The sequence below is a fragment of the Antennarius striatus genome, chromosome 10 (genome assembly GCF_040054535.1).
Source record: "Antennarius striatus isolate MH-2024 chromosome 10, ASM4005453v1, whole genome shotgun sequence".
Classification (NCBI taxonomy): domain Eukaryota; kingdom Metazoa; phylum Chordata; class Actinopteri; order Lophiiformes; family Antennariidae; genus Antennarius; species Antennarius striatus.
The window spans coordinates 13,841,940-13,986,118 of record NC_090785.1 but is presented as its reverse complement, the minus strand read 5'-3'; the positions used below and the strand labels follow the sequence as shown (position 1 = coordinate 13,986,118).

Here is a 144,179-nt window from a genome sequence, read left to right as displayed (position 1 = left end):
GAACAAGGAAAACTGAACACCTTTGGTTCTGTTGGGGTTCCCCTTCTCAAGTACAGGACATAATCTGATCCTTAGTTGATTTAAAAATATAATTATAACCAACATATAATTTCAACAAAAATAGAAGTTAAATCTGAATGCAAAGAATTTTTGTTTTTACCCTAAATGGGGTTTGAACTTGAGCACCATCGCTAATGCATTCAGCTCATTTGCATCCAGAGTACATGAAGAAAGGAAGCCGACAACGTTCCTGGCTTTATTTGGGAGCAGCAGAGGACTCGAGTGGCTCCACTGTTGCTGCAGTGTGTTTGTTTGTTGCTCGGGAGTTTGTGGCGCCTCGTGAGAGACTCAAAGAGGAGACGTGCGCACACACAGTACATAAAGACTGATGATGATGTACAGCCGTGGTGTGTCGAGCAGCCTTCTCAGCACTACACCGTGCCAGGAGAGAGCAGTGACTCAGGCTGACACAGCGGGAGAGTTGGGCCGTTGAAACTACCATCAGCTCCCAGCGCCCCACAGCACCGCCTTGGCCCCAAACAGTGCCGCTTTGCAGTTTTTTGAAGCCCATATTGTGGATACCCACGGGCCCCGTGGTTAATAATAATGTTGTGTAATGTCCCAGAATGTTTTGAACATTTGCTACTCTGAGTATCACTTTAATAACCTCTGTGTTTCATTACAAGGGTAATGTGATTATTTAAAATCCTGTATTAAATCAGTATAAAACCTTCCTGTAGAAAACATTGAGTGACAGTGACAAAATAGTTTTGGTCACAGAGCTGCAAAATCATTGACATTTTGATTGGAGTTCTTTTCAGGCTAAATCACTGTTGCACACTGAGGATTTTCATCAGACAATGCAATCAGTATCTACCATGACTGCTGCAGCTGTAGGCACTGTTTTCCATTTGTTACTTTTACAGCTGTTTGTCTGTAAAAACATTTGGGACAAAAAAGGGTGAATAAAAAATTCATGAATTTCACTTTTTTGTTTGACTTCCTTGTTCATTTTTAAACAATAGCATTTGAATAGTGGTTGCATATTTTAACATTTCTCTCTTTTATCCTTTGTGATGGAGAAACTTTGTAGCATAGAAGGGAGTTAATGAAGCCGGGAGTAATGGGTGCAGAGTTTTGGATCTGTGGGCTGTGGATGAGGAGGCTGAGTGGTTCGTGTATTTACACTCCATTTATCCATTTATCTTTTTGGTAACAATGAGAAAACACTTCATCTTTTTGGCATGGCACTGCAAAGAAAAAAAACTTTTTTAGACAATGTTGTTTTTCTTCAACTTACTGTGAACAAATTTGCATGAACATATTTGTAATGTCCAGTGTAGGAAAGTGAATGTATCATAAGGGAAATCTAGTCATTATATACTCATGAAGCAGGATCATTTGCATTTCTGCTAAATGAGGATCATAAAACAGCGAATGAGGGAATTGCAGGTGAGTTTTAACATCCTTAAAAATGCCACCGAAGGGTGAAGTCATACCAAATAGGATTAAGGGCTAATTGGTGTTATGAATGCAGCTTTCTCTCTGAATTTAAGGCCCCGTCCACATGATGACGGATTTTTAAAAAAACGCAACTTTTTAAAAACACATCGAAAACGATTCGCGTCCACACGACAGCATTTTTAAAATAATCCCCGTCTACACGTAAATGCACCAGTGCGTTTATGAAGACGGCTATAAGCATCCCAAACCGTGTGGTGGCAGTACTGAGACAAATTTTATCCAATAGGAATCCTCCTTGTTTTGTTGTCACAACACACGGGCCCATAAATATGACGTCGCAGCGGTTTTCGTCGCAGGCAAGACGTCAGTGTTTTTAAAAAGTCGCGGATACGCCGTCCACACGACAAAGCAGACCCAGCGTTTTTAAAAAAAATCCACCTCGGCCAGGGTTTTTAAAAAGTTGAGTTTTCGTTCCGGATATCTGCGTTGTTGTGTGGATGGAAGGCGTAAAACGCAACAAAAAAGTTGCATTTTAAAAAATCCGTTATTGTAGAACATCTTGTGCCAACATGTTCTACAATTGACTTTGTGTGTAAGTTACATCAATATAGCGACAATAACATGATATCGTTCATCCTATCATCACATGTATGTATCATCAACTGTCTATATTTTTATTCATATGGATATAGAAGAAAGTCAGCAGCAGGTTGTCTAGTCTTATTTGTTATCTCCACAGCTCATTGTCCACCCTGTGATTCCATACTGTAGTATATAAAACACTAGGGAACAAGGATCAGCCAGAGAGCAGCACAAACTAGATATCTCTGCTTCTGTAGATTAAACTCATGTCATGCATCCTCTTCAGGTTGACAGCAGATGGCCTGCGGGGCAATATGTCAGCAGGGCTCTGATTATTATTCATAAAAATACAGCTATCTACAAAAGGTAGAGCAGGGGACACAGTGAAAGGATTTACGGCAAAGAAAGCATTATGAGCTACGAAGCATCACGGGCAACTGCTGGAATGATGTAGCCGCATTTTAATCAAATCAAATGATGTGCCATGAGGGCAGCCTCCTTAACCCTCTACTGCAGGGCTAAACCATTATTACTAGTTCTTAGAAATTCATTACACTCCTGCAAGAGACTTCTCTTGATATTGACTTTTTTTTTATTTTATTTTTTTTACATTTGGTACGTTACAATTTCGTTGCAGACAGTAAAAGAAAGACATTTCAGATAACACGGCAGCTGCAGAGCAGCAACAAGCCAGAGCGCTTCGGTTTGAGACAGGCCGTGTCATATTTTCCACAGTAGCGAGGCTCTCTGCTCACATATCTGGGCCATCGCACTAAGTCACTGTTTCATGTGATGCTCAGTAATCAAGTCATCAAATGTTTCCATTTACTCCACACGACTGCTCGTCTCCACGTACCCGCTTCCCTGTCATTACACGTCCTCTTTCATACCATTAATTATGTTCAGGGGTTGACAAGGATCGCTGGAATAGCAAGAGCAAAGAGCGTCGGAAATCTCTCCTTATACAAACGCACGCACACACACACACACACACACACACACACACACACACACACACACACACACACACACACACACACACACACACACACACACACACACACACACACACACACACACACACATCCAGGAAGCAAAATTAGAGTTCCATATCTCATTCAAGGACATTTGCAAATTGCAGGAACAGGAAATCGAACCATCGACCCCTCAATAAATAGATGACAGCTTTGCTCCTCTTAAAAGTGTGTGTGTGTGTGTGTGTGTGTGTGTGTGTGTGTGTGTGTGTGTGTGTGTGTGTGTGTGTGTGTGTGTGTGTGTGTGTGTGTGTGTGTGTGTGTGTGTGTGTGTGTGTGTGTGTGTGTGTGTGTGTGAAGGTATGGAAGTAGCAGTCATTTTTCTGAATCTGTGCAAGCCTACGGTTTCAAACCAGTGAGGGAGAGAGAGAGAGAGACGTAAATTGTATTCAGAGAGAAAAGGCTGCAGAATTAGGAGATTAAAGTAGCTGCAGGATTAGGCTCCAGGTTTTAATGATGGAAATGGAAAAGCTGTGAACTGTCTGACAATTTCTCTGGCTGTCCTTCTCACAGCATCTCAGTGGAGCATGTGTCTCCTGCTGATTGCATGGACGACCTCCAGGGAGACTGCTCTATTCACAATCAAACGGCATTTATTTGTTCAGAATACATTCACATGCAAACATGTCATCTCCTAAAGCAACTACTGTGGTTAAGAGACCATACATGGACGGGATGTATTTTTCATGTGTAGTTCACATTTATTGAGCCACCTCACATAGAGATACACACAAGGATAGTGGCATAAAGAATAAAGAACTCTGAGTTAACGGACTGGAAGGCAGTAGCTGCTGACTGGAACCATCTTAATGCTGCAAAACACGCAGTAGAAAATACCAGTTCCCTATTAATACCTTGTTTTTATGAATTTATGGAACACTTTTACATGATACATTTTCTGTGGCTGCATTTCATGAGGCCTGTGACGACACACAGAAAGACAAAAAAATCATTCATGGTGACATTCTTACCTGAGCAGGTCAGGCTACCTTCTCTGTTCCATTCTAAGGTGTAGCTCAGATTAGATTTCCTTATGATGATGAATTGTATTCATAATTACAACCTGTATTTAGCATTAACAACAGACACATGCACATTTATTCAGCTTTAACAACGCTGCAGCCATGCGTTTTTGTTCTTGTCCTTATTACTCACACTGCACAAACACAAACTGGATGCAGATCTGAATTTGTGTTCAGGCCAGCTGGAAAACCATTGAGTTACTGTCTTATGAAACAAAGAACATGTTAGTCACTTCAGTCTGGTAAGGTCTATTATTTTGTATGTTTTTGAGTTGTGGGGTGGAAAGCAGAAAACCTGAACGGAACCCATGCAGAACCGAGGAACATCCAAACTCCAAATGGCGAATCGCCAGGTTAGGATTTTAAGCCAAGGGGGGGGGGGTGAGGCAGCAGCTCGAGCCACTGATCTGACAACCAAGTTTTAGATTTGCAATTTTAAAGCTGTTTTGCTGTCAGCCAGACAGAAAATGTTCCAGACAATTCTAGCTGCTATATTTTTCTTCAATTTCAAAAGATTATTCTGTTCCATTGAGGAGAAAATGTGATTTCTGTTTTCTGGCTGTAACTCCAGACTTCAATCTTCATAGATTTTCATACTTTGATTTAACCTGAATTAAATTCTTTATTCCACGCCATTAATCAACTCTAACATAATAAGTGCTTTGTCTCCACATACATGATTGAAACCAAAATAAATATGAAAGAAGAACTTTGACAAAGCTGTGGTCTACTATTACAGTATACTGAGAATTCTTCACACCACTATTTATTTTTTTACATAAAACAGGAAACTGTAATCGAGATAGACAGCCTGACTGCCAGCTCTGCATTCCCCTTTCAGGAAATAATAATTACACTTCAGTTCTTATCTCCCCTTAAGCCACGTTTCATTACTGCAGATGAACAGCCTGCACACAGAATGTATCTCTAAGCATGAAACTCTTACTGACCGCTGAAGTGCGTCCCTAGCCCCGAACTGAGGCACTGCCTTTGACAAGTATCATTTTCAGCTACTTGTACTGTCAGGAGGGCCAACAGTACTGCAGATAACTCACACATCAAAGAAATAAGATGCTAATATATGCGTGGCCGTTCCAAATAAATCTGCAAGGTGCTCCTGCATTCAAATACCACGTGTCCTGTGTGTCAGCAAAACAGATAAATTGATGCATTAAAAGAGAAAAGATGGAAGAATGTGTTTGTGGTAAGTTTTGTCTGTCATGTTTTTGCTGAAGGCCTCTGCAGCCATGGGGCTTTACCTAGCTCTTTAAAATTTAAATTCTATGTTTTTGGTCTCACACAGTCATCAAACTATTGTAGGAGAACATCTCAGTTTTCTTCTTCTGTGACAGACAACATGGTTAGCTCGACCTCCGTCCAGTGATAATCATCACAGCTATGAATCTTGGTTTGATCTGTTGTGAATAAGTATTCCTCCAAAGGGTTGTTTGCTGTCAGACCTGCTCCTACGAAACTTGCTTTACCTTTATAAAGTATTTCAAAGGATAAGTATTCTCTTTGTTGAAGGGCTGAGTCTACCAACTTCACACATCACATAGTGCATCTGTAATAAGTCCAAAGGTCGGCTTCAGAGGGTTATACTGCAAAAGACACAAAGGCTGAAAGAGAATTAGGAAGTGAACTTATTCCTATTGAGACGGCTGGTTTTGGATAGGATCTGTTTTGCCTGCCAGGACCCTGATGTGGTAAACATTGCCAGAGTTAACAGGGAAGTTTCAATTAAATTGGGAAGTTTTGTTTTTTCAATGCTGTACCCTGACTCCTCCTGTTCTGGGACCTGACCGGCATGAAGTCCCTGACCGAGTCGATGCTGAAAGATGGGAAAAATGAGAAAAGGGGCTGATAAGGCAATACTCTTTAATGAGCCGTAGAGTAAAAATCTTATCTATGGATTCCTCAGCAATCAGCAGACAGTGGGAGATGAGGTGCGCGTTGATGTCAGTGTGAAATATCTCAGCAACAGCTGACTGAATGGAATAAGTATTTGCTGTGGTGCAGCCTGTGAGAGAAGCAGCCTGCTGTTTAGAGGATCTTCAGGACTGTGCCAAACCATAATCTGCCGTTAATCCTCCCCTTAGAGGAAGAGGATATCTTTATCTCTCCACAGTGGTTACCAGTGCGCCTGATAAAACTATACTATCTGTCTGATGTTTAACAAGATAAACTTTCCTCTCAGCCACCACTTTGGGATTCATGTCTTAGCCTCAGTATTAACCCAAGACAAATACAGATGTGAATTGCATCAGGCCAGAGGCATGCTGTTGGAGAAAAGTTCTGAAAGAGGACAAAATAATTAGGAGAAATGGTGCAGACAGCAACTTGGCTCACTGGAAGAATCAAAGACAATCATACTGTGACTCCAGCTTCAGGCCAGCAACTCAGTAACGGACGCCGATGACACGTTTGTGATCAAAAACAGAGTAGTGAGACTTTGGATCAGCTCAGGCAAATGACACACGGATAGAAAATTCAATGATCAAAAGAGACTCAATTGGACTACAAAGTGATGTCAAGGCTGCAATCAGTGTTCCCTGCCTCTCGTCCGTAGGTCTGCTGGGATAGGCTCCAGCAACCCACATGACCTACAAAAGCAGAAGAAGTCGGTAAGAAGATGAATGAATGTAAATGTATTGACAATGTTATAGCTCAGTCCTATTTAATGCTATTGATATTTCAAAACTCTGTTTTTCATATAAGAATTTATTTATTCCAGTTGTCTTGTTTTATTTCATTGACTAATGTTGTTATTCTTTTTTTGTAGTTTCTAAGGTTATATCTAGCCCCTGTCTTAGTTTAAAGTCATTAAAAAATACTGAAATAATATACCATTAGCATTACTTAATGTACAGAATCAGACCAGTATACAATCATCAGTTGAAGGAAATTCCAGATCACCAGTCAAGTTCAATACGTTAAAAAAACAAAATAAAACCTGGGCAAAGACAGGTCCACTGCCTGTTTCAGGCAGATTGGAAAGGTTTTTTTTTTAGTCATAACAACATCCAAATGCTTGTATCTTGCTTGACACATGTTGAAGGACTTTTTCCAAATCTTGTCACTAATGTTGATAAATTCCTTCTGTCTGAGATTTTTACCAAAAACTGCAATAAAATCATAAATCAGTATTTTTTTGACCTGAGTACTGAAGGCATCTAATACTCTGGAACCATTTTGTTTGGAACTTTATTTTTTGTGAACCAGTCCGATCTTGTGGACTGAAACAGCTTTAACTGGCTGGACCGGTGTCTTTCCCTTCTAAAACAGAATAAGCATCTCCAGATGTTGCCGCTCCGTGTTGGTGGCCTGAACGCTTCTTTCTTATATGAACAAGCCTGTGATTCTTTGCCCTCCTAACACCAAACCGTCACTAATCAGAGTGATGCTCCCTTACAAAATAAATGATGTGACATATAGAGCATTACAGGTTGTAAGCCTGTGGAGACTGGAGAGCTGTGAAGAAACTACTGGAAATACTAATTGAATTTTCTAGCTTGGGAGCTGCAACAAAGCAGCCCCTCTAGAGTTCACTAATTAATGCCAACAACAGTTAATAAGAAAGAGAAATAATCCCTCTGAAATCTCTTCTTTATACACTTTGAGTCTTGCATGCATTACTTATATTGCAGGTAAGCAGCGTTTTGTAGTCAGTGAGAGGTTGGCTGGCTAAGTTTTGTCCTTGGTTATACTAACTAAATTAGCCACCTTGTCACATATTGTAAGATTCGTTTTACTGAAAATATGATAAAGTATTCTCTTAATTTGAAAGAAATTCCAAGTATAATAGTGTAGTAATATATATGTATATGTATATATAGTGTAGTAATATATACATTTGTATATATATATATTTTTTTTTCTTGGTATTTTTTTAAACTGATGTATAATCGAGAACGATTTAATGCGAAATGACCTGTATTTTATTTCATTGTGTGTGGTTTTTATGTCTGGTAATTGTTTCTAACAACTCTTAGGGAATAGTAGTTTTGTATTTAGAGTAGTAATGACATTTAAATGATGTCAAATGGTGATTATAGATTGAAATTTAATAAATAATGACTGAAGAATAATTCAACTCATGAGCAACCTCTTGGAACCAATTGTGTTCACATGTTGAGGACTACCTGTATAATGTAATATAGTATCCTTATAAAATTATTGAATTCTACATTAAATTATGGTCAAATAATTTTTAAACATAAAATGTTAAACATTTCAGGTGTTTCTCCTGGAAGCTAATGGGAAACTAAGAAAATCATAAATGTTGTGTATCCCATTTATGTTAAAATATTTTTCTTAGAACAGTCAACTTTTTATACAGCATTTATAATTTTGTACAAGGTTAAGTGCAAATTTTATTTAATTTCAGGACATTACTGTATTGGGTATTATACAGCTCATGAGTCCAGTTTTGTATTTATAGTAACACCAAAATGTGAGGACTTTTTTGATCCTGATATTAAACAATCTGCAAAAGAAGAGTAAAGATATTTCTCATAAGATGTTAAAGATCAGCTTTGGAGTTAACTAAAAACACAATGACAGGCTATTTATCATTTTATTGTCTCCTCTTTTCGCCACAGTTGTTCTCCAATCAGATTAACACACACACACGGCACACAGACACACACATGGCCGATAATTGATTAGAAAAGCTGGATGACCATTTTATGTGCAGTAGATGGAAGAACAAATGATGCTGTGCACTGGCTCATGTACTTTTTGTCATTATTATTCCACGTTGTGGCCTTGTGTAATTACTCAGTCTGCATTCTTCTTCTGCTTTCTTTCCATTGCTGGTTTGAAGATAATGTAATCGCAAAAGGAACCAAGCAGCAGAGCTTCTGAATCGGAGGCAACGAGGAAAAGAAAGGCTTTGAAGTCATTCAGTTAATATTGATGAGGTGAGAGATTTTAGATGATTTCACACCAGAGATTTCCCTATTTTCTTTTATTTTGCATCTGCAAGGTCATATATCTAAAAATTCACAGTTAGCTTACATTTTCCAGTTGCTTGATCAGTGGACACTGTTGCAGGGCAAAAATCTCTCATTAACAACACTACATCTATATAATCCTTTGAGCTGTTGCAAACAAAACTTTCAATTTCTCCAAACAGCTGTGTGTAAAAAAAGACGTTTAATAACAATCTCTATTGTGGTGGTTTTTTTCCGTGATGGACAAATGCATACATAAGTGTTGTAATTGTGTGTGATTGCTAAACAAGCTCAGCCTAAACACTACAGTAATTAAACAATTTAGAACTGCTGACATGCAAAAGCTAAGAAATTTTAGTGAACTTGCTGACTACTTTTGCACAGTTCAAAATCAGATTGCAAAACTGATGACATCATGTTCCCGTCATTGTTATAAAAGCCTGTGATCACCATGGCAGCGCAGCGATGTGCTCTATGCATTGTGCTTCTTCAGCAGGTCGTTTTGCCAGTGCCTTTTACGATCCGGAAAAACTCTGGGCAGTCGGATCTTTTTAAAGTCCTCGATACATTTCTTCAGATCCTCCTCCAGCATCTTCCTCTCTTCCTCATCATCATCCACGCCAGACGTAGGGCCTCCGTTCTCCTTGATAGTGGTCCGCGGCAGGGTTTTCAGGTTGAGTGTGGTGGGACGCTGGGGGCTCTCAGCAGGTGGCGGTGTCTGGAGAAGAGGAGGACTGGAGGTAGAAGGGGGTTTGGATGATGGCAGAGGTGGAGGCAGGGCTGGAGGTGACAGAGGTGGGAGGTCAGTGCTGTCTGTGGTGGGAGGAGGAGGAGGAGGAGGAGGAGGAAGAGGAGGTGTCTGAGGAGGAGGAGGGTCTAGGAGAGGTGGGTTTTGTATGTCTAGTGTTGTGCTACTGTTGGTTTCTGGAAGGCTTTGGGTTCGACTGCTGGTGCAGGGCTGCTCTATGGCTAATACAGTATGGGCAGTAGTAGGCTGAGAGGTCCTGATCTCACTGACCGCTGGGGGGTCAGAGGTCACTGCCCTGGAAATCATTGATCCACCTGCAGAAGGGAGAGAGAACATCGCATTTAGCTGCTCTCACACAATTAGGCTGATTACTTTGAGACAAAAAAATGTTTTTGTAAATATGCTCATTCTTCACTTTAATGGGAAGATCAGTTTGAACTATGAAACTAAAGCAAGCGAGTAATTGCCTAAGCTTAGCATAAAGACTGGAGGGGAGGCTGAACATCAAGTCTGGTCCATTAAATGCTGACAGAATGATCCATTTCTCCACCAAACAACTGATCAAGATCTGCAGTCTGGTTGTTGTGAAGTTGCAAGGCAACCAGTAGACACACTGCACTAGTGCTGGATAGAGGTTATTTGTCAAGAAATACTACTAGCATGTAATGACCCTTTAAAAGCTTGTGATTGTGTTAACATTTTTTACACAAAATGCCTCCAGGCTTTGTGCTATACTGATCACCTCTTGGCTTTGGCTGCATATAAACCACACAGACTGGTGGATTACATTAATGTCTTGTTCTGAGAGTAAGCTGATAATGTTTTATCTATATTTAGGAGGTTCAGGGAAAAGACGACCGAGAAATTAACAAAAAACAATCACATTTTTGTCATAAAGTGTGACTGAGTGCAATGAACAAAGTGACACCGGCCTTATATTGCTGTGCTATGAAACTGGAGCCAGCTGGCTAGAATGCATCCCTCTCCTCTGTAATGGATTGTTAAATCCAAGTTTGACACTGATGTATGCAGATTATATAATTTTATCTACATCAGAAGAACAGTAGGTCTACAATAGGCCATAGAAAGCATGTGTGATGCATGTGAGAATTGAAAAATAAAGTTTTAGAAATAGAAAGTTAGAAAGGCTGCTATTAGCAAAACGGTGCAGGAGGAGCTACTAAGACTTGACACTCATAAATCCACCAGCCCGGATGCACTTGACCCTTTCCTTTTGTAGACAGCAACTCATGTCATCCCGGTGCCCATCTTCTGCCTGTTTAATCCCTCTCTCCAAACTGGTGTGTTCCAGCTGGACTGGAGATCTAAAAATCTCAAAGGGGCTGATAACTCTGACCTGAACTTACACAGACCCATCTCCATTCTACCCTGCATCTGTAAAATATTCAGCAGACTGGTCAATTAGAAACTCCTATGGCATTTAGAGATTCACAAAATCCTTAACTAACCATCACTACCACACTTCTTCTTCTTCTTTTCCTTTTGGCTTTTCCCTTCAGGGGTTACCCACAGTGAATCAATTGCCTCCATCTAAACCTGTCCTTTGCATCCTCTTCTCTCACACCAACTACCTTCATGTCCTCTTTCACTACATCCATAAGCCTCCTCTTTGGTCTTCCTCTAGGCCTCCTGCCTGGCAGTTCAAAACTCAGCATCCTTCTACCAATATATTCACTATCTCTCCTCTGGACATGTCCAAACCATCTCAGTCTGGACTCTCTGACTTTATCTCCAAAACCTCTAACATGTGCTGTCCCTCTGATGTACTCATTCCTGATCCTATCCTTCCTGGTCACTCCCAGAGAGAACCTCAGCATCTTCATCTCTGCTACCTCCAGCTCTTTCTCCTGTCTTTTCCTCAGTGACACTGTCTCTAGACCAAACAACATCGCTGGTCTCACCACAGTTTTGTACACCTTTCCTTTAATTTTAGCTGAAATTCCTCTATCACACATCACACCTGATACTTTCCTCCACCTGTTTCATCCTGCCTGTACACGCTTCTTCACCTCTTTTCCACACTCTCCATTGCTCTGGACTGTTGACCCTAAGTACTTAAAATCCTCCACCTTCTTGATCTCTTCTCCCTGTAACCTCACTCTTCCTCTCATTCACACACATGTATTCTGTCTTACTGAGGCTAACCTTCATTCCTCTCCTTTCCAGGACAAACCTCCACCTCTCTAGCTTCTCCTCCACCTCTTCCCTGCTCTCACTGCAAATCACAATATCATCTGCAAATATTAAACATCGCAGTCCATGGAGATTCCTGTCTAACCTCGTCTGTCAGCCTGTCCATCACTATAGCGAACAAGAAGGGGCTCAGAGCTGATCCCTGACACAGTCCCACCTCCACCTTGAACTCCTCTGTCACACCTACAGCACACCTCACCACTGTCTTACAGTCCTCATACATGTCCTGCACTGTTGTCACATACTTCTCTGCCACTCCAGACTTCCTCATACAATACCACAGTTCCTCTCTGGGCACCCTGTCATAAGCTTTCTCCAGATCTACAAAAACACAATGCAGCTCCATTTGGCCTTCTCTGTACTTCTCTATTAACATCCTCAAAGCAAATACTGCATCCATAGTACTTTTTTTTTGGCATGAAACCATACTGCTGCTCACAGATGTTCACTTCTGCCCTTAGTCTAGCTTCCACTACTCTCTCCCATAACTTCATTGTATGGCTCATCAGCTTTATTCCTCTGTAGTTGGCACAACTCCCTTGTTCTTCAAAATGGGCACCAGCACACTTCTCCTCCATTCCTCAGGCGTCTTCTCACTATCTAACATCCTGTTGAACAACCCAGAAACTCCTAGACACTTCCAAACATCTACAGGTATATCATCAGGACCGACTGCCTTTCCACTCTTCATCCTCTTCAGTGCCCTCCTCACTTCCTCCTGACTAATCTTTGCTACATCCTGGTCCACAACAGTCACCTCTTCTAGTCTTTGTTCTCTCTCATTTTCCACGTTCATCAACTCTTCAAAGTACTCTTTCCATCTTCCCATCACACTACTGGCACCTGTCAATAGACTTCCATCCCTATCCTTCATCACCCTAACCTGCTGCACGTCCTTCCCATCTCTGTCTCTCTGTCATGCCAACCTGTATAGATCAGTCTCTCCCTCCTTACTGTCCAACCTAGGATACAAGTCATCATAAGCTTTTTGTTTGGCCTTTGCTACCTCTACCTTCACCTTACGCTGCATCTCCCTGTACTCCTGTCTACTCTCCTCAGTCATCTCAGTGTCCCACTTCTTCTTAGCTAACCTCTTTCTCTGTATACACTCCTGTACCTCCTCATTCCACCACCAAGTCTCCTTATCTACTTTCCTTCCAGATGAAACACCAAGTACTCTCCTACCTGTCTCCATGATCACATTAGCTGTAGTTTTCCAGTCATCTAGAAGCACCTCCTGGCCATCCAGATCCTGTCTTAACTCCTTCCTAAAATTCATGCAACACTCTTCCTTTTTCAGCTTCCACAATTTAGTCTTCTACTCTGCTTTTGCCCTCTTCATCTTCCTCACCACCAGAGTCATCCTACACACCACCATCCTATGCTGTTTGGCTACACTCTCGCCTACAACTACTTTGCAGTCAATGATCTCCTTCAGATTACACAAGATGCAGTCTAACTGTGTGTTCCTATGTGTAACCTTTGTAAAGATAACACTATAATAATGATAACACTATAATAATATCTCTAATAATATCAGAGATACTGTTTTCAATCACCCACAGTTAAATTAAGTATGAGCCTTTGTGAAAGTTGTCCACTTTCTTTAGAATGTTTGTCAGACTTCTCCTGTGTCTTTCGTCGTTTTTATTGACGTATGTCCTGTTTGTGTTTCACACCATATTGTCATTGTCCTAAGTCACATGAATAGAAGTATTAGTGAAAGGAAGCAGCCAGGATGAGTCAGTCCAAGTAAAAGATTCCTCTGAACAGCACATCTAAAGCTTTTAAATTCACTTCCTGTTGTGTGTTTATGCAGCATTGACGACACATCAGAAATTAAAAAAATGCACACTATGAACTGGAAAAATGGATTTAATTGGTTGAGTTGGTTTTATTATGGAGTGGAAAGGGTAAATCAAGTGGTTTCCATTTACCAAACTGAACTTTAAAATCATGGTGTCCTCTGTTATGACTTGTAAATGTAATATCAAAAATCAATCAATCAATCAAGTTTTATTTATATATAGTGCTTAATCATGGCAATAGACATTTCAAAGCACTTTAACAGACAGAGAAACCCAACTGAACCCTCCAGAGCAAGCATAAGCGACAGCGGTGGGGGAAAACTCCCTCGATGAGGAAGAAACTCCGCGCAGGACCCAGACTCTTTTGGGCGGCCATCCGCCTTGACCGGTTGGGTGGAAAAGAAATCAAAGGAAGATAAGAACAGGGAAAGAGAAAGAGTGACAGAGAGAGAGAGTGGCAGATAGACCAGATAGAGTCAGTGTCAATGTGGTTAAGGTTATGTTTCCCTTTGCTAAAGTCAAGGCACAATTACAGCTGCGTGGATGACTGTATGGCGGCATGGAGGAAGAAAGGAAGCAGGACCCCAGCTGATGGATAGATGAGGGGTGTTACTAGTGGGCTTTTAGGAGAAGGTCCACAGCACATGGATAGATGGGGGTGATGCTGGTGGGCTTGGAGGTGAAGGTCCACAGAGGAAGGTCCACAGCGGATGGGCAGATGGGGGGTGGAACAGTATGATGATGACATGAAGGAAGCAGGACCCCAATCGATGGTTAGGTGAAGGGTGATACTGGCGGATGGGAGGTGCAGGTCCACAGCAGATGGTCCACAGCAGATGGTCCACAGCAGACAGGGTGGATGGATGGAAATGTCACCAACATTCTAACTTTTGTTAGGCAGATTTCCAAACTTTGTGCAAAGCTAAGCTAGGTAGACACTAGCAGTAGGCCATTAACTGTCAGTACCCGTTTCTTCTGCTGTCGTGGGTCGCAGGGTTGCTGGGGCCTATCCCAGTGGACTTGGGGCGTGAGGCAGGGTACACTCCAGGTGGGACACCAGTGCACCTAGTAGCTAAACTTACATAATTACCAGATAAGTGTGAGTAGTATTAATTAATCTATTCATCCAACTATCAGCATAGAACTCAATGTATTTTCCAATGTCAAACTGTTCAATCATCCATAACAGATGACAGATTTTATTTTCATTCTCCGGTGTTTGGTCTAGTTGAATGAAAGTCTTAATTAAAAATGGAGCTTTTTGCACAGTTGTTTGCCTGTGCTTCCTTTCATTTGTTTGTCTTTCAAAGTGTGTCATTAGGGTGCGGTTGGCATGTGAACCTCAGCTTTGAGCTTCCTTTGACTCAAAGAGTACCACAGTGCACATATGCTGGCATTAAAGCTGGCAGGAACATTCTGGAAACAGGCGTTAGCAGAGGAAGGAACTCAGCAGGAGATGAAAATAAAAGAGAGATAAGGAAAGTGGGGGGACATTTCCATTTAAACTCAGGTTTCCATTCTACCTTTGCCTGTATGTATGCTATCCTTGAAGGAAGAGTGTGTGTGAATGGATGGTGTGAAAACCCCTGGCTGAAGCCTGACAAGCCATTTTTCACGGTATGTGGATTTTTCATCTCATCTCTGTGTGAAGACAGAGGAGGTTGCTGTGCTGTGACTTCTCAGAATAGTGGTGGCACATTCACATTCTGTTCTGTTTGAAAGCCCATCAACCTCTTTGAATTGCCTCGCCTCTCTGTACAAACAGCTTTTCTTCTTAGAAATCAGTGAGTGGGTAATCAACCTCTGTCTTTCCTTTGATTTTCACTGTCTCCATAATGACACTCAGACTCCAGTTGGATAAACAAGCCACGGCAAACTTGTCAATGTCTGCAGCCACTCAATAATAAACATTTCAAAATTAACCCTTCTTAAATATATTTTTATGGTTGGTGGAACATTTTTTTGTACTAATAATCCTGGTTTTCACCATCAACATCATCACAGTCATGATCATAAACTGGGCCTTCTGTGTTGTTGGGCAGTTTGGAATCACAGTTTGGAAATCTCTGGCAACGTGATCTTTACTCTTTGTCTTATGATCCATTTGCTAAAGTATTGAAATGCTCTGTTTTTCATGCCTGTTCTGTTATCAATAAATAACCATCTGAAACAACTGTGGAGAAAATAGTGCAGAATAATACGACTGCGAATGCCAAGCAGAAGTTATCTGAGCCTGTTCTTGTTGTTGGAGTATTTCAATACGTACAATTAACTTTCCAACTGAAAACGTCCAGTGGACAGAAAGAACTCAAACACATCTTAAATCTAACAACCTAGACATGAACATGGCCTTAAGGTGGGCATTTACGGTACAACTTTATTAATGTCTTGTTTAAATCCATCCAATAAAGTATGAGTCAATCATCTGCAATGTGGAGCAGCTGAGGTTTTATATTTGTTTACACTTTGTGGTTCAATTACCAAACCACAGCCTGACTGCTTCCACTGCATGGGTAGAATAGTCCCGTCTGCTTCTGTCGATGAGTCAGGCTGTTGACTGTTATTGGGAAGGATTTCTTTGATAGGGACAAGATTGTTTTCAAAAAGGTAGATATTTGTTTTGCTTGCAGATTATTAACCATGATTACAAGGCAAGGAGGTGCTTCTGTCATCATATATGTGTGAAAACTTTTCATAAAAGTGACAGTCATGTTATTGACTTACAAATGGCTGTAGGAAGATGCAGACCTTTGGTCTGTCAATTTTACAGGATGATTGGAGTTATGTCAGCCGTGTTTTATGCTCTATAATGTGCTGTACATTGTTTTCACTTCTCTGTTCTCTAATTCAATTGTGCAAGAACCTGGAAACAGCCAAGCAAAATATCTGACATGCCAGAAAGTTAGCTGATGGTCCAGTGGATAGTTGGGAGCAATTGATTGTGCATCAGTTGCTGTAGAGTTAGTCCCTCTCTGTGCTGCACAACAGACAACACTATGAAAGTGAAATTCATGGAGACTCAAAAATCATGCAGCGTACACTTAATTTTAGATCAAATGAAATGGCAACAACAGTCCTGAGTGAAAACTGCAGATGTTGATCACAATGACATATTCACTATAACTGTGACGCAGGAACACCGTGTACATCTTGCTGCATGATATGAAAATACATATGAGCAGCTAATCTCTCTTAGAGCTTCTCATACATGCTTATGCAGAGATAAGTACCCACCCCCCCCCCCACACACACACACACATGCACAGACATATAAAGACACACAAGTCCCTGCACTCCTTCCTTCAGCAGGGCTCATCATCATGGTAACCCATCTTATATAACAGGAAAAGCAGCTTGTGTCAAAGGGAGGGGGCACAAACTATTCTCCTACTGCCTTTCTGGATACCTGAATACGTGTGTGTGTGTGTGTGTGTGTGTGTGTGTGTGTGTGTGTGTGTGTGTGTGTGTGTGTGTGTGTGTGTGTGTGTGTGTGTGTGTGTGTGTGTGTGTGTGTGTGTGTGTGTATGTGTGTGTGTGTGTATGTGTGTGTGTGTGTGTGTGTGTGTGTGTGTGTGTTTGTGTGTGTGTGTGTGTGTTTGTGTGTGTGTGAGAGAGAGAGAGAGAGAGAGAGAGAGAGAGAGAGAGAGAGAGAGAGAGAGAGAGAGAGAGAGAGAGAGAGAGAGAGAGAGAGTGAGTGAGTGAGTGAGTGTGTGTTTGTGTGTGTGTGTGTGCACAAACCTGTGTTCGGGCACATGGGAGGATTGTCTTGTGTGTTGGTGGATGCATGTACTGAAAGCACATGTGTGTATGTTTAAGTGTGGGTGTTTGCATGTGGGGTTGTGTGGGTTTTTGTGTGAGTTGTTGTGTCCTAGGAATTTGAAGGAAGGATGCATAAAGACAGAGACAAAGCGAGATGTAGGGGATGGAGACATTGGCAGAGATGTGTTCTTCTCTGTTGGTGTTTGGTGCATTCAGTGTCTCTCAATGAATGTATGTGTTTGAGGGCTGACTGGACGTGGGCGTACGAGGGTTTAGCATTGTCAAAGGAATAATCCACTGGGGGATGGGCTCCATGCTTTCCTCCACCACTAAGCCTTATGGAGGAAAACAGAGAAAGAGAGCACTCAACCATTTTCCGCGGGCCACTTCTCCAGGGATATATGCAAAAGCCAAAGCACTTTCTCACACATCCTGTCCTCCCTTTCTGCCTCCCGCTCTCCCATCTGTTCAGTGTGACACAGCCCTCCGTTGCTATCATTACTGCTATTAGCAACTAATGTGTCACTGTTACCAGGGTTTATCACCTCCCCAGTGTCCTCTGTAGTATATAATATTGCTTTTCCACCCCACCTTTCACTCATTGCACACTGACTTCTCTTACATATTAATTTTATGCATTTATGACAAGGTAGGGAAATAGACAGTAGATAAGTATTGTGATTGTAAACATACAATATACAGGAGATGCTTTGTGAAGTAGAATTGAAATTAGATTACATTTTTGGCAAAAAAAAAAAATCTGTGATAGAAGGAGGAACCCTTTATTAGTGAAATGCAGAAATTGTGATTGATTATTAACTTAAAGACAGACAACTGAAAAAGATAACAGATAACAAATACCTCTGATCAGTAGCTAAATGAGATGTAACCACGTCACTGGTAAAGGAAATGGGAAGATTAGCTCCTGGACCTTTATGGAATGAAATGGAAAAATGCATTCATAGATAGAGTATAAATTTCAGTGTACCCAGCTGCCATTATGGGGGAAAGTAGCTCATCAAGAGCAATATAAGACTACAAAAACTAATCGCCCCATGATATTTCCATGCTTAGCCAATCACACATGCATTCACACACTGATGAAACAGCTGTTCTTTATCTCCCCAAGGACGAGATGCAGCTGGAGTAGAGGATCGTTGTCAGTTTAGCAGAGCTATTCTTGAAACTCCAAAACAGAGTTTTAACAAAGTTAGACTATGGTTAACACATTTTACTTCAGCGGGGTCAAAGGTGTTGGTTTTGTCCAATGGTACAGCTGTGGAACTTCAGTGACAGGAAATGAGACCAATCATTTCTACTCCTCAGCTAGCTTTTCAGCACAACTCTAAGCAGAGTAAATTCTGGTGATTTGGTGACAAAATTGTGAATAACACGTAACGTCGGGACTACTGCCTTGTAGCTCTACCGATTAGCCTGGTACCATGATTCTTGAACCATTATTACTTCTTTGTCAATGCCTCTTTGGAGAACTAGGGGTAAGCATCCTCCATCCTTTAAACCAGGTGCGTTGCTGTGGACAACGGAGTCCTTCGGTGAAAGGACAACTTACAGCTGAAGAGGTTGTCATCTGTTGTAGACCATAATTATACTGTATTCCTTTACCACCTGAAGTAAATTTCATCTGTAGCTCCTGTCCAGTTTCTCTTTTAAAGGAACCAACAACGTCCACCTGTCCTATAGTAGATAGTAGGATGCTTGTTTGGAATTGTCTGGGGTTTTTGGCAGTGCATGTTTTTCTGCATTCATGGGCGTTTATTGTCATTCCAAGATGTGCCAATACGAGTGGGTATTTCGGGAGCTCTTTCCAAGATATTTTTGGGTCAGACTGTGCAGCATCGACTATTACATTATTAACATGGCTGCTATTTTAGCAGAATTATAGTTTGCCGTGTTGTTTTTGGAATCTATGTGACCACCACTGTCCAGCATCATGTCATAATCAGTTAATATTTGCCTTGCATGCTGCTCTACCATCAGCTGCTGCACTTATCTTTGGCTATAGGTAGCTATTAGCTCAGTTAGTTGTGGAATTAGTGACCTCACAGCTGACTGGAGTCTGGCTCACTTCGCATCACAGGTGGTAGATGAGCAGTGTGGCTCCTCTCTACCAGGCTTCCCAAAATACAAGACTACAATTGGACTGGGATTAAACTCAACCTCAGATATCTGCGAAGGCCAGTTTGTTCACAGCGGACACAACATCGAGGTCATTTACTGCAGCTCACAACTATATCTCCAGGGACAAGAAAACACAGAAGGCAGGGAGAAAGGCTGCAAAAGAATGACAACGACTCGGGCACCAGCAATCGGTAGAAACTGTTTAGCGGAAAAATGCAGTTGAGGCAGTGAAGTAGGAAAGCTCATCTTCGTTTGATAAGAGCCAAATTTGAATTCAGAAGTTACAATTGTTTAAGTCAATTATTTGTGGTCTTTAGATGTTTTTTTTCCTTCAACTACAAAATGCAGGCTGCTTCAGAGCAGAAACACAAGGCACAATGGGCCAAGGCTAACTGATCAGCATGTTAACATTGATAGATATGCTGTCTTTACAGAGAAACCTTTCTCTTAATGTACATAAATGGAAACATTAAAATGATAAGATCTATTCTGGTGGAATATAAGGCAAACACCACATCTCTACAATACTTACGCAGACATACAAAGTGGACCCATGAAGTTTGGCCATCACGTATGAGTGGATGATTCCACAAGCAAATGGGCTTTGTGTAATAATAAACATCAATGATATGTTCCTAATACTAACCAAGTCATCTTTTTCTTTTTCAAGTAAACAGTGATGACAGAAAGTTTTTGTTTATGTCAAAGGTCCCTCCTGGGTCTGGATGAGACACCTCTGGGACAAAGTGATATCTGATGAACTGGGCAAAGATATGCTGGGCGTATTGGTCCCGACTGATTTTATTGATGCTGGGTTTTTAGTCTTTTTAATACATTTATAAAGAGCATCATACACCAGGTTGTCAGCTTTAGAATTACCTAAGGTGCCCACAACTGACTTTCCTGTGATTACCACTATAATAATATATGATAGACAAAAATTGATGTCATCAAAATGTCATCTTCTTTTGAATTACCTTCAATATGACCGAGTCAATCAGCTTCTACTCTTTTTTACTCTAAAGGTGTGTGACCTGAGGATGAGGAGACTGTCAAACAAGAGCACAGCATCATCTCCATGGAAACGCCACAATGATGTGCAAGAAGTAGAGCTGAACAAATGCATAATAATGTCTTTGAGGCTGAGCGACGCCTTTCATCCTGTGTGGCATGGCGCATATGGCCTGAACCACTTGTTCCAAAGGGAGCTCACGCTACGTGGCTTCAGCAATTACTGAGTGTTTTATATCTAATTACATAATATTCAACTCAGATATCCAACATCTGCTTTGTGAAGTGATCAGTATGGCGCCTAATGACAGAGTGGGTCTCACCGCCCACAGTCTCTTCATTCATTGTCTTCCTCTGATTGCCATCAGAGCAAATACATACGGAGGCATGGTAATACACTGGTCTTCAGTTTATATACCCAGGCATAAGCACAGCTGCCTAGATGGATAATTCCTTGTGGGTGCTTATGAATGTCTACTCAATTGCAAATCTGTCAAACAGCATAATGTAAAGGACATGTACTGGATGTCGGCTGGAGGCTGAGGACGTAAAGAAAAGAGAGGACAGAGCAAGAGAAGACTTGTGAGTCAAGGAGAGCAAAAAAGAATCAACTGGACTTTCCTGGTTAACTGAGAAGGTTTTAACTCTCATCCAAGAGGTTTCTTCAGTTCTAACTGACTGGTAAAGAGTCTATTACTCTGTATATATGTGATGTTTTGTCCTTAGGGTGGACGGACTTACAGTATCTCTTCGTGCATTTCCATATTTGAATTGTTTGGGAATCTTGTGTTTTCTGGAAATTCTTTTAAATATCCCTGAAACACCAGTAAGTTTGGGGATGATGACTGGTTTCCCTTTCCTGTTCATTAATGTTGTTGGATTTGTTGGTCTCAAAAGTCAGTTTGGATAGTCACATGTCTTCAGAGCGTTCCTGACGTGTTCCTGCTCTTTGACCATTTGTGCTGTTCTGGAGGGGATATTTTGGGCCTTGTGGTTCAGGATGCTGATGACCTTCAACTTGTGCTGCAGTTGGTGGTGGGAATCAAAAGAGGATACTGGTTGGTATGGGTGGGTTTTCTGTATACCTTGCTGTTGAGATTCTCATTATTTCAAGGTGTACAGCGCAGTCCAAGAAGGGCAGGAAGTTGTTCTTAAAATCTACATGGCTGATCTTCATAATGGAATCCACTGTGTTTACGTGGTCCATAAAGGCCTCGACTTCTTGGGTCCGGATTTTGAACCAGGTGTCATCCACATCCCTGAACCAACGGATGGGTGTCGTCCCTGGAAAAAAGGTCAGAGCCTTGCTTTCCACCTCTTCAATATACAGTACCATTTGACTTCTCTAGGGGGTACAGGTAAGCCCACGATACAGCCATATTTGTATCTGTACTAGTTTTCTCTGTCCTGGAAGTAATTGGTTGTCAGACAGAGGTCCAGCAGTGTGCAAATGTGGTCTGGGGTCAGTTATGTTCTGTTCAGTAGTGTTTTGTCTTGTAGAAGTTTTTTTTCTTACTGTCCTAACTTCTTTCATGGTTGGAATGCAGGTAAGGGTGATGTGACGTCAAAGTAGAACGTGATTTCATCTGGGTTCAGTTTCATTTCCTTTGCTGTTTGCTGATCCTGGGAGTTTTTAACACGCTGTGGAGTGTTACCAATAAGAGGGTGTTGGTACAGGGTGGTGGTGAGGTACAGGCACACCTTGGTTTCCGACCACAATTCGTTTCGGAAGGCTGTTCGAATACCGATTTGTTCAAATTCCAAATACATTTTTCCCATTATGAATAATGTGAATGGTCTTAATCCATTCCAAGGTGCTAGAAAACTACCTTTTTTCAACATAATATGTTATTTCATAATGTCATTGATATATCAAATTGTGTAGTAATGAAACATATCAAACAAATCTAAAAGAAAGAAGCAAACACGAGAAAGAAAAAGAAAAAACACAAAAAACATCGACGTAATCAGGTTAGCCTCAGGTATGAGTTACCGTCGTCTTTTGGACAGAAGTTTACGGTACCGTAACTCGTACCATAGGCAATGGAATGTAAATTAAGTGAAAAATTATTGAATACAGTAAACTAAAATAAAAAGCACATTACCGTCATGTTTTCTCTTGACTTTTCTCGCCTTTTCTTCCGGGAGAATTCTGTCTGATAGTTAGTTTTGCCCAATCTTCTCATTTCTCTATCTGACCTGTGTGATGGTCTTTGTTCCTCTGAGTAAGGTCAGTTGTTCTGTTTGATGGTTCACTTTTGATCACAGTGATTACATCCTGTGAAGCGGTGATGTATTGTAATCGTCAATGTGTGTTCGTCCGCCCGTCCGTCCATCAGTCCACCAAATATCTTCACAACCATTGCAGATAGAAAGATGAAACCAAAAGCACATTACCAGGGCGGCAAAGGGGATGAAAATGAGATGATGACTTTGACCTTGAGAAAACTAGGTCAAGGTCAAATATCAACTTTTGAACACTCAGGAACCAGGTAAGATTTATAAAAGTAGATGAAAGTAGGTCAGGATAAAATTTTGAATTCAGGGGTGTCGCGGGATGTTGCAGTCTCTGACTGCCTTATTCAAATTTGTGAGTCTGGCATTCCTTGCTCTTTGGTGTGCTGTGTTATACGTGCATTCTACACAAATTTGATGAAGTTCTCCAATATTTCCCTGGAGAGGAGGGGTGTTATTCCTCCATGGATTTAGTCAAAACTGGTAGCCAATACATCATTCATGAAATGAACTGAAATGAATCTGATTGTCTCTCTGAGCAGTTGGATCTGTGTTTGATTTTGCTCAATGTCTTTTTACTGTGGATCCCAGATCACTGAGAATAATCTTGTTCAGTCTACTTTTCAGTTTTCAGACAAAATCTGCTAAATTTACTCGAAGTTCTCTCATACTCGTAATAATAAGCAAGTTCTTTTTTTATGTAGAGAAGATTATTATTACATTGCGTTTCCTGTGCCTCAGGTGTTTTTTCTGCATTCCAAATTCAGGCTAACCAGTCTACAGACGCACCCTAAAGCCACCTGGCACAGGTCCTCCCAGGGCCGGCAGCTCCTCCATCACCGGCTTCTCCTCTTCCGCCAGCCTTCAACCGGGGTCCGAGCCGGTCCAGGACAGCAGCTCCAAGGACAAGCCTTACTGTTCAGCTTACAGATAATTATAGAGACAGATTAGCACTCAAGTCTCCATATGGTCAAGGTGGATTCCATCCCAACAACAACGCTGACACATTTACATCTCGCTGCTTAAAGTGAGACACGTCAGATCAGCAAAGACATGCTGTAGTTACTGTGCATGGGTCACACAGATGTACTCATGATGTAGCTCGGCCTCAGACACAGCTCTGCTGAAAAAGACCAACCACTGTTCAAGTAACTTTCAGCCTCCTTTCCCTGGTTATTGATTCCTATCAGAACTCATGTAATATTTTACTTATGACTGATGATTTTTATGGCCAGACACACTAACTATTTTCTGACAAAAGTGGCCTCTTATTTTTGCCTGCTAGTTCCTTAGTCCACTTTAAAGTCAAAGGGTGATTAAGTATTTGCTGCAATAGCACCTCAGCTTTGGATCAGCCTGTCAATATTCAATCTGCTGACACAGTCTCTGCTTTTCACAGCCTGGCAAATGTAGGCTTTTACACCCTCACTTTCTTGGCTGGCATTTCCTATTTTTTAATCCCTTAATCCAGGTCTGTTGTGTGATTTCAAGATCATCTGTTTTTTTTCTTCTGTTTGGATAAACATCTTATAAAATTCTTCAATATAGAATTTTTTATTGTACTCTCATACTCTCAAAATGCTTTACTTTTTGAAAAAAGTAGTTACATTATATAATGCTGTTATATTTTTACAGCACACAAAATGACTTTCTTCCCAGAATTCTATCTACAAACTCTTCAGTGTAAAAAATGTGACATTTTCCTTGCCATTGGCATTAAAACCAAAAACGGTTTATATAATTTTCCATCTTAAGAAACTTCCAAAGAAACTAGAATCTGAAGTTAAGTTATCGTAATTCTATAAACCCACCACAGATATGAATAAAACAGGCATTAATAATAAAGTGAACGAGGGGCAGGGGGTGAAAGAGCTTAAAAGCGAACCAGCATTAAAAAATAAAAAACATGAATCCAAAAACCCTAAATTGTAATTATTTTCTGGTTTTCTACATTTTACATGATGTATGAACATAAAACTAAAAATTAACGAGTGTTATTAGTCAACTGCTGCACTGACCTGAGCCCTCTGACTGTTAATGAGGAACTCCCATCTCTCACCTTATGACCTTTTGTGCTACAAGTATCTAGAGGACACTCTAATCCTTCCATGGGAGAAATACAAAATTTCAGTCCAAATATTTTGCATTGGTAATGAAAAAATTTACATATTTCAGATGCCAGTTGCAGCTGAGTCTGGCAGGGGATTTGCAAATCCTAACGGTTTCCGCTTTCATTATTTTGTCACAGCTTCCTTCTCGCTTTGCCCAATCTGGCGTTTCTCTTTTTCTTTCTGGGGCTGGTTCCTGCTCGACATGCTCCTGCTTACGTACATACAGCCTCTTTAGTTCTGTGTGTGAGAGGAATGCTGCTGTTGAGTCTTCCCTTTTTGTTTTTCCTATCAGTCCTCTGACGTACTCTCTGAAACTCAGACTCAGTCCCTTGATAACTAATTTCATCATTCCTAATTCCCATCCTACTTTGTTCCTCCTGTAACTCGGAGCCTAATAGAGAAAAGATTTTAATCTCAAAAGAGAATAATGAGTGCTGAAGGAGTTCAGACGTGCACTGATACACCACTAGTGCTCTAATCTGCTCCTTTCTTACTGCTAAAATGTGTCCCGTGTTTTAGTCCCACTGGTGTGACGACCCCCCCTCACCTTGCGTGTCCCTTTGGTGCTCAGGTGTCCAGCACGTTTGGTGATAGCTGCTCTCCATGTGTTAAGAGAAAGAGGATGAAAAGAGGCTGGAGAGCATCTGCGCCCATGCTGGAGGTGCAGCCATGGTACACATCTGACTCAATGCCTGGCTCACTATAAATAACCCAACATAATGCAGGAAGATGCCCGGAGCCAATGCTTCTGTACTCTCTGCATATGGTTACATGGCTGCGCTGGAAACCATGTTGTTGTGAAGTATAACCTGAGCTCTCATACACCAACACATACAAATTAACAAAGGCCAATGCAAGGCCAATGTTCACATATAACATGCACTCACTCCACGCTACAAATGTCACGTATTAATGGAGAAAACAGCAGTAGGCCTCGGGCTGCTGTGTACCTTACCACTCCATCCTGATATCGCCTGACACTGAGGGTGAACCTCTGCTGTCAAGTGAGAATGAAGGGGGTAAATGACTTGTTTACTTGCCTATGCATACATGACTGATCACAAAGATGAGTGAAAAGAAGGCAAGCAATTAGATGGCAAACCTCACAGCTCTCAGTCATTAGCCTTGCACAGGAGGGCTGTTCTATGTCTCCCAGCAACCTCCCTCCCTCAGTGCATTTATGACTCTTTGTGTCGGAGACTACAAGTGCATGCTCAGCATATTTGAGAGATGGGGAGTGTTTATGCACCTTTCTACCAACCCAGCTCTGACCCACCCATCACAGAGCCTCAACCATGCAAACCACAGACCAAACAGACCAAGAATATACTCATCCACTTCTACTGTTACATGCTGAAGCTTCGTAGACATAAACAAGCACAGAGTCACACTTGGCTGCTTCTGAATTAACAGACACAGCAGCATGCAGGGGAAAATCAGAAAATATATTCAGTCTATGGAAACAATGGGTCATTGAGAGCCGTCTTGTCACTATGATGTATGTGTAACGTTTAGTCATAAAAGATGGAGCAGTCTGGGAACACGGGCAGAACTGAAAGCTCCAACAGATGATTAATAAAAAGATGTTGTTTTTCTTTCCTGCTGGATTTCGTACTACCAATCAATACCAGTTCCTACCACGCAGTGGATATGAGACCACTTGGCGTAACCGAATCTGTCTGTGTGTGTTGATGCAGCAGACAGGCCACAGAGGAGCGCATTACAGCATGGCCCAGTGGACAGCCCAGCACCTCACTGAATAACGCTGGTGTTGCTCAGGAAGGGAGATAAGATGGGAACACAAAAAAATTCCTGCCATTTTAAACCCATCCCAGTCTCATCTGGCTTCTGCAGAGTTATCCGTCTGTCTCTCTGCTTCCTCGCCTCTGCTTTCCAAACCCCTTTTCTTTCTATCACATCCATCCGTTCCTGTTTTCCCTCTTCCTCTTTCCCTTTCTTTTTTTTTTCCAAACAGGGGAAGCATGACCCAGCTGGCAACAAGACAAAGCAATCATTCTAAAGAGGATGGGGGCCGAGGCATGTTGCCATGTAGCGCTGCCTACGGCAACGATAGCACCACAGGAACATGGCATGGGTAGGACCACCAGTTCAACGCAGTCAGAACAGTCCTGCACTCTCAGGGCATTTCGTCCTTCTCTTGTTCTTTGATGGTTACAGTCAAAAGAGTGAGACACACAGAGAAACTGAACTTCACACATTTAGGGAGAACTTTCACATTTAAGTGAAATAAAATAAAGGAGTTTGATATGTTGAATGTGGGCCAAACAATGCGCAAATAATGTGAACTGCCATTCAAGATTTTTCCCATAAAACAGAGAAGTGAAACTCATCTAGGTGGAATATCTTTAAAGTAATGCTCCGAAGAGAAGGTGCATATCAGAGCCAAAATGTTCTTCTTTTGTAGCACGTGAGCGTGCATTGCTTTTCAGCCACAAGTTTCACCAGAGAAGATTAAATAAGTGGAAAGAACAAAACAATCTCCAGCAGCATTTCATCACAGTGCTGACTGACCTGGACCTCACTGCAGCCGTTGCACATCTTTCAACACTTCTCACATGTTTGCTGATGAATTTCAAGCCTCAGGGAAACTCACGTCAAAACGAAGAGCCGTTTGGGATCCTGAAATTTCACACGTGAGGCGCATCTTTCTGTGTTCGCGCTAATGACTGACCTCAGATCTTTTGTGTTGCTGTGGTGTTGAGCTCAAACTACACTGAGTCTGTCACTGTCACACTCTGAGGAAGCAGCATACTTTCCAGACCACAAAAGAAATCATTTGATTTCCACGAAAGAATGCACACGAGTCTTCAAATAAATTGTTTTTTTGAAGCTTTTGAATGGTTTTATCTGGGCCAGGCTGAGATCAGGTTTGGAGCTCCTACACTACACTAGATAATTAGCTCGGGATAATCTGCTGTTCACAACCTGCATCCGTTTACTTTACCGGTTTTTGTTAACAACAGACAAACACAATGTCTGGCAAGTGAGCTCAGGTCCAGACTATCCCAACATTTTTACTGTAAGCAGTAATTAGGTCATTTATAGGTCACATGATGTTTTGTGTATCGCTTTAAAAGGAGACTGTTATCTATGCACATCGTCATTCATATCCCGGCTCTGTTTTAAGGTCAATTGCTCAACACAAAAAAGGGAAAAACAGTAGAAGAAAACAGATGGGTTGATGAAGAGGGTGGTGCCTAAGGGCCATGTTGAACATGATGTTGGCTCAATGTGTGTGCTTCCTTTAATGGAACATAGTGAAGTAAAGAATATGAAATTGTTTAACTTGACTGAAAAAGAAAGGATTGCAACATCAGATCACTTTCCTCATAGTTTGTCACGAATGCCAGTCAATGATGCTTACAAAACATTTCATCATGAATTGAAGCTGCAACCCAGATAGAAAGAGAAATCCTTTTATTTGACAAATCATTAACTTTTTGCTGAACACTTTTAATGTCAGTGTCGTCTACAGCGACACACTGCAGCAGCTCTAACATATTGACTCAGACGTCAAAAAGCACTTCACTGAAACACAACATTGTGGCTTCTAGACATTTCTCAATACATTTATTGTCGCTGTCAGACATTCTGCCAGCGCTCTGACCCGACACATTCCAGCTCAGGAATAATCTCTCACTACGGCGCCTCGACGGCTGCCTCTCAGCTCACAAGTCACGTTATGTTCAACCGTTATCTCGCTACAGCATCTTCATGTTGGGACATTTTCTTCACTGCATTTTAATTTTAACACCTTCTTTTCTTCAAATGCCTTCAGTTTATTATTTAGTCTGAGGTAAAGATGTGCAGACCTGTCCTGAGGCTGTGTGTATCTGGAGAGGACCCTCTCTTTTAACATCTAGTTATACCCACTTCCTGCAAACTGCCTTCACAATGCCAGGTGCTGCTAAGGTGCAGAGAAGACGTTGCTCCTGGTTGCTACTGTGTCACTCCGTCCTTTCTTTTGGGCATTGACTTACAGTAAGAGAGAGCTATCATCAAATATGCAACAGCTTCGACTAACACTGAACTGAGTATTGAGAATAACATGTTTAAAGAACACTCAAAACATAAACTGCTGAGGTAACCACCACATTTTTTTTTTTTTTTTGGAAAAAACAAGTGGTCACGCTCCTCACCCATCGCCACATTACTTTAAAAATGCTCTTATATCTAATAAAGCGAAGAGAAAAAGCACAATGAAAAAAAAATAGGGGCAGTGTGACTGATGTAAACACCTTCCTTCTTGTCTGCCCTCTCAGCCCAGGTGATTAAAATACTGAAAGCTCCCTCACACCATCACCCCACACACACTTCATCTCACAACTTTTCTATCTCTGTAAAGATCTTTTGATATTTGTGCTTTTTTTCCTTTCATTTTTTATTTTTTCTTTAAATCTGGTGCTTGTTTATTTACCACAAAAACTTTCCTGAAAAGAAAATTCCACACTAACAATCTCTCTTTCAAAATAAAATCTCTGATACTTTTTTTTTTTTTTGTCCTCTGTCAATGTGGCTGTTATAATGATGCTCATTCATTCACAATCACAGCTGAACAGACCAATGGCACATTTCCAATCACATAGTACTGGACACATTTCATAGAAATTGAAGAGAACTAGATTTACATTTTTTTTTCTTGTGCTTGGGCTGCTCACATCCCTCAAGGCTGATAAGATGTCCAATTATTTGGTAATTTAGTTCAGAGGAGCAGAAGAGAGTCCGATATGCATGCGAAGCATAGCGCTGTACATTACAGCCACTCTTTGAAGCCCTTTCCTTCACACCCTTGTGACTGGCTCTACAGTCTCATAGACACAACTGGGCGCTTATTTAACAAAAATTAGCTCTTGGATACAGTATTGTACTTCACCAAGGCAGATTTAATATAGGGTACCAAAAGGGAAACAGTACATAGACGTTATCAGTCTCTGCAGGAAAGGCTGTGGGGTTCCTGTGGGTGAGGACTGGGGAGTACAACAAAAGCTAGACCTGAGGATGAAGGAGCTGTAGAGGCATGGGGGAGGGGGGGCTGCAGATTCGACCTGCAGAGAAGGTATGAAGAGTCAAAGCAGCCACTGAGGGCTGTTCACGGGGTGGAGGTGGAGGCTGCAGCGAGCTACGGGAGGCAACAACATCTATGGAACATCTACTGGTGCAGGAGCCATCATAGAGAGGGCAGGATGGCTGGAGGCTGCAAGAGGGGGGCACTTGGAGACAGGGTTTGGGGGGAGGGGGGGGACAAAGCCGGTAGTCTCACTCACGGTAGAACACATATTCAGTGTAGCTGGTCCAGATCTTGTCATCTGTCTGCTCATGGGCAAAGGCGCAGGTTCCTGTAGAATTACAAGCTACCATGTGAAAGCCGGCATCAGCCAGTTTGTCAAACGCTTGTTCCAGGAAGGTGAACTTCAGGTAGTAGCGGGACGTGTAGCGCTCAGGGGGGCGGTCGGGGTCGCGGCTTTCGTTCAGCGTCTCCCCAAACACCTCTTTGGCCAGAGAGGTCTTCCCACACACCATGATCCTCGCCACCCGGCGGAATTTGGCGTCTGTGTGGCTGTCGCGGCCAAGAGTGTACGAGCCCCGGTAGCCGATGGTGATGAACCCGGACCGCTTGCTGTCCACGGCGCTGGGGACCAGACTGGCACAGGCGGCGGCAGCGGCACCCAGGGAGCTGAGGTTACGGGCTGTGTCAATCCCAGGCGAGGAGTCCTCTGGGTCACTCTGACAACCTTCATCACCCAGGGAGTTCTGCTTGCTGAATTTAGGAGCCAATAGCTTGACGAGCTCTGGCAGATTGAAAAACTCAGCCTCCCTCTGCAGACGCCCACGCTCAGGGAAATGGTCCGGAAGAACCAGATGCTGATCCCGCATGTAGTCCAGGATGTAACGGAACAGGAAACCATCACGGTCCACAAAGAAGCGACCTTTGGTGTCCCTGGCCAGTCCTTTGGCGGATTTACGAGTGAACATCTCACCGAGCAGAGAGTCTGGCACACTTGTAAGAGTAGAATAGCGGGTTATGTACACTTGACCTCCAACATTGAGCTCTATGATCTCTGGGAAGGGTACCTCCTCCCCTGATATGCCACTATCTGGTAAAGCCATGGTTTACTCCTGCGTCACGGTGCGCTCTTGAATTCTTGAATGCAGCTTTTAAAAAACTCTGTTGGCCACAGTGAAAGTTCAGACTACAGCTTTAGAGACACCTCCCGCAGCTGCTGGTGAAGCCTGCTGTCGGTCCGTGGATTGCGGGTCCTGCTGCGGTGAATCGCCGGTAATAAAGACGCGGCTGACGCGCACCGCGCACTCGGAACGCAGGCAGGCAGAGCTGACCGCCAGTCTCACGACAGAACCGGCAGGAACGAGAAACCGACACCAACACAACCTCTACTCTACGGCTTGTTCTTACAAGTTCTAAAGCATAGCAGGATGTTTCAGGCAGCGTTTATAGCGGACCGTCCCCTAGAAATAGATGCGTTATCCGGTGATTCTGCTCCCGGCACCAGTTCTCTGAGCAGAAAATTGCACAAATGTCCATAACGACTTCTCTTTATTATAATCGGTTTCCCTCGCCTAAACAGTATCCAGCTTCATTCAAACAATCCATAATTGGTGATTTCAGTCGGTAACCCGCAGACGAACAGCCACGAGATGAAGAGGACGGTGAACATGTAGTGAGATGAGAGGAAGACGCACAAAAACATCTCTGAGTGTTCCATTGCCAAGTGTTCGCTTGTTCGGTTCCCCTCTCGTCTCCTCCTCCCGACTGGAACCGAGCGGCGACGTAACGGAGGATACATCCGTTAAGCCCCGCCCCACCCTCCGTGACGCGCCGGTGCCCTGATCCAAAGTCCAAACGTCCTGCCGGCCGACGGGCACGTCAAATACAGACGGTCCATTTAACAGATACTGGTCCGGTTTCTAATCATTAATGAAGAGAAGCATGAAAATGAGACTCAAACCTGTTTTCGTACCCTTTGGGTCAAAATGAAGAACAGACCAATAAAAATGAGTAGTAGTCTCCTGCGTGCGGGGTTAAGGTTGGGGGGCGGCGGGATTGTTGGTGCTCAAAAATGTCTGGACTGTCAGTGTTTCCCGGGATTACGGTATAACAGTGACATCTAGTGAACACTGAGGAGGAAACGTTTTTTCCTCTTACAGAATACAGTGGTACCTCTAATTACGAATGTCTCCACGTACGAAATTTTCTACTTCCAAAACGCCTCAACAGGAAAATATTACCTGTAGTTACGAAAGAAATTTCGAGTTACGAAAGGTAAAAATACAGTATGGGCTGCTATTCACAGCTCCCAAAGGTTCCTGGACGCAACATTCTTATAGATGCTCTGCCATTGGGTACTCCCTAGCATCCTGGCATCCCATTGGCTAAGAGGGACCTCTGTGTGTAGCTAGATCGGTGTCTATGCAGCATCCTCGTCATTCGGCCCTCGACCCATGAAGTGTTCTAATAGTTTTACACAAATACATTATATAACTTTTTGAGTATTCGCTATGGACCCCAAGAAAGTGACGTAGAAACGGGAAAAGAAAAGACAAAGAAAAGAGTTTTTTTTGTCCATACAAACAAAGCAAGAGATCATAGAAAAGCATGAAAAGGGATGCGTTTGGTTGATCTCGCCAAAAAATATGGCTGTAATGCATCTACAATCACCACGTTATTAAAACAAAAGGAAGTTTAAGGAGTTTAAGGCATCGCGTGGGTGATTGGGGAAGTTCAAAAGTTGTTGTTCGGCATGGTGAGGCAAGAGCACATGAACCATATTCTTTGTTTTTTACATTATGCACAACTCTCATTTATTGTGTAATAATGTAATTGTAACATGTATTTGTTACATGTTTTGATGCATTTTTATGCTTTATAAAACATTTATGTCGGAATTTTGGGGGGCTTGGAACGGATTAGGGCATTTGCATGGAAAACGCGTCTCTACTTATGAAATTTTCTACTTACAAAATTTCTTCCAGAACCTATTAATTTCATAAGTAGAAGCACCACCGCACTAACTAATTTCTAGAATATATCAGGAAGATGCAGAGATTTACATTTTCATTAGTTACTGCATCAGGAATCAGCTCTGAGCCCCTTCTTGTTCGCTATAGTGATGGACAGGCTGACAGACGAGGTTAGACAGGAATCTCCATGGACTATGATGTTTGCAGATGACATTGTGATTTGCAGTGAGAGCAGGGAAGAGGTGGAAGAGAAGCTAGAGAGGTGGAGGTTTGTCCTGGAAAGGAGAGGAAAGAAGGTTAGCCGCAGTAAGACAGAGCACATGTGTGTGAATGAGAGGGACCCAAGTGGAAGAGTGAGGGTACAGGGAGAAGAGATCAAGAAGGTGGAGGATTTTAAGTACGTAGGGTCAACAATCCAGAGCAATAGAGAGTGTGGAAAAGAGGTGAAGAAGCGTGTACAGGCAGGATGGAACGGGTGGAGGAAAGTGTCAGGTGTGATGTGTGATAGAAGAGTTTCAGCTAAAATGAAAGGAAAGGTGTACAAAACTGGTGAGACCAGCAATGTTGTTTGGTCTAGAGACAGTGTCACTGAGGAAAAGACAGGAGGCAGAGCTGGAGGTAGCAGAGATGAAGATGCTGAGGTTCTCTCTGGGAGTGACCAGGAAGGATAGGATCAGGAATGAGTACATCAGAGGGACAGCACATGTTAGAGGTTTTGGACTGAGATGGTTTGGACATGTCCAGAGGAGAGATAGTGAATATATTGGTAGAAGGATGCTGAGTTTTGAACTGCCAGGCAGGAGGCCTAGAGGAAGACCAAAGAGGAGGTTTATGGATGTAGTGAAAGAGGACATGAAGGTAGTTGGTGTGAGAGAAGAGGATGCAGAAGACAGGGTTAGATGGAGGCAACTGATTCGTTGTGGCGACCCCCGAAGGGAAAAGCCGAAAGGAAAAGAAGAAGAAGACTCTTGTTAAAATCATTCCTTCACACACTCATGAAGTGTCACCTTTGAATCTGTATGTGTTAACATGCACCATCGCATCTTTAGAAGTCTCTCATGGTCATTTTTGGAGAAAGTAAATGTGTGATGCTTTTAATGGACATGCTGGGAAGAATATTTGCTTGTTTTTCGAGCAACGACAAGGATATGTATTCCTTTTAATGCCAGATGATTGATTTTTAGCAAAAAATTACATTAGAAATGAGCAGTCAATGGAGTCCATCCGTCTGACACGGCCCATCTGTCATTTTTTAATGAAATCAAACCCTAATCTACATTCAAACAAGACAAGCATCCTCTCAAAACGGCAGCCCCCTGTGGCAAACACACACACACACACACACACACACACACACACACACACACACACACACACACACACACACACACGAAACACATCTGGATGTACTCCAGACGTAACAGAAACTTTTGTAGGACAAGCCTCACTTTTCCATCCAGTTCTGTGACAGCATGTGTGGTAGTTTTGTGTAATCCTGTCAACAACAGACCAGCAAACCCCCTCTGGCAGAAAGATCATTGTTTTAGCGGGGATAACAATTAAAACATTTTTAAACATGTATCAAGCTTTAACTATTCGAATAGTATGGTCAGATTACTATAACCAACCCCATATTCAGTAGTCATGACCTCCTTATAAACATATATTCGTTGCGAAGATATTTAGTGGACAAACGAACAAATGAACACACGAACATTGACAATTACAATACATCACCCCTTTGCAGCGGGATCTAATTAAAATTAATCAGCAAAGTTCATTACATCCCGTTTCAAGCGGGTGATGTATTGTAATTGTCAATGTTCGAGTGTTTGTTCGTTCGTCCACCAAATATCTTCGCAACCTTTGCAGGTACGTGGAAAGATGAAACAAAAGTCAGATTACTCGGGCAGCAAAGGGGATGAAAATGAGATGATGACCTTGACCTTGAGATAACAAGGTCAAGGTCAAATTTCAACATTTGTACACTCAGGAATCAGATAAGATAGAAAAATGAGGGAGAAGGCCAGTGTGAGTAAAACCATAGATCAAATCTAGTGCTTTGATGTACCTATGCACTAGCTTTGATCTATGGTCAAAGCTAGTGCATAGCTTTGACCTACCCTGAAAGGTCAAAGCTATGCACTTGTCAGGTATTACTTTCAGAGTACCCTGACCTATCCTTCAAGGGATGTTGCAGTCTCTGACTGCCTTGGTTCTTGTTCTTATATTCTTTTTACTTCACTTTGTAAATCCTATTGCTGACGTATACTCCAGCACCAGTAATGAGTCCGTAATGAGGGTTACATATTCAACAGTCTGCCTGCTATCTGTTTTAAGTCTATTTTCTTCACCATACAGTCCACTCTCTGACTAATCCGCAGGCAAACTTTGCCCATCGCCGAGCATTCTGGCACTGATTTCCCTGGGGCTCCCACACTCTCCAGCTGGCATGTGGTTCTACAGCCTGTTTGCGAACAGACTGGATCCTACGTCTGAGGTTGTGTGTGTCACTATAGGCTCTGTAGGTGAATGTCAGTGCTGCCTGCCTCTCAAAGAGACGCGCTGTTGTCACAGGCGAGCGCCGTTTGCTGTTCCCTCCACTGGAATATGTAAAATCAATATGCTGAGAGTCTGTAGCCTCAATAATACGCTCTAGTGCACGACCCCGTCTACACATTTGGAATTACCATCAGCCATTTAGCCCATGCTGTTGATTAAAAATCATTGTCACTGAAGTCTTGTGTGTGTGAATCACATCAGTTTGTGTCTTTGGATTGTTAATGGCAGTTTCATCCCTCTAATCACATCCAGACCGTAACCCATTGATCCTCACAAATTTGGACAAAATGACTGCATCAAATAAATGAGTTTGACCTTCTGGAACCGCTGGATTATCTGTGTATGCCTGTCAATCCTCATCAAGGTGATGGCCTCCAGAAGCTGTTCGGTGAACAGTGTGTGTGTGTGTGTGTGTGTGATTCTCTGCTGATTCAGAACAGGCGGAGAAGAGGTTTCCGGTGCATTGAAGCAAAATAGTTGTTCAACACAGTGAGATAAGAAATGGAAAAATTGTACTTACTGCTTTTACCAATGCTAAATATGTGTGTATTCATGGAGAAACAACCTCTCCTGCTGAAGCCTTGGTTCACATGGTGAGAGAAACAGAGAGACAGTGAGGGGTTACTCTGGGAGGATTTTATGGATATGTCTGTATATTGATCTCGGTGTTCTCAACGCTTTCTGCTGACAGCTGCACCAGTCAGTGATTTATGAGACCTTCTGTGGGATAAACAAAACCGAACAGGCTGTTGCATCTATTTTCTGAGGTGTTGGGGGTACCCATGTGAGCCCATCTGCACAGCCTCATTTCCCACAGTGTGAGGCATCATACATCTTTCAAGACAGGTGACATAGACGTGAAGCAAGACATGAATGCAGCACATTTTAGTGACAGAAACTCCTCCAGAGTCTCAGTGTGGGAGAAAAGATACAGATGTTTATGATCCTCAGCAGTGAACTTGTTTTCATTCTGGTCTGTGTGAATATTTCAAAGTTCTCCATGGAGACAGACCTTGGAGCAAAGTTTAGATTTAGAGGAAGCTTCAGGTCAATGTCCAGATCCACAAGATAATTTTCACATCCCTTTATTTTTCCATACATCTCAATTTTCCAACAAACAACAGTAATAATGCTAAGAGTTTTACATTTTATATTTTTCTGTTGTTTACCGGTTTTTATCATTGTCATACTTTGTCTCCAGTCATCTATTGTCTTACCTTTGTGTTGACCTGAACCATAAAGGTTGTGTTCATTGTTTTTTTTTTGCCTATTAATTGTGAGTTAATGTAAGAACTCAAAAAGTTCTGTGTGAATCAAAGTGTGTGTCTTTTTGCAGCCTTGGCAGAGGCCTTTGCTCTCCCAGCACCCTTCTAGCCTAATGAAACTGAGCCAGTGGAGAGCAGTCAGTCTGACAGATGAACAACACTTTAATGAAATTAAAGAGGACATTTAACCAGGAAGGCTGGCAGCCCCCACACACCCCCACATTATTACTGGAAAGTTCTTAATCAAATCATTTGTTCCACTTTCCTACTGACTCAGTCAGTTTTCCCCTCTGTGGTTACACCCAAATAATTTAATCTGTTCCGTGAAAGCTGCCAAGCCGTGCCCATCCAGGTCTCTGATGTGTTGTTGTGGTGTGGGGGGCATCTTTTAACCTTCAAGCTGCTCAGCTGCCATCCTGGATCAATCCTTTTTTATTTCACGATCTTCATTTTGTTAGTTTATCAACTTGATGTTGGCTGAATTCTGTTTAGCTGCTTCAGTTTCAAGATCCAGGTATTGCACACGGCTGCTCCATCATGATGGACTGGGCTGATAATCAGAGCTATGCAGTACATTGATGTCCTAAAATAGGCCAGCACTAATAATGTGCTTTTCTGGGAAACATTCTCTTCCTCCCACTCCTGTTGCAGCTCAAGCTCTGATCTCAGTGAAATGCTTGAGATCTCAGCTCGTACTAGAGGTGCTGATGCGTTTGGAGATGATGCTGGGAGACCACATTACAGAGGACAGAAAGAAAACTCCAGACCGACATACTCCCGACATAAACATACTACCATCCAAGTACACTACAGTCAACTTGTTTTTACCAAAAATAGGGAGTAAAGCATTTGGAAATGACCAAATTCTACATTAATGGATTCCAGGAATGTTGGGTAACATACTGAATTATTTTCACATATAAGTAAAACTAAACGTTGCTGTCATTTATTCTTTTCTAAAGGACAACTTATTTCAAATCAGAGCTTTGAACCGGTTCATGGAATGAAAACGAAACCAAAAAACTTTTTATCTTTTGATGTTCTAGAACAGAATCAATTTTTCAAAATAATTGTCACCTGTTAATACCTTTTTTTTTTGTTCTTAAAAAAAAATCTGACCTCATGTTTCTCAAAGCACAATGATAGCGGAGAGAAGTTGAGGCAGATCTCCAGTAGTCAAGGAAAAGGCAGTCTCCCAGCCTGGATTATATTCATTACAGGTAAACACTGCAGTCTGTCAATCTGAAAAAATTTTTGATTTAGACATTGACTGCAACCATTTTCAAAGCATAGTTCCCCAGACTCTGCTCTGAAAGTGATGCTTTATTGTTACCTATTTTATATTTACAAGGAACATTATTAACTGGTTCGGGAACTATATATTTTTTGTCTTAACCGGTTCAGGAACGTCAATACTTGAGTGGAACGGAAAACTGAAAACATTATAATACCTGTACTGTTTCTGTTTGGAACGAACCAACTGGCAAAAATTCTGGTTCAAATATGAACTGTAAACTCATCCTCCACTGATCTGTGTCAGCTGCAACTGGAAAACAACTTATTAGTTATTAGAGATGACATTTTAAAATGTCTGGGGAAACCGTACGTATACAGTATGTACCAGTGGGACAGCTGCTGACCGTCTTTCCCAACAAGCTCCCCTGATGTTCACATCATAGAATATTTAACTTCCCCTTCAGACTGAATTTGAGAGGAAAGTGTATATGATCTACCTCAAGCTTTGTGTGCAGGAGCAAAGTGGACAAAGGACTCTGCCTCTCATCCATCCACAACAGAACAATGGAGTTGTGTGTACAGTCCTGTCTCCCAGTAGCCTCACTGTGTGTGTGTGTGTTAGCCATTACAGTATGCAGTTCTTTCAATCGTTTGTACTGTGTTGACTTAGATTTTGAAACGGTGCTGTAACTAAACAAAGTGGAGAGATCCTGCTTAAAGGGTCTCATGTAAGGGTGATCCTTTAAGCAGGACAACAAAAGACAGAAGTGTAAAAAGATAATTGTTTATTTGGTTTTTGCCCACCAGTAGTTTATCCACAATCAGACTGAAAGAAAATATAGACTAAGGTACACGAAATGCAGGGATTTTTTAATATATAGCACAATTAATTTCATGGAGACAGCATATGTGCATACTTTAAAAGACTAATTCCAATATGATTACCACTGACTTCAAGAGAATAATCCCACGTCTGGAATTGGTTTGGATTATTTGGGACCGGAGCAACAGGGTCTTGGGAATTTTGTTAGTGAGCACAAACTAAAACATAAAATTCAATCACCTATCAATAGAACAAACAATAAATGGATTCACCCACCACTGTCACTGACAACTCAGTTTTTACACAGTAATGCAAAGTCCCCACTTGATAGCAACAACACGCAGAACAATCCTTACCATTACCAACTCAAGCTCTGTAATTGTTAAATATGCATAGCACACGCGTGCGTGCTATAAGTGAATGAATACATATAATACATTTAAAAAAAATTAAAGTGCTTTCGTCTGCCTTAAACTATTTTTGACAGAATGGTGTTGATACAGCATGATTGAGAGTTAAAATCACTTAGTTGTGTTCATCCATGCTGCGGCAAAGGCCAACAGACGTAAGTCATGATAGCAAAGAAATACTTAAGTAAAAGAGCACATGTGTCATAGTGAACTCCATTTCTGGACCAGCTTTACAGTACTAGTCAGATAACTGTGATTTTCATAAATCAGTTAACCATCAGCGCCATCATAGTAGGGATCAGTAGCAGGTTTGTATCTGTATGTGCTGGGGGAACTGAAGGGCTATTGACCAAATAAACCTACAACCATTTGTTCTTGTTAGACATCGCCAATCTGATAGAATTATGACTCAAATTTAAAAACATTTCACAATACAGCTTATATTACACATAATAAATTTAACGGAATTCCAGAATACAAATGGATGCAAACTCAGCAGTTCAATTAATTTATATTTATATATATATATTTTTAAGGTGCTTTATGTGTGTTAACACCACTGAAAACCTTGTGTGATGACTTTGAAAACAGAAGTAAGGATTAAAAGCTGGTTAAGAAAGAAAAGAGACACTGGTTGGTACTCGGGAGACAAACGTCTCATGTAGTCATTCCACATCACCTGAAGAACTGGCATGACGTTCACAAAGCACCACGTTCTGTTTTACAGGACACAGTCATCATCTCGCAGCATTTCAGCTGAGTGGGTATAAAAATAGACATTTGAGACCCTGATTATATGTTCATATGTGATTTTCTGCGACAACAAAAAAACAAAACACAATTTACAGCTGTCCCACTCATTGTATACACTGCATTTTAGACTTCATCCCCATCTAAAATGTGTTCTTGCATTACTCCCGGGGAAGGAGGTATACACTCATTACAAAACAGAACACAGAACGGCAATTATAATGTTGTCATACTCGTCATCAACCTCTATTATCAGTCCTTTCTTTGTTAATTACACTAAAATTACCTCTGAGAGTGTGACACAGATTTACTCGGGAGCAAGGAAGTGTGGTTGTGTGTGCGATGACATTACATCATCATGTCTTTGTGGTGCCTGGCTATGTGCTGGCTCTTCTCTGAAGGCCTCCTAAAGCCCTTGGTGCAGTAGTCACAGCGATGAGGGTAGTCCTTGGTGTGAATGGAGATCACATGACGTTTGAAGCCTGAAGCGTCCGTACTGTTATACTCACAATACTGGCACTGATAAACCTTCCTACCACTGTGTGTCTTCATGTGCTTCTTCAGCTCCGCCGGCTGCCGGAAGCCTCGCCGGCAGCGCTTGCACTTGAAGGGGAGGTCCTTTGTATGCAAAGACAGGATGTGACGACTCAAAGTGAAGGTGTCGGGGGCGTTGAAGTTACAATGTCGGCACTGATGCACTCTGTTGCCCTTGTGTGTCTCCGCATGTTTCTTTAACTCTGAAGGCCTGTGAAAGCCTTTCTCGCACACGTCACACTGATGGGGGAAGTCCTTGGTGTGAACTGAGATTATGTGACGTTTTAGATCGCTGGAGTTGGTGCTCTTGTGCTCACAGTGCGGGCACTGGTGGGTCTTGTGGCCTTGTACCATCTCTAGATGACGCTGGAGCTCCCGTGTGTCAGCATAGGCTTGAGGACAATGGCTGCACTTGAAAGGCAAATCTGCACCATGCTTGCTCTTGATGTGAGTCTTTAAGTTAGATTGATCAGCACAGCGGAACTCACAGTGCGGGCAGTGGTAGGGCTTCTCCCCTGTGTGGGTTCTCATGTGTTTCTTCAGCTCTGACGGGTGGCGGAAACCTTTGGCACACTCCACACACACGTGTGCAAAATTCTTACTGTGCACAGCCAGCAGGTGGCGGTTGAGCAGGCCCTGTTCGGCAGTCTCATAGTCGCAGTACTTGCAGTGATGCAGTTTGGGCTCCCGGTCCTTGACAATGAGCTTGTCGGAGCCAAGGGGACTCGACTCGTGATAACGGCGTGTGTACTCTGTGTATTCTGGAGAGCGCTCGCTGTTGTGGCTCAGCAGCTTGTGACTCTCTATGTGGTTGTGGAAACTGATCTTCTTGTTGGTGGTAAAATCACAGTCTGTACACTGGTACTTTTTCTTGAGCAGGTGGTCTGGGTGATTCTTCATGTGGCATTTGAGGAAGCCTCGAGAGCGGAACTTCTTTCCACATATGTGGCAGGGATAGACAGTCAAAGGCATACCATCTGGTCCAATGATAACAGCTAGAAGAGATTTGAAAAAGAGAGTGGACTTTGTCAAACAACCAAATATTTATCAAAGCATGCAAATATGCGATTCTGAAACAACAAGTGCCACATCACAACTTCATTTCATTTTTCCCAGAATTTGATGCTGTTCATACCAGTCTGACACTGTCGCGTCTCTCCTTTCTTCTTTTTCTTAGCTTTGGGTTTGAGGCCCCGGTTGGCGCCCATCCCATCCCGAATTTGCAGAAATTGTGTAGAAGTTCCATTCTTCACCTGATCGGCAGCATTATCTGCACAGAAAATTAACACTTTGATTATAATTAACAACAGTATAGAAATTAAAATACTAAAAATATGATTGTTATAAGTTTGCATTATGAAAGCACTATATAATAAATAGTAATAATGTATAATCAACGGTAATAATAAAGAGGCACAAACATCTGTTGATAATTTCTTCTCAACAATAAAAGATTAATGAACCTGTACGAAGAAAATTATTTAAAAATGTTTCAAAAAGGAACATACTAATATCATCATCGTCATCCTCATCACTGTCATCCTCATCATCCTCTTCCTCCTTTGGATGGTTCTTGACTGCCATGTAGACCATCTTATCTCGCCCAACTCCAAGTCTCCCAGATGATGCAGCTTCCAAATCAGGGTGGCCATTCTGGTAATCATCTTCTGTGATCACTTCTGTTCCACCTAGGAAGAAAACAAAATTAAAGCCATGATCTATCTTCAGCTCAACAGGGCAGAATACAGATAAATTAGGACAATATTGTTTGACTGTGAAAACAATTTTATTAAAAAAAACAAAAAACTCACCTAAATCATCATCTGCTTCAGCTTTAAAAATGTAGACTTTGATAACTTCTGAGCCATCCTCTTCTTTAGATTCCTTGTCGTCCATCACTTCAGTGCTGATCTCTAGGGGAGTGTCTCCTATGTCCAGCTTCTCTCCAACTTCATCCACTAAAGTAAAACACATTCTTTATTACTAAAAGTTTGCAGCCCTCAAAAATTAAACTGCATAAGAATTTATTAAAATAGGTAATTATATGACAGTCTATCTTACAGGAAATCATAAGATAATCCTCTGAGCTGCTTCTTGCGTCATCATCCTCATCCGTCTGCAGGGGAACAGCCTCAGTTTGTAACTGTTGGTGAATTATGGTCTCAGAGTTGGCCTCTGCCACCATCAAACCTTCTGACACAAGCTGGTGATCCAGAGTGTTGTCCTGGTGCTCAGACAGTAGCTCAGCAACAAACACCTGGTCGGGCATGTCATCTGAGTGCGGGTTTGAATCCTGTATGAGGTCTGAGGTTAAGACGTGGTGATGATGGGGGTCCAGTGCTTCCTCTATCGCAACTTCTGTGCCTAGTATGTTCTCAGGCATGATCACGCTGTGTTCTGATGACACCATGTCTTCATTTGACATTTCATGCGCTTCGACCCCTTGCGTTTGAAGACTTTCCACATCGACCTCCAGGCCTTCAACAACCTCAGCTTCTAAACTCCCCACTTCCACCTCCTCTTCAAGACCTTCAACCACGTGGGCTTCGAGGCCCTCAACATCCACCTCAGTTTCCAGGCCTTCCACAACATGCGCCTCTAGACCCTCCACTTCCACTTCCCCATCAAGCCCCTCAACAACTTGAGCTTCCAGCTCTACAACTTGTGTCTGCAGCTCTTCAACTACTTCTGCCTCTAAACCCTCTACATTTGCATGTAAGCTCTCCACAACTTCTGTCTCCAGTCCTTCAACCACTTGAGTCTCTAGGCCTTCCACTTCAAGCTCATGCTCCAGGAGTATGCCTTCATCTGTCATGACATCAGAAAGCAGCATACCCTCAGGCACAGAAACGACAATGTGCTCCCCATCAATGTGAGCCAGACCTCCCATGCCTGCAACTGTAAACAGAAGACATCAAAGCAATTAAAAACACAACCCAGTTTTAATGCACACTCTATCCATCGTAAAAGACCGGTTACTGTGTGTGTGAGAAAGTGCTCACTTTCTTATTTAAAATATGCAACATCATTTTTAAACAAATTACAAGATGACATTTTTAGATTAATTTCAAATTCTTTCAAATTAGGGAAGTTGCTTTGGGTGACATGCTGTCAAAATTTAAGGTTAATTATTGACAAAGAACTTTCATAGTTCAACATATTTACTGAATGCATCTTTTTAGATTTAAATAATGGCGATATTAATTTGAAGCTATGCTGGTCAGCCCTACAGTCCACTTACCAAAGTCTTGCATGATCATGGTGTGAGGCATCTTCAGCTCTTGAGTGTGCAGCTCCAACACTCCTCCTCCTTGATCCATGTCTTCAGTCAGAATAAAGGCTAAAATTTACAGCACACACTGTGTTAATAGATTTCCTTGACTACGTTAATGAAGGTGAATGCAAAAAATGATAATACACATTGGCGTATATTGAATACCTTCACATCCGAGGACAACTCTTAGAATAAAACCAGAAGCATACTCTCCCTTCCATCAAGGTAACAATCTCTCTGACAATAAAACACAAGCAATTCATAGTTAAGTTTCTGATAACAGAGAACAAGTAATGCTGAATGTGTCCAATTGGGATTAAGTTAAACAAGGGTACACGGTGATAAATAGGGTTTCTTTATCAGCCGGACATGCAGTGTTGCTGTAATAGGGCTGTTGTTGACCACTGGCTCCATCCTTTGCCTACCGACAGTACTACACACAGCTTCAGGAGGTACCGTAGAGTCTACACCTGGAGCTGGTTGAGCCTGATGGCGGGAGCCCCGCTGAAACGGAGCGTTGCTCCGCTCAGTTTGCGGAAGCCTTCGGTCTAGGGCTCAGAAGGCTCGTGGAAGTTATTTCCTTCCAAACTTGGTTGGAAAAATAAATATTCGTCATATGACGACTTAAATTGAGCCGAATGACATGTCTGCGGTGACTTTGCGGGTCCTTGTTTTCCCAATAAACAAGGACCCGCAACGTCCTATAACGCTATTACCCAGGAACAAAGCCAACGCCGTTAAGATATTTAGAATTTTAAGCAATGAATACAGGATTCAAAAGACCGCTTTACATGTAGAGTGTTAATGAGCGCTACTGACAGTACCGCAGGCATTATGCAATGCATACCAGGGCGGCTACCGCCCTCCGCCAACCGAAGCTAACTAGCAAGCAAGCTAGGACTGTTCCCCCGGGCGCCATTTTGTTTTAGCATAACTGCTAAATCGAGGAATACGGTAGCTGTTGTTATTTGCTGTTATGACGCATCACATCATAACAGCATTATTTGTAAAACTTGTTTACAAAAGTAAGCGACTAAAAAGCGTTGTATTACTATTTTTGCACGTCGATATAATCTGCGCGACAACTGATCGTCCAGCTAGCTAGCTTGCTAAGCTAAGTGAGGCGGCTTATGCCGCATAATCATGTTGTTTTTCTAAAAGGCTGAAGGAGGCCCACTACGGCCGACTGGGCCCTCATGTCTTATTCTACATACCTTTTTAGGTGACTAAAAATAATTTTACCTGATAACGTCGTCTTCCGACTCTATTGGTGTTTCTTCCCCTTCTTAATTTTGTCAGTTATTGTTTTGGTTTATTTTTGACGGTAAGCTAAGTGCGGCCTGCAGTTTTGGATCCCCGGGCACCCTTTGCTAGGCCTCGGCCAATCAGCTTGCTTCCTGACAAGCAGAGGGAGGGCGGGGGGCAGACAATGCGTGGCCTCGTTTACCGCTGATCCCTTACAGTGTGCGTCATGCATAAGAGAGCAGAGTTACATTGACATAGACAGGCTCTTGATGGGAAAATATTTTTTAAGGTTTTGAGCCACAAAATTCACACATCACGCCATAAATATAAGATTCGATGTGACTGCATATTGCACGCTCAGATTTCTGAAAGCGCAGATGAGGCCTGTAGGCCATTTGTCATAAGTGAAGAGGAGCACGAACACTGAGTTGTGAAGCGTTCGGTCATCCACTCAGTAAATATCCGTAAGAAAACGTGGCCTTTTTCTGTATAGTATGATCAGTTTAGTCATGATGCACACACTAGACTATGAATGCATTTAATAACACAAACACAAAAGCTACAATTCCATTTCAGGGTTGACTTTATTATCCATTTTTATTACAGCTCCGTATTATCAGAGGCACTGCATCTGGATGCATAGCCATATAAGGCACACAGCCTTCGTGCATAAACATTTACTTTAATACAGTGTTATTCAAAAGAAAACACTCAAAACAGTCTCTTGATACGGATTAAAAACGTCTGGAAAACATGATACCAATAGAATACAACAAATCAAAATGACTTCTATTAGAAGTTGTTGCAGCTGTGGTACAACTTGGCACAGACCAATTTGTCATGTTTCGTATTGTAAGGGCAGTGTGGCTTACAGGGATCGGAGTGTGTAATCACAGAGCAAAGACACAAAAATGACAGTTTCACAATAAACCAATCAACCATTTGTAAATTCACACAGATCACTGTGGGACATCTGGAAGATTTGTCATATTGCAGTTACACGATGATGAATAGGCTGTATTAAGGAAAAAAACAACAACACAGGCATGCAATACTCAAACCCATCATCTAGTAGGAATTCACAAAATATCACACAGCCAGCATTTTCTTCAAGTGAAATTGTCTTCATATCAGTGACTTCAAGAATTACTTAAACGCAACACAACTTTGAATATTCCAGCAGTTTCGGACAGTTGTCATAGAAAAATAAGTCAAACTGACAAAATTTTTTGGAAGCTCTATGTTGATCCATATCACAGGTGGAGTGTGCATCTGTGCCTTATTGTCTGCTTACAAATCCTCTCTGTGGGTTGACAATTTTTCATGCGAGGGATAGAGATGAGTCTTAAATATGAATCCAGTGCAGCCCAGTGCTCCAGTATGAAATTGGGGGGGGGGGGTGCACTACACACTTTATGGACACAGTAGCTTTGTTGTCTGTATAGTGTGAGTCAATAGGGAGAGGTCAGGGGAGGGCTGCAGCTGTGGACATCCTTCAATACTGGACAAACTCAGTAACAGCCGTCTTTCCAGGATTCATCTGAGATTCTAGTCATGCCCAGAGGTCTGTGAACAAAGTAGAAAATTCAACGCATTTTTTTATTATCTGAATGATAGAAATGCAACTGAACTGAAATCAAAAACTGACATGTACTTTTCCATATATGCACTTACCTTTTGGGTGACTGTGAAAGTTTCATCCTTGTGGATGCTGATGTCTGTCCTCGTCCCACAGAGGGCCTCACTGCCCCGGTGGAGGCTCTCCCATGTACATGGGATCCACTGGCGGAGCCGGGAGGCTGGACCTTGCGGCCCCCTCCTGATGGCAGCGCTTGAACAAGTGGAAGGCCTCTGGAAGACTGACGCCCAGGTACCATGGAGCCCACAGGGGTGACGGCTTTAACTGGAGCCCGTAGGGAGAGGGGCGACTGGCCGTTGCTACGCAGTCGACTACAAGCCATACCTTGTGTAAGAGAGGTAGAGAGGTGTAGCAGATAATGGAACAGCTACTGCTTTCATTAGGATTTGGATGTAAAATACAGTAATTATAAAATAGTGTGTGTGTGTGTGTATATATATAGCTACACCAATATGAAATTGTTGTTGTTGGTGATAAACTTGTCCTTTAGTGAAATATAATCAAGACCAAGAACTGTTCCAAGCTAGAAAAGTTGAATGAATCTCTAGAAGTCAAAAGAAAAGGCTACCAAAACTTTTTTTGGCCATTATGTTAATAGTCATTTATACATTTCTTCCTTTATGCTCACGTTAGATTTGGTGTGCTCACATTTTCTCAAGAAGTTTCATCAACCCAACACAGAACTGCAGTGTCTTTTTAGAGATTTTGTCAGGGCTTTGAATCAGAATTTCTTTGCCAATTGGTTCGTTCCTAACAGAAACAGTATATAACGTTATAATGTTTTTGGTTCTACATTTCACCCATGAATTGACGTTCCTGAACCAGTTAGAACAAAAAAATATAGTTACTGAACCATTTAATAACATTCCTTGTAAATATAAATAGGAAGGTAACTTTAGGACTTTTAAATCGGTTATTACGGCAATTAGTTCATATACTGTAAATATATCCCTACAGTAAACAGAGCAACAGCACTGATCCAGTTACGGAACAGAGGATGGAAAATCAGAGGGAGACCGAGAAGTTGCGTCAGTTTACGATGCAACAAAGTTTTAAAGTTTCAAAGCTTCAAAGTTTCAGTGCAAACACCAAGGAATTCTGCTCTGAAAATATCTGCAGCCAATGAGTTTATGTCTAAATCAAACATTTTTCCCGATTGACAGACTACAGTGTTTACCTGTTATGAATACAATGAGATTGGGAGACTGTCTTTTCCTTGATTGCTGGTGATATACATCAACTTCTCTTGACTCTCATCACGCATTGAATAAATAACAGGAAGGGAAACATGAGGTCAGATATATAAAAAAAGATATTAACCGGTCGCTATTAATTTGACTAACCGATTCTGTTCCAGAACATTAAAAAATATAAAGTTTTTGGTTCTGTTAGGGTTAGGGTTATATAAAAAGTTTCTGGTTTTAGTTTTCGTTCCATGAACTGGTTCAAAGCTCTGATTTTATACATTAAATTCAAAATGATAAATCCAACATTGCATGCCGTCTGTGATTTCTCATCCATTTATTGTCGTTATGCTGTTATCATGATTATTAGCAGTTTACTTTCAGTCTCTCGATTCCTTGGGATATGGTTGTCTTCCGGAGCAATCAAACAATATTTGGGGCTGGATATACTGTATGTAACTGTTCTAATCTCAAACATATGACGCAATGTGTTATTGGTAAAAGTAAAAAAAGAAAATTGGCTTATGGCTTATGTAACAAATAAAACATGTATTCATGTTTATTAAGGCTGTAGCTAAGACCATTCTTGGCTCATATCAACATTAATCACTCCGAACCTGTAGTCATGCAGAGGTTAAGACGAGCTGTGAGATAAACGTAACACCACAAAGGGGTTTACACAAGACAAATGCTGGACTGACAATATACCTGGAGTCATGCAGACGAGGACAAGAGGGGAGGGTTACCTGTGGAGGGGGACTGAGTCAGGTGGGACATGCGGTTGCCAGATGTCTGAAGGTTAGCCTCCATGCTACGGCTGTTTCTTACCGCCTCCAGGGAACGGAGGCTGGTGCGAGGGGTCAAATTAGGCATGCTGTGCCTCAACTCTTCTGGAACCGCACACACGAGAACAGAGTCAGCAACAGCACAACACACATCATTACAGCTGTGGTCTGGACAGTTACTCTGACATACTTGTTGGTGTAGATTCTGAACTAAATAAATAGTTATCGGTAATTGCCTACCCTCACTCTTAGCAAATTTAAGCAACTCTGCACTGGGGCCCTGGAGAGATCGCCTCGGTGTTCTTGTGCGCTGGGCCCCTAGTCGGCTGCTGTATTCCTGACCATGATTAGAGGTGGACGGAGAAAGGCACCGGGGAGAACTGAGGGGTGATGGGGTGAAGCGGGATTGTCGTTGGGGCATGGGGGAAAACTCATCCTCTTCATCTTCCAGGCTGTAACTGTCAAATTCCTGATCGCTGTAGGTGCCGCCGCGGCGCAGGGACTGCAGAGAGGTTGTGGAGCTACGGCGTGATGCTGATGCTGAGCTGGAGGCATAGTCCTGCCTCAGACCTGACACAAATAATACAAAGTTAGAAAACTGTATTCTTCTTCTTTCTTCTCCTTTCGGGCTTTCACTTCAGGGGTCGCCACAGTGAATCAGTTGCCTCCATCTAACCCTGTCTTCTGCATTCTCTTCTCTCACACCAACTACCTTCATGTCCTCTTTCACCACATCCATAAACCCCTTCTTTGGTTTTCCTCTAGGCCTCCTGCCTGGCAGTTCAAAACTCAGCATCCTTCTACCAATATATTCACTATCTCTCCTCTGGACATGTCCAAACCATCTCGGTCTGGCCTCTCTGACTTTATCTCCAGAACCTCTAACATGTGCTGTCCCTCTGATGTACTCATTCCTGATCCTATCTTTCCTGGTCACTCCCAAAGAGAACCTCGGCATCTTCATCATTCTCCTGTACCTGTTCCCTGCTCTCACTACGGATCAAAATGTCATCTGCAAATATCATAGTCCATAGTCCAACCTCGTCTGTCAGCCTGTCCATCACCATATCGAATAAGAAGGGGCTCAGAGCTGATCCCTGATGCAGTCCCACCTCCACCTTGAACTCCTCTGTCACACCTACAGCACACCTCACCACTGTCTTACAGTCCTCATACATGTCCTGCACCGCTCTCACATACTTCTCTGCCACTCCAGACTTCTTCATACAATACCACAGTTCCTCTCTGGGCACCCTGTCATAAGCTTTCTCCAGATCTACAAAAACACAATGCAGCTCCCTCTGGCCTTCTTTGTACTCCTCTATCAACATCGTCAAAGCAAATACTGCATCTGTAGTACTCTTTTTTGGCATGAAACCATACTGCTGCTCGCAAATGCTCACTTCTGCCCTTAATCTAGCTTCCACGACTCTTTCCCATAACTTCATTGTATGGCTCATCAGCTTTATTCCTCTGTGGTTGCCACAACTCTGCACATCTCCCCTGTTCTTAAAAATGGGCACCAGCACACTTCTCCATTCCTCAGGCATCTTCTCACTATCTAAGAAAACTGCATACATACACATAAAATCTTTCAATAGTATGCAAAGGACCATTACAGATAAAAATTAAAACACCTGTTGATTACTATTCATGGACGTCGAATTAATAACATTTTCCTTTTGTCGACCCTGAATGGTTCTTGAATTAGGCTCTAATGCAATTTCCTCCGGGATTAATAAAGTATCTATCTATCTATCTATCTATCTAGAAAACCAACTTAAATACTGATCGGTATACCCATGTATCATATGCCATTGGATGTAAGGAACCAAAATGAGTACCAATTAAGTCCCAGAGAGATAACAGTCATACCATTAAAAGTCGAATGACACCCATCCTGTACTTACTCTCCTCCTGTAGGCGAGCCATGATCTGGACATCGGTGAGATCCTGCAGCTTGTAGCCCATAGAGATGGAGTCATCCGATGTGCTGAGTTCACTATCTATAGAGGACTGGGAGCTCAGGGCCGACTGCATGTTTGTGACTCCTGTGAACACAGCCGGACACTGGTTACAGCAGGTACATTTATACATGAATGCCACTGTTCTAATCACGTCTGGGAAAGTTATTTTCAAGTGGGCTTTAGTCACTTTGCTCAGGTAGTGATTTCATGTAAGAATGGCCTAGTTAAACAAATCAAACCTCACTAAATAGTTACCACCAGAGGCTGTATTATAATGGCTCCTAAAGGAGAGAATACCCAAGCTGTTATTTCATACAATTCAAAAAACTTCACTTCGTCATATTCAAAACTAAAACTTTTAAATAAATAGTCCCTGTGAATAAGTCTTAACAATTTTCCTGAGCAATTAAATGATAATTAGATTTTTAAACAAGCTACCCAAACAGAATATAGATGTCATTAACAAAGACAAATCTGACATAAGTTTAAAGACCCCTGAGTGAAGCCCCTCCCTGATGAATGGGGACGTGTCTCACTGTAACAAGGGTATGACAAATGTCAGACCATTTCAGTTTCCACATATGAATGATCACAAAAATTAGATTCTAACACCATCTGTCACAGTCAGTTCAGTAGAGGACAAGGACTGATAGATCTGGCTCAAACAATTGTATTATTGCTTCAAGGTAATTAAATAGAACATCAGAAAATTGAAAAGTTGAAAAGGAAAAGTTGGTGAACTTTGATAAGTTGGAAAATATTGGACAAAAGCAGCTCCACCATCCATGCACTTCACCTTCCAGCTCATGCACATTGTAGGCTTACATCAACCATAATTTAGTTTTAAGTGTAATTTTCATACCATGATATATATGTCACATAAATATTTGGACCAGTTAACATAAAGCTTTCCGATTTAAGGCTGGTACACATGCAGGAGATTCGTCAGTCACGAGGTTTGTCAAGAGAAACACATCTCCTCTGACAAGGACAGCTGGATAGACAGTCTGTCAGACTCAGGCCTCACTCTGAATGAGCGAAACAGGAAGTGACTACACTATCCTGCGGCATTTGGTTATGTAAAGTGTTTGGGATTAGATCTGGTCACAAGCTGAGCATTTGACCAGTTCATGCAAATTTTGTTATTTACAGGGTTTTGGAAACAACATCAGCAGTGTTGATCGCTCACAATGTCTGGACAGTGAGACAATGTGAGGAATAAGAAGTAGTGATGTACGTTTAACCTTTTATTACCATAAAGTTTACATCACAGCAGAATCCATTTCACACAGGTTAGCATAGCCGAAGACCTTTAATTACACTTGTTCTCCATTTCCTATTGTAAACCTGATTATACTTTACTCTTGATAGTTTACCAAAGGAAAATCTTGTTTGTATTCTGTCAAGCGTTCACAGTTTCCAACTCAAAACAACATGAGGATCTACTCAATCATGCCTGACATAAATAAGCTGTCACAGAACACATGTGTTCTATCATTAAACAATGTTTGACTTCTGTGAGGTTTTGTGGCTGTAGGCTTTAAGAGTTTGTGGAATCTGGGCTTCCACATGTGCCTCACAGAAAAGCTGATCTCAAACACGAATGAAAACTTCCACATTTAATGTGAAGGTTTATTTAAATTTTTTGTTCATTTTAATACAGAAATAAAGTGAATGGTAAAGAATGTCTGCCTGGGAGAAACAGAAAAATTGTAAATAGTGCCCTACGTTCTATATGTGACAGAAAGCGGACATGCAACAACCACAAAACAGTGTTAAAAAATAACATGAAGCGCTCTTGACAGGACACACACATCAAGTGATCCACATCTTTACGAGAGCTGACATCAGTCCTACTGTTGTGTTGAGCTTAAACTGATGAGCGCGGTGTGTTAATGCCATGCCATACCTGAATTGCCACAAGTTAGTAGAGATTTGTTAGTTGATTTGTGGTACCCAGGAGAGATCAGGCCTGAGCCGGTGGAGCCTGCATCAGCTGATGGACTACTGTACATGTTCCTCCATCGAGATGCTGCAGGGAACACAAGAGGAGAGAAGAAAATCTTTCAGAAGAGAATACTGTAAGTAAATTTAAAAGGGATGGTGTTAAAAGAGAAACACAAAAAACTGCTCCGTTTGTTTGGAAATGATAGTAAGTGCTGTGTATTATTGGTGAAATTGATCAGAGGATGCAGTGATTACTAAACAAATGCTCTCATCACTCAGACACAGCTCAGCCAATCATAGTGATGCTCAACAGCAACAAGATGAGATCAACAAATGAAGAGGCATTATCTCCAGACTATTATGTCGCTATCTGTATTGTACAGCGCAGGATGATGTGGACGCAACCCCCCCCCACAAACCTCTCGACAAAACAAGCATCAGTATACGTAATCACATCCATCTGACACTAAGTTATACTCTAACTGTATTTCGTATGTTAAATGAATGAATCCAGTAATGCCACTGTGACACAGCAGCCTTTGTGCATTTCAGAAATAATTACGAACCACTGAATTTCTATTTTAAAAGGAGACATTGGCAGACAAGATTAATCAGCTGCATAAAGACTTAAAAGCACTCCTACGTCAAGGACATTAAACATTTTACAATATATTGATTTAAATGTATGTGTGTGTGTGCGTGTGTTGGTTGCAGAGTAGTGTGCTTTTATATGCTTATTCATTTTTTTCCATTTGTCCATAGCTTATTTTGTTGAATCGCTCTTTGAGTTTTGTCTTGGTTGCTCTGCTTAAAAAACAAACAAAAAAAACATCATCATTGTTGTAAATACAGTTTGAGGTTTTACAAACTGTGTACACAATTTGATGCTCAGTGGAATGGGTGGAACCAATAATGCCTTGACAGATAACCTGTCAGTTAAATAAAGAGTAATCTCCATGACATGTTTTATTCTATAATGTGTTTCTTCATGCCGACGCTTAGCAGAAACAATAGTCTCTCCGCCGCCGGGTAGTTTCATGGATCGTTCTTGCCATTAAGAAAAGGGAGCTGACCTGGGTGGAGGAGGTAATCCAACCCATCCCAAGACCTCATTTAGTCACCCAGTCCTAGTGTGAACAGCCTGTTCTTCAGGTTCTGCAGTGTGCAGGAAGTAGGAGCCGTGAACAAGATAAATAATAAATGATGTCTGTTGGATCAGACACAAATTTCCACACAGATGTCCTGATGTACACAGTAGGCAAGCATGTCGCTTCCCTTTGTCAAACAAGTGAAACAAATGTTGATCCGTGCTCATGGACATCAGCGGTGAACAGTAAATAAGAGTGCAGCATACTCACTGAAGAAAGAAAAGACTTTCTCCCTCAGATGAATTAGGTTGTTGAATTAGGCCAACCACCTCTAAGGCAGCAGCATGTGACTCACACAAACAAACATTTGTTAAGGTTACAAAAGCTGCTGTGAGTTTGGATGGATTGAGGGGATTGTTTTAATGGGAATGGAAAAATCAAACGAATAAAAACATCAGCTCAGGCATTTGAAAGAGCTGAAAACAAAAATGTACATATGGGGGTGTTAAACACTTACTCTGGTCCAAACGGCTGATCAGGGTCCGACAAGCCAGTTCTGTCTCTGGGCTGTGATGGTCCAGAACCTGCCGACACCACTTCAACGGAGACTCAGGGCCGGGATCTACTGCCTGCTTTTTTGGTGACACATACAACCTGTAGAAAAGACAAGCAGAGAATAGGGAAATAAATTATTACAGAGAGAATATACGGTGTAAAAGGGAATAACAGAGTCACACAGACAGAAGTGACAGCAACAGGCACAATATCTGGCTGCACACTAACGTGAACAAAAAGCCTAGAATGACATTAACTGTACTGAGCAGTCCATGTGCAGTAAGACTCACACTGTGCATGCAGAATTGAGAACTGAATGCTTTTCACTTAGCAGCAGTGATACCCAATCAAACAGCCTGTTCTGTAAATGAACTACTGCATGTTATCAGACCTCACAATGACAGCAAACTACCAGTAATTCACCACAGGTGGTGTCACACGGACCGATCCTTTGAGTCAGACACACAAAGAACCCAGAATGACTGGTCGTAGACCAATCAACAGCAAATCATCTTCCCACTGGGGAAACACGAAAGGACCCATTTGTCACTGGGATGAATGACAATGCGGAGCAATATTCAGGTCACACATAGAGCCAGAGACCACAGCTCATCTGTGTGTGGCGGCAGTGGGGGGAGTAATGCACTTCACACAGGAACCCTGGCCGATGTGGAATAATGACATGCATTGTGTTTGGCTTTGCTACATTCAGTACTGGTCACAGGCTATCTGGTTGGTTGATGCCATTCACACAAGACATAAGTCCATCACTGCAGTGCCACAAGTCAAGTAGGGTCAAAGGTCTACTCATGACTGTAAATGAATGTGTAACTTTTGCTGAGGTAAGTATGATTTACAAGATATGCTCTTCACAAAAGAGGTTACAATTTACGTTGAAGAATCAACACTAATGATGTATAAACATGCAACCCTCTCCTAAAATAATAATGACGCATAACTGGGTAGAGCTAATCCAATAATTGTTGGTATTGTTTCTCCCTAAGACTGACCATGTGTCATTCTAGAAATTACTAACCACATTTTTCTCGTGTAGATTTTAATCCTAAATTAAAAAAAAAAAAAAAATCAGAAACCCGTAGAACCAGGTCCTGGAGCTGCTCCATTCCTGCTACAGTCTAGTCACACGGAGGGGCCTCAGGTCACATGCAGTGAAATCCCACCCAAAGCATTTTAGCCATGCAGCCAAAAGCAAATCAGATTATGTTGCTGTTGGGATTAGTGGTTGTTTTGGTTATGATCACCAAACAGAGCACATATGGTATGGCTAATAATGTGACGTCAAAATTAATCAAGTAGGGTCTAGCTGTTGAGTGCACTGGCTCCGCTGCTTCAGTTGCTGTCAGTAAACACAATATGATACCGGTTTTTGGCAATGCAATGTGCACGCCTTCAACAAGCACGGATACTCTCGGTCATAAAAACTAGAATGGTTTATTAGAGGGCAACATTCTATACTGTGTTACACTGAACCTCATTCATGAGTTAATTATTACAGACACTGTTTTGCTATTGTTAAATATGTTGTAACAACACTGGAAATACAGATCAACCACTAAACCTTAATGTAATATTTTTTAGATCACTTTTCTCCTTGAAAGCATTATAGAAAACATATTTGAACACATATTTTCCTTCATGCTTCGTTTAGGGGAACGTAACTTGCCAAACAGACTATGTATGCAAAGCATGTTAATAACACAGGCCTGAGGGCTTAGAATTTAAATCATATAAACAACTTTTACATTCTTGTATTGAAACTGCTCATGAAGTTATCTAGTTTGATTACTTGTTGTTCTTAAAACACTTGTCTCCATCAAGGACTGAGCCTTTCCTCACAATTACACTGAGTATGTCGTTTGAAAAGTACAATAGAGATGAGAATAAAAGAGCAATTTGTCTTTGTCAGGAATTTTCCAGTTTATAGAAGCTGCCCCAAGAGGGAATAACACGTTACAAAAAGAAATGAATTTAAAATTAAAACACACACACACACACGTAGCTGAAGGTGCTCCTTGAGCTATACACAAACAACATGCAAACTTTAAAAGTAGCAGCCCCGTAGGCTGTACCGTCACAAATCAGCTTCCCTTGAATATAACACATGCACTTCCACATATCATGGGAACTATTGGTGATCTCTCACACCTGTAAAAACATTGCATTGCATATTAAACATATGCATGGTAACCCACATAACTGTGACAATGGGAGGCCATCTAAGAGACAGACAAATTGTAAGACAAGCAGAAAACACATACCAACTGTCCTCATCCTCTACGTCTGCACACTCATCCTCCAGATCTAGGACATCCACCTCATCCAGGGCAGTTTGGTCCACACCTGAATCACTTTCTGCAAGTGTCTCTGACTCAATATTGTCCCGAGATGGGCTGTCTGGCATTTGCCTCTGGCCACCAGACTGCCCCCCTCCATTGCTGTAGGTCAAGGAGAGAAAGTCCCCACACGGCCTCTGTTCCTCTTCTTCATGCCCTTCCTCCCGCTGGTTGGTCACAGGCGTAGGGGACATCCTCATGTCGCTACTGCTGTCTTGGGGACGTGACACCTCAAAGTCTGGGGTGTCCAGGTTACCACGACGATCCAATCTGAGGTGGGGCTCACAGGAAGCTGAGAAGCTGTTGTTGTCTCCTCTGTGACTGATACTCTTCTTACTCTCCCTGTTGCGCAGGGTCTCATTCTGGACCTCCAACCTGTGGACCAGCTCCTGCAGCTTACGGACCTCCTCCAGTTCCACCCCTTCCAGGTCTTGTCCCTCCACCACTTCCTCCTGGCACCCTGGCTTGGCAGTCTCCATGAGACCAGTAGAAGAATCACCACCAGGAAGGGGGACCACGCTGGCACTGTCCGGGACCACCATGCTCCCACACTGCTGAGAGGATGAGAGGCATTATGACAACACACAGGTCTATCAGTAGTAACACAATAATCATACGTCGTGCTGCCAAGTTTACCAATTATGATGAGTGAAGTCTTGCCAGCAAAACACATTTATGGTGTATGTAAACACTGAAGTAACCAGGAGTTATTGCATGTTAACACAAGTAAACCACATGTCCAGTAACATTACTCCAGACGTGTCACTTGTGAATGAATAATTCCATCTCAGCTAACAAACACCACTCTGAGCATTTCCTCGTTGCATCGATGCTAAAGCAAAACACTGTCACTGTTACCAGAAAGCTAGCTATAAGATGCGAACCATTACATCTGCCACCAAGCTGCGAAACAACAACAACACTGTACGCGTTCCAAGCATAAATACGCGAACGTGTAGCCACTCTATTCATTGTCTTGTCGGTGGGCATGCTACCGGTGACAGACGTACCGGTCGGTGAGCCGCGCTGTCCCAGCGAGCTGATGACTGAGCTTGCCGCCACTCGCAGCTCAAACTCCTCTGCGCACCAGCGACCGCATCAATGAAGCGACTGATTGCATTAACCTGTAAATGGTCCTCCGCTCAGTCTCTGGTGATTGTCAAGGCGCCCTGCGTAACTTTCATTCGGTTAGTCCATAGCCTCTTGTTGCTGGAGCATCACCGGCAGCGTTTACCCTGTCGCTCGCCGCTAACTAGCTTGTTGATGGACTTAGTTAGCCCAGCGCACTAACCTGCGCCAGCTCTCGCCCCTCCCCCGACAGATTTCTGTCCTGTTCGCTGGCGCCCCCCCGTGTTCGGATGCGGTACTGCAATGACAGCATGGAGCCGCTGGGTGTCGCTAAATGGAGCTACACACCGCTCCAACGTGAAGGCAATAGGGATTTGACAATTAAGAGGATACCTGTAGAAATCTAGAAATCTATCTATCTATCTTAGTCAGATAGAGTTTTTAATTTTCATTTACGTACGTATGCACAGGCCTCTGCACACGCACCAACACACACAAAGAAATCTGTTGTCACATGCAAATAGGGAGAGGGTAATGTTAGAGCAACAGGCAGCGACATTTCCCTGGACCCAAAGAACAACTTGTTGGGAACAACGCCTTGCTCAAGGGTACCCCGGCAGAGGTGAACTGCCGCATCTCCAGCTACCGGTTATCCTCCGGTCCCCAACCCATGTAAGCTCCAGTGGACCAAGTTGCCAGCACCCCTTAAAATCTAAGTTGTCTGACCGGGAATCGAGCCCGAGCCGAGGCAGTGAAAGCGCCAAATCGTAATCACTAGACCACCAGGGAAGCCATTGACGGTACATGGAGCAGAAGTCCCAAGACAAACGGAGTACAACGAGCAACCTATTTTTATTTGAAATTAAGAAAAAACATATCCATGGTAATCAAAAATCTTATACAGAAATTGAGGTTTTGATGAATAACATAAATTAATTTACCCTACGAGCTACCATGCTGTATAATTACTTGAAAATATTGACAATTTTATGCTTTGCTATGTCAAAAATATGTTTTTAGTACATATTTAAAAATAAATAAAAAAAAAAAATAATCTGTAGTTTTTCTGGGGTAATATGATGCTGAGTACAGCAAGCTATGGCCGTGGGAAACAGTAAAAAAATCTTTTTTATTAAATCTTTACAAATACAACAGTTTCACAAATTTAAATGTGGGTCTCACACAGCAGTGAAACTTTACGGTTCATCACCATTTAGTTCTCTATGATCAATCATTTGTTCTGTGTTAGCTTATTTGCATTTCCTCAAATGTTTCTGGCAACTCAAGGTTTGCATTAGTTTCGTATAACTTAGACAACAACTACTAAATCACAGAAAATTAATTGCATGTCCGATATGATAAATTTATTATTGCACTTGGGAAAATGTTCATATTTTGACTGAGATTGACATCTTACATTTTACTTTCACAATCAAACACACTTTTTTATTGAATGGGCTACGTTTTACATAAAACATTTTTTTTATTCCACCCATTGGCTTGTTTTCACAACAGAAGGTGGAACCTGTCCCACACACTTTGTGAGAGCCTACAACCTGAATGGGTTTACAGTGCATTTCAGTGATAAACATTATAATTTAGCTGACAGTTAAAATGTCTATAGGCATCCACACAAATATGATAAAGACATTCAAATCTGCTGTAAGACACTCTAACTCGTTTCTTTTGTTCCAGTCTTGATACTTATTTGTAATATCCATCATGCAGAAAATTACATACAATATTAAATTAAACAATAAAATGACACCTTAAACATGTACCCATCTCCTTTATGCAATAAAGGACAATTTCACTGAATTAGTCTTGGACTTACATGAAATCTCCACAAGGACAGGCGATCAATCTCAAGGTAACAGACATTTAGTTCCTGTTTTTTGGATCTTGCCCAGTAAATAACCATAACACATCACAAAGTATATGTTGTAGTAGTAGTAGTTGTTGTTGTGTGTGTATAACATTTTAACCTCCGATCCCAGAATGACACACCTGAACTCTTGAAAAAAAGGAACTCCTTCAGAACCACAGACAATGGTCTGACTGAGTGGAGCCTCCCATGCTGAGTAAAGTGATATAGAGAATTAAATTTAGGAACCTGCCTTTCCCTTGAGACAACAAGAATGCAAAATAACTATAATTCATTTGCACCATATTCATATGCCTAGAGCACCAACTACTTTGGTATATATTAAATATTGATCAAACACTTCAATGACTCCAGTCTTGGCAGAGGTCTTTCAACTAACTCATGCATGCCTAAAAACAAAACTGACAGTATTTGATTTTACCCATCTCTCTTGTGACTGTAATGGCTAGTCCCATTAATAGATGGCAGATCATAGTTTATGTTAAACACGTAATTGCTTTCCATCTGAAGGGAACTGGCATGAATGTATATTTGGTTGTTTAATCAGCAGGAGAGAGATTGCAGCAATAAGATCTGTGACATATACATATATTTTTCAGCATTCACAATTTTCTATATAATAAATAATTCATTCGTAAAACAAACCATTTTTTGGCATCTTTTTTTTCAACCTGAGTGTTTCTGTTGCCTGTCATAAATAGCAGTGGTAATCCCCCATGTAATGCATGATCTCAGAATGACCAAAGAGCCACCTCGGTACAGCAGAATCACACTCCGCTGCCGAGACTTCCACAGCATCCTCCAGCATGTCATGACCCCTTTCGCCTCTACTCCCACCTGTGCCTGCATGTTAGCCACTAGCACAGAAAGTGGGTAAAGAGCTAAGCTGATTGCCATGGAGGTCAGCGTCCCTGAGATAAAGGAGGACAACAGTGGGGTGAGGCCCTGTCCTTCCACGACAGTACACATAGGCCCCTTCAGACCAAAGTAGAGAGAGCTGCCGAGAGCATTGCGGGTCATGATGGGAAGGAAGGCTCTGTAGTATCCTAAGGCCAAACTGTCTGCCTTCAGCCTGACGAGGATACTCTTCAGAGTAGGTAGATGACGGTCATTCTGGCTGTTCTGCAGCACATTCTGGATGCGTTCAAAGGGGGTGAGCACCATCGCTTCTACCACACCTGCACCACATCCAGCCACAGCAGGCAGGGCAAAGTTAGATTTGACATTCTGGGATGAAAGCTGGCAGAGGAGAGTGTCTTGGAGGCCAAACAACAAAGAGCCGTTCAGTGTCCTCATCAGTAATGGAGGGGCCACACCCCTGAAGAGCTTGACAGGTCCCTCTTTGTATAGCTGCTGCACTGCTTGGTTGACTGGGGTGTTGTGGATTTGTTGACGGAAAACAGTTTTGTAAACAGGGAAGACGATGAGGGTGGGGAGGGTTGATAACAGGCTTGACATCCCTCCATGCAAGTAGCTGCGAAAATGAACCATTGGATCCCTGAGGGCCGCTACATCTGGTTTATGGTCAGGACGGTCTGCCATTCTTGAGCTGAGTAAAGATGGGATAAAAAAAAAATCACCGTGGTGTCATGAAGATACAGAAAGCTCAAGGTGTAAATGTACAGCAAACAAACAAACTAAAATTAAATAATATCGTTATGTTTGTGATAAAACACATTTAAAACAAATAAAGAGACGAAAAGTACTTACCACACAGGCCGTTAGGAGGCAACCTACAGCGGGGGTCTATTTTCTTATTTCTCCTCTGCTCATTGCTGGGAAATGAACGCAGCACGACCGCTTTCTTTTTCAACACCGCATGTGAAAAGGTCGACTAGTCCCGTTGCTATGGTGACAACACGTTACATTCGTTCCAAATGTCAAACTGGACAAATAAACTAACGGACGAGAGCAAAGAAATCAAAACGACATGAAATTTCTAAACTGGGGATTAATCTACCGGCGTCGCGGAGCTCTTATTTACTATTGGTCAAGAAGATGGCTGACGTGGAAGCCGATTGGTTGTTTTTCATGTCAACACATGTCATTTTAAGCAAGTCATCACCACGTTATCAAGGGCATAAGAGCGCAGAGTACGGGAGTGCGGGACAAGTGAATCAAATGACTGCGGGTATTATTATAATTAATAATACTTATTATGATATTAATTTATTATTTATGTATAAAGATAAATATATTTATAACAGCATATTGTTATGAATACATATAATACAGGAGTATACAACAGGCTACAATTTCATTCCCAATCAGTCTGGATGCACAACTGTGGTCTGTGAGCAGAGAACACCAAGTGCAACATTCAAATGATTTATTATGCAGTGCAACCTCAGCAGAATATCTCCACAGATAAAGTAATGAAATGTGTTTCTAACAAAACAGTGAATAAAATGAAACATCATGCGAACAATAGGAAATATTTCATGTTTTAATGCTATTTAATTTAATGTGTTCCCATATTTTAATATTTTAATTTAATATATTAAACTGTTGAATGCCATGTGAAAATGTTATGACTCCTCAGCCTGTCCGTCCTATCGTTGTAAACCTTCTCCTTCCATCTCTCAATCATTTTTTAAAATCTAAATTCACTGCAGTGTCATCAAATTCTGTGGTTATCAAATTCTGCTGAAAGTCACACAACAGCAACTACTGTGGACAAATGAGTTGTCGTCTAGTTTTAAGAATTTTTATCGTCAACATATTAAGTAATATAATTCTAATGTACTGGACTGGCATCAACTTTAGAACACTCCTCGTCGGGTTGCTTTTCCCCGATGTAGAAATGTATTTCTGATAATAACCTCATTGTGACACACCGTGTTGTCAAACCCAGAACGACCACTAGAGGACGTCACATACTACAAGAATCAACTGGACCATCAGAGGCACGAGCGGTAGACATGATGGGTTTGGTCACGTCTGTTATTGACCTTATAGTTTTTACTTTATTATAACTGATTTAATGAAAAACTTCTTAATTTACTAATACTAATTCCTCATAGTTATTCAATAGGAGAGACAGACGACTGTCATACTCCAGAACAATCTGTCTTTCTCACTTCTGACATCATGGTTACATTTCTGCATATAATGCTGATATAATTTTGATTTTAGTTTTTACTGTACTTTATTAATACTAATTTAATATAAAACTACTTGAATTATTTATACTAATTCTTCATAGTTAAGGATTTTGTTCATCCATCACAATTCACCCAGTTTACTAGGTTACGGATGACATACCGGTAAATCATAGCTGGAAAAAAAACTAAATCTAACTACCATTGTCATTGTTATTTACCTAGCTTCTTTGTATTAATGGATGAAAGTTAGTTATCCTTTCTTCTTCGGACAAAAATGTGTAGCAAATCAGGTAGCAAGACACACAAAAAACATCTTTTCAGTGTAGTTATCTGGTTTTGAATTATTACAGAACAGTTCCTCTCGTTTGCACATATTTGATGGCATAAAAAAACACGTCAAAATGCCTTAATGGGAAGGCTGCAGCCCAAGTTTACTTTTTCAGTTGACTAAGAACAGGATTTTCCAGATGTTGAGTCCACGGCTTGCAGAATGCTCCTAAAAGGAAGTGCTAAACAGCTCCTCTCAACAGGAGAGACAGAAGACTGTCGTACTCCTGAAAAATCTGTCTTCTTCACTTCTGACATCATGGTTACCCTTCTAAATATTATGCTGATGTAATTTTGATCTTCAAGTAGGTAAAGTGATGAGTTACACATTTGAACAATCAATATTACAGTGACAGGACAAAATGTTAATGCAGTTTCAGAGGCTGCTCATCATGGAGAAATGTACGTTTTATTGAGGCTATAAGCAAAAGCTGCATTCAAAGTACCATAACAATCGCATGGAAGTTATAAAGGTAAGATTCTAACTGTAGAATGAAACAATGACATCATCTCAAGCAAAGACGGCCTCTGTACAGAGGGTGGAAATAAGTTTTTATATCTAGAGGAAAAAATGTAGTTTGTTCTTCTGTTACATAAAAAACAACGTTAGGAGTATTTCATCTGGTCCTGGTTGTACGTATTTAGCTTTAAGTGTAAAGGTAAGGCACATTCATTCTAGAAATACCACAAACAGCCAGTTTAAGATTTTTTGAATACATATTTTTATTAGGAATGCATTTTCCGACAACCTGCACATCCATCTGACTGGAAAAACTAAAACACAAATGTTTGGGATATGCACATTAACGAAAGATCCTTCCCTTCAGACATGAACAAAGTAAAAATAAAAAAATATAGCAAGTGATTGAAGCTCCATCCTGCAGACACCCCAAACTAAAAAGCTGTTGGTTTCTCCAAACATAAACCTTCCCTTCAGAAACTGGAGGGTTAAAACCAGTTCTTTGAACCAGAACTATTGGTTGATTCTGAACGTTACACCCATGAATTGACGTTCCTGAACCAGTTAGAAAAAAAAATATTTAGTTCCTGAACCGGTTAATTACGTTCCTTGTAAATATAAATAGGTAGGTAACTTTAGGACTTTTAAATTAGCAATTAAGGCAATTAGTTTACATACAGTACATATGTCCCTATGGTCAACAGGACGACAGCACTGACCCAGTTACGGAACAGAGGATGGAGAATCAGAGGACACGGAAAAGTTGCGGCCGCTTATAATGCAAAAAAGCAGAGTTCCTCGGACTCTGCTGCATTGGCTGCAGCCAATGTGTTTACGTCTGCATCAAACATTTTTTTTCAGATTGACAGACTACAGTGTTTACCTGTTATGAATATAACGAGACTTCCTTGACTGCTGGTGATATGCCTCAATTTCTCTCCGCTCTCATCACGCATTGAAAAAGTAACAGGAAGGGAAACGTGAGGTCAGATATTTTATTCAAGGACAAAATGAAAAGGTATTAACCGGTTATTATTATTTTCAATGAATGCAAAAAGTTTCTGGTTTTCATTTTCAGTCCATGAACCAGTTCAAAGCCCTGGTTAAAACCGAAGTCACTTGGCAAAACTCAAGCATTTAAACATCATGAAACATCTTCAAAAGCCTGATAAGACTTACAAACGTCCTTCATCCAGTATGAAAAACACAGAACAAATTAGGATGAGGTGTGGGGGAACAATTTTCTTCAACAATAAGATGATGTTTTTATTGACTTATACAGAATATTGACTTTTCAAACCTCTGAGGCACTCTTGGTTGAGTGGAGCTTCAGTTGCACAGTAAACTAATTCAATTCACATTTATCATTCACACCATTAATTAGAATCTTTCTAAGAACAGAGAACACAAGAGCAACATGTAAAACAAAGCGCATAAAAAAATAATCCTGTAACAGCATAATATGGCAAATGTTCTCCTGACCAGTGGACAAGCTCTTCAACAGGTTGAAGTGACTCTCGCAGTGGGGAAACGGTCAGGAGAAACTCTGCACTCATGTTAAGAAACAAAAGGAGCAACATTCGCATTGGATAACACTTTATACCCAAATATAATTATTAAGATGGTCCAAACTCTAAGCTTGCACTAATTTGGAGTCTAAAACATAAAGGGCCTAAAGTGAGAGTTGCCAATGTTAGTAACAGACATAGCAATTTGTGGTCTTTCCATAAGTAACAAGACAGCTTTGTTAATGTCTTTTGTGGTGTGTCAGGTTTGGAGGAATTCCCTCTTCTCTGATTTGGAGTAACAGCACGCAGTAGACGGTACACATTCTTTGTTACAAGGGAACATGGCTGAACAGGTACGACACTGACTCACCATTGTGAGTTCTACGAATGGCCTCTGCAAGGATCATTGAGATGTCGATAACCTGCAGGGAGGAAACAATATATATCAAAATGGATTTGTGAACTGGGATGCTGACGGGGATGTTTTCTTTGAACACACAAAAAAAATTACCATTAAAATTTGGTTCGGAACCATTCACAAAAACAAGGTAAGGCTATCTGACCTGTATTTTGGGACAATGCTTCATTTTCTCCTCCTGAGGAATTGTATTGGTGACCACCACAGCTTCAAAGCATGCATTATTGATTCGGGAGATAGCAGGACCAGAGAAGATGCCATGGGTCAAGATGGCGTATACCTTGGTGGCTCCAGCTGAAATCAATCTATAGGGATTGGTATAATAAGTTGCACAAGTCCACATGAAAGCCTTCATGCTGTTTATTATTTACCACAAAACGATATCTGAAGGGGACCTACTTGTCTGCAGCATGACAGACTGTGCCACACGTGTCAGCCATGTCGTCCACCAGAATGGCGACCCGATCTTTCACATCTCCAACGAGAACCATGCGATCCACCTCATTGGCTTTTTTCCTTTCCTTGTGAATGAGGGCAAACTCCACATTCAGCCTGTCCGCTATCGAGGTGACCCTGAATTGGTAAGATTAAACATTCATGATTTTGGCTAGCGTATAAAGCTGAAATTCAAATGTCAAAACCTTGTCAGAGATAAGCCTAACTTTAATCTTAAGTAAACTCCTGAGGAGATATGGTGAAGTAAGTTATGCACATGCATACCTCTTTGCACCTCCTGCATCTGGAGAGACAATGGTGCAGGTTTTCCATTCAGGGATGTTCTCTTTGATCCATTTCAGCACTGCTGGTTCTGCATACAGGTTATCAACGGGGATGTCGAAGAATCCCTACAGAAAAATATTATAAAGCTTTTTTGGCTCAGGTCACATTATAGTACCTGTTCTATAGACCTTTTGAAAGCTCATGGCTCCTTTTCTCCTGTCTGGACAAATTCAGGTTCTCCATAAATACAAATTGGAACATTAAGACTACCAAAACAACAGGTTAACAGCCGGGGAGCAAAGAAGATGGACTTTCTTTTTTAATGAGCTTTCCTGCTCACCTGTATCTGTGAGGCATGCAAGTCCATAGTGATGATATGGTCAGCCCCTGACACTGACAACATGTTGGCCACCAATTTGGCAGAGATGGGAGCGCGGCTCTGCAATAAAAATAGATCTCTTCAGCCACATGGAATAAGAGAACTGTCAAGCATGGCTTGTTTCTAAAAATAATACTTCACTTAGAGCTTTGACATTTATTCAAAAACAGTATTTTAGACTCTGGATCTAAACCCCCCCCCCCCAGATTTTTTAGAGTGTATTATAATGCATTACATGCAAACATCTCATGCATGCTTAGCACAAAGGGGGGGGGGGGGTTCAATTTTCAGCCAAGTACACTCAAAATGAGTATGTCCAGCCATACAGCATTACAAATCTGAATATATGCAAACAAATGTCAGCCTCATTACACCATTCTAATCTTGGCAGGGTTTCAGGGCTATTTGTTATAGAAGATGTTGCAATCCCTAACATCACATTTACCCACTAACTTTGTTCCTAGCATTAGCAAACAGAAAGTTGTACTTGGAGGCGATTATTTCATTCGTACATTATGACTTGCAAATTTTTAAATATGCTGTACTTCAGCTGTAATAACAGGATGCCTAAATCTTGACACATCACAGTACTTCATCAAAGTTTAGATTTGGCACTTAAAACCAAACACACCATTCATGCAAAATGACTAAAATGTTTTGAGAGTCAAAAGTATGCAAACAACAAAACAATAAATGATGGTCATGGCTGCAGGCCTCTCATTCTCATGATAGTGGATGGAAAATGGCATGACAGAAGTAATTAGACAGATATCCCTCACCCCCACCTTGTCCTTCTTGTCTTGTCGGGCATAGGGGAAGCAGGGGATGACAGCTGTGACCCTGGAGGCAGAGGCAATCTTGCAGGCGTTGATCATAATCAGAAGCTCCATCAAATTGTCATTGATCTCCCCACAACCACTTTGCAGGATGTAGACATCTTCCCCACGTACACTCTCCCCTATCTCTACGCTGCCAAAGAGAGGTGACAAGAGAAACAGCACTTAAAAGTATGACACCATAGCAGACAGGAGACAAATGAGAACGTGTAAACAACTGAGTCTGTATAATTTGACCAGGTTAACGGCTCAAGGACTCCAAAGCAGGAACAGTTACCGAGGCAGAAAATAATTGCCTCAATATGATGCGACATAATTTGTTTTCTAATGCTACCCATGTGGTTTTGGTGGCGACCTGCCTGCTTGTTAGTATGAAGTCTCAAAACCATGCCTGGACTACAAGTTCCGAACAACACTGCGCGGTAAGTTCACGGCACCACGTTTCTGATTAACTTGGTGTTAAATAGACGCCACGATGCTCTCGTTCCAACGTTAACATCAAAGTTAAACACAATAACGATTAGGTTTTTTCTTTTTCTTTTTAAGGAGTCACACATGCGGACAACTCACCACGTTTCTTGGTTGCTAAATTTTTTCGTAACAACCTTCCCCAGCTCCAGCCCGAGGCGGTCTGCTATTTTCTGGGACAGGTCCGGATGTGAGCTACCGCTGAAAATTTTGATATTGGGCATTTTAACGTGATCCAGGGCGTCGATATGTCCACGTGGGCAGCGTCAACGAGCAGCTTGTGGGTCAGCAGACACGGAAACTCCCACAAAAAACTGAAAACTGATCAACAGTTGATGAGCTACCCTACGGAGCTACAGCCTGTTCCCTACCTCTCCACCATAATGCTCTACGCATGACGCGGGCGCTTCTTCCTGCCTGGGTCACGCGCACGGGACGTACGTACGTTCCACCGTGATTACGTCATTCCGGGAAGTAAGTCCATCGACGGCAGGAGCACGTGAGCAAAGCCACGCCCACGCTTCAAAGCTGTGCTTGTGATAGATAGATACTGTAGATGGGTGGATGGATGGATGGATGGAGGGAGGGAGGGAGGGATGGATGGATGGATGGAGGGAGGGATGGATGGATGGATAAATCGATAAATGGATAGATAGATAGATAGATAGATAGATAGATAGATAGATAGATAGATAGATAGATAGATAGATAGATAGATAGATAGATAGATAGATAGATAGATAGAGAGAGAGAGAGAGAGAGAGATAGATAGATAGATAGATAGATAGATAGATAGATAGATAGATAGATAGAGAGATAGATAAAGAGAGAGAGAGATAGAGAGAGATAGATAGATCGATAGATAGATAGATAGATAGATAGATAGATAGATAGATAGATAGATAGATAGATAGATAGATAGATAGATAGATAGATAGATAGATAGAAGACAGATACATCAGTTGAAACTGATGAATGTCCCATAAAATAAAAGTTTGTGATTAAATTTGGGGAAACTTCTTCTTTTCCCTTCGGCTTTTCCCTTGAGGGGTCGCCACAGCGAATCAGTTCCCTCCATCTAACCCTGTCTTCTGCATCCTCTTCTCTCACACCAACTACCTTCATGTCCTCTTTCACTACATCCATAAACCTCCTCTTTGGTCTTCCTCTAGGCCTCCTGCCTGGCAGTTCAAAACTCGACATCCTTCTACCAATATATTCACTATCTCTCCTCTGGACATGTCCAAACCATCTCAGTCTGGCTTCTCTGACTTCATCTCCAAAACCTCTAACATGTACTGTTCTCCGATGTACTCATGCGTGATCCTATCCTTCCTGGTCACTCCCGAAAGAGAACTTCAGCATCTTCATCTCTGCTACGTATCTTTCTCCTGTCTTTTCATCCTAGGCGGAGGAAAGACAGGAGAGTGATGTTTGGTCTCTAGACCAAATCAATAGACTTCCATCCCTATCCTTAATCACCCTAACCTGCTGCACGTCCTTCCCATCTCTGTCTCTCTGTCTTGCCAACCTGTATAGATCAGTCTCTCCCTCCTTACTGTCCAACCTAGGATACAAGTCATCATAAGCTTTTTGTTTGTCCTTTGCTACCTCTACCTTCACCTTACGCTGCATCTCCCTGTACTCCTGTCTACTCTCCTCAGTCCTCTCAGTGTCCCACTTCCTCTTAGCTAACCTCTCTCTGTATACACTCCTGTACCTCCTCATTCCACCACCAAGTCTCCTTATCTACTTTCCTTCCAGATGACACACCAAGTACTCTCCTACCTGTCTTCCTGATCACATTAGCTGTAGTTGTCCAGTCATCTGGGAGCAACTCCTGACCACCCAGAGCCTGTCTTAACTCCTTCCTAAAAGTCATGCAACACTCTTCCTTTTTCAGCCTCCTTTTTCGTCCTCTGCTCTGCCTTTGCACTCTTCATCTTCCTCACCACCAGAGTCATCCTACACAGCGCCATCCTATGCTGTTTGGCTACACTCTCGCCTATCACTACTTTTCAGTAACTGATCTCCTTCAGATTACACCTTCTACAGTCTTATAGGTCACGCTATGTTCCTGCCTCTTCTGGAAGGAAGTATTCACCTTAGCACTATATTTCCATCCTTTTGGCAAAGTCAACCACCATCTGTCCTTCTGCATTCCTCTCTTGGATACCAAACCTGTCCATCACCTCATCATCACCTCTGTTTCCCACACCAACATGTCCATTGAAGTCCACACCAATGACAACTATCTAACTTCTAGGTGTGCTCTGCAACACCTCATCAAAGTCAAACCAGAATTTCTTCTTCTCCAGCTCACATTCTACCTGTGGAACTTACCCACTAACAACATTGAACATCACACGTTCGATTTCTAGTTTCAGACTCATCATTCTATCTGACACTCTTTTCTCCTCCAGGACATTCCTAAAAAATCCCTCCTTCAAGATAACTCCTACTCCATTTCTCTTCCTATCTACACCATGATAAAACAACTTGAACCCTGCACCTAAACTTCTAACTTTGCTACCTTTCCACCTGGTCTCTTGGACACACAATATGTCTATTTTCCTCCTCTGCATCATGTCAACCAACTCTCTACCTTTTCCTGCCATAGTTCCAACATTCAACGTCCCTAATCTTAGTCCTATACTCTTGGTGTTCCTCTTCTCTCTCTTCCTACAAACATACTTTCCTCCTCTCCTTCTTCGACCAACAGTAGTCTGATTTCCAACGGCGCCATGTAGGTGAACAGCACCGATGGCGGTTGTTGTTTACCCGGGCCTCGACTGATTTGATATGGAAGTCATAGATTTAATTTGCATGTTTGATTTGGCAAAAGTTATACGTAGGATACCCTTCCTGACACAACCCTCTGTATTTATCCGGGCTTGGGACCGTCACAATAAGACACTGGCAATGCCCTCTTGCGGCTACATTGTGATTTAATTTCGGGAAACATTTCTGGTTATTTATTAATTAGATAATTTCTCTGAGTGAAAGCTTTCCCACCTATTTTTCTTTTCTTTCTTTTTAAAAAAACAAAACGATAAACTCATTAGTTTTTGTTGTTGAATCTAATTGACAAAAAAAATAATGTTTGAAGAACTTGGCGATCTAATTGAGAAATGTAAAGAGGAGCCCCTAGGACTAACCCCTCATTTACAGTTAGTTATTTTTATTATTTATTTAAGTAATTGTTTCCTTTTGTATGTATGCTTTTGTATGTATACAAATACAAGGCATATTTGTCTAAAAAATATTAATGGGAGTCCATCTTCAGAGAAAAAACAGATTGTGATCTGTAAGCTGACCACAAAGATATTTTAGTTCTGCAAATATACCAAGTTTTAACTGCCTCTTGTCTCGCAATGCCACAGACAGAATTAAGTATTTTGAAAATTGCATTACAAGAGAAATGGATATTGATAGGAAGATAATTTTATCTGTGCCTTTTGTGATCCACAATATAATTTTTGGGTCTTGCCATTGAAATTTTCAGTTTTTTTTCTTCTTTTACATTGCTGTAGTGAATATATGATGTTCATAATACCATATTTTAAGATTTCTGTTGTCATCACAAATGTTTTATGCCAGTATTGTTAAGTGGGATGTTGGTGTCCCCAACAAGTGGTGCAAATCGTTTCATGTTGCAATATGAATTTAAGTTAAAGAAAAACAAAAAACATTAGTAATGAATTATGACAAAGATATCACCTAGAATAGTGTAATTGTTTCCAAAGACGTTTCTGGTTTACCCTCTTCCCTGAATCAGAAATTAATAAATGCCTTAGGAACGCTTTTTTCCTGTTCAGTCTTTAGTGTAGTCTGAATAGTGGTCAAAAATCATTATGCAATACTGTAAAACGATCAATATTATGTTATATCAGCTGTTGGGTATCTTTGACAATAAGTAAAACAGTCATGATCTCACAAGCACCAGCAGGTAAACTATGACTTTGAAGCCTCTGAGGTTGAGGCTTTCTTAGTGGCTGTTTGGTGTTAGTCGTTGCAACAGGTTTTCCATTTATAATATACTTTATTAAAGTAGCACAGAAAAACCCACTACCAACTAAAAAAAACAAGCAAACCCAAACTATCAACTAAAAAAACATCCTAAACTATCAACTGTTTATAGAATTGATGAGTCAATGAGATCAATTTGATAAAGGCAAATAAATTAATTAACCATAGCAGTACAAACCCACTGACAGCAGCAAGGGTGTCAGTTCAATGTAATTTATCACTCCCACTACATTATTTGTCAAACAAAAGTTAATTGTCACCCTGTTGAATGCAATGTCATTTCCAAACTCTTTGAAAGAGTTAATTTAATATTCTTTATTGCTCTTAAAACATGATTTAACTTAGTACACACACAGGAGACCACAATGACAACAACATCATTGACAGTAAATAAACACAGGAATGAACTGGTGCAAATAAGGAAATAATGGATTAAGCCATGATGGAATGAAAAACAGACAAATCCACAGTTTAACCAAGCAACTGAACAATGACAACCACAGAAAATGTTTATCATAAGTTAAAATGTTCAATGCTGAAAAGAGAACATTATCTTAGTTCTTTATAAAAATAAACATGTCCCATGCTTTATACTTGTAGCGTACCCTTTAAAATATATGTTTTGCTATTAGTCTCTATGTTACATTACTACTATAAATAATTACCTCGAAGACATGTCTTATCTCTTGCTTTTTACAAAATAGTGATTTTTCTGATAAATCTTAATGTTACAAGTAATGCTTTAAAAGTGTTCCTTATCTTCACAAATATTTATATTATTTACATTTATGGTGTAGAATAATACATACTGAATATAATTTGCAAACGTTAATATACTGCCACCGTGGTCTTTATTTTTCCCTTGGCCTTCTCTTTTAGATCAGTAAAATAATCTTTACAAACATCATCACCTTCAATGGTCAAAGTAGTTTCCCCTGAAAGATCAGCGCATAAGGGAAAACATGCAGTACAGTGAAAGAGAGAACACTGCATACATGGATATGGAAAATGCCACATCAACAACAAAGGACAAACCTTTCAAAAAGAGTCATGAGGACATTGTCTCAAAGTAATAAACTGAGTTTACCAAAACTGAGAGCTTTGATATTAAATGTCAAACTCAGTGTAACAGGAAAAGTGAGCTATATTGTTGATTTTTATAAACAGTCATGTTGTTCCACAAAGACATTAATTTGTAATAATAAAAGATGAAAATATAAAAAAAGAAAAAGAAATACATAGCTGAGTGAAATCTAAATAAGTACCCAGAAATATCAGTATTATATATTATATATTACACATTGAGTATGCTGTAGTATATAGACTATCAAAGATTTGACAGCATTGTGTGTATCATATGAAACATTTTCAAGTTAATTTATCACAGTATATTAATGTATCTTGAGTCAGTAGATGTTTCCTAAATAAAATGATAGTACAATAATCTATCCCACAGTATCGACCACAATAATAAACAGCATTTCTTATCTCTATTGTTGTAACAATCCATCTGTCCCTATTATTTTGACTTCACAGTACAGTACTTTCTTTTAACAGTATGTCTAATATACATATTAGCCAGCACAACAATTAAACCTTTGTGATTTATTTACAACAATAACAAGAGGGTGAGACACAGAGAAGATTTAAGACAGGAAATAGATGTGAGTTTTATTAAAATACATAGAAAACTACTTTGTGTGTTTTTATATTTGCTAGATTTCAGTATGTGTAACATAACATAGAAACCAAATTTGGAGTGCATCTGAAAACCTGAATAAAAAGAGATGATTCTTTGAAATTTGTCAGCTTTTGCTTTGGGGAGATAATGGATGTGAAATCATTTATGTGAACTTGAGAATTACTTGGCAGCAGAGAGAATACAACACAAAATCAAACATTAGAAAATACAGAATTTCATAGTTAATTTCAGAAGTTGTGCAAAATTTGAATGATAAACTTACTCAGTTGCAAGTGGGTGGCTCTATGTGAGACAAGTGAGATGCAAGTAAGCCAGTACAGTGAAAGTACAGTGTGGATATTCCTTCTGTCTAACTGAGTGGGGTAAACATGTTCATTACTGTTAAGTAGATAAGACTATAACTTGAATCTCTGCTACATTGTCTGCCCTGAACAGGTGTGTACTGTACCTGTACTGTTGTAGTGAAAGAATGGGGCTCCATCACTCACTATTAATGTAACATATCACACTTTTGGCGGTGTTAATTTTTCAATACTCTCCTACAGTTTCAATCTTGCATCAATATGTCATAGTCAGTATTGATAACAGAGATTTACATTTGGCATTAAAACAGAAAACTCAACAAACACACATCACCATCTAATCAACCAATGCTTTTGACTGTGTAATTAACAGATTATGCTACTTGACAAGATCTTTAAAACATTTATGTCCAGAGCATACATTTATTTCTGATGATTTATTATCATCTTTATAGTTCTATTATCTCAATACATTCCAAATATATTTTTCACTTTTTTCTTCACAAAACTTTATATTTTCTAAGTCGATACAACTCAAATATTTATTACATAGAAAATATACTATAATGTATTATAATGGGTATAATGTATTCTGTGGGTATTGAATGAGGTGACTAGCCCTGTATCACCCAGTCTGTTATAGGGTTCTTATTCCATTGTGCATCAGTTTAGCATATCTTTATATCTCAAAACAAGATCCATGAGGCTACCACAGGGCCTGTAAAGATGGAATGGAACAACTGTTTTGCAAATTGTATTGACGATGATTATTGTATCATTTGCAAAAGTGGCAAACGATAAACAAATAATACATTTGTGGGCTGTTTCGTTATATCCCTGCCAGATTTTCTCTTACTGGGCAGGCAGAGTCTTGATGGGTCTAGTAAGTGAGCACATGTTATTGGTGTTGGAGGAAACTTGAGGGCTTACTGTCTTTGTTGGTAAACTGCTTGAGTGTCCCATCGATTCTTCTGCTGCACGTAAAAGCAAAGTGTAGTTGATAGCTACCTCCTCAACTTTTTTTAACAGCTGCAACCTTTGGGTTTCTGAACGAACCCCTCTGACCAATTTGATGAAGGTCTGAGTTAGTTCACATAACACTTGAAAGCTGGCTGTGACAACAGCAAGCATACGTGTTGGACTTTTTTCAACACTTGCCACTCTCCGACAAGATGCTCTGAATTCCTTGAATCGCACTGCCAGCTCCTGTTTGTACTCTGCAATCTGTGAGGGCTGAAGACGAGCCTCCCCCTCAGCTTGTGGGCTGTTGGCACACTGACGCAGGATAGCTAATAACTCATTAGCATCCAACTGGGCATTTAGGAAACCATCAGGCAAGCTGAAACTTTTATCCTGTAGAGCCTGAACCCGTGCCAGACTTCCTTCCAGGGTACCACACGCTCTTAGGTCAATCTGCTGTGTTCCTGGCTCCTCCTCCTCCTCCACCTCTTCCTCCCCACTGCAGTCCTCTGCATTAAGGACCTGGAGTGTTTTGCTTACTACAGGAAAGGTATGTGAGTCCAGTTCCATCCCTGGAAGGACCTGGAGCGGTATAGAGTATGAAAGCTCATCTTTTTCACTGTTTTCATCTGTTTCCTCACACTTCCTGTAGCAGAAACAGAATGAGCAGCATTTGTCTTTGTCATCACTGTCTTCACTGTTCAAGGTCAGCTGCATGTCACTATTTCCATCCTTATTTTCACGCAGTAGATCATCTCCCTGAATGAAAAACACACCCTTTTTCCCTTTTACCTCTACCTGATGAGACTGAGTGTGAACTGGCTCAATTGGGGTGGGGAGCCTCAGTCCTGTGGCCCTTACTCTCTCCATCTCTTTCTCTAGACTCTTGGCTTTGGGCTTTACCTCAGCATACACAGGCGTGCTGGTGCTATTATCCAGCTCCCCAATGCTGTAACGTCTCTGTAGCTTTGTGTATTGTGGACCTCCGAGGCAATCTGTTTGAGAGGTACAGGTAGGCAAGCAGGAACCCCGCTCTCCCCTTGGCTCTCTTGACTCTAGGCTGGTAGAACGTATTCGTGTAGTCTTGATCTCTAAGGTCTGAGGTCTTCTTGTTGCACCTTGGGTGTGAGGGACTTTGGAAACTGTTGGAGGGGTCTTTGAGACAGTTCTCTCTCTGCCTCTGTGTTGTGTCTCTGTTGTGGAGCCAACTGGTGTATCAGGTAGTCTTATGCCTCTGCACATTCGCTTACAATCACAGCTGCGTCGCTGCTCCCTGGAGATACCTGGTGCCTTTTGGACAGGGCTGGTGCGGAGCTGACAAGCACAGGGAGTGCCTGAGGGCACAGGTGAGGATCCCTGGGGCAAATATTCCCCCTGGGCTGACTTGGGTTTCAACAGCTCTTCTAAGAACTCTAGCTCATACTGACGGACTTTCTGCAACTGGGCCCTTCTCTCATCTGTTTCTCTCCTCATTCTCGCTGGGAATGTGGCTGAAAGAAGGTTTCTAAAGCTCAAGAAAGGAGCACTGCGCTGTGACTTCCCCTTGCTAATCCCTTGCTTCTTTGATTCTCTAGCTGGGAGAGTGGAGACCTTGTCAACAGTAAGGCTAGGTGTTGTTGGATCATCTAAAATAGGTAAAGATTTTATGGGACATTTCTGTGATTCAAGGGAAGATTTTCCTTGAGCAACCTCAGCCTTGCTTTCAGCCGTTTCTTTTCTCTCTGCCTTTGAAGGCAAACAAGGTGAGTACTTTTTTTGTATTGTAGGGCTGGGTTTTACCAAACTAGAATCTGCTCCTACTCTCACTGAATTTTCCTTGCTACTAGCCAACTGGAGGCCTTTGGCCTGAAGTCGTTCATCATCTGTTGGTGAGGAGGATTGAAACACCACCACCTTTTGAACCTGTGGATCTTTTAGTCTTACTTGAGGAACAGGTTCCTGTTGCATTGGACATGTGCAGAAGAGGTCATCAACTGGCAAAATTTCTACTGAGCTTGAAGGCTTCATGGTCTCACTAGAGGCAGTTTTGGCATCTTGGCACATGTTAGTGGGAGAAATCTTGGCAGAGGAAGTTCTGTCCCCAGACAGAAGAATTGGTAAGGCTTTGACGCTAGTGTCTGTATTAAGAGGTGATGCTGTCTTCCCCTTTATACAATCAGAAAGATTCTGGTTTGTCTCTCGAGAAGAATTTGATAATTTTGGATCCTTATTGACATGAGCTGTCAGTGAAGCATCAGACACTTTAAGTTCTTCATGTGATTTCAAAGTAGTATCAAGAATGTTTGCTTTGGTGGACTCAGAATTTGGTTCCATTTCTGCTTTATTTTCAGTCTGAGTAGATCCTTGATTGCCTACCTGCTCTGTCACAACACTGAGCACTGCAGAGTCTTGACTTGGACTGATTTTAAAGGGTACAGTTTTGCTAAGGATTACTTGCTTGGGTGGACAGCCAGCACGAATCTGACCCACGGAGAAGGCTCCAGTCCCAATGGTCTTTGCAGTACAGCCAGGGATTGCCAGGGGAAAGTCACGACGGCAAATAATACGGTCCTTGTTGATATGGTGAGCCAACAGGTAAGCCTGGTTCTGGTTCTGCTTCATAGCCGACACCATCTCAGAAACATCTGTCAATTCAGAGGAGTTCGTCTCATGGCCTGAGTCCAGTGATGATTCGGGTGTAATGGCTGCTAAGACAATTAGACCTGAGGAGCAGAACACAACATACTGTTATAATCAAAAAGCAACAACAACAAAAATGATACACATATTCAATTTTTTGTTTATGTTTTACAGTTACAGAAAAATATACAGTTGGGTTTACTCAATTTGAACACAAAAGATAGTAAATGATAATTCTAGAACAACTAATTTATTGATTATATTAGTATGTCAGGATAAGATTTATCACCCTTTTAGAGATGGAAACCTTGAAGTGAGAAATGTGAAAAAACTAGAAAAATCCTGTTCTGTAAAAAAATATATGCTGCTCTCATTTATCACTTTGTCATTTTTTATGCGTTTAGGACACAATGATCCATATTAATCATCTACCTTTTGATTTCATATAAATTTATGCAAAAACCCATGGTCGGAAATATTTTCAGTTTAAATACAATTTTAATTTATTCTGGGTTGATTCTATTTCTACTGGTAATTATCATGTGGTTTGTGTTGCTTTTATGCTCATTATATTTAATTACTGCCCTGAAAGGATTACAGGAGGTTCTTGGTTCTATTTTACTTTGTCAGTAACACAAAACAGTGTACTTTAAATGTGTAACATCATATTGATCGACAAAAGTTTAATGTAACTGGATAATTAGAATTCTGTGAATTAGATGTGGGCCGTGTTTTGACTGAGGTTGTGGACCTGCAGTCTGAGTTGGCTGTTGTGGGTGATGGGGGTAGTCCTCAGACGCTGCCAAAGCCTCTAATGCCTGCAAGGTAGACACCAGAGCATCATCAAGTTCCTGGGCATGATCTCGGACTGTTCTTGTAGTAACATTATCAATAAGGGTCACAGGCACATCTTCCTTGGCTTGGGCCACTTTTCCGGTTCCAATGCCTGGGCTGGCATTGGCACAAGTCTTTCTCCCTCTCTTGGTGTCATCCTCGTCTGAACTGTTGTCCCTGAATCCAGGTGGTGGGGCAGCAATAGCAGGTGGTGGTGGCTGCAGTTTTTCTACTCCACCATCTGCTTCATCCTCCTCTTCATTCCCTGGGGGTGCTAGGGCCATGAGGTCAACAGCACCACCATCGCGAGATGCACAAGCACTGGAGCAGTATTTCCCTGAGCTCCCACTACTGCTCACTGTTGTTTTAAGACCCTCTGCCCTGTGTCTGGCTTTGCAGGAGTCACAGAAATATCTGGGAGCTTTCTGAGATTGACTCAATGTTTGGGCTCGGTTTCGGAATCCTGCATTCTCCACTTCTAGACTGTCAATAACACCAGGTATTTCCTCCGTACTCTGCTGGATTGGGTCTGATTTGGTGCGGGGCCGCCCAGGGGATTCTTGTGAAATAAAATTCTCATTAATGTCAAGTTCAGCTTCAGCACATGTTTGGAGTTCTAGAGAGTGTTGCTGTTCTCGAAGGTGGATATGACATAGTCCAAGATGCTGAGGCTCTGCTGGAACTAAGGCCCTTGCAGACCCTGACTCTCTGTGTGAACTCTCTCTTTCGTCCCCGCGCCGCCCTCCACTTGACAAGCCGGTTGCCCCAGAACGTGGATGGGCATGGTGGGAGCTTCTGTAATCTGAGGATAGAATTGTCAGAGCAGTGGAAAGTTGGGGTGTTAAAAACTGGTGGGGAGAAAGAAGATCCTCATTGGAAAGCAGAGGCAACAGCTGGTGGTCACATGGGGATTGTTTGTTACTGTAGTGATGGATGTTGAAAGTTGAAGTTTGTTTAAGGTTGGAGGTTTTTTTTCTGGTGGAATGTGATGGTATGATGATCCTTCTCTTATGTGGACTACAGGTTGAGACAGCAAATGGCAAAGGATGTGTTCATGTCGGAACAATAAATGTTTATGATTACAGCAAAAATAACAATTTATTATATGGAGAACCGCATTCTCATGAGTCACGATTGAGATGAGAGGAGGGACAGCAGGAAGCGTCATGGGACTGTAGTTCCAAGATAACCTGGTTACTACAGGTAATGAAGAAGCAGTTGAAAGATCATATAGACAGAATATATAATATCTTAAAATATTACTTGAAATTCAATGTCTAACAGGATGCTAAAAGGTAGTCACTTACACTGGCTTAAGTTAACAATGTTTTCTTCCCTGAACTCATATAATACATACTACTTATTCGAGCATTTGTTCTCCCTTTATTCAAGAATGTGAACATACCTGCCTTGGTCAGGTGAGACTGACCAGAGGTTCGGAAGTAGATGGTCCGTTTCGGGTCAACAAACAGCTTGTAGTAGCCAGCAATGAGGCATGCAAAGTCACTGGCATCTGGCCATTCCATGAGGAGGACCAAGGGCTGCGGTGGGTGGTAGTAAGGGGAATTAGGAGACAGGGGACAGGCAATAAGGATTGGCTGCTTAATTTACTTTGACCTGATATGACAAAATTTTAAAGGAAATCAACTGTGAACATCTTCAGAGACTGTGTATTATTACCTTTGCCTCATGTATTGATACTTCCACCCGAGCCACCCCTTGGCTCTCTCTGTAGAGCTGTATTTTGGCAACCCTACTGAACTCAGCCAGAACTGTTGTAAGGTTGTTTTTCAGGTCAATCACGTGACTAATGCCATGTCGAGGACCAACCAGAAGTGTTGTAGCTGATTGTTTCTCCTCCTGTAGAATTTACAAGAGATTTACAACTACAGTATTGTAACATCACGTTTTAGAATTCACATTTTTGATGATCTGAAAATGAATAAATTAATGCTTTGACAAAGCATGCCATGTAAACTAAAAATTACAAAGCACATACATGTAGATACAAAGTCGGCAAAAGAAAACCGACTTTGGGAGTTTAAGGCATTGCATGGGTGGTTTGGGAAGTTCAAAAGGAGGACTGGAATTCACTCTGTTGTTCGGCATGGTGAGGCAAGTAGCGCATGAACCAAAGACGGCAGTTTAAAGGTAAATGACCATCATTTTTAGTCTTTACTCTATTCTTTGTTTTTTACATTATGCACATCTCTCATTTATTGTGTAATAATCTAATTGTAACATGTATTTGTTACATGTTTTGATGCATTTTTATGCTTTATAAAACATTTATGTCTGAATTTTGGGGGGCTTGGAACGGATTAGGGCATTTGCATGGAAAACGCGTCTCTACTCACAAATTTTTATACCAACCAATTAATTTCGTAAGTAGAGGTACCACTGTGTGTGTGTGTGTGTGTGTGTGTGTGTGTATCTATATACTGTATATATATATATATATATATATATATATATATATATATATATATATATATATATATATATATATATATATATATATATATATATATATATATATATATATATATACACACACACACACACACAGTATATATAAATTGTATTCAATATGTTAAGGACTACCTTAACACACACACACATGCACACGCACACACATGTATGTATATGTATATGTTAAGGTAGTCCTTAAGGTTGTCCATAACATACTGAATACAATTAGTTCCAAAAGGCTGTTTGTAAGTTGAATTTTTTGCAAGTCGTTTGAAGTCATTCAAATGCCATTACTACTCTAAATACAGAAGTATTATTCCCTAAGACTTATCAGCAAACAATAACAGGACATAACAACAACACAGAATAATATAAAATACAGGTACAGGTCATTTCAAGTTTAGTCGTATGTATTATGTATTTATAGTTTGAATATCTACCGTTAATTGTCATCTGTAATACACGTGACTGCTTGGGAAATCAGATTAGTTGAAGGTATGATTTCAAACATTCAGAAGCCAAAAAACCACATCAATTCTTGACCTGTTGTTTTTAAGTGCATCCATCAGCTGACGATGTTGACGATCCACTGTAAGGTACTGTAGCATGTAGCTTACCTTTAGAGCAAAGTAAGAGGAAGGGGAAGGCAGAGCTGTCTCAGAAACATCTTCACTACCACTATCTCCAATTTATGATGCATTTTAAATAATATTTGGTTGATAAGAATCTATTTTAATCTTACAAACAATTCAATTGTAATTCTTAACATTTTACATATAGACATTTTTGTTTTCAACTGCTTCTTCCACATTGCGGGTTGCGGGGCTGCTACAGGCTAATTATATGTTTTTATTCTTATTTATTAGTGATTTTACAATTAGTGGCCGACAAACTTAAAGTGAAGAAAAATGATGTAAACTTGATTTTTTAATGTATTTTTTTTAAACTGATGTAATGATAATTTTAAATTATGTAACTCGAAACGACTTAAGTCGAGTTATACTTGTGTGTGTTGGTGTGTGTGTGTGTGTGTGTGTGTGTGTGTGTGTGTGTGTGTGTGTGTGTGTGTGTGTGTGTGTGTGTGTCTGTGTCTGTGTGTCTGTGTGTCTGTGTGTCTGTGTGTGTCTGTAGAATTGATTAAAACTGTATATCACAAATGTTGAACTATCTTGCAGACAAGCAAAGAGACAAGACAATTCATGGTTGATGACAGAACATATTGCCAACTGTTGTTGTTGGAGGTTATGCCCTGGAACAAATAACAAAGTAAAAGAAATGAAAATAAATTCTGGTGCTTAAAAATTCAAAATGTATTACCAGTCCAACAGTGTGAAACAGTTTGCCACCAAAAGGTGGGAGGTCATTGAGTACACGCATGTATTGCAGCTTTCCTTGGAGAGCAGGGACCTGTCAGCACAGTGATAAAGAAGAAATGCTCATCCCTGCTCATCTTTGAAGCAACAACCGTTCCAGTACCTGTTAAAAACTCTGGGGGACACTGTTGAGCCACAGACGTTCACCACAAACTCTTACGCAACAGTTGAAGATAATGAGATGAAGGACTTGCCCTGTGATTAAGGACTGGTTATTAAACAAACATAATCACAGAATACAATTAATTAACATCTCTAAAATTGCAAGCAATTGTTGAGATTTAAATGTTAATAGTAATCAAGCATATAATCAAAGGTTGTGAAGCAATAAACAAAAAAAAATATTCCAATAAAATGGGAAATAGGTATCAGAAGGTTTTGGGTGGAGAAACCTTGTTGCCCGAAGGTGGTTGATGCTGGTATGTCTTCAGCAGCTGAGACAAGCTCTTGCACACATTCTTCTCCTTGACTGTAGGGAGCAGAGTGAGGGGGAGGAAAGGCTCCAGTCCCCACTCTTTCCTACAGTTGAAAGCAAATGGAAAGATTGCAGAGGCAGACACAAAAGAGAAGACCAATGGTGGAGTGGTTAATCAGAGTCCAGGGAAGATGAGCTGAGCTTACATCTTCCAGCCACCCTGAGTCTATTACAAGCACAGTAGGTCTGTTCTGCTTCTGTGATTGTAATGGCAGAAGTTAATTACTTGCTGGGTCTAGGTTTTTCAGAATAAATGAGAAAACTGAGGGAGAGATGTAATTTCACAAAACAATGGATTTTTCAGTCTCCTAACAGCCTTGTAAAAATGATCCTTGATTAATTTGAGTTTTAAATACTATTGGGATTAATTGTTGGACTCACTGGTGTGCTGCACAGAATTGTTAATGAGGTTAAAAAAAATAAAAGAAACTCCAACAATTATCAATAATTGTCTTTAATTTTTCACAAGTTCACTTGGAAGCTAATTTAGTTTGTGGACTTACTCGACATGTTTGAGAGAAATCTTCTGATTGGGCCGTGCAGAGGACACAGTGATGTAGATATGGAGAGCAGCCAATCGCAAAGTGATGTCAGATTTCCAGTCCGTTCCAAACCGCTCCTTGATGACGTCATTGCGACTCTGTAAGGGCATGAAATATGTTGGGAACAGCTAGAAAGCCCCAAAACACAGAAGACTGCTGGACTTGTGTAGTTCATGTGCCTTTAGTTAGTTAGTTAGTTAGTTAGTTAATTAGTTAGTTAGTTAGTTAGTTAGTTATTCATTTATTTCAGGCAAGGCAAGGAAAAACAAAACAAAAAACAACAACAAACAAAATAATTTAATAAGCAAATAATAAGCAAAGATCATAACTCAACAATACAATTCTGCCTGAAAGGGAGTGGGAAGAAGAAAAATCATGTAATCCCACCCCAGTTCCTGATTCAGAGATCAACACACTGGGCTTCACTGCTACTTCGAAGATTCAAGGATAACCACACAATAATTGCATCATGATGGCGTCACCATGGGCAACAATGAAATTATCACATTGCAATTCCAATTCCACACAACAATGTAAGGAAGGCACGATATACCAACAATGGTAATGTACAATATACCACCAATGATAATGGACAAATGCCAACAACAGTAATTAACAAATACCAACGATCAAGAAACACTGAGCACATGTTAACAAACAGAACAGCAGTTTGAGTTAACGACCATCATCTCTATATTTTGACCAGAGACGGTCAGAAAAAGGCGAATAAAGCTTCTAATCTCTGGCTTTCTGCACTCTAGGTGAGACAAGTCTCCAGCAGTGCTTTGTGACTGAATAACATCCCTATATGTCCCACTTTAATCCATCATTTCACCTGTATATAGAGGTACTCAAATGCAGCAGGGTCCCTTCTGAGCAAGTCTGCAGGGTCCTTGGGGAAGAAGCATATGCGGAACAGACACTTCATCCCTTGAAAATACGTTCTATGGACCACCTGCAGGAACATGACAATATGAGGTATATTTAAGAGCCTTGGCATTAGTCCCAAATGTCACATTGTAATATTCCAGAGTAGTCTGCAAGGACGCAACAAGGAATATGTTCAAGTATATGTGGACAGATTTGGTTTGTTCAAATGAAATGGACCCTGATCCAAAATCACTGTTTAAGGGATCATATTGTCTGACTTATTGTTGAAATATAAGTAGGTAGGTAGGTAAATAGGCAGTTAAAACATGTTTTGACACAATATGGGTTATTTTTTCTATGATAGGTTCCTCACATGTGTCAGAGGCTGGTTGTCCTGCAGCAGATGCAGCTTCTGATTCTGATCCAGACCACTTGCCTCCAGCACCAATGCAAAGTGTTCAATGTAGCGCAGTGAGAGGCGGTCCTGCAAGGAGGAGATCACATCCTGGAAGACGGCATATTACACAGATTAGAGACTAAAACAAGTTTCATTTGAACATTATATAACACAAAAGCTATACTGTATAATAGTTGTATGGAGGCTTTTCTAACATAATATTCGTTCTGTGTTTGTACAGGATCTTATGTTTCTCATTTTGCACAAAGAAGAGTTTACATGGGTGTTTTTTATTCTGCAGAACTTAAGTGGATCTACTTCAATAAATAATTTGTTCATGCTGGTTTCAGATTCAGGCAAAACTTTTGCTCTTGTGCCAGGTATCACGGTATCGAAGAAGGATGTTGACCTTTCCAAATTTCCTTTTTCTAAATCATTGTCCAAGAGGAAATGAAGTTATTCCTGTGGGATTTTCTTTTACCTGTTTTCAGTATTCTTTTTCCTATTAACATATTACAGGTCTGGGCATTAAAATGTTTTCTATTTTGACATTCTAATCTACTTTATGTCTTATTATAATGGAGACTCATTAAAAACTACATAATAAGTGTGTCTCCATAACTAATTTCATTTAACACTTGTTGGTGTAACCTTAGAAGCAGCCTCCTAAGCAATTCTAACGGTATCATCCTGAGTGGTTTGCATTAAACAATGCTTGGGAGGCCAAACGATTAAGGACCCACAAAGGGCTATAGATTCTTTAGTTGACAGCAGGATGGGTATATATCTTGGTGTCTTATCGTACTATTGATTTAATCTGTGTTATGGTTTTATTGATCTGGAGCTTCTTATAATGCTGAAATTCCATTTAATTAAACTGACAGAACAAGCTTCACACATCTCTCCTTTAGGGTTACGCCAGTATTCTCTTGCTTCTTTTGCAGTCCTTTCATAAGCAGAGGAGAGATTTGTGAAATATGATAGAGTCCATTTAATGAGTCTGTTCGGAGATGTCAGAGTCATTACAGAGGTTGATTCTGAGAAAGACACGGCCTCTTTTAGATGAAATTCACTTGTTGCTTTAGGGCCATTAACCACATTACTGAAATTTCAATCTCCAGACCTTCATAGGCTGAAGAAATAAAATTGAAAATGTTATGCCTTTTATTTATTTTCTCAAAGCAATTACTCATTAGATATTAACTTGGAAATATGGCTGCCACGTTAATTTATGGTGAAAGTGCCAAAGGAGTGAATGAAAAACCTTGATATTTAGTCATTCATACAATTATGTGGTTGAGTTACATTGATAATTACTTTTTGGACAAAAATTATGTAAAACTTATTAAATATTCCTATAAATATGAATATATCACACTCTTGTTCAATCGCTGTGTGATTTATTGCATAATGTTTAACCTGTCATAAATAGTTCATTTATAAATCATTTTGGGGCAGAGCATAAAGCTCTCAATACAGTCCCAATACGGTATCATTTAGTAAAGCTTTATGACAGCAGACATACTGTATAGTTAACAGAATTTTCACACTATAAGGTGCACTGAACAAGGCACACCATCAATGAACGGTCCATTTAAAAACCTTTTTCATATATAAGGCTCACTGGATTATAAGGCGCATTGTTGGTTTTTGAGAAAATTAAATGCTTTTAGGTGCGCCTTATTGTGCGGAAATTACTGTACTCATTCAGCAGATAAGAAGCAAAGCTGTCATTGATTCTGGTCACCTGATGAACATTAAGTTAATCTGCTGGACACTTCTTACATTCACAAACTAGTAAATAATTCTGTCTACTGGCAACCTGGTGATGTGATGATAGAGTTAGCTATAAAAGACTGAAAAATACACAAACAATAACAGGTACGTCAGTGATAAAATGTTTAATGTAACTGGGGAAATATGATCTGCTTTTTCACATATATTGTAATTTCATCCATCACTAATATGAGATTACAGTATAGCTGCTTTAAACAGAAGTTACAGTCAGGTGGGAATGGCTTTAGTGAATACATACCCTAACAGTGGTACGGCTATCAAAAGTAAAGGACTTAATCTGTCCATTCTCCAAGAACACCTTCAACACATTTGGTATGAGTAGCAATGAGTCGTCTTTGATCATTGTCTGAAAGAGATGGAGGGAGAAAACAGCTTTGGTTTAGTGAATGGAAATAAGGTTGGTTTGATTATGTGCCAGAGGTAATCAAACACAACCAGCTGTAATGGTAGGCCGGCGCTTTGTTGTCATGACAAAACTGAAACTAAGTGAATAGAAAGCAGTTTTGCAGTAGGAGTGTTACGAGACAAAGACGCCTTTTATGAACAATGAAGACATACCCATGAGTGGAAACAAACAACCCCCACATAACCAGTAGAAACACCCAGTAACACAGGACAAATAGGTGGCTTTACTCACTCAACCTCTCGGCCAAACAACTGCATAGAGAGCTAACCTAAAATCCGATAGTATCAGGATTCAATAATCTTTATATTTTGCAATCAACAACTAATACTTCATGATCTTCCACAAAAGTAGCATCTGTTGCTACTTTAACTGAACTCTGGAGAGTCCAAGTAGAAGTGAAACTTCTCAGATGCCAATGCGATAATCAAACTGATCCCCGGATTGCTTCAGGATCAACCCAGGATCAGGTTGATTATTTCATTTATCCACACAATACGTACGCTATACAAAAGAGCCTGGATTGTGGGATTGAAATAATTCACACCAGAGTTTAGTCAGGCCTGATTCAAGGTTATTGCTTTTACTCCGTGCAGTCGTGAGAAGAAAGCCTGATTTGCAATTCATTTTGCTCTCATTAGTATGTGAAGTGACGGACATTCCCACCTACCTGCTCCTGTCTCTATATTTAATCTGACTGAGGTCTTTTTAAGCAAATAACTCCAAAGTTCTTTTTTTATCAAATGATATCTAATATAATAAGATAGATCTAAAGGTTTTAATGTGACGTGATGCAGTAGGAACCAGTTTTGCAATCTAACTTATATGCACCATAATTGTGGGTAAAACATAACCACTCATTTTCTGACTGTTGATTAGGTTTGCGTGAGAGCAGTCAGCAGACATTACTCACGCCAGTAAAGGGATGTGGCTTTATTGCAACAAAATATGTCAGAAAATCCATTTATTTGAAATGGAGAGCTGTGTCCACAGCAGATGCCCGGGAGTCTGTTTTTTCTTCTTTCTTTTTTTGAGATTTAAGCCTTCAGAAGGCTCGACAAGCTGTTTTTCTGTGCAGATTGGAAACAAAAAAGTCTGAGTTATGTGTGAACAGATCTTGTGATACATTAAAGTCAGGGTAGCCTGATGTAGAGGAGTCCCAATCAAGGTGCCGCATTTCATTAAAAGGGTTCTTGATAGCGAGACTGATTCGGAGCCAAGTCACCTCATGTGCAGGAAAGCGTTTGAAGGAGCACATCAGATCACAACCCAACAGCTTTATATCCTTCCTCCTCTTCTTTCAGCGAACACCAAGCTAGGTGGGCAACAGGGATAAACCTCCTGATGATCGATATCTGTCACCTGATCTCTTGAGACAGAGATTTAGAAAATCGATGATCAGAAATCATGGCACCCCCTACTATGTCCTGCATTGAAAGACGCCATGTGTTCTGTAGCCTGAGCTTGAATCAATTTGAGTCAGTCTGAGAAAGAGGAGGGAGGATAGGTTCATTCAGAGAGGAGATTTGACAATGGTATTGCTGTAGCCAATAATGGAACCAATGGCCTTTGCTGGTTTGTGATATCCCTCGTAATTTAACTCTATTAAATAAGATTTATGGGTTAACATGATGTTGATAATGAGCGTGTTAACTGCAAACCTAACGCTCTGATCTGGCTTCATACAAAGGTTATCAGAGACCTAGGGTCTTTGTGATGAGCGTTCCTATTTTTCTACCCTTTACCCATTAATCTCAGGTGAATGGAAAACAGCATGATGAAACGGGGAACTGCATTTCAATGTTTGATTCCTTATTGATTTCTTGATACTTCTAATCTTCATGCTAATTTCCCTTGTATTTCTCAATGAACCACCCCCGCACTAAAAATGTAATTAAAATACTGTCACCTTGTTGTAATCTTCCTCACCTCCTAGTAATTAATCTGTGATCATGCTCACAGATACAGTATATTATTTCACATTTAGGCTCAATTTCACAACATGTAATAGTGTATCTGAGGTGTTATCTCTAGCTCGTAGGTAGCAGCAGTAGCTCAGTCTGCTGGTACTGGTCTTGGGAACCAGATGGTGGTGAATTCAAGACCAGTGTGAGGAATGCCATGGAGAGTCGACCAGCAGCTGTTGAAGCGCCCTTGAGCAATGCAAATCCCTAACTGCTCCCAGGGAACTACCCATCACTCTACCATCTCTCTGGTCAATGGTAGAGTGATTCGCGATTAACGAATTCTGCGATGGAGCGACAAACCATCTTATTATTTACGGTAATTTAAACGTTCATGACCCTCGCCATACTGATATTGAACCAACTTCTATCTGTACCTTTTCCAAAACTCTTATCAACTGTTTATTTAAAGAACTTTTGTGTCTTGGACGGAAGTCCAAGACTGACGGAATCGAGCGCACTTCCGGATGCCGTCAGCCAATAGCATGCGTGCATATATATATATATATATATATATATATATATATATATATATGCACGCACGCATTTTATATATATATATATACATATATATATATATATATATATTCATACAGTATATATACATACAGTATATATATATATATGTATATATATATATATGAAAAAAGTGAGGTATTGATAAGTAAAATACAATAATCTTCAACAGATGGTGGGCAAGAAACTTGAGTTGTGATATCTCTGCCTATTGCAACGAGGTAAGATTGGACACACACATGTTACAAGCTTTCTGAATGAAACTCTGGTTGCTCCTGAGAGACTTCAAGTCAGTTAGAAAATCAATTTATTCAAGGCCAAGCCACTGGACCCAAGGCACATCCAGAGTAGAGAAGCCCAGACTGCAATAACAGGATGGAAAGATGATTTTCAAAGCCTTATGCTATTGCTGATGAAAAGCATATTATGGTGGGAGTGGGAGGGTCAGGATAACAGCATGTGTTTGTATGCACACATCACACACAGACATGAATAGTTCAACTCACTGAGTCTGGGTCACTGATGGACACTTGCTCTGAAAAGCGCACTTTAGGCGGGTTTGTTCGCAGGCGGGCCTTCTTGGCTGCACTTATGAAGGCAGACTTAGGTGACTGGGGATTAGAAGAGAGAATGAGCTTGAATGAAGAGATTTGAATTTTTTTCAAAAGCCCCTGCGACTGTCAGACCTAAACAGACATGTATTTGGGAGAGCGCTATAATTCTGCTGCAATGTGACAGCGTGAAAAACTTCGTTGAAAGTTTTAACATCTTCAAACCGTTGCGCTTGTTTTTCTAGCACAATAAATATTGCACTGGGCTTAAAGACTAGACATACAGTAGGTCAACCCTTGAAGAGCAGCTGCACAGCTGATGAATATTGCATTTTCATATTAGTGTTTCATCTTTTAAAAACATTCAGTTAATAAATACTATACATATTTTTTTCCTACATGGATTGATGCAGATAAAACATCTTAACAATAATGTCTCAGAGAGATGCTGCTTCATGGAGCAGAAAAACAGAAACATTATTAGCCATGGTGATGAATACTAATTTGTACTTGGTTATGCACTGTTGTTATATGTTTCTATAAAGGAGATGGACAGAGAGTGTCTTGTTATAGTACCTGATGGGGCTGCAGCACAGTCAGAACAATAGTATCTTTGCAGTTTCTGTGGAAAGACAACAGGGAGGGCAGCGGTTAGTTAAAGCCACATAGAGCTTCTCAGGGTTTAAATCTATTTCCTTGTCCTTCAGCTGCAAAAGGACTCACTGTTGATGAAACACATCACCAATTAGTTTGTTCCTTTTGATTTATCCTCTTTTCCCATGTCCTCTTTACTTCCATTTGCCCATGTTGCTGGTCCCCCTGGCCCTCTTCCTTCCTCCCTCCCTCCCACCCACCCTCCCTCCTGGGACAGTAAAGGATGTTACCTTACAAGGTCTATGACTCTCTCTCGAGGCACGTCGCTCACCGTCTCCTTGTTAATGGCCAAAATCTGGTCTCCAGGGAGAAGCTTGCCAAAGGAGGGGCCGTCTGCAGGAATGATGGGACACAGTCAGCATACAGTCACATCCATAGTCAGGAGGAAACTTCCATTTGCATCATCAAAGAATTTACTTAAAGTACCATCAGTCTCCCTGTATGCCCTGTCTTTCTTACACACACACACACACACACACACACACACACACACACACACACACACACACACACACACACACACACACACACACACACACACACACACACACACACACACACACACACACACACACACACACACACACACACACACACACACACACACACACACACACACACACACACACACACACACACACACACACACACACACACACACACACACACACACACACACACACACACACACACACACACACACACACACACACACACACACACACACACACACACACACACACACACACTAACCAGCAGAGACGGAGCGTACAATGACAGGCCTCTGGCTGCCTGCAATGAATCCGAAGCCTTGAGTTGGATGGCGTTGGATGGTGACCTGACGAGCTGAGACAGGACTTAGGGCACCATAGTCCATACCATCCTGGCTCTCCTGTAACATTTCAAAGCTGCAGACAACAAAAAAGTTTTATGAAGTTATTTAACCAAAAGTATGAATGATATCCACACCTATTTTCAAAATATCATCCTGTCTAGCTGATTTGGAGCACCGTGTACCTGTCACATGTGTTCTTGTGTCCATCCTGGACCTTGGCCATACCCTGGGAGTAGGGAGCAGCATGGGATGGGGTTGCACTGCTAATGCTGCTCTCTGTATGACAATCATTCACCTGGACAAAAGGAGTTGGAAGAAAGCACAAACATATATATATATACATACATATAACCTGGGTTTGAAATTTCAACTTGTTTGCTCACAGCTGGAAATGTATGTGTCAGAGTGAAAATATTCTGGGATGGAAGGCAAATTGTTGCTGTTTCGTTGCTTGAATCATCTGCCATTGGACACATGCCATTAAAAAACTGCAATTATTGTGGATCTACGACCATTGACACACAGAATATGCAAAACACTAAGGTCTCTGAATCTGCTCGTCTTTCCAAATGTAGACCAAACAACTTGTGAGCCTCACAAGCTTTTTTTTTTTTGTACAGATGGCTGTGTGGGAGGCAGTGAATGCTAGTTAACTGAGGAACTGTGTGTGTCAGTGTGTACGTGACACACAGGCTTCTACATTTGTTGCAGCGGAATGAGTGACGGAAAAATGGATGGAAACATTTGTGAGATGGGAAGAGAACCAGATATTGATGCTCATGTTTGTAAACTAGCACCTCTGATTGCTGACTGAAGATGACACACTGATTGTAATATTAATGATGAAGATGTGCTAAAACAAAGAGAGACATATAAAGCACAATATTACTGTTTACAATTATAATGCAAGGATGCAGTGTTGGAATTAATACCCTTGTGAGTGCCACATGCAGAAAATAAACTGTCACTCACAGGAGGCTGAGTCACAGTCGTTCAAATTTGTATTCTTGTCACTTGTTATTTCTCATAACAGTGGTTTATAGGGGATCATGGCTCATTTACAATTCCAGTGATGCTCCGCTGATCCCCACCTTGTGTTACGGCATCAGATGATAGTTGATGTATTGAGATAGGCTTCATATTGAACTCGTTGTATCACTAAAAATCCAGTATACTACGTGGGCTCTGATTTTCAATTGGAGGAGTTGTTTGAAACGATTATATTTTAATTAAAAAACAAATCTACATTTAGTATTCAGTGCATACAAAGGCTCATCTGTCTGTATGAAGGGAGCAGAGCAGGGATAAACAATGCTGTACTGGTTGGTTCCTTGGCTAAAATAGTTTAATGTTTTCGGTAGAGAATTATTATTTTTCATGAATTTCAATATTTGTGATTGCTGGAGGATATTCATGATTGAAAGAGGTGTCTAACTGTTCATATGCACCTGTGTTTGTGTTTGTGTGTGTGTGTGTGTGTGTGTGTGTGTGTGTGTGTGTGTGTGTGTGTGTGAGTGTGTGTGTGTGTGTGTGTGTGTGTGTGTGTGTGTGTGCATGCTTGTCATGTTTGTCAAAGCTGTCTGTATCTCAGCGTTCGTTTTCCAGCGCTGAGGAGTCAAAATTTCAGGACCTCAGCAAAGAGAGAAAAAAAACACTATTGTTGTGAAAAGTCTACACTTTAATCCGTTATAACCTTGTGCTGTCTTGTCATGAATATTAAGGTTTAAAACCGAAATGCCACCCAAACTGTTTAGTACCACCATCATTATACAAACAAATGTAATTGCTATCAGAATGTTTGTGCAGAATAAGGTGATTAAGTCAGCTGGTGGACGTTGAAGCCTAAATATCTGCTAAGAAGTCAGCCAATGATCACGCAGAGGGGCTAACCTTTTGTTGAGAGAGGACAGAGATGAATTCCAGCAAGAAATTATCCACAAGGGCATCGTCAAGCCTGCCTGTTGCCATGACGACCACTCTTGGAAGCTTGTTGAAGCTCCGGCGGATGGAGGGATAGCAGGTTTGTGTAGAGATGTGGCCAGACATTGCGATTGCTCTGCAGCTTTTGTGGCCAGATATCAATGTTACCTCGAGCGGCAGAGGTCAATGTGTCTCGTTCCCACTTTGCCTCCCTGAGGAGGCTAAACATGCCTCAGGGCCTGGGGAGAATGACCCTTAGTATGCTCGCAAGCCCGCATCCTAACAGGCTTATCCAGGGCTTAAAGGGATGCTACCGGATTCATGCAGCAGCATCGCTTAATGGTGTTAAATGTAATTTGATCAGGGGTTGAAACTTGACAGCCTGAGGTTAATCAGATGTGAACAAATCAACCAACCAGCCAGACACAAATTCTAGGAAACAGTGGTGGCGTATAATGACTCAGAAAGTAAAAAAATGCTGCCCTGTACTTGTGGTATCATTGGTTTTTTTGAGGTTAATATTTATTAATCATTAATAAATAATTAATTTCAGTCAGATTTTATATTCCCAGTGTAGATATTAAATATTTATTACTTTAAATTTGATTTTGGCCGATCTAGATCAAATTGTTTATTTAGATATTTATTACTCTGAATTAGATGTTCAGTTCCATAGACATCCAGCTACCCAGTTCCAAACTGTTCCTTTCTTTTCCAGTTTTACTGTTTTGCCTACTTCAGATGATATTGGCCAACTGATTATCTCTACATTTTCATTCAAAGAAGTGTTTTTGAAAATTAGATCAGCCACTTCTATAAGATATTTCTGTTTATCCAAATAGCTGATAAAATATTTATAATCCAATTTACTTTTACTTTACTTTTTCAAAGATGTGGTCCACAAAAAGTGTCACACTGACATCAGCAGTCAGAAAATGCCCTTATGATTGAACAGCTCTTCATTAAATGTGTATTCTGTGTTTTACAAACCAATAAAAATATCTTATAACATTTTCATTAGGGACAGAAAAAGAGGGAGTCATGGAATCTCAAAGTGACTTTTTTTTAAAATACCTGCAGCTGAGTTTTATGAATTGTAGTTTAATTATGTCTATTTTCTGGTTATTAGAGGAGGGAATCACAATAAAATGGGCATGGAATTCAACTGAGAATTTAGTCTGCGATGGAGTCTTATTTCCAATAAATACAGAAGAAAAAGATTAAAAAAAGATAATGTTTATTGTTACACATAATTAAACTGAGCATGTTTTAATGTTGTTGTGAGATAGATTTTCGATGAGGGGAGTGACAGCCCAGCACTCTTCTGGTTACCCTGGAGCCCTGCAGGGAATATGGTGCAGAAGAGGGCTGGAAAGAAATACGTGTTTGGCAGAATGAAGGACATGTTAGCCAGAACCAATAATAAAGAGTGAAAGCTGATGTCCTGTTCAGGAAATATGACACACCACTGAACCTTTTATGATTACAGTAACTATAATATATAATGTTAACTGTTGTGTGGACATAATCTCTCCTCAACTAAACAATTAGGATGATGCCACAGAGTGTTTTGCACATTAAGTACAGTTTCAAACAAATAAAACAGCAGCGGTATGAATATAATTGTCCTGGATTCTACACATTACTTGGGAAAATATTAGAATATTATTTTCAAAATGAAGAAATAGTGATTTGATGCACATAGCACATTTAATTATAACTGTAATTATCAACATGCATACACATGAAGAGGACTGTGAGCCTGATAACACTGATTTATGCATTTAGGGTAAATGAATGAAACATCATTCCTGTTTGTGCAACATTAATCAGGACATAATTAGTTTATCCCATTTCTGCATGCATGAGTTGTGTCTTAGCCCTTCTGTGTCCCAAAAGCAGAATCTTAATTGCGGTTTAATAGGAATTAAATAATCTATTCCACTGAAAATTAGTGTTGCAGTTCCAACTGGCACGTTGAATTACTTGTACACTTACCTTGTTTATGCATGAGGTTTACTTTCATGTACTTTGCTATCATATTTTTAACATCTCCAATTGACTGTATTTGATAAATGGTACAGATTCCAACTGAATCAGAGGGTCAGTCCTCAAGTTTATGTGTAGAACACAATGTTGAAGGCTTCAATCTGTTTAATTTGAAGTTTCACAAAGTACCTATTCCCAGTCTAAACAACATAAACTAGTCTTCATAAGGTGCCGTATTCTTCTGTGGGTTCATGAGCGCTCTTGTTTGGTTGTTTTCAGTTCCACGTAAGGAACCAGGCCCATGCCTAAAAGAACCCCTTTCAGTAATGTAATATTAGTGTGTGTGTGTGTGTGTGTGTGTGTGTGTGTGTGTGTGTGTGTGTGTGTCTGTGTGTGTGTGTGTGTGTGTGTGTGTGTGTGTGTGTGTGTGTGTGTGTGTGTGTGTGTGTGTGTGTGTGTGTGTGTGTGTGTGTGTGTGTGTGTGTCTAACTACCATCACAATTTTATCAGCAACCACATTCCGTAATTCACTTCCTTGGGTTCCCAATTGTCTACATTTCCATTTCCCCGAGTCATCAAAACTGAATTAAACCTTTTGTGCTGAGCGTTTATATATCTTTGGTTGTCACAGAAGGAACTTTGTTTTGCCACATGAGGTTGAAGGATCACAGCAATGGCCTGTAATGGTCCATCAAATCCATGCAAAGTTTAATCTATCAATAATGAGTTCCATGCTTGACAACATCAGTCCACTAGACAAACCACCGCTGAGATGTCAACATCTGTCCAACATTATTAGACTTTTTTCCTCTTTCAGTTACTGAATACATAAAATTTGAAGCCTTCATATGAAGCAGGTCTATATCAAAGGAATCTTTCTTTAAATATACCCCCTACCTCCCTTGATATGTACTATCGAAAAGTTTCATGTTGATTCCCTTTTTCTCATTTTGCGCTATTGCTAATTGTATTATTACTTACTGTAAGTTTCACATCATGAGCTGTAAAGCATTCTGTTTGATAGAAATCCTACATTTCTTCTCAAGGGGATTTTATTGTGAATCATGTGAACGTTTGCAGCAATAATAAAAAACAAACAAAAAAACTGTATAGTATATTTCTGTTGTTGCTCTTTCAGATAAATCAAATATGCCATGATCAAGGGTATCTGTGTTAAAAAGCTGATGTATATCATTCAGTATGTGTGTGACTGAGATTTACTTTTATTGCCATGGGAGAATCTGAGTGGGAGAAAACTGTTCGGTAAACCAGCTTAGCTCTTCTATGTGTGTCCTGGTTGAATAAAAATATGTTGGCTTAGAAACACAGGAAAAATAATGCAATACACAGATGGTAGATATTTCAGTTTCAATTACTGCTATTTACAATTTGAAGTTTATATACACATATATTCATATAGCCTAGTCACACATACTTTCAATCCTCATTCAACCAAAGGGGCAAGATTTATACCTGCAAACATCCTGTTAGGATGATGAAAGAGGTGACACCGTGGTCTCCAGAGTGTGTTGCGGAGTAAGCCGTCCTGGATAGAGATACTATCACTGTCATGTTTGGCCTCTAGAAAGCTGCAAACATGAAAGTTATTCCGGCAGCAGAGTCACCTCTGTATTCAGTCTGTTTTCGATTGCTGACTGTGATAAAACCTCTACTAAATATTTATGTTCAAGTCTTTTTTTTTTTTTTTTAGGATTTGCAACTTAAGGTGGTAGACAGACCTTCACACTCAGTGAAACAAATCAAACCTTTAGCAGTAAACATAATCCTTTTTGTTACTGCAGGCCGCTTCAGCATGTCTGGCAGATGTCCTACAAAAATACAATTGGGTGGGACAGCTGAAGGTTGACATATTAATGGACTGGACTTTCTTGGGGCAGCCTAGTGGCACAGTGGGTAGTGCTGCTGTCTCACAGCAAGGAGGTCCTTGGTTCAAATTCCACCTGGGGCCTTTCTGTGAAGTCTGCATGTTCTCCCTGTATCTGTGTGGGTTCTCTTTGGGTTAACCAGCTCTCCCCCCAAAAATATGCAGGTTAAGTGAATTGGACACTCCAGAAAATGGTCCCTATGTGTGGGTGCGAATGTAAGTGGAGGTTTATCTGTGTGTGGCTCTGCGACTCATCCAGGATGTACCCCACCTCTCACCCAGAGCCAGCTGGGACAGATTCCATCATAACCCATGACCCCTATTTTTGATAAGCAGCTGAAGACAAATGAATGGACCTTCTTACTGATAAATAAAGGTTTATCATCATGAATTGTTTTTCTGCAGGATTATACAATTCAGGCAGCTGACTTTAAGTTTTTCTCTTTTTTTCTCTCGTTTCTTGATTAGAAATGGTTTTTATTCACTCTCTCCACGCCTTTCTTGTCCACTTGCACAATGTGTTTTTGCCTAATTCTGCAGATATACTGTACTCCAAGCAGGCCCTGTATGCATGCAGCCAACAAATAATAGCAGCTACATCTTTGTGAGGATTCTGGACTCCCTACTTATTTGCCTTTTTGTCTTCTGAGAAAAGCTGCAGACTAAGAATTTGGTGTGCGCATGGTTCGTTCCTTTGTCTGTCTTTGACTGAGTTCAACTGCTGGCTTTTCTGCCAGTATGCCTGCGTCCTTTTCTTTCTTAAGTAACCTAGATGACTTGGTGCGAGATGACTTTTATTTTGTTCCACTGCTGGTTGCTCTTTATTTTCACTATTTTCACTAACGTACTGCCTTACATACTACAGTGTTTCTGTTCCCCCCTGCTATCTGTCTATTCCTTTGTCATCACCTAGTTTCTCTCCTCTGACAGCCAAAGCTGACTGCCAGTGTGAAAATTCATCACAGCAGTTGGGGAAAGTAGCAGCTTGAGTGGTAATTGATGCAGCAAAAAAAAGATCATCAGGTGTCTGGGTTGTAGTTTGGGCGATACACATACAGTATGTTGTTGGTTTGTTATTGTCCTGGAGAGGGGGAAGGAAAAAGGTTAAGAAGGATCTAAAAAGTGAATGGGGTTTTAGATTAGATGTGAATTTTCAGAATGGAGTCCACAACCTTGGAGAGGACACAGGAAATAATAGCAAAATAAACCCCATCATTGTAGAGAGAGATTTCACTGGAAGCAAGGGCTGTGTAAACACACTAACTCCTTCATTCTTACCTCCGCTGAACTCGCTATATCTCTCTCTTCCTCTCTGAGTCACTGCTCTCACACGTCAACTCAGACAAATGAAGATGAATGACAGCAGACAGCTTTAATGAATGTCCTCTAGCATCACTTGAACAGTACGAACAGACACGGCTGTAAATGTCTCTCAGCCATTGCATCACATGTACCACTGGTGTGTTTCTCTGCTTCTTAATGATAATGATAGTCTGATACATTGCTTATATTTTGGATTTCAAGAGCATTTTTGAATTCTATAAACGGCATTACTTTAGTGATCTTTGATTGATCTTTAGAATCAAAAACCGAAACCTTTGATCAGACGGAAGGTTGTCAGGATCACACAAAGATCACTGACTATGACTTTTCATAGATCACCGATCTATGACTTTTATGCTATATTTTAACAATACTTTTTTTGCATGTTTTTATCAGTTACACATAAATATCCTGATAGATTGCTGTGAAACTAAGTTGAAGTGTTGAGCATTTGTCATGAAATAAATCGATTTATGAGTGGATCCTGATAGATGGATTGTTAAAACTTTAACAACTTTACAGGATACAATATTTTTTTCAATTTCATAATTATTATCACTTACACAAACTCCTTGCTGAATTTTCATGGTGCTTGTTGTAGAACATGAACTCTGAAGGCATTGATTTTGATGCCAAATGTGTCTTTTTGGAGTTTCAGTTAAACTTTGATTTAATTAAAAGAGACTGTTGCATTGTGGGTGCACTGCTCGATGTCAGCTGGGATAGGTTGCAGCATAAACCTGTGACCGGGATTCAGATAAATAGCTGAAGGTGAAGCAATTACTGACTGCCTCATCCTAAAAAAATTAAATGAAATAATGATTGAATGAATGATTGAATGAATGAATGAATGAATGAATGAATGAATGTTGCATTCTGCATTGTAGAAGTTCTCACAGGGACAACAAACACATCCTGATTTTAAAATATGGTCAAAAGCACCATTTGCTTAGTTCCACTGCTGGTCTTGGTTTTCGCTGCTCCTTTGACTCGCTCTCACATTATTAATGGGATTATGGCGCCACATGACCTTGACCCAAAACATTGAAATTAATGTCCCTCTTTCTGAGAGTGCTTAACCCCACAGCCTCTCTGCTGAAGAGCAGTCACTGCTGGCGCCAACAATCAAGACATTTACTCTGACAGGAGCAACACACACTGACTCAACATGCATTTACTGGATCTGTAAACTGATGATGTTTCGACCCTGTGGCCTTCCTCAAGATCAGCAAACCCAGTGAGATGCACACAAGGATAGAGACAGTGATGGTGATCAGGCAGTTTGCAAGCAGAAGAGCTTACAAATTATTTTCAAAAGAAAATAAGAGGTTGTTTCATCCAAAATCTGAAATCTAACTTGTCAAATTTGCAAAATATGCATGACCAAGAGATGAGAACATATTACAAAATTGTGAGGAAAAAACAGTCCTTCATTAAACAGTGACAAGACACAGTAATTGAACTGGTTTTTGTTCTCCCAGGTAGATTAGGTCATGAAACTGTCGTGGGTTCTAATGGTTATTTCATGTGTTGACCTTTCCTGCCTCAGCCTGTAGACCGTGTTCAGAAACACAGGGGAGACTTGTTTCTGCTCCAGGGCTGATGTGTCGCTACCTCAGAGTTAACCCCTTTTGTCTTTGATTGCAGAGGTGAGGAAAACAAAATTGCCACTTCAGATTGACTCCTGGCATTTATGTCTCTGAACAGTGTGACATAAACTGTGTTCCTGCTGACTAACTGCTCTGTTCATCAACTTAACTTGCAAGAGAGCATCATCACTGCACAGTCTGCCACTTCACACACACACACCTACGCTAACATTAGCACATGGGAAGTTGTCACTACACACACACACACACACACACACACACACACACACACACACACACACACACACACACACACACACCATTGTTGTAACACATGTAAGGGTGCAAAAACAGGTTCAAATTGCTGTGATATGTCTGAGCACTGTACTGCATAGGAACGGTGTGAGGTAAAGGAAAGGTGACATATTACACCTCAAATATAGATGAATAGAAGGACGTGGCTGCAGCGCTTTTCTCAGATGAATCAATCCTACCAACTTTTGGCGTTGGCTCTGCTGACACAATTGGACATGTGACTAAAAACACAAAATGGAAATAAGTGATTCTAACAGTATCATCCATAATGTTTATCAGAGAAAAGACAAAAATGACTCAAATTTAACTGAGGGTAAATGGAAGGGAGAACAGGCTTGGACAGATCAGAGCGGTAGAGAAGGTAAGAAGCAGTCTATAACAGAGGAGCAATGGGGAGGGGGGGTTAGGCAAACAGATGTTCAGCTCCTGCGCTCTCTGCGGGTCACGGAGCAGAATCTTTGTTGATAAAAGGTGGATGAGGTTAAGATATGCAGCTCATCTGTGTAATAGCTTGCAACACATTTCCTCCACATCCAAGGCCGTAAAGGATATATTAATAGAAGCCACAGGGTAGGTTTGCCGTCCTGGGACTGTGGTTCATCTATAGTGGAAATAAATACGATAGCAAACATGACAGCATTGCCTGCTAAAAGATAATGTAATGTAGAAATCATTTCTACATTATTTATTACTTCAGTTTCAGTATTTCAGAAGAAATCTATCAATTTGTCATACAAACGAGACTGTTTTGAATTCCTGCAGTGCACTAATGTGTTATACAACCCGACCAGTACACAAATACCAGAATAATGAGGCTTTTCGTCAAGCTTTTGAACCTTCCATTTAGGTCCACAACTCAATGACACACCAAACTTGATGCTATGATGCAGGTAAAATACAATGTATATGAGAAACAGACATAGTAAACCACTTGGATGTACTGAGTCATAAATTTTCTTGCTGAGACATGAGTAAAAAATTAATTACAAGAAAAAAATCTGACTAATAACAGTGATTTATTTTCAAAAATGTTATGCCTGGCAGTATTAACTCTCAATTTATCACACCTCTCCAGTGATTTGGAATATATTGGAATAGATTTGCTTACTTGTAAATTATTTTGGTGGCAGTGAAGAGCAGTAAAATTTAATTGGATTGAATATGAAATCAAGCCACGGGCCAAAAAACCCCCCAAACAAACTGTATTATTTCATATGAAATATGGGGTAGACAGATATGAGGAAAATTTCTCTGGTTAAAATCAGCTCTGGGAAAAAACCACACACGTCAGAGCTCGATAAGCTTCCTTAGATACCAAGAGATACAGATCGTTGCCTGATTGGTTTGGATCTGTGCTTTCTGGCTGGCGACTTAAAAATCAGGCATGCGTGGAATAATTTTCTTCCCAAACTCCACCAGCCAGGCTTAGCTCTTATGGGAGACTGCACAGACAGTTTTCCTATTTCAGCGTTAATACTTGTATCTTTACTTTACTGAATCTTTCAAGATGTATAAACACTGTAAATAAAATAAAGCTTTTAAGTATTGGCAGCATAGCCGAGCAGCTGCAAAAGACTAATACACCTGACCTTAAAAAAAAATTAATTCTAGCATCTCCTGTGTGAGCTCCTCTAAATGAGACCATTAGCTAACCAATGTCTTTGACTGCAACTTTCACATGCAAAATGAATGAAATGAAAATGATTAGCCGCTCAGGTCCAGCAGCCTGCAGAGCCGGTTACACCAGCCAGCTGCCCACAGCTGAGAGCTGAGAAACAGAGCGGCCATGACAGCAGCAGAGCGGCTCTGTCTCTTCGCTGTCATCCTTCAGTGGAGCACGCAACTCTCAGCCGCTCGCCTGACAGCGGAACGACGCATGGTGACACTCATTCTCGATGAAATGCAGCACGCACGGCTGCATCCCCCTCTTCCTTGTATCACTGTCATCCATGAGATATCACCCACTCCTGACTCCACCCTTTCCAGAGTTGTGTTCTTCTGCATGGTGCAACATAGTAGCATCCTCTATACTTGTCTTGAGTAATATGTAATACACATTTCACAAAGTGAAATTTACAATTTGCCCAATTGTAATAACATTTTTAGGCACTTTCCAAGTTGAGCAGGTAAGGCACGCTCTTTTAATTAGCATGTGGTGTTGCATAAAAATCTCATGCCTAGTTTCTTTTTACATTCTTGTACATTTCCACATGAGAAGCTACAAATTATTATGATTAATAAACATTGCTGCAACAGCTAGTGCAACAGTTCTGCTCATGTTTTTCTTTTATGACAAGGTGTATACAGTACACACAAGGCAGTTTGTCAAACAACGATGACAAACTTTAAACATGGGAGATTCACACCCATTTCAGCAACTTTTTTTTTTTATATTGTGAAAATGATGATCTTTTCCAAACTATAACCAAAGAGATTTTGTTGCCTAAGCCTGAATGAATAAAACCTTGGATTCTAGTGTGAGAGTTCTGGATGAAATACAACCCAACCATGGTGATTTATAAAACATTTCCTACTGTCAAAGACATGGATGGATGCATGGATGAAACATGGTTCTGCTCAGGTATGAAAAAGATACATACCGTATTGGCCCAAATATAAGACGACCCACTGCACCACCGTGCCGCACTATGTTGAACCAATTTCATTTAATTTTGGATCACACCCAACATATCGTCTGACCGCTGCACTTTGAAAGTACAGAATTAAAAATAGATGAAGCTGTGCATTAGACCTCCAGTGGAGAAAACAAGATGCTATATGTTATTGGCTACATAGATGCTAAACAAGACATACGTCCTTTGTACAGGTTGAGAAATAGTGTTCTGTGTGCGGAGCCACCACAGTCTTAACCACAACTGCTGTTTTTTTGACTACCACCACTACTTTACCCTTCTTCTGTGTACAGGCAGTCCTCAACATACAAAGACAAGTTGTTCTGATAGGTTGTTTGTAAGCTAAATTGTTATTTATTAAGTTTCAATCTTAAAAGAAGAGGCATTACTACCTTAAATAGAAAAGTCCTATTCGCTAAGACTTACCAGAAACAATAACAGGACATAAAAACAACACACAATGAAATAAAATTCAGGTACAGGGCCTTTCAGGTTAAGCCGTTCTTGATTATACATCGGTTTTCAAAAAAAAATAAATCAAGATTACGTCAATTCATTCAACTTAACGCCTGGCAAAAATATTGGACTCTTAAAATCACTAGAAAACTGTAAAAAAAAACAACAAGTGAGGGAGATGAGTTTTGGAAATGTGTGAACGCAGTGGTGCTGCTCGGCGGGGGGTTGTGGTAAAATGTGGAACTGCAGGATGATAGTCAGATATGGTGGAGCGCATTTCTTCCTATCTCTGAATGTTCATAAGTTGAATGCTCTTAACTTGGGGACTACCTGTATACTATTTCTGTTTCTTCTAGACACCTTCCAGACCAGGAGAGATGTGCTTGTGTTCACTGGAATTACAACTCATTTAGAAAATAATACATCCCTGAGTAGAAGGGAAGATATGATCCTTTAACCTATTGTATTGTCTCTATCTGTGAGAGGTCTCAGGTTTAGAACATGACAGGAAGTTGATTAATGACCCTGCCACCCTGACGTCTGGGTTTTGTTGGTCAGTGTGTTACTGTAGCAGCACTTCCTCTCTTTGCTTCTGTCTGCTTTGGTGTCTTACCACTGCCTTTTCTTGTGTTGGTATGTTACAGTGGGTCTGCAGAGAATACCAAGTGGATGTCCAATCAGGTCGTGTAATTGTTTGAGCTGCTGGGTTAACACGATTCTACTGCCTACCTGTTCAGCCAACCTCCACTATTCCCCTAATTTAGTCATGACCAAAGCTGCTCCTGTACAGTAACTGTGTAGCTTTTCTGTGAGTGTTCCTGCAGGTTATATGTATTATACTGTAGTAGTTTTCATCAAAACTTTCATGGATGTGTTTTTAGTGTATTGTTCCTTATCTATTGTACATGACATGAAATTGTGATGCTGATTATGTTGATTATATTACAAAGTCATGATGCTTCATAACCAAACATAAAACATGGGAGCAAATCAGCTTCCATGGAATTCAGTAAATTTATAAATTTGTGAATTGCTAATTTTACTAGCGATCTCAGAATTTCTCAGCAGATGGCAGATTGCACAAGGGTATCTCTCACTCTAATATTACTACTTGTAAATCACTTTTATTTTGAGCAAAAAGGAAACAAATAGTTTTTGATTAGAACAGCTTAACGGTAAAGATCGTATCAACTGTCGTTGGTATTAGTCTTCCATCTCTATGATTTTGTGGCTCCATAGTACACTGCCTGCTGCTCCCCTCCTCACTGTGGAGGAATTGAATATAAGCTTGGCTGCTGTTAATGCTTTAATCCCCTTAATGCACCATGGGTGAAGGAGAGGGGAATATCTAGTTTGCTGTGGCGCACATATCTCAAAGAGCTTGGCTATTACATCGAAGCAGAACCATTGACTGCTTTAAATTCATGCTACGGTGCTCACTGTGCAGTGTAAATCGTTTTCCACTGCCAGTCACTGAGTGTGTGTATACAGATATGGACATGACGCTGTAGTGCATTATATTTACATATATGTAATATATGTACAGAATATATTTTATATACAGTATATACTGTATATACAGTATATAAAGTATAGGTGTGTGTGTGTGTATGTATATACAGTATACTGTATATATACTGTATATATGGTGATATTGATTAAAGCTAGTCTTATATTGATATTGCTATTGATTGAAGCTAAAATCAAGCTGACTTTATTCTTGCAATACTCTTCCTGTATCTTGCTCACTCCTCCCTCAGGAAACAAATAGTCACAAAAGCATTTTTGCCTCTTACGCACCGCCACCTCCTTCTCCATAGTAACCCCAAGACACCACCGGACACCACCACCTGCAGCTCACATATGCCTTTTCTCTCTTATTCTCCCCTTAGTAGCTATAGATTCACTTATAATCTTACTCTAATCAGTAAATGTAGATGAACATGACAAAAACAAAAAATAGTTTCTGCACAGAAAAATTCAAAGTACAATATATGAACAATTTACAAGAGGATGTTTTATAAGTTGCTTTTTCATGAGGTTTCAAATCTCTATTTTAAATAAACATTCATTCATTCATTGTCATGTACCACCGCTGTATCCACCGTAGCGGGTCACGGGGAGCTGGAGCCTATCTCAGCTGGCATAGGGCGTGACAGCCTTTTATAATTTGGTGTACAGGGACTGCTTTTACTGCAGTAGAATCAAACTTTCTTAAACAGTAGCAAATTGTTGCTTATTTGAATTTACAGCTTATTTTATCTTATGCCATTCAAATCAATTCAAAAACATGATTGTCATCAATCATTATATTATTGATGTATAACAGGGGCTCAGTCCCATTTGTTTTTGATAAAAATGATAAAAATATAACCACTGCTCCATTATTACTACTATGCTATGTTTCAAAGTAGATGTGTTCCCATTGAGCTTGAATCTCCCACCTTTTTCTCAGAAAGTACTAGATCGGCTTCAAAATAAGTTGATTTTATACACTGGTGAAGATGTAACACATTTTTCTTGATTGATGTTTCCAGGTGTAAGTTTATGTGGTTCACAATGACTGATGGCTCTGACATGGAGAGCTGTGATGAGTCAGGCTGCAACTGTGCACCTTTATCCAAGTTAATAACCTGGAATCAATACAGTGGGTCTATATCAGCAACCACAGTGATAATTTTGTATGTAAGTGGGGTGTTATGACACACATGATAATCAATGTGAATGTAAAGATAATCAGCAAGAATGCAGTCGTTCGTCATATTCAACCTTTTCCAGGATGATTTAAAAGATCGATCAGTGAAAATGTCTCTGTTGTGTGAAAAGCTGTGCACAGTACACACAGCGATTGTGCAGGTGAGTGACAGAAACTACTGGTTGGTTTTCAGTAGGCTTGCAACATTGTAGTATTTTCAGCTCTTTTTTTATTTTAACTATACCCATGTATTTATAATTAGTTGCAATAGTTGAAAGAAAATAGTGAAGATGCAGCAAATTACTGACCTCCCATTCAAAGCTATGTTTCATATCTTTTTCTTATGAAGGACTCAATGTAAATAACCATCAGATTTATCATCACCACTGATCTCCTGTCCCATGTGATCGTGTGTGCTCTGCCATGGTGGCAGTATGAGAAAGCAAAGTTACCTGCAAAAAGGTTGTGCTGACAGAGGCAGTGAGAGTTAGGTGAAGGAGATGAAAGAAAGAAAATGGGGAAGTCAAGGATCAGGTGGGAAAATGAGAATACCTCTGTCTATGGATGAGCTGAAGAAGTTGGTTTGTTTTTTTGCAGTCACACTGGGCAAGTGGACGTTTGCAGATAAATGAGCAAAACTCTGAGCCCATCCATCCATTCATCATCATCCTCAGCCACTTATCCACCTCGCGGGTCACTGGTCTCATCTCAGCCCACCTCCAGCCCATCTCAGCTGGCTATGAGCTGGAGGTGGGGTGCACCCCGGATACATCGCCAGCTCATCGCGGGGCCACACAAAAGACAAACAACCACCCACAAACACTCTCACACCTACGGACAACTTAGTGTAACAAAGTCACCTAAGCTGCATGTTGTTGGGGGTGGGAGACAGCCGGAGAACCCGGAGAGAACCTACGCAGACATGGAGAGAACACTGAACCCAGGAACATCTTGCTGTGAGGCAACAGTGCTCCCCACTGCACCACCATCCACAATTAATAGTATTATTGCATGTAAAAAATTACAGTCTGAGCTTGAGCTAAATGAAATTTCGAGCATCGTCTCTGCTGCACAGAGCTCCAGTCACCAAACAAACTGAACACCACCACTGGCTACATTTACAGATTATGTGCTTGTGATCCATTCATGGCAGTAAAGTCTGGTGCTAAAGCACAGACACAACATATTTCGAGTGTCCCAATAAAATGAGTTTTATCTATTGGAGACAATGGCCAGAGTTGGCAGGGCCATAAATGCACTGTTAAACCAAGTAGAAAGGTATATGACTGCATTGACAGGGGCTAACCTGTTAGTAAAACTGTTACGGTTTGAATGGATCGGACACATGTTTAGAAGAGTTCTTTCATCATGTTCAGGATTTATCACGTGTCAGAAAATATACTTCAGTTTTTTACATCTGCTTAACAGCTGCTGGGATACTGGAGCTTTCTCAGGTACAAACTGAGCAGCAAACCCTTTTAACATTTATTATATATGTTTGACTGTCCATAATTAATAAGGCACATGTGTATAACGTCATTTTTTACCACTTGCAATTAATATGTGTTTGATACATACTGTATATGTATACCCATATCTCTAAAATGACATTTGAGATATCAGCAAAGAATATCTGGTCTAGCTAATAAATGACCATGTGCACTATGTTATCTGATGTTTCAGGTTGTGGGAGGAAAGCCTAGAGCCCACGTGAACATAAGAGAACATGCAAACTCCACACAGCTGCCCAGGCCAATGAACTAATTATGAAAAATACATTTCAGCTAAAATTTCTCTTTCATGGTTTGATGTTTTGCCCCCAGTCATTTGAAATAAACAAGCACACCACTTTGTTACTTCTCTATTTTCTTTTTTTATGATAACAACGAGAGGGACTCCCCCTGCAAATCATGGTGTGCAGTCAGTCAGTCAGAGGCGGGTGACCAGGTGCCGAGCACTGATATGTTTCTTATCACTTAGCTGCCTCCTCAAGGCTCATCGCAATCCACAGCACATCACACAAACACAAAGACATCACACATCGCTGTGTGTGTGGCAGGAGTAGAGGGCGGTGAAAGCGGAAAGTTTGGACAGAAAAACTTTAAGAGAAATATCCTGTAGTTTGACGGGTAATGTATTTGTATGAAGGTCTCTTTCACAGCAATATGATGTACAAAATTACATTCCTGAGAAACTCTTTAGCATTATAAAGTAATGCACGACTGGAGTGACAGAGTATTATTATTCATGCTGCACCTCAATACATCACTGAAGAGCTGTAACCTATAGGAGGGACGGGAATGCTAGGCAGAAGTGCTAAGGTGACGTTTCTGATTTAAGATTAAGAAATGTGAAGGGCCATAAACCACTATCTTTTTCTTTACTGGTCCCTCAGAGAGTAAATTTCATGACAGACATGCAGGAGCATGTGTGTGATCTGAAGTATCGATGCTCTTAAAGCATGGAGAAATGACTTTTATGCATGTGATATAAAAACAGTGTTGTAGGCACACGCATTGTGCCCCATGATGCTTTTAGGCATCTCGTGGTTGTGGCACATAAATCGCAAATTGGTTTCACTCTCCATGTAGATTCACAAACACATACTCTCTGCTGCATGTACTTGTATTTATTACTCTGGAGAAGAACCTTAATGATGCATAGTTTGGTAGACTTCTACAAAGTGTTTGGAAATCTGCAACTAGTTTTCCTAATTAATGGAATAAAAAATAGTTTTCTAAAATGTCTGAAAAAAGTGAGACTGAGCTTGTGTGTACAAATTGCTGACAGTGCTGAAAGACAAATATAGTCTCTTTAATAATGCATATTTCATAATCACTTACTTAAAGTTGAATTCACGGGTGATTAAATAACTATTTCAATTTTTTCCTGCTTTTCATTTCATACTTTGACGTTTACATTGTTATTTTTTTCAGAATTTAGAGGGTTTGGGGGCTTTTTCTACAGATTAATATGATATTACTTATTTTAAATGAAGAAAATTTGCATAACTTTCGAGCTCAGTCACAGAATGAATTAAAACTTCTATCTCAAGGTACTCCTGTATTATATAGGGACAATCAGAGAGTTTATATAATCCATCCATCCATCATCATCCAGTTTCTGTGCTAGAAAAACAAGCCTCACATATTTTCCTCCAAAAGAGTCATGAACTTAGTAGGTTTCTCAGGTCAGTGATCACCATAGCAACCTGAGGAGCAAGTAAACAAGTTGCTGAGAAAGAATTGTCTCTGCAGTGCAGCAGTTGTCAGCCTGAGGGTTGAAAAACATAGAGAGGTTATAAATATTATGATTGATAGACTCCTGAGTCTACATCTACATGTAGCTCCTTATTAGCATATCCTCCTCTTCTTACAGGTCTGTAACTGTCTCTCTCTTCACCTGCTCATATCTGGAGGCTTGGTTCAAACCATGTCACTGATTTCACTGTTGAACTCTGGACTTTCTAAAGCCATTTATCTTGGTGGTTTGGCTATATTTGATGCTAGGTTTTATCTTTGGCTGATGCATATGAATGTTGTTGTGTTTGAGTAGGCATGTTCCCTGCCTACTGTAAAGCTGCCGACTTCAGAGGAGTGAATACAGCCGCAAATAGCATTTCACGTATCTGAAAACCTCACTAGTATAGAGGATTAAACATGCCAAGTCTTGCTGAATCTATATTTTACAAAATATATTGAATTGAATTATAACATGAAGCGGTATTTATGATAGGTGGAAACATTTTTCAAGACCCAATCAGCAGAATGTTCTAGGTGTGATGGCTGCACCTATATTAAACTTCACAGTCTTACAAAGGCAGACTAATTTGTACTGTGTTGTTCTGTTCCTGTGCTTCAGTAAAGATAATAACAGTGTCGAACAGATGTCTACATAAAGGGAGCAAGCTACCATAGCAGTAGGACAGGAATTCAGTGTGACATAGTGGTTACATATGATATGTAGTCCGGGTGGCTCAGTGGGAAGCACTGATGCCTCACATCAGGTCCAATCCACCTGAGGACCTGGGACCTTTGTGTGTGAGGAGTTAGTGTGTAGTTTTCATCTATATAGGTTCTCTATAGGATCTTTGGCTTCCTCCAACCATCAAACACATCAAACAAGTGTGAAAGTAAGTGTGAATGGGTATTGGCCGGAATATAAGACGGTACTTTTTGCATTGAAATAAGATTGAAAAAGTGGGGGTCGTCTTACATGCGGGGTCTAGACATTATACCCAATCACAATTATTTTCTGTATAAAAATTAAATTTGGTGTTCAAAAAGTCTTTCTTCAAACTTGAGTCTTGAAAAAGAGGGGGTCGTCTTATAATCAGGGTTGTCTTATATTCGGGCCAATACGGTAAGTAAAAAAGAACTAAATAACTAGAGATGTCTTCTGACTGGGGAGACAGTATCGGCGCTCCTCTCCCTTCAGGCAGAGGATGAGATCCACCAGAATGTAAAATAGCTGTCCACTTGCTTCCAGAAAGAACGTATGCTGTCTAAAATCACACACCTGAGAGAGGTTATGCTACCTTTGGGTTGGTCTGTGTACAATAAAGGCAGTGGAGAGAGAGTTTTTATTGCCGTGATGTTGCCTGGTTTGTGTTATCGTGGTGATTTGTTGACTCATGGCGGTTTAATGAATAGGAGTGTCAACACCCTTCTCATAAGTTTCCGTCCTCAGTTTCCAAGCTGGCTGCACGCCAGATTCAGAAATGACTGATCAACACTGTTTGTTACAACAGATTGGAATTTCCTGCTCTAATGTCCATACATTTACCCATCCTGCTCATCTGGGCCTCTTCAGCATTTATTTATGTCTTGGAAACTAAGGTCCAGCTGGGAAAACAACTTGTTTTCTTTCATGTTTCCCTGTTTTGCAGTCTGGAAAAAAACCCCAAACACCACAGAGATCATTCACCGAGATTTAATATAATCAAATTTTTTAAGGCAACACAGTGGCTCAGTGCTTCACAGCAAGAAGAATCCCGGTTTGATTTCTTTCTGTATGGAGTTCTAAAGTTCTCTCCATGTCTGTGTGCATTCTCTGTGTTGGCATCTTATCTGGTGTGTATTTGGCCAGAATATAACATCAAGTAGCGCCTGCAGTCCAATCTTCATGTCCACTTGAGACTCAAGGTTACCTACACAAAGAGGACATCACTAAATCTCTAGTCTTTCTTTTTTTTTGACGATTGTGTAGCTGGTTGTGTTACAGAAATTCAGGGCTGAAAGTCTGGACAAGGTCTGTCTCAAAGTATTAAAAGTTACCCATTTAAATAAATGTAAGAAAGCCTAAACCACAAAGGGATAATGGCAAAGTGACACCTACAGTCTTTAGCCACATAATTGGATATTTCTAATCCTCTCAGAGGTTTCTGGCCCAAAACGTATTCTGTGATTGAAGCAGAACTCTTCTGGTTCTTTTCCATGCATTCAAAATTACACACAAAAGCATTGAGACAAACAAAATCAACTCTGAGAAGTTTGAAGTTAGAATAACACACTTAGGTTGACCCAAAATTTATGTATAATTTATTTTATTCCTCACATGCTTCATTTAGAAGTGTAGATCTGAATAGTAAATGGATTTACGGAGTTCGTTCTATGGGCGAGGCTATACACAGAATAATACTTAGTGATACATGGAGATGCTGCATATGTGCCTGCATCCAGATTAACGCTGATATCCTATCTACATGCACATATATTGGCAGACAAACATTTCAATGCCGTGAAACCTAAACTAATGATTCTATGTGTCCGAGTCAATGCAATCACTCTTGTACAACATAAGCTTCATGCGACACAACTGTTCATCAAAATGTTCTCTCAATTCAACTTCAACAATTCCCTGTGTCAATAGTCAAATGGTGTCAATAGTTTGTGTAGATTTTAATGTGTTGTGTTATTATTACAGCTGAGGCAACGACAGTCTATAGTGGACGTGGCCTCAGCCACAGATACAGCTCATGCTAGTGACACACAAGAATGAACATTTCCTTTTTTTAGCTTTTACCATTGCTTGCATGAATGTCCTATTTACAACCAAACAACACAAGAACACTCTCACCACTCTGATGATCACACCTGAGGACACAAATCCAACTCTGTGTCTTGTTTGTTTAGGACTCCAGCACTTTGTTGTAATTTATTACAATGTAAAGATGAAGTTGATATTTAAGAGATTGGACATAGATAAAAAATACTGAGAGCAAGAACAAAAGAGGGGGAAAGATGAACTCATTTTTCATGTCAACCAAATCCTTTTTAAAGCTGCAGTGCCTTGCGAAAGTATTGGCCCCCCACAAGAACTTTTTAAAATTTTGCCACATTTTATGCTTCAAACTTAAAGATATCAAACTGAAAATATTTTTCATGAATGAACAACACCAAATTTATTCCACATTTTATATTGTGTTTACAAATAAATAACTGAAGAGTAGGATGTAGGGAAGTATTGGCCCCCTGTTCTCTGAGCTCAGCTAACCGACTCCAGAAGTTCTGTGATGACTTCTGAATGATCCAATTTGACCTAAATAACACAATGACAAACAGAATGCACCTGTGTGCCATTTGGTCTCACATTTGCACATCCTACTTTTCAGTTTTTTATTTTTAAACACAATATAAAATGTTGAATAAATTTGGTTCCACTTCACGATTGTGTCTCACATGTTGTTGATTCTTCAAAAATATTTTCAGCTTGTTATCTTTAAGTTTGAAGCCTGAAATGTGGCAAAATGTCAACAAGTTTTTGGGGGGCCAATACTTTCGCAAGGCACTGTATATTTCATTTGTCAAACTTTATTCTTGCGAATCCATTACTAGTATGCCTGTAAGCATTTTTCCTCAATTCTGTATCAGTCATTTCTTTGGTGGGAAAAGTGGATGACGAGATGAAAAACTCAGAATACATAATGACATTATTAGCGGCCCTTCTCTATGATTAATTGGAGCGCTGTGTCGCTCAGCGTGACAGAGCCGTTGGTTGCCAGACAGTGTTGTGACAGGAGATGAGTGGTGTGATGACGAGTCTGGAGATAATCACACACAAATAGACTCGTAGGACATTTATGAGTAAGCATCATCATTACACCCATTCTGTCTTGTTTCTAAGCACTGATATCCTACTCACAAAAGGCTACTTCCAGAAAAAAAACTATGAAATCAGACAAAATTCAGTCAGATTTGCAAAACAAAGACAGTCCGTTACTGATTTATCAATGATTTTCCAGCAATGACTGACAACATCAGTCGCTGCTTCAGTATTTACCATGTTTGCTCATTATAACACATACAGACTCAGCTGTGGTAGCATCGTAAACAAGATGGCATCTCTATATCTGAACAACAGAAGACATCAAGAAACCTCAGAGCTCCCATCTCAAGTGCCAGACATGAGAAACTCCACCGTGTTTGATGGTGGTTCTGAGTTCACCGTCACCAAACTTTCATCTACAAGGAGCAGAAGACAAAAATAGGTCGTATCTACTGTTTACAGAAAACTGAAGGTAATGGAAGAAGAGACAAAGTTGTGGAAGCTAGTGTGAGAGTGGGATATGAAGAGAGAGGGCAGGGATGAAGGAGGACCAGGTCGCAGTCTGTGGATAAGATGAATCCAGCAGAGGCAGAATCACCCAGCTGGTTTTGAACTGATTACTGCTCAACACCAGGATATCCAGTCTGGCCTTTGATGGGCTTGTCTGATTGATGTTGGGCCAAAGTGAATCGTTACCTCAAGGAAGACATTGACATCTCACAGCAGAGCTCTGTTCATCGTGTAAAGTGAAGTAAACTGTTATTTCATTAATGTGATCAATACACCTATTAAATCAGTCCTGTTCAATATTCACAGAGGAAAACAGTTAAGGAATCCACTAAACACCTTAGAGTTGCTGTTAGAAGATAACATGCAATGTTAAACCAGAGTTTTATTTAATTAAAATAAAACTAAATTTGATAAAAACCTTTGGGAAAATTTACAAACAGCCCACGTATGGATGTTTCTGCAAGTGAATTTGATTATCTACTAGTTTATTTACCTCAGAATCTTAAGATTATTTAAGAAGAAAGTAAATAAAGTAATTATTCTAGGTAGATTTGCACGTTGTTGTGTATTTATTTTAAGTTGATCGTGAGGATTTATCTTTCCCTCATACTCTTGTCCTATTCCATCAGTTTGATCGGTCAGCAGATCACATTTCCAATAAAACATTGCAAATCATGTACGAAATAGAGATGCAGGTAAAAACCAAAGCCACTCTGACAGCAGCGTCATCTGTATGTTGTGTAGCTGTTTATATTCCCCCTGGCAGATCAGAGAGGAGTTCTTTGCGCTGCATCTATGTTGTTTATCCTCAGCGCGTCAGGTCCTCTGTGGTTCTCGCCTCTCAGCGCAGCTTACTGAAATTTCTCTGAATCGTTGAAGGACACTGCCCTCTCCGCTCCAGCGGTGATACTGAAATATTCTAGGTTGGTATTGTGGTGTGGAACAATATGTAACTGGATAAAAAAAAAAATCTGTGTGTTCATTTAAACTACTTCTTCCATACCAGCAGCATGTTGGTCATTCAGTCCATCGATTAGAGCAGAATATATCTGACATTTTAACTAGCAGGGCATTTAGAAAGAATGTCCTTCTGCAAAGCTGCAAACTGCTGAATCCCCACTGTGATTCAAATCCTCCTCAAAAGACAAACATGTCTGTCCTATACCACAGTCACCTCTCTGCAAAACCTCGTGGGCATCAGTTCAGATCTTTCATAGATATTGTGTTAATGGCGAACAAACAAAGATGAAGGCATTGGCCAAGGTAACGTTTCTATTCTGGGTGGACCCCATTGACATCATTCATCCAATATGCCAAGTGAAAAGGTCTTGACTGGTTTTTCACTAATTGTCATGAAAGATGTTCACTTCCACTATCAGGTCAAAATCTCAGTTTTTCAGGGAAAGATTTTCTCAACTGTAATATGTTAGTGCTTATTAACTATTGTGCTAACATGGAGAATGTGGTACATCCTGTATCATAACTGCTAAGTATCAGCAAGTTAGCGTTACTAACACATCATGAGCAAAACAATCGACCAAGTCAGTGTAAACAATCTTAAAGGGTGATTAAATTATGTATTGTATGAGCAGTTTTGATTTTTATGCAATTGTCGTAGTTGCAGCTGTTCATTGTTCATTACAATACCGCTTTTTAATCTGATTCAGAGTTTTTCAAATTTTAGATTTCTTATTTACCTACAATAACTTTTTATTTGTTACAGACACATGCGGCCATGCTGATTGTTGTAATCTTTACTACTACGTGCCTCCATTGTTTTCTGTCTTGTTCTAGCTTCAGTATGAATCACTCAGTAGCATCTAAATGTCCAGCTGCTGATACTCACATTCTTTACGTCGGTCCATGGACTGTTTGAAGGGCTTTATAGATGTTGTCTGCTAACAGTGAGGCAATTTAACTGTAGTGAAAAGTATAGGAACAACCTTTTTGAAAATGTTTTGGACATCGTCTTCAGTAAATCTATCTCACAATGGCTACCACATACCTCTATAATGTGATCCATAACAGAAATGGTCAGGTATCAGAACTACTGGATTAGTGTTAGTTCAGATCTCAAAGGGAGTGTTGTGTTCTTCTATAGTAGATCACTAATGTTATCAATGAACATCTGTATCATGATTTTCCTGTACTGTTAAGAGAGTTCCAGTGCAGACAAATAGGAAACAGGGAGTAACAACCAATACTCAACTACTCTTTAGAGAGAAATACAGATATTTGTAAGAGATTTCCATAAAAAAAGCACAAAGTCAGTTATAATAAGCAGAGTTGGCAACACTGACTGCCGTGTGTACACATATGCGAGCTTTTGTTAGTCAAAGCCACCTCACAGAGCTGCTAGCAGGGCTGCAGGCTCTTTGTTTTCCGGTGAGCTAATTAGAAATGTACTTTGCTTCAGAAATAAAAAAATTTTACACTTTAAAGCACTGTTGGAAATTTTACCACATCAGCATCTCTCTCATATGAATAGAAGGACATGTAACCAAAGTTTTACTTTAAGTTTTCTGCTCTGAATTAATGTGTTTAAACCACAAGGTGATGAAGTATACAGCAGTGATTCAACATAGAGGAGGTCCTAACAGTCACATGTGGCCACCTCTCAGAGACAGCAAATGGGCCCATGAGTCGATCATAGTCCTGAAGTGCTGAAGGGATAAACAACATGTTTTTGATGTTGGTGAACATTGTCTTTCATATGCTAATGAAGGAACGTTTCCAACTGTTTACAAGCACACAGCGTAGTCAGAGATATTTATGCAGCACATCAGTACAAGAAAGAAAGAAGGCTTAAAAATATTGTGATCCAAACTTGAAAAAAACAGCCTGAATTGTAATAGTGCACAAATTACATTCACACTCTCACACAATTTCCTTTGGCTGCAGTGTAATCGCTGCTTTTATTGACTGCAGTCATTTACTCTGCAGCACACAAACGCGTGCACACACACACACACACACACACACACACACACACAGTCCCATTGCGGTGGCCGCTGACTGATGGACCAAGCTACAGCAAAGAATCTCTCTGCTCGCTGGCATGGAATCAATGCAGACTTGCAGTGGTGAGCAAAAAGCTGCAGAGAACACACACACACACACACACACACACACACACACACACACACACACACACACACACACACACACACACACACACACACACACACACACACACACACACACACACACACACACACACACACACACACACACACACACACACACTACTTGTGATCACCTTTCCTTATCATGAAAGCAGAGATTCACATGGAGACGGAGTTCATAACCTCTGACCTCTTGGCTGTGAGCCTAAAACAGGCAGACTGAGGACAGCGGAATGTAAAGCACTGCGAATAATTATGCTTGACAGTTTTTAATAGCCTTTTATAGCAGCGTGATCAGTCAGCCTGAAAGATGTTATGCTTTTAAGTAAAATTTAAGCGTAGCTTTTGCCTGAGGCTCACACTGATATAGGACTTTACATTTAGTACTCCTTGTAAGATTAGGCTCGCTATCATTTTATTAGATCAGACTAAAGTCTGCACATGATTCATGTACTGTTGAACAGTTTTTTGTTTTTCATTAAAATGCGTTTCAGCCAAACTATATCAATACTATCCTCCTGATAGTAACACAAGGACACGTCATGAACCATTAAAAACTTTAGATCCATTAACACAATGCGGAGAACAGAGAGTGTACAGTACTTACGATATTTGAATGTTGATTGGAAGACAGGAGGATCTTTTCTTGAGCAGGAAACTCCCACAAACTCTCTCACACACTCACGCACACACACAAGTGACTGGTTGGTAGAGTGTGTTCCTGTTGAGACACACAAAAAGACAAAAGACACAAGAGATGAAAAAAATCCATCAAACAATATGCTGCATTTACCTCGAGGCTTCAGTGTACATACAGTTAAGTTATATGTAAATAATAAAAGACCAGTGAACTGTTTTGTCAAGATTAATGTTTAAATGCATCAGTTACAGAAGGAGCTGGCACTTTCAAAGACCACATCTCATTTAATCCTCAGACTGTCAAGAAGGACATGATTTATTATTTTTAATCTGGATACCAGGACCAGAAACATACTTCTAGTAAGGACAGTTGAATGAAATTATAACAGTAGTCTGTATATTTAAAGATATCTGTGGGTTCTCTCCGGGTTCCCTCCTCCCACCTCGTGTTTGTATGTCTTTGTATGTGGCTCCGCGGTGCACTGGTGTCGTGCCCGGATTGTCCCCCGCCTCACGCCCTATGTCAGCTGGGGTAGGCTCCAGCTCCCCGTGACCCGCTAAGGCGGATACAGTGGCGGTACATGAAAATGAAGCTGCTTGAAAAAAAATCTGGGTCACTTAATGTCATAATATCAGCACATTTTAAATGAAAATCCAGCGTTTTCATTTATAATTTCTTAAAATTGGAGGTTAAATTGTGTCCCTTTTGCTTGGAGTTGATTTTAAACCAAAGCATTTTAAACGTAAGAAATGCTTTTTTGGCACTCTAATCTGCCATGATGGCTCTTTCTCTGGTGACTAACACTTTTTCTAATATTTTTTCTCTTTTACAGTTTAACTACAATGAGCACTAAAGTACTTCATGCAGTAAAAAACCTTGGCTGGAAAATTGACATTCGACTTTGGCATTTTTTCCCACTTTTCCACCACTTTTCATGAAAATCCATCAAGTTGTTAATGCATAATCATTAAAAAGATTTCTGGATCCCCCCTCGAAGATCCAATGGGCTTTCCCTCACTGCACGCCTTAAATCAGTGAGCAGGTGTCATGAAAATCCGTCCAGTTGTTTTTGTGTAAACCTTAACAGATGAACAGACACCGGTGAAATCATAACCCTCAGCAGACGTACAGTAACAGGTTGGACAAGCTGAAAACTGAGTTTTCTTCTAAACAGTTTGTACTTGCATTCAGAGTGATCATGATCACTAAATGTTAATCATATTTACATCTACTAAATATAATTTAATATTTGGTCATTGATTTGTTTACTTCTATGCATCAGTTCTTCCTCTGAACCTTTGCTAACTCCTGTGTTATTTAACAAACTATATTTCCTTTTTTATGCAGTTGTATTTTTAGTGTCCTGTCGACCCTGGTAATACATGTTGATGCATGTTAATTTATGAATTGTAATATGGTTATAGCATATACAGTGTGAAGGTTGTCTTCCTTTGTACTGTATATTTGGGTAAAATATTTCACTCCAAATTTGCATCAAACATTTACTAAGCAGTGATGTTAGAGGCTAAATGCCCTCTCTCTGCCTGGTTGAGAGTACTTTAAATTCCTCCTGTGACAGTAATCCCAAACAGCAGATCTGAAATCCAGAAAATTCAATTTTATTTGTTTGCATATATTTTGATTAAACTGTCCTGTATGATTACTGCATTGAGGTTTTGTTTACTCCCATTATTTTATACACATATCTTTGTCCTTATTCTCAGACTTAACATGTTTAGGCAGGAAATTGGAAATGAATTAAGTGAAGTAATAATATGTGGCTGAAGCGATCACTTAGACGTAATGTTTCATCACATTTATAGAGGTGGGAAGATGGCACAGTGTGTCTGTGTGTGTGCATTTGTGGGTGTGTACGTGTGTGTGTGTGTGTGTGTGTGTGTGTGTGTGTGTGGTAATGGGGTTAAGATCATCTGCACTTATCCCATAATTACACAAATGATGCATTCTGAGGATAGGCTGACTGCAGCTTTGATCGTGCAACTTAGGGAACTCATACATAACAGACTCCCACTGCTTCTTATAAACGACCCAAGAGTATATGTTTTTAATTTTCAATGCAGAATCCAAGATAAGAATCACATCTGACACACAAGTAGACGGGCATTAATTAGCACAACAAGGCCCAGTGGTGGTCCCTGGAACAGTAAGTAAATGTTTCATTAGCTTGCACATTGCAGCTACTCATGCTCTAGTTTTACATTAGACACTAAAGCTGATCTCTGTCCACAGGAGCTTTTGCTGTTTTCAGCTGCAAGTGTCAAAGGAGCTCAACACAACACAACACAACACAACACAACACAACACAACACAACACAACACAACACAACACAACGGACAGGATATGTGGAAATGCTGAATGCAAATGAATTTAAAACTCTGGCAGTCTCATCAGTCACATTTACACTGAGGCATTAATCCACAGAGAAAGATTTGAGGAAAAGTTTCCTAAATGTAATAAGTGCACAAAATAAAATAAAAATATATAAGTTTAGCATTTTACAAATGTGTTTGAGTCTTAAAAATGATGGAATAGATAAACATTTCTTTCATGACTTATTTTTCCTGCACCATATATTGAGAAAGAAAGTAAAATAGTATGGAATTCAGATCCCTGACCAGAATGCGTCATTCATGATTGCATTTTATGAATTTGAGATATTTTATTTAACAGTTTTTATTTTCTCCCATCAGTTTGCCTGGAAAATCTATTGCTTTTAAACTTCTGGTCTCAGCTTTATGAATCATGCCTGTTGATTCACAAATAGAATCACTATTATCAAGAATTGTGGAATACGCTTGAGGGTATATTTAAATAGATCACTTGTCAATTATTGGAAAACAAGTATGTCGATTGACTTTGATCCATAATTACACTGAGCATGTTGGAATCAGGGCGGCACGGTGGCGCAGCGGTTAGCGCTGCTGTTAGCGCTGCCTCACAACACGGCGGACCCGGGTTCGAGTCCCGCTCTGTGCGGAGTTCGCATGCTCTCCCCGTGTCTGCGTGGGTTCTCTCCGGGTTGTCCGGCTTCCTCCCACCTCCAAAAGCATGCGCTTCAGGTTGATTGGCCGGTCCCAAATTGACCATAGGAGTGAGTGTGTGTGTGAATGGTTGTTTGTTTCTGTGTGGCTCCGCGGTGCACTGGCGTCGTGCCCGGAGTGTCCCCCGCCTCGCGCCCTGAGACTGCCAGGATAGGCACTGGCTGCCCCGCGACCTGCGTTAGCGGATTAAGCGGGTCGGAAAATGAATGAATGAATGTTGGAATCAGTTAACACTAAATTTGCATCTATGCATCTGCTGCATTTGTCCATCTCACAGGAGATGTTTGCTCACAGGTAATTACCAAAAAAATTATTTTTTCTAAATTTGTGGCTATAATGTTTAGTAGACATGTCAACAACATTATATAAATGTAAATGGTTAGATTTTGTTGGGTTGTTTGTTATATCCAAGTCGAATTATCTGACTAGAATGAAGTCAGCACAAATCTATTCTAAACAATTGCAAATTAAGAATTATTCAGTTGTTTTGTATTCATCCAAAAAAACCCTTCCATTAGCATGTTGGTATTCTTCACATGATCTACTAAACGTTACAAGAAATGTATTCTGTTCTGTAGCAAATCATTTTTCTCACCAACTCTGGCAGCGCACTTTGCTCAAGTCAAGAGAACTTTCGTGTGGGTCAGGTTCTGCGAAGTTGTGCTGAATGTCTTGTCAGGTTCGCTGGTGCTTCGCTCTGAAAGACTCAGATCTCCAGACCCTTTCACCACCTGGTGGCATGAATTATTCAACATCAGAGTGTTTAGAAGGGTCCTTGACTTTCTGTTTGTTCTTCTCATTTCTCTTTCAAGCCAAATGATTTTTTTTTCGACACATTTATCTTCCCTTAATTTAAAAGTCATCTCTTTTGGCCTTCTATCCATCATATGATTTACTAAAGCCAGCAAACCGGCCCCTTTGCTCTATTCACCCTGACAAATCTCTGCAGTCTTACACTGCAACCTGCCCCCATCTTTCTGCACCTCCTCTTTTTTGCCCCTTTTTCACACTTCTTTTCTAAGTTTATCTCAGTGAACTTTCAGAAATAATGTCTGCTGGGTACGGAGTGAGTAGTGGTTACAAACAACAATATCCATCCATCCATCCATCCATCCATCCATCCATCCATCCATCCATCCTTCCATCCATCCTTCATCCATCCATCCATCCATCATCCATCCATCCATCCATCCATCCATCCATCCATCCATTTGCTTAAATCATGAGAATTTTGAATTGGTATTGTACACAAAAGAATATCAGTGCTCCAACCAGAGGGATGACACCTGCTGTGTTACTATGGCAACATCAGAGATGTGTCATGGAAGGTACAATTATTCATCACTAGAAATTACAGCTCATTAGCCCATGTGCTTGAACTTGAATTTATAATCAAAAGAGGGAAAATAAAGGAAGGTCTACATGCTGAATGAGTGTTGAGGTTGTTAGTACCACTAATGTTTATGATATTAGAGAGAAATAGTAAAATTAGAAAGGATGCACAATCGCAGTCACTCCAAAACAGAGATACAGTGGTCTCTAGTGTGAATTTTCAGTGTTCTGGAGCCTGGAGATATTTCAGCACCATGGACAGCAGCTGTCTGGTGGACATGTTCGAATTGACAGCTACGTACGTATAACATGTTTCTGCAAGTTCCTGCTAAGATACTGCAGCTCATCAGTCACTACTGAGGACATCGCTCATGTCACCATAAACACTGTCCATGTTAAGATGCTTGTTGGTCAAAAAGATGGACAGTAAACATACATCCATGATCAAAGAGGAGTAACACAACAAAATAGTTCTTCATGTGTTCTGTGAATAAAAGAACTAACCACTATTATTTTGATCGCATGACACAATTTACTTTAAGGACAGAAGATATTTGTCAAAATCGTTGGTAAAATTGTATTCAGTATTGATGTGGACGGTCTAAGTGTTGTCAGTAATAAAGGATACTTTTATGAGAAAAACAAACACCCTCACCGTCCTCATTTAAAAGATGGATGGATGGATGGATGGATGGATGGATGGATGGATGATAGATAGATAGATAGATAGATAGATAGATAGATAGATAGATAGATAGATAGATAGATAGATAGATAGATAGATAGATAGATAGATAGATAGATAGATAGATAGATAGATAGATAGATAGATAGATAGATAGATAGATAGATAGATAGATAATCAGATGTTAATGCATCAGTCATTCTTCCTCCGCTGTGTCTCATCAATGATCACTGCATGCAGTCACTAATGGAAGCTTTTAAAGGACTATTAAGTGGAGAAATTATAGTTAACCGATTCAGATATATTTAACAAGATACCTGGCCATTTCATTTTGTGCATTAGCCGTGATGACTCAACGGGGGGTGGGGGGCTGGGGGTGTGAGCTAAAAGCCCTTCATGAAGCAGACAGTCAGGAGGGAAGATAAGTCCTGTAATTGCTCTGAGTCCTGTGTTTTCAATATACATCCTTAAACCTTCAAAGGCATTAGGATTCTTTCTCTAGATAACACACTGCTGATGCTGATGAAACTGATGGATACATAAGACAGGAAAAACGTGAAAGCTGTTTGAATTTAGAAATCAACAATAAACCTGCCAAAGCGTCCATACTCAGCAATAACTCAGGGGTCCAGCTGCTTCTTAGCCATAAATACTTTCAGTTTAGCATGATATATGTGTGCACACCTATACACTCATTATACAGTATGTGTGAGCTTACATATGTACAGGACACACTGATTTGTGTGTTCAGTCTTTGATCATCCTGCTGTTACATGTATTTTCTTGCTCGTAGCCCTTATTCATAAGCTTTTAATGGGAAGCTGTGGGTTGTCCTTTCCTTGCTGTGCCCTCTGTTGTGGCGCACTTCAGTTTGGAAAAGGGAATAGTAGCTAATTAAGATGAAGTCAGTCCTTGGAGGTTGTCCTCTGCAGTCGGCCTTTTGCTCACTGTGGCAGTGAGAGGTTGGCGGGTCTGTAGCCACCACAAGGGTCCTCCAAGCTAAGCCATGAAAGGACTTTATTTGTGACTATGCATTCAGTTGAACGCTCATGAAGCAGCTGGAAGAAACTAGCGTCAATAGTGTGAAACACATTGTGAAATAATGCAGAAGTAATGAGGGAACCATTCAGCAGCTCCTGTCTCTGGTATTTATTTGGCCGTTTAATGTGGCAGTGCATTAACGCGTCCTGAGAAAACAGTGTGGTCGTTAGAGTCTGAACACAACTGCACATGCTCTTCGGATTTTAAGACCACGACATGTAGGATTTATACTCTTCTCCATTTCAAAGGTTTTTAGTGTGAAAAAACAACACGGCAAACCAACATGATAATTACCACTAAGCACATTTTTGCAGAGACATACAAAGTAATACATACAATAAACCTCAGAAAAAACATAAAGCACTTGAGGAGAGCATGACTTAATCCTACTGTATAATCTCTTTTGATATGTTTCACTAATTCATCTACATTTGAAAAGGTTTTTCTACATTATGGGTGGATTTCCATCATAATAAACTCTGGGAGGAAAATTTGTGAAGCTGTTTTGTTGATAGTGTATCTAAATTGTTTATTTTGGCAGAAGAGGTTATTTGAGTTTTATTTCAAGTCTTCCATTTATGGTTTGGTAAATTACAAATGGTATGAAAGGTCAAGTGGCACAAACCAATATTTAACAAAAACACTGGTGAGAAAATAAACTCACACATCATTACTTAGCTAGTTCCAGTAAAATGTTGTGTGGTCTCAAGGACATATGAATAGCTTGTTTGCTGTTTCATCGAGATTAATCCTTTTTTGTGTAAGAGTCAGCTAAATTTGTAGAAAGAATAGCAATGAATCAGTTTTACTGTTTGATTGTTGATAGATTAAAATCCATGATTTTTTAACTAGTCGAAAAGAGAATTATAAAAACAAATATGGGGCTATTGGTTTAGTTTAGCCACTCACTGTCACTTCTCTCTTATTGAAAAATTTCTATGTCATGTTATACTTCCTCACGGCAAAGACCTTTTCTCATCTTTTTCATCTTCATCTTCATACAATATATTTATGTTGTCGACTACAGGCTAGCTGAGATTTCTAATTTATCACTGGTTGTCCTTGAATGCAACGGGCATCATTTACATGAAAAGAAAAGGTGGAACAACAAACAACAACAATATAAGCTCTCCTGGAAATGCCAGTTTCAAAATAATGCATACAGTGAATATGTAGACATCTGCAAAGAGGTGACCGTACAGAGCGCTCCAGTGGGGACGGCTGTCGACTTTAGAGAACAAAGACACTGAGCTGACAGACAGCAATACATATATCAGTTGTTCTCTTGTTAATTGAGCTGAATGAGATACATACAGACCACACATTGTGTGTTTGGTTTACCACACCTACTTCTATTTTTTTTTGGTTACAATTAAAACTCATAAGCTAGCAGTTTACTTCTAATTCTGTATTTTTCAATTGTGTAGCCTGACAGAGAGGGAGGCCAAATTATATAAAAACAAAACCCCCACATAATTCATTGAGGACTTGATGTACCTTCAACCCCATCGTCAAAGTGCGAAAACCTTTTTTTTAAGGTAAGTACAGAATGACGTTGGGGTATTGTAACCTGCTGGTACTGGTCCTATTTGCTTTCAGTAACAGGAACTGGTCTGTTGGTTGTTGGTTTGTGTTAATGCTGTGGAGGGCGGACTTGGCCCCTCAACCAATGGTAGCTGAGATGAGTTTGGGGACTCTGAGATCCTCAGGAGGCTCAGGGATTGCAGAAAAAAAGTGGATGGATTGAATGAATGTATTGAAATCTATTTAACCAGCTCTTAGCCATCCTGCAAGCAGACAAGATGAGGTCAAAGACCTTATCCTCTCTCCTGATGCAGTGCAATATTTACTCCCTGGAGGGGGCTCACCTGTGCTTTACACAATTTAACTGTACTGTCACAACAGAATGAATCCTCTTTCTATTGATGTAATTTATATTTACTGGTGAAAAATAAAGTGAATATTTTTACTCAGCTTTCAATACAGCTTTAATCCATCATCACAAATGATATCCATGGTAACCTAAGCTATCTCACTGACTTTCATGTCTTATTCTTGAATTTAGGAATAAATTCAGTCATGACAATCATGTTCACTGAGAGCAAAATGAACATGTTTATAATATGGACCAGTGGAGAGCCCCACACCCACAGGAGAGCAAATGATGAGCTACAAAGCTGCTTGTCTAATCAGTAAACAGTCCTTTAGTCGTTTACAGCTTGTTGGCTTGTTAACATATCACAAAATCAACATTTTAAGAAATAATGAGGCTCAGTTAGAACGGATGAATAAACCATTTATTTTGTGAATCACTAACAGGCATACACGGAGATGCGGGGCTTTCCTGCTGCAAGTATGCAGGTGGGTGGGTGCATCTTTTTTTAAAGTGTCCAAAGAGGCTACATTGAGACCAAATATGTCACAGCAGTGATGTCGCTCATCAGCAGACACAGAGCTTCATGTCACAAAAGCAGACACAGGAAGAGCTTGTGAGATCGCTTGTAAGACAAGGCTGTCTCATTTCTAATATAGTCGACTGTGATCTTCATCGACACGCTGGACATGTTTCCTGTTTGTTTTAAATTATGTTGCTTTATGAATGAAAGTTCTGCAGACCAACTAAATGATGTATTGTTACATAGAAAACTCAATACACAACCTTTCTGAGGTGTAGCATGAAGGAATGAAGGAACAAGGGAACGACTGAGTGGGTTTACACTCATGAAGAAACTCTTTGGTACTCAGTATTTTCAAGGCTTTCAACTGTTGCCTTTCTATAAATCTGTAGTGTGTGGATTTTATAAATCCCTGGGACATGATGATGAACAAACACCGGTTACCCGTCTTTGACTGATGATTTGTTGACTAATTATTGATTCATTTAAAATAAGATATTTATCTAAATAAGAAATGAGTGGTACACCAGAATTGAAGGATGGGTGGGTTTTGGGGGTCATTTGTATCTCTGGAGGGTTTTCTCAACAATGAGAAGTACTGCTGAGCATATGGAGTCTTAACTATTTAAAGTCTCATTACTCTGACTGCCAGAGTGACGAGTGAGACAGTTTACACTTCAGGTGTATGTCAAATGTCTGACTGTTCCTCCGCCACAACATAATCACAGGAGAACAACCATTAATGTTTCTGAAATAAAATGGACCACGTGTAAGGACCAAATATGTACACCATACCTACTGCTGTGAAAGCTTTATGGGAACATTTAAAAAAAAAGTTTTTAAAACATGCATCATTAAATGTTATTTTGCTATGTTGACTTTACTCACAGAAGGAATGATTATCAACACATTACTGTGTTATATGTAATGTATAGGCGGTTCTGTCTGAGGAATAACCCAGAGAGTGATGTCTTCAGTATCACCAAAGTCTAGACTGAGAAAATCCTATTTTTAGCTGTGTCTGAGCTGAAAGCTGGAGAATGAAGACAAATTTATGGAAGTCAAATGGAAAATTTGTGAATGCAGGATGGTACACATTAAATTTCAGCTGTAATGTACTTTTTCTTACAGAGAGAATGTGAAAGAATCAGTAGTTGGCTCAAAATTACTGGTATCATTAAGTGACAACCAAGACTTTTAGGGCCAAAAAACTGACTTTTGTCCTTTTTTTCCTTGTTTTGCATAACATTTGTAATTATGTTTATTCTGAGCAGACACTTCATTGGTTAGATATAGTGAGAAGATAGATAATGCTTTGTTTATGATGAATGAAAGAAAGTCCAGAGCCAGTTTTCATGAAACATTTTACCCGAATATAAATGCAAATGTGTTCTAGCCTTTTATTTTAATACTTAGCTGCATACATCATTGTAACATTCAGTGCCCACTCATCACAGCTCTCAGTCCTTTATTACATGAACCTGCCCTGTGACCAGCATAAGGATTTTACGTCAGCTGCCTATGACTAATCGTGTCTTTGAATGCACTCTCCATTTTTCCGTTCTAATGTCAAATAGGGCCCAGAATGCACCCCCACAACACCAGCACTCAGATTCCCCATGCTGGGAAAGAAAAAAATCAGTATTATTCATGTGGTACTTTGCTGCATTATCAACAGAGCCCAGCATTGAAGGCAGACACATCTGGTTGTTGGTGATTTAAAATTATAATTTCTCATGAAACACTCGTGATGACAGTCACTTCTGCCTTTGTCTGGTTTTTCTCATTCTTTTTATGTATTGTTTGTATTTACATAACAAATATACAGTTATTGTAGTCATTTGCACATTTCACACACCTTTTATCACAAAATTTATATTCCTGCAATAAATCTTGTTCTTTTTATCCACAGGTAAGATATGTGATATGTAAATTTAACACGAGAGCAACTTTAAAAAGTGCTTTTCACCTACATTAGAATATTAAAGGCAAATAATAATAACAATAATAATACACACTGACAGAAAAATCTCCTTTCAAATCAGACACTATCAGTTTCTATATAATGACACACAACACATGTATGTTAATATTTGCTTGTCCTTCACTCTGATATCTATAAGGACACTCCAGACTAGATGTTAATCATGTTCCTGTGTGTCATGTCGGGCTATTTCATTTTGGGAGTCAAACCATGTGGTAAATATTACTGTCACATCTCGGGTCTAATAGTTTCTGTTTGTTTTCTTTCTGTTAACATATCATGTCATTTCAGATTCTACCTTCATCTTCAATCAGCTTCATTCCCTGTACCTGCTGTCTCTCCACACACCTGCAGCCACTCCCTGATCTGTCTCCACACTTCAAATACCAGCTCAGCCTTCTGCTCTCTGCCAGATTGTTTTAGTGTTCGCCCTGACTCTCCAGCCTTTGATTCCTGCTGTTTTTTTCTGATTCCTGTTACTGACCCAGCCTGTTTCCCAGACCCTGTCTTTCGTTGACCCCTTTTGGATTTGTCTGCCTGGTGTTTTGGAATGCCTTTTTGTGTATGAACTGCCTGATTTTGGACTCTGCCTGTTTGTTCGCAGGAATTCTCTCTTGTGTGTGACCATCCCAGACCAGAGGCAATGCTGTAATTAAAAAGGGATTGTGGGGAAGGTTCCATCATTCTAAACCTAGTTGGAATTTATGTCTAATGAGTGTTCGAGAATTGAATTCTTAAAGCCTTGATGAGATGGTTTTTTTTTTTTTTTGAGCATCATTGATGACTGAAACCATCACCCAAAGTGATCCTATTACTATACACATTAGAAATGAGAGGGCAGCCAGACGTATTTGTGGAAAGAAACATGTGGAATGATGGTTCCACTGTGGTGCCAAAATCAATATTAAAAATATCTAATAACAAATATCACTGCGTGATGGTAGAAAATTCCTTTCTGTTGTAGGATTAATTTGTTTATTCAATCTCCTCATTAATTGATGGGTAAAGATTATTAAGTACATTCAATCATCCACTGCTCCTGGAAACACAAATTATGTCTTTCCCTCTGGAAACCTGCAGGTGGCCCAGAGACACTAGAAAGATGAGCCCTGATAAGCTGTGCAGCACTGCAGACCAATCTTGAGCATCCAATTAAACTTAGAACTTAACACTTTGTACTTTAAATGTCACCGCCATGAACTGTTATAAAGTCAGGACTGGAGGGAAAGTGGTAAAAGCATTGGATCATAACAGCTCTGGCCCACTGAAGTGCTTGAGGCCATCTAGTCACTAGTCATCCAGAAAAAGCTATTACACACATATGGTCACAGAAACACAGTCTGAAGACCTTTTGAAATTTGGAACACAATGGAAAAAGGAGAAAGGAAGAAACTCTCTATGACCACATTTTGTTTTTAGCTGGAGAAATTTTATGGAAATTGTTCTGAACCTGTTCACGTTTTGAAGGAATAGCATCTCATTAAAATCAGCTTTTAAATGGTAATATTAAATGAAGACTCACATATTTGTGTGTTTACGTCTGCAAATATAGTTTTTACAGGGGCCCAAATGCTGAGACATTCTTCATGTGCAGCAATGACTGATTGTATTTCCTCCTTTTTCATGTGAATTATCTTCATCATCTTCAGAGAAGATAAAGAATTTACTCGACCATCAGCCAGTGGGCATCATTATTCATGTCCCTTTTATTGTCATAAAGCTCTATGTAGCCATGCATTTGGTGGACACGAGCCTGAGGACATTTTAAAGTCTTCATAATTTCTTGTAATATGCTAAATGTTTTTTACAGAATGTAAGGTTACCACAGATTGTTGTTTTTCATCATTCTTAAGAGAATGCATGCGTTGACTTCAGTTTTTGCAATGTGTCTTAAATATTTTCTTTATTATAAGCAGAAGAATCCCCAGCTAAATAGATTAGTAGTGTTAGTAGATTGGTACTATTGTAAAGTGTTAAGAAGTACCTTTGTGTAAATGAATACAAGAGCTATCTGAGCAGTAGTGAGAAGCCTTTTTCCATTTTTCAGAAATTGTTTTGAATTGAATAAGATGATGCCATGTTCAGTGATAACTGTGAGGAGTTTTAGATATGCTGACGCTTTGAGTGGACTTAAACTGAAAAGGCTTGTAGTTCAAAAATCTGAACCATGAGACAAATGAAGAAGGTGGTGTGTCTTTAAAGCTACAGAAGAGCGCTTGTAATCCTCACTGATGTGACTGTCTTTGTGAGTCCCAGTGGAGAAGGTTAAGAGACCAGCCATCAAACAATATGGTTTAATTAGAGGATGAGCTATTTGTTTAATGTCTGGCTGTTTGTCCTCATAGCACTGATCACACAGCAGTGAGGGAGGTACAGTACTCCATGCAGGTTAGAGCTTCTCTTCCAGGAGCTAACGCGTTGATTCAGAAAAAAAATTAACTGTTGTTTTTTCATTAAAGCTTCTCAAATTTCTGGGAAGATTAAGTCATTAATTCAGTGTGAGTGTGGCTAGCATATGATAACAAAGAGGAAAAGAGCAGAGATGGTGTGACAGAGAGACCTAATTATTCCCAGTGTTTTGTGTTGATCTGATTGTTCTCGCTCCTTCATATCGTAGTGTGATAGACCTAGATGCAGTGCACCGCCCATCTCTGTCTGAAAAGGCAGCGTACCTTAGTGAGGCACATCTAGATTGATGCTGGAAAGAATCTAGTGTTCTATTTAGCAAGCAGAAAATCTGTGTGTTCATCTGTGAGCAGAAAAACTATTGTTCAAGTTGCATTGCTATTTGTGTAAACTAAAGACTGTCACTAAAGAGCCATCACCACTGCAGTAGAAAAAATACAGAATTTGTTTCTCTAATGAATGATTTCCCTTCGGAGATGCAGACGGGAAATCGTTCATTAGAGAAACAACATGGTCAAAATGGGATTAAATTGAAGTTGCATACCATTTGAGAACTCCTTGATGATCTGTGCACTTTGAAAATTCCACACACTTATCATACACTCTTTTCTATTACCCATCAAATGCATGAGGTTTAGAACTAAGCCCTGCCTCCACAGCCATTCCAACAGAGAAATAATCTGCTCTGTCTTCTTCTGCCTGAATAGTTCATCCAGTTACCAAACATTGAACAAATCTATGATCTATTGTCCTGTCCCTGGGTGGTGATGGGAAATATGCAAAACAGCTAGGCTTGCATTCAGAAGAAACTATAAATTTACTTCAAGGAGATGGGCCGAGCTCATGAGGGCTGTGAGGAGGAGAGGAAGTGCTGGTGAAGTAAAGCTGTGATCCATATTCTTTTGCTTCCTCAGCATTCTTGTCAAGCATCTTTAACGTCATGCTTTATGTAGCCTTGTAAAACCAAGATAATTAAAAGCACCTGCATCAGACCACCGATACTCACCTCCAGTTTGAACAGAACAGAGCACCGCAAATTCCTGCATTATTGATACGCAAAAGAAAGTACAAAAACAATCTGATGCCTTTGGAAGGTGAGAGATTCCTTCCTGCAGGAAATGCTGAGGTGGGCAGTGATTTGTGACAACAGAGCAGGTCATGCCTTCACTCTGCATCAATACTTCAGGTTGCCCTTTTCCTCTGTACAGTCTGGGCTCTGACTGTAAATCTGTCTGTCAAATCTAGGTTTTCAGGGCTGAAATACTTTAATGCTTTAAGATGAATGATGACTGGCTACAATACAGACATCACAGAGTCTTGTTCTTTCACCTGTGGAGTTTTGATCAATGATGTGTCATGGAATAACACACATCTCATGAAAACAGAGTGCCATTCAGTTCAGCACTTACCTCAAACAAGCCTTATCTAAAATCAGACTCATAGCTATGTAAACAATAAATTTAGATAAATAATTCTTAATCAATTTTTGCAATTTTTTAAAAACCATTCAATCATTTATCATCAGGTATTGAGCTTAAAGCATGGAAGTCATATCAATGAATGAGCTTGATGTGCTGAATACAAATGACTAATTCAGCATAAGTAGTTACGGTGGTGCAGTAGGATTCACTGTCCTCTCACAGCAAGAAGGTTCTGGGCTCAAGTCTTGTTCTGTGTGGAGTTTGAATCCAAAAACATGCAGTTCAGGTGAATTGGTCAGTTCCTAATTGTCCTTAGGAGTGAGTGTGTGCGTGAATGGTTGTTCGTCTTTCGTGTGGTTCCACGATGCGCTGGCACCATGTCCAGAGCGTATCCCCACATTATGCAAAACGTTTTGCAAAATGAATTAATAATTTAGTATAAACTTAATAACAATGGAATATATTATATTTCATCTTTCCATATTAATGCTGATGTTTCAGTCTAATTGTATGTTTAGTTTACTCATGATCTCCAATGATATAAACCATAGATTAAGAAATTACAGAATATTGAATTGAGTATTGTCTACAGAAATTGACATGGTATGGAGTTTCACATAACTCTGTGCACTGATAGAATTTTGAGGTCATATATTCTGAAATAAATAGATTTTCTGTCCACAGTGAGGGTTTTTGCTCTCACTGCATTTCAATCTCAGCTCCTTCTTGCATCACTGTGTGCATGGCACCCTTCTTGTCAGCTAGAACTTGAATAAATTGTAAAGCCCTCACCTTTATCCCTTCAAGTTATTAGAAAAGCAGCTCTCACTCAGTTAAGCCCTGAAACTGTCAGTAAATGAACAATGAATGCTGCACTCTCTGCTTGTGCAAATGCAAATGTGTTCAGGGTTTTGAAAGTGGTGTCACTTCAGGATCTCTGAAGCGACCTCTTGTGTTGCGTCCTTATCTTTGGTAATCAGCTGCCCAGGTCGTTTCACAGCCACTGAGGATGATTCAGGTACAAAAGTGGAGGTTCTAAAGTTTCACATTTTTCACAAACATCCTCCTCTCTGCCAGCTGCCGTATATATCCCCCAGTCGATTACCTCTGTGGGCTTTCAAACGCAAAACAAAAACAGTGTGACTAAGTTGGATTCTGTTTGGATCCTTTTTTACAGTCTTGCTCAAACAGGCACTATGGTAGATATAAAAATAGAAACTGTCATAAATGCATTAATCATTTAACTGTAACCCAATCAGTTGGATCTTGGCTGTAGAGTGCACAAAGTGTTCTCCAGATTCAGACTGGAGATGGAGGATAACCACAGGAGACAGCTTTGTTCTCACCGACACTCTTTGTGCTGAGATCGCAATCTGAAGGCGAACAGCTGTCTGTCTGAAGTTGTAAGCTTTTGTCACACCAGTCGTCCCATTCAGCTCTGAAAGAAATCCACTTTCAGAGCACACACACACACACACACACACACACACACACACACACACACACACACACACACACACACACACACACACACACACACACACACACACACACACACACACAAGCATTAGGCAAAACAAAGGCACATAAGAATCTAGAACCAGCACAAACACTGGCCATGTGTCTGACTTTCTCCCTAATGCTATGACAACAATGAAAGGAGCTGCATTCAGATCACATAACTTTCTCAGAAGAGCTTACAGCATTACCCATGGATGGAGCATATATACCTCAAGGGCCTTTGGGATAATTTGCAAGCTGCTGTGACAAAAATAAATAAATCTGAGAACATGCCCAAGCATCTCTATCCACAGGCGTATGTTCATGAGGCAATCAAGTCTCTGACAGAAGGGCAAGCCTTTAGAAAGGTTATTAAGTATGAAGCTCAGTGACAAACAGCTCAGCTCCAGGGCCCCTGCAGGAATCTGGGCTGATTTACTGTCTGCCAAACTGATGAGCCTGAGAGGCAGGGCAGTTGTTGGCCTTGGACACACAAGCCAGGTGTGCAAAAGATTGCAGCCTTTAGCTGAAGCAGTTCATACGCCCAGTGAGACGTTTGGCAAAAGGGACACTGGCCATGTTCTGTTGGAGCCACAGCTTGCCAGAAATACAAGATCTATGAAGTCATCAAATGCCAGAATGGTTCTGTACTAAACAGAGAGGTGTGCTTTTACATCTGGCCATTCTATTCACTTAGGTAAATACAAAATACAGAGCATGAGATAGCATTCATTAAATAACGATACAGATGGAAGTTTTCATGCCGCTTCTGCAATAGCTAGATATGTATTTCGTTGATTCCAGGTACACCATTACATTCGATTTGAAGGTTTATGAAACGTCATTGCAATACTGACATTAGGGACGCACGGAAGTACATAGGTGCTGATCCATAAACTGTTTATGTAGAAAAATCCATTTATGTATGTAAAGGGAGCATAAATGGGCTACAGTGGTACCTCTACTTACGAAATTAATTGGTACCAGAAGAAATTACGCAAGTAGAAAATTTCGTAAGTAGAGACGCGTTTTCCATGCAAATGCCCTAATCCGTTCCAAGCCCCCAAAATATCCAACATAAATATTTTATAAAGCATAAAAATGCATCAAAAAAATAACAAATACATGTTACGATTATATTATTACACAATAAATGAGAGTTGTGCATAACGTAAAAAACAAAGAATAGAGCAAAGAATAATAATGACAGTCATTTGCCTTTTAACTGCTGTCCTCATTGTTTTTTGCCCTCTTTGGTTCATGTGCTCCTATCTCACTATGCCGAACAACAGACTGAATTCCAGTCCTCCTTTTCAACTTCTCCAACCACCCACGCGATGCCTTAAACTCCTTGTAGATTCATTACGGCCATATTCTTTGGTGAGATCAACCAAACGCATCCCTTTTTCATGTTTTTCTATTATCTCTTGCTTTGTTTGTACATTCAAAAAACTTTTTGTTTCCTCTTTTCTCCGTCACTTTCTTGGGGTCCATAGCGAATACTCAAAAAGTTAATCCAGTATATTTGTGCAAAACTATCAGAACACCTCACGGGTCGAGAGCCGAAAGACAAGGACGCTGCATAAACACAGATCTAGCTCCACACAAGGGTCCCTCTTAGCCAGTGGGATGCCAGGAAGATACTAGGTAATAGCCAGTGGCAGAGCAGCTATGAGAATGTTGCATTCAGGAACCCGTGGGAGCTGTGAGTATCAGCCGACACTGTATTTGTACCTTACGTAGTCACAATTTCTTTCGTAACTAGAGGCAATATTTTCCTGCTGAGAAATTTCGTGTAAGTAGAAAATTTCGTAAGTAGAGGTACCACTGTACATTTTGGATTTGAAATTAATAAAATGATCCAGCTCATACTCGGATATCAAATAGGATTTTCCTTGAGGCATATCCTCCCTGTCCAAATACATTGATGTCATCCAAATCCATTCATTAGCTTTTGAATAATGTTCCAGACAGTTGGCAGAGGTAGATGAGAAAGAAACAAGAAAAGCTCCATCACACAAGCTCACGTAAAGCATCGTATAAGAGATGAGCATTTGATGGTTTGAAGAAATCAAATACACGGAGAATGTGATGTGATCCTTCATCATAAGCTTCCAAAAATGTATGTACTGTACATATCTCCATAATGAGGTGTTCAGACACAGAAATATGTTGAAAAGAGTTCCTGTTCCCCAGAATCGAATACTGGCACCTCCGTCTTTGTGTAGTTCCCTGTGCTTGAACACCTGAACCTACAGTAAATGCAAGGCAGCAGCATTCAACTGAAAATTTCTCATTAAAATGAATAAAATATGCCAAAAGAAAAACAAAGAGAGGACTGGGATGTTTTGGTGGCTAATGAGGGGTCCTTTCTGAACACTGCTGCTGCTCAGACACAAACACCATTAGTTGCCATCTGCAGTGGAAATAACCGAGGCTGTCGATTTTAGCTGCAGCATCAACACCTGCCTTCCCGTTCCTTCAGCTGCCAACTACTGAGGTGGGACACTTTACACACTTTCACACTTTCCACACTTCTTTCCACACTTTACACACCCTAGAGCTCCCACACCTGATAAAGGATCCATTTGACTACTACTGCAAGACAAATAACTGGCTCTGTGATTAAAGATAGGAGAACTGAATGACTGATAAGCAGATCATTTGGATACTTGTCAATATTTCTTTGATTAAAATTTTGTGAAAGTGTGTGAAACAAATAATTGCAGCAGTAGTTGCATTTGTTCTTTATTTACAATTGATTTTTCTTCTTTTAAATGTTCCCAACCAAGTTTTTATTTTTTAAACGTAGTAAGCAAATATACATTAAAGTACAAACTTTAATGAAATGTGTGTCATGTATGTAGACATAGGTAGAGAAGCCTTCAGATATTGAAAATTGTGATGAAGTGATGATGATAAAAATGTGTGCACAACTTAGACTCAAAAGTGTTCAGCAAAGCAGAGCAGAATGAAGAAGAGTTCTGTCATCCAGTTTACCATGTTACTGAAATTGATAGTCTTGTATCTTAAAGTTTTTTGACATATTATTATATAATTACATTATTGCATTTTGATTCAAGTCAGTGTAAGTTACACAAGGAGGTCATAATATTAAGACACGTGTGGATCTTAATTACTGTGTGGAGGGTACAATGTCAGCAATATTCATTTAGTCAGTGACTCAGTTACTTCAAGAAATTTAATTAGGGTGTGTAATAATGTTTTTTTAATCATTTTTTTTAGAATATAATCACAATGAGTGGTGGCACAGTGCCGCAAGTCAGTTCCGGGTTCGAGTCCCGCTCTGTGTGGAGTTTGCATGTTCTCCCCGTGTCTGCGTGGGTTCTCTCTGGGTTCTCTGGCTTCCTCTCACCTCCAAAAACATGCCCTTCAGGTTAATTGGCCGTTCCCAGATTCACCATAGGTTTGAGTGAGCACATTCGTGTTTGTCTGCATCTCTGTGTGGCTCCATGGCACACTAGCGCCAGAGTGTCCCCTGCCTCACGCCCAAAGCCAGCTGGGATAGGCTCCAGCTCCCCACGGCTACAGCAGGTCATTTTGGTCTTTTTTTTTCTTTCACAAGAGAAAAAAATGATGCTGTAACCTGTAAAGTTCCTGCAAAACTATGCAGACAAAATAAGGCACCTATCATTTAAGTGCTCATTTTACCGTTCCTCCTATATATTTGATGAGTCATTTTTCTCATACATAAAGACAACTAGTTTTAATTTCCACAGTCACACAACAAGGTGAGGCACACAGTAACACACTATGTTTTGTGTAATTACTGTGGTACATTTTCAGGATACAAAACAAGAATTCCTTAAACCGGTCCTAATTTTTTTCAATATTTGCTCAAGGGATATTTTTTCTCCTCAGGAAATTTCAGCCAAATTATACCAGTCAAGCTTGCCTAAAATTCAACAGGGACACAACAAGTCCCAAACTGGGATGGAGTTTCAATCCAAGTTAACTGGCAAAGGCAATAAATACATACAGATAAAATAAATAGATGTTGAGCGAGCTGCACACAGCACATAACTGACAAACTGATGGTAACACAACACTTTTATCCCAAGGCTTGACTGTATGCATCAAATGTCGCTTGTTCATCATTGACAAGCTTAGTTTCAAACCCCAAAGCTACATAGTAAACAGATCAATATTGGACATGAAAAGCATAGGAATTAATGAATAATTCCCACTTGTAATCTTTTCTTAAAAAATGTCACTACAGCATGGTTTACCACTGACACGCATATGGACTTTGGTTTTATTCTCCTTGAAGAACTAACAACTAATCCCTTGTGGTTCCTGGAGGAACAGCAGCTGTGACTGTACGCTCAAACTACTTTAGCCGGATTTAGATGGAGTATTTTTCTGTGTGTTCCCACCGCCAACTCCAAACACTGTTTACGTTTCTCTCAAATCAGGCTTGATATGCATATATCTCAACAGGCTTCTCTATGGATATCTTGTATTCCCGACTCCTCCCTTTGATGACTAAGTGCATTATTCATGTTCTATATTGGTTGTGCTGTGTGTTGTCATCATATTTTTCGGGAGCATGAGAGATAGGATTCCGACTCAATAAATAATAATAATAATAATAATAATAATAATAATAATAAACATACGGAACACAGCACAATTTATCACTGTTACATTCTTCACAGGCAGATATTCATCATCAGCACCAAGATTATAAACACACACAACTTTCACTTCCTTTCAGTCATTCTCTCTGTTAGCACTCTATTTGAATACAGAGACAGACCTGTGGGCTTGCAGCAGCGGCAGATTGTGGCTCTTCAGTCAGAAGAATCTCTTGGCAGCTTTAATGACAGCTGTGGTCTCCTGGCAGGTGATCTAAGGGTCCTTCATCTCCTGCTGATCCTCCTCCAGAGAATGCAGTTCACTGCTGCTTTGACTGGGTCGACCGCATTACCTGCAGACCATTAATTAACCAGACAAGAGCCCTCAGCTGTACAAGCCACTATTAGTTTCTGGATGAGATCAGTGCTGATTCTGTTTTTATTCATCAACCTAAGAGACATCCAGGCAGGCAGCGGTCCACAGCTAATGCCAAGCAGGAGGTAAAATTAAAGAGATCAAACTAAATCCTGTACTGTATTACTCATTCTACATATTTAATTTAATGTGTGTGTGTGTGTGTGTGTGTGTGTGCGTGCGTGCGTGCGTGCATGCGTGTGTGTGTGTTTACTGCAGGCCAATTTACTAGTTAGCTCACACATTGCATTTAAGATAAGGGAAATCTATTTTCTCTGTTGGATTATTGCATCGAACATCATTTGCATGACATCTCTGGGATTTTGGCAACATTAGGGTTTGAGACTATAGAGGTCCAAACTGCATGTTACAGTATCTTTTCTCTTGTGTTAATTGTATGCATTGGGTTAAAGCTATTTGACCATTAGTGATGTGGTGAAGCAATGCATCAGAACAGAACAGTAGGAAGATTTCTCAAGGGTGTTGATGCGATTTGAAGGGTGGATTCACAGTTTGACATCTGCCATAAATTGTAGTCAGATGTCCATGTGAATGTTGCATAATGTAATGTGATTGCTCATGTTTGGTTCTTGTGAATGGATCTAAATTTGTGTACAGATGGGTTATAAGAAACATTTATTAGTGCACACTTCTAATCTCCTAACAAGCTATTAGTTTTAACTGGTATTAGTGTATGACTGTTCAGATGTTATTGGTGGAGGTATGTACTCTCTTAGTGCGTTCTAACATTGACCTGCCCAGTAATACTAACCTCAAACCCCTGCAAATTTTTTTTTTACATCTCTGCATGTCTGTTCTTTGTTGATAGGGTTCTTTGCAGTTTCTTTGCACCTCTTTCTTTGAAGCCATGTTACTCTGGTAGGAACTAGTAGTTTAACCTGTCTGTGTTTGAGGTTAGATATTGCATCAAATGAGGGAGTTTAAGTATTTGGGAGTTTTGTTCAGATGGGTGGATGGATGGATGGATGGATGGATGTATGGATGGATGGATGGATGGATGGATGGATGGATGTATGGATGGATGGGTGGGTGGATGGATGGATGGATGGATGGAGTAGAGCAGACAGACCTGTGTTTAAAGTTTAAGACAGAGTACACTTTGGTGTCAAACTAAATCAGTCATTCATGCATCAGAGAGTTCTCTAAGTAAAGACATGTTCCACAGAACGCCACATTTAGTGTGTCTGATCACATTAAATGTTCAGATCGGGCTGCATCTTCCCTCAAGGCAGGAGGGGTGGAGGACTGTAAGCATCCAGCAAAGCTACTTTTTTCTTTTTTCTCAGAGTCTGAAACCATTAAAATTTTAAATTGGCGAGAATGATTATACCCTCACACAATCACTGCTGCAATTTGCGTGTGTGTGTGTATGTGCATACATATACAGTATGGGGGGGGCTCTCTCACAGTAATAAGTCCTCAAGGACAGCTCTATCTGTGTGCTCAGCACACAGACTCTCACACACAAACACCCAGTATGTAATAGGCACGCAAAAATGTCACGGTTCGGCGTGGCAGTGCTGGTGTGTGGCAGGGGGAGGCCAAGCTTGTGGGTGGAGCCACAGCTCCACACCTGAGACTGATCCATACACCAACTACTGGTCGTCAGACCTGGACTCAATTGGTGTAATCAGGATGAGGCTTTTTAAGCCAGGTGGGATGAGAGCTCAGTGCTGGTTTGTTTTCTGAAGATTGGTTCCTGTAAGTCTGTTCTGTTTTTCTGCCTTGTTCTACCTTGTTCTGCCTGAGTCTTGTTTGCATCTTGCTGGTGTAGTTAAAGTTTTTGATTAAAGCTACGGACAAAAGTGGTGTCTTCGGTGTTCTGCATTTTGGTCCATACCAGTTCCGCCGTGACACTAAAAGGCCTGCTGTCTAAAAGCTACAACTCCCAGTTGAATGCAAACCATGTCGGTGTGGTCCACAACAATTCAGTTACATGAGCAATCAGTCTGAGTCGGACAGAATCTGATGCATTCTGGCTGCACTCAGGCATGTTTGGACATATTTCACTGACATTATTAGAATGTCTTGATTAAGTTAGAATATGTACGCATAGTTGCATATGTGCCTGTACACTCAAGGGATTTTAAAAGGCACAGGCATGTATGCAAGTTTGTCTTGTGTAATTTCTGTCATACGACAATAGCAATAATATTTTGTTCATTAATGCTTTCAGTGATTATCTGAATTTAATCAGGAGCACTCAGGGAGCTCAAACCTCTGTGTTCACACAGCAGTTCTGTTCCCCAATTGTCATCACACACCACCATCTTTAACCATGAAAATTTACTGTTGAATCTGGAGTTGCACTGGTGTTTCAGTGTTAACTATTAGTTTGACAATTTTTCCAGAAAAACAATATTTAACTCACCACTGCTCCACTGAATTTCTTCAGGATCCATTATTAAAATGATATAACAGGGCTTCCCACATATTTTTCAAGGTATTGGTACTATTATCCACAGTGTTACTGTAGAAACAATTGAATCTGCCCCTATCCCTTAAAGGTGAAAAATTATTTTAAAATGTTCAGGTGAAAAATAACCCCATTAGAAGAATGATGGTAAAAACAGAGAACAAAAACACAGAAAACTTAAGCACCATTTATTCCTCTGGGGACACATCTATGATTTACAAACTTATATTTAATCCATAATTAGTGCGTCCCTCATTTGTGACAGTGGTAATCCTCCCACTCATCGAGTGGCATAACCTCCATATGGCATATTGCTGAGGCTTTAGAGGATCTTCACACTGGCACTCACCTACTGTCTCACATTACTGTCCCTACAGAATAACAGTGGATTTTAGTTTTGTAATATTTCATCCTAAAAAAAAAAGGGACAAGAATGGTCTGTTTTACTGCAACAGTGGCAGTAGAATGATTTCAATCTTATTCCTAGATGGTACACACGGTAGAGCCCACAGCAGTGAGTTAGTTTAATGAAGGATTGGACATTTGGGATTAATTGGTTTAAGGCATTGCAGCTACGTCTCTAAAAATTCTACTGTCTGACAAAACTCAAAGTGTGACCAAACCTTTTCTGCTTGAGTTATTAAAATGCCCTTGTTATAGATGATCAACCGGCATTAATGAGATAAAATAATCCTTTATTTGTCCCACAGAGGGGAAATTTTCTCGATCACATCAGCAACATTCAGAGATGGTAGAAGAAAAGGACAGACAATGAGAGAAAAGGTTTTCTCGCACTGAACCTAAAGATGCGGTGCATGAAGTTACTGTACTAATGTTATTGGACTTTATAGTAAATATAATTGACAGAGACGTTTGATCAAACTTGGAACCATATTACATTTATTGTTTTATTAAACAGCTGACAGGGCATATCAAATCTCTATTACTCCAGGGATTCTCCTGTTTTTTTACTTCTGCATTTCTTTTTTGTGTGGTATTAAGCACATTTGATGGATCGTTTCTATGTGGTTGCTGCATTCCCATAAATGTAGAACATTAGCTATAAGATCCAAGAACTCCACTAAACTAACAAGCGAAGGATGGTTTTTTCTTTACATAAATGAATGTGAGAGGCATGAAGAACTTGTCAAAATGCCAACAACTTGTAGCTTGGTGAAGTGAGGCTAACCTGTTTTAATCCATACAAGGACACTACAATTGTTCAGGCTATTACTTCCCAGATATGCGGGCACATTCACAAGAAAACAGCAAGACTAAGCCTAAAAAAATCAAGCATTCACTGTGAAATAACTAAAATGCTCTGAATACAAATAGTCTGTTTCTTTCTTCAGCAGTATGTCTGTCTTTAGAGAAATTTAAAATAAAAAATAAAACATTTGATATATAGAGACAGAAAAATTTAGATCCCTTCATCTCTGATTCCATTCGACATGAAACAGTAAAAAGAGAATGTGTAATAATTAATTCATTCCTGTTTGGTTAACATAATGAAGAATTTGATTCTCATGCTATTTTGAGATTCATCTAAGCAATGTTATATAGCAGTTATGAATAATTAAGTGTAATCAATGCTAGAAAAGATTAGAGTAACTAAAATGATTGAATCCTGTTTTTAATGAAAAAGAAAAGAATGGAAGTTTGGTTGATTTTCTAAATCCTATCGATGTCTGACTCACTGTAACTTTAATGAAAAAGGGAGTCAACAGGAAAATTTAAACAAAAATGAAAACCGATGAATAGAAGAAAAATGTGTTATATTTCCTGAAGGACATGAAAAGAGGCATGTGGTCAAAACATCTAGTTATACTTTGAAAAACTAAGATTTCAAGAGTCAGAGTTGATTAACCCTAGCGGAGGAGAATAATTCCTTCCAAGATGGATCAACCAAACCAACTGGTCAACAAGAATAAGGACATTTTCACCACAGCCATGAAGAATCGTGAGGAGGGGAAATGCCTGCCAGAAAGGACATTCTGTGTTGATATCTACGAGCCGGCATTTTTCTGAACTGCATTTTAAGTAGTTGTGAGGGGATTGGATTTTTAAAGCCTAGAATTGTGAAATGGGGTTTTGCTGTGAAAAAGTATCTTTTAATGGTTCTTGTAGACTTCTCCAGCTGACTTGTTATCCAAGTCACTAAAATTATCCTGACAAATTTACCAAGAGCCCAGATTGTTAGTATGAGAGCTGCTGATAAGGGGTGTGGCAGGTATTTGGTACATGTGGCTATTGTACCAAATTCTTCATCACAGTTTGCAGGGTAAATTCCCAGATGATGAAGGCAGGGGGCACCTAGGTGTCTCTGCTCATCCCCAGCTAAAGAAGGCCTAAGCTGAACCTTATTGGTAATACTCGTGATGGCAGACCCCTTGAAAGGAACTGGTCCAGTTTTCCTCATCTGTTTAAGAGAAGGAAACTCATATCAATTTTATGATCTAACACAGATCCGTACATGGATCCGAATATTTAGCCAGCAGGCATTTTGTAAACACTGCTTCCAAAGTGTCCAAAATCCAAAGTAGAGTTTTCTGGTTTGAGTAAAAACTTTAAAGCTAGAAAGACACTGAGTGGAGCACCAACCTTTGCACAAGAATCAGCAGTCAAGATGATCTACTCCCAGCGCAGTGGTTCCAGCTGAGAGACATTAGCCATTGCATTAGACATTGCTTCCTGTAATGGGAGTTTACCATGGGCCTGCCGTCACATCAGTGTAACTCACACTTGCTTCCATACAAGCGCTCATCCACACCCTCACACAAGTTACACACTCACAAACATACATATGCCCATATTTTATATTATGTTGATATCATGTTGCATATTGGAGAATTTGTATGGTTGGTGTATTCTCTGTGTAATTTAGATTTATAAGTTGGGGAATGTGTATTTAAAGGACTACTGTAGCTTATTTTGATCTTCGATTGGCCAATCAATTAATGCATAATGTTCACTGTTTATCTGTTGATAACATTTCTATATTATTACATCCTTTGCAATAGAGTTTAAGCTATAGTATATTTAAGTCGTTTATAAGTTTTCTGTCTGTGAGTGTGGGGAGATAATTACAGCACTTGTGGAGAAACTATAAGTAGGCAGGTCACAGACACGATGGAGCACAAGGATGGGAAGACGCTGTCAATGACGGATCCAGGAGCAAAAACGCGCAGCGCAGTGAGAGTGGCGGTGGAGCAAGGTGAACAGATACAGGAGCTGTTATGGAGTGGACTGGAGACGCCGCGGAGGAACAGACCAAAGGTGCCGCGGAACCGCCGGAGCAGCAAGACCCGCAGCTCACGATGTTAGAGTTGGTGGATCTGTTAAAACTGACAATCAGACAAAGTGAGCAACGGGAGGAGAAACGGGAAGCTTGTTTGAAAGTTTTGGAAAAGACACTGATGGGATGCCAATACAACACAGCTGTGTTGAGAGAGGATCATAGTGACGCAGAGGGAGGGGCTGTAGGTGGAGGCTTGACTCCTACGTCATTCATACAGGTGACTGAAGAGGGCTCGGCTCTCCCAACCAATCAAGTACCTAAAGGTGGAGTACCGGTGACGTTCTGACCTGAACACTCACTACCAAAACTA

General features: G+C 40.3%; 6 protein-coding genes and 1 long non-coding RNA gene across 14 annotated transcripts; 1 reads left to right on the top strand and 6 right to left on the bottom strand.

The window, feature by feature from the left end:
• Positions 1-8,748: 8,748 nt before the first annotated feature.
• On the bottom strand, positions 8,749-31,892 carry kctd12b (potassium channel tetramerisation domain containing 12b). The gene is made up of 2 exons (XM_068325088.1): positions 30,368-31,892; positions 8,749-10,119 (listed from the first exon to the last, which is right to left on the bottom strand). The coding sequence occupies exons 1-2, from the start codon at positions 31,209-31,211 to the stop codon at positions 9,530-9,532; spliced, it is 1,434 nt and encodes a 477-aa protein (XP_068181189.1). The 5' UTR covers positions 31,212-31,892; the 3' UTR covers positions 8,749-9,529.
• Positions 31,893-38,911: 7,019 nt separating this feature from the next.
• Positions 38,912-45,609, bottom strand: znf711 (zinc finger protein 711). 2 transcript variants are annotated; one of them, XM_068325160.1, is made up of 8 exons: positions 45,177-45,608; positions 44,100-44,171; positions 43,902-44,000; positions 42,722-43,558; positions 42,472-42,618; positions 42,169-42,348; positions 41,796-41,930; positions 38,912-41,655 (listed from the first exon to the last, which is right to left on the bottom strand). In XM_068325160.1, exons 3-8 carry the CDS (start codon positions 43,978-43,980, stop codon positions 40,475-40,477), a joined length of 2,559 nt encoding a protein of 852 aa, XP_068181261.1. In that variant the 5' UTR covers positions 43,981-44,000; positions 44,100-44,171; positions 45,177-45,608; the 3' UTR covers positions 38,912-40,474. The 2 variants fall into 2 exon arrangements, with proteins under 2 accessions (XP_068181261.1, XP_068181262.1); XM_068325161.1 differs by lacking the exon at positions 44,100-44,171 and having other exon boundaries at positions 45,177-45,609.
• A 130-nt stretch (positions 45,610-45,739) lies between these two features.
• Positions 45,740-57,979, bottom strand: zgc:66447 (SLAIN motif-containing protein-like). Of its 4 annotated transcripts, none has more exons than XM_068325164.1 (9): positions 57,709-57,979; positions 56,624-57,252; positions 54,307-54,443; positions 52,664-52,786; positions 50,698-50,838; positions 49,028-49,357; positions 48,749-48,892; positions 46,854-47,142; positions 45,740-46,745 (listed from the first exon to the last, which is right to left on the bottom strand). In XM_068325164.1, the coding sequence occupies exons 2-9, from the start codon at positions 57,238-57,240 to the stop codon at positions 46,691-46,693; spliced, it is 1,836 nt and encodes a 611-aa protein (XP_068181265.1). In that variant the 5' UTR covers positions 57,241-57,252; positions 57,709-57,979; the 3' UTR covers positions 45,740-46,690. The 4 variants fall into 4 exon arrangements, with proteins under 4 accessions (XP_068181265.1, XP_068181263.1, XP_068181266.1 ...); XM_068325162.1 differs by having other exon boundaries at positions 56,624-57,249; XM_068325165.1 differs by having other exon boundaries at positions 56,624-57,249; positions 57,823-57,979.
• Positions 46,607-53,868, top strand: LOC137602446 (uncharacterized). 2 transcript variants are annotated; one of them, XR_011037162.1, is made up of 6 exons: positions 46,607-46,743; positions 46,915-47,049; positions 49,270-49,376; positions 50,711-50,870; positions 52,715-52,835; positions 52,981-53,868. It is a non-coding gene; the product is annotated as an uncharacterized lncRNA (long non-coding RNA). The 2 variants fall into 2 exon arrangements; XR_011037161.1 differs by having other exon boundaries at positions 46,915-47,147.
• A 1,152-nt stretch (positions 57,980-59,131) lies between the features above and the next one.
• Positions 59,132-61,522, bottom strand: LOC137603036 (solute carrier family 25 member 53-like). Its single transcript, XM_068326219.1, has 2 exons — positions 61,362-61,522; positions 59,132-61,200 (listed from the first exon to the last, which is right to left on the bottom strand). Exon 2 carries the CDS (start codon positions 61,191-61,193, stop codon positions 60,318-60,320), a length of 876 nt encoding a protein of 291 aa, XP_068182320.1. The 5' UTR covers positions 61,194-61,200; positions 61,362-61,522; the 3' UTR covers positions 59,132-60,317.
• Positions 61,523-63,786: 2,264 nt separating this feature from the next.
• Positions 63,787-68,286, bottom strand: prps1b (phosphoribosyl pyrophosphate synthetase 1B). 3 transcript variants are annotated; one of them, XM_068325948.1, is made up of 7 exons: positions 67,974-68,286; positions 67,347-67,531; positions 66,529-66,627; positions 66,189-66,313; positions 65,868-66,041; positions 65,614-65,773; positions 63,787-65,472 (listed from the first exon to the last, which is right to left on the bottom strand). In XM_068325948.1, exons 2-7 carry the CDS (start codon positions 67,455-67,457, stop codon positions 65,380-65,382), a joined length of 762 nt encoding a protein of 253 aa, XP_068182049.1. In that variant the 5' UTR covers positions 67,458-67,531; positions 67,974-68,286; the 3' UTR covers positions 63,787-65,379. The 3 variants fall into 3 exon arrangements, with proteins under 3 accessions (XP_068182049.1, XP_068182047.1, XP_068182048.1); XM_068325946.1 differs by having other exon boundaries at positions 67,347-67,536; positions 67,974-68,285; XM_068325947.1 differs by having other exon boundaries at positions 67,353-67,536; positions 67,974-68,284.
• A 6,470-nt stretch (positions 68,287-74,756) lies between these two features.
• On the bottom strand, positions 74,757-117,290 carry frmpd3 (FERM and PDZ domain containing 3). Its single transcript, XM_068325945.1, has 16 exons — positions 117,261-117,290; positions 91,349-91,461; positions 91,085-91,239; positions 90,562-90,664; positions 90,254-90,299; positions 89,633-89,737; positions 86,482-86,589; positions 84,423-84,554; positions 84,015-84,134; positions 83,141-83,277; positions 82,555-82,681; positions 82,107-82,196; positions 79,998-80,177; positions 79,723-79,858; positions 78,235-79,119; positions 74,757-77,566 (listed from the first exon to the last, which is right to left on the bottom strand). Exons 2-16 carry the CDS (start codon positions 91,387-91,389, stop codon positions 74,757-74,759), a joined length of 5,175 nt encoding a protein of 1,724 aa, XP_068182046.1. The 5' UTR covers positions 91,390-91,461; positions 117,261-117,290.
• Positions 117,291-144,179: the final 26,889 nt, after the last annotated feature.

What these genes read in the sequence shown, in the direction of transcription:
- kctd12b (XM_068325088.1), bottom strand. Translation starts at nt 31,211, where the DNA reads ATGGCTTTACCAGATAGTGGCATATCAGGGGAGGAGGTACCCTTCCCA. An exon ending in CACTGAATATGTGTTCTACC is followed by an intron (nt 10,120 to 30,367) that starts GTGAGTGAGACT and finishes TCCCTTCTGCAG; the next exon opens with GTGGATCAATGATTTCCAGG.
- znf711 (XM_068325161.1), bottom strand. Translation starts at nt 43,980, where the DNA reads ATGGATCAAGGAGGAGGAGTGTTGGAGCTGCACACTCAAGAGCTGAAG. An exon ending in CATGATCATGCAAGACTTTG is followed by an intron (nt 43,559 to 43,901) that starts GTAAGTGGACTG and finishes TTCTGTTTACAG; the next exon opens with TTGCAGGCATGGGAGGTCTG. An exon ending in TGAAGCAGATGATGATTTAG is followed by an intron (nt 42,349 to 42,471) that starts GTGAGTTTTTTG and finishes TTTTCTTCCTAG; the next exon opens with GTGGAACAGAAGTGATCACA.
- zgc:66447 (XM_068325164.1), bottom strand. Translation starts at nt 57,240, where the DNA reads ATGGTGGTCCCGGACAGTGCCAGCGTGGTCCCCCTTCCTGGTGGTGAT. An exon ending in ACTAACTTGTGGCAATTCAG is followed by an intron (nt 50,839 to 52,663) that starts GTATGGCATGGC and finishes CTGTGTTCACAG; the next exon opens with GAGTCACAAACATGCAGTCG. An exon ending in CTTTCACAGTCACCCAAAAG is followed by an intron (nt 46,746 to 46,853) that starts GTAAGTGCATAT and finishes CTTTGTTCACAG; the next exon opens with ACCTCTGGGCATGACTAGAA.
- LOC137603036 (XM_068326219.1), bottom strand. Translation starts at nt 61,193, where the DNA reads ATGGCAGACCGTCCTGACCATAAACCAGATGTAGCGGCCCTCAGGGAT.
- prps1b (XM_068325946.1), bottom strand. Translation starts at nt 68,095, where the DNA reads ATGCCCAATATCAAAATTTTCAGCGGTAGCTCACATCCGGACCTGTCC. An exon ending in TTTAGCAACCAAGAAACGTG is followed by an intron (nt 67,537 to 67,973) that starts GTGAGTTGTCCG and finishes TCTCTTTGGCAG; the next exon opens with CGTAGAGATAGGGGAGAGTG. An exon ending in GTCTGTCATGCTGCAGACAA is followed by an intron (nt 65,774 to 65,867) that starts GTAGGTCCCCTT and finishes CAATCCCTATAG; the next exon opens with ATTGATTTCAGCTGGAGCCA.
- frmpd3 (XM_068325945.1), bottom strand. Translation starts at nt 91,389, where the DNA reads ATGGCCAAGGTCCAGGATGGACACAAGAACACATGTGACAG. An exon ending in CTGTGCTGCAGCCCCATCAG is followed by an intron (nt 89,738 to 90,253) that starts GTACTATAACAA and finishes TCTAATCCCCAG; the next exon opens with TCACCTAAGTCTGCCTTCAT. An exon ending in TATCAATACATGAGGCAAAG is followed by an intron (nt 79,859 to 79,997) that starts GTAATAATACAC and finishes CACCCACCGCAG; the next exon opens with CCCTTGGTCCTCCTCATGGA.